The following is a 144,179-nucleotide window of genomic DNA, read 5'->3' on the forward strand; positions in this document are numbered from 1 at the left end:
CGTGTAAACGGGTAGGTCGTATATCTTCGTAGCTGTTGGCGGTCACCCAGGTTTATTTCAACGCTTGCTCCGTTTCACTTAGACAATGAGGACACATGTGCATGTTAGAGCATCTGACAGAATTATGAGCCAAGTTGACACCGTCGAACACGGATCGAGGTTATAACCGTTACACTTTTATTAATGAAAGGGTATGGGAAATGACGTCACAATCGGCATCGGAAAAATGTTCAGGTTATAACCAAAGTCAGGGCCATGACAAAGCGCTTGTAGAAAAAACCTTCTTTTAGAGGACAAATAACTATTCGTATCAAGACACACTTCAATCTATTTTTACTAGGAGTACTGCCCGTTTGGCGACGTTAGGTATGATAATGGTTGTACAAATCGGTATGCGTTCCTTTTGTAACGTACACACTCTAAGTGTGCTAGCAACATCCCATCATGTACAGTGACGTCATTTTAGAATGAAATATACCTCATTTTATAAGATTGCACGTGTATAAATATACTATGGGAGTGTATATGTGTAAATTATACGGGAATGCCCAGATAACCATAATCTACGGGAGTGTTCATATATACTTATTATATGGGAGTGTAAATTTTCTTTTTCTTTAGTACACATAAAAGTGTGCTTGTGTACTGTATTATATGGGAATACGCAAAAATATCAGTGTCCATCATAGATTACCGTTCTGTAAGAGTAGTCATATCCAATGTTCTACGGGAGTGCGCAAAATAATTTTTTTTCTATTTAACTTATCCGTTGGAAGTAGTCATATATTGATATGCTATTGTATTACCTATAGAAATTTATTCTATGGTTCGCGTATGTAGCTATTATACAGGATTACACAATGAATTCTATAGAAATGTCTGTATATTGCTTCTGGAATTACGCAATTACAACTATATTATACTGAGAGTATTCATGGCAGTGTTAATATTTCTTGTGGGGGGCAATACCGTTGTCATGGTAAATTTACCAGTGTACCTCGTTTAATAGGCAAGGCTATTGGACCAGATTTCCGCGGCAGTTATTATACCAAGCCGAATGAAGCGCGAACATGACTAATATAGGATGCCAACTGCATAACGGCAGCCCTTCCAACACAGATAAGTTAACGATTGGCAACAGTTTTATCTTGGTTTTCCACAGCACGGTGTAATATTATAATAGGGCTAATCTTGCAGCTGATAAGAAAACTAACTGTATATTTCACAACAAAATCTCTATATCGTATTTCCCATGTGTATTATTGCCGTGCACTTTGTACATGTACATTATCCACACACCACATATACTAGTAAGCTGCCCGTATCGCCTACAGTGCTCTTTAGATTCCAACTTGGTCGCTTTATTCGGTTGAACTTTGTCTGACTCAAAATGGCGCCAGTCTCATAGCAACTACACGTTTTTTTTTTACCCCAGTGACATCGGGAGTATGTATCAAATATTCAAGGCTTGGTCAGCAGGCCGACCTTGTTTACGAAGTTTGAACACAGTGTCAATTTCCTGCATGTGCGGTCATGTCAGTGTCTGGTACACACCTCACTGACAGGCTCACAGGTGCACAGAGATTGACGATTGTCGTAAAAATAGAAAAAAACATGCATTTGACGATTTGCCGTCAATAATAACAATTTTGTTAATGACATCTTTTGATTGAAAAACGTCTCAGAATATTGTACTAAATGTATAATGTATTATTTGGCGCTGTAGATATCGACAAGACTCAGCGAGACAAACGTACATTTCAAAAGTGAATAATTAGTATTTGTCGCGGGTCCGTATTAACAGAATGATCACAAAGTCATTTTATCGTCTTGAATGTATATTTTTTTTTTTTCATATATGAGAAAATATTCTATTTTGCCTATCAAACAACATATTGGATCAGAAATCTTGACATTTTATGTGTGCTTACTGGCATCGTTTACAACTCGCTGCGTTGAGTAACACCAAGTGATGATGATTCAAACAAACAAATCGGACAAGGAATATTCCATCTATATGTGTTCGATTAAACTTCATGACGCCCGTTGCACGTGCTGAATCTGGTGTGCTTGATCAAAAGTCATGAATATATAACTTGTACGGAGACTCGTCTTTTGTATGTGTTCCACAAAAGCAAAGACAAGATTAATCAAACAGGAAAGTGAAAGCCGATTTTCTTGAACCGAAAGTCACGAGACTTCCAGATGAATATTGCACAAAGACATCTCGGATTGGATTTACGGGTTGACAGTGACTGTGGCGAAATGGGGAGCGTGTCTGCTTATACCGGCGCGACATTTGTCGTGATTCTTTTTATCTAATAATAATAATAATAATAATAATAATAATAATAATAATAATAATAATAATAATAATAATAATAGTGACTGATTGACGTGTTGTCTTTCTGGCATGCTGCCTATCAAACATTTTGATTACTGTATCAATATTTAACGAAGCAAATTGTTATCTGAATATAAAAATTAGTTGCACCGCTTGGCATCATCAGTTACGTTGTCATGGATATCCTGATCTCCGAACCGAATGAGGTCTGCAGTAACATGTATCAGATATCAATTTAAAAGTCTATAGCCCGCGGCTTCGTCTCCGCCAGATAATCGTAATCGTCTGTGTTGAGTGAATTCTGGATTTGTCTTTTTCATTGAAAATTAAATCTTTAAAGTATACAGTTTTACTATGTAATCTACACAATTACACGGGGCATTCCAAAACGAATTCCCTAGCAATGTAATAACCCCAGAAGATGTAAGCATGGGAATATAACAGCAAACTTTGTTCTATCACAGTACACCATTACATTTCATGTATCTGTGTATCGTTTTTTCTAGGATAGTCGCTCCGTTGCGACTTTTTTCTTATTTTCTCTAGGCTGTCGCAGTTTAGCGCTGAAAAAAATTAACAATGACAATAATTGTGAAAAGCTGAGTCGGGTTTACCAGATATCAGATATTCTGTATGCGCGTGGGACTTGTACCATTCTTCCGGCTATTTTTTAGTGTTTTAGTTTTGTGTCGAATTGAACGTGTCAAACAAATGACCTTCCCATACGTAAATTACGAGACATCTATGAAAGGAGACGGTTTGGAAAGATTGCAGCAAACAGACTCACGAAGGATTGGCTATGACCCCCTCCACTTATATAGTTTGCCAAATCCACTGCGAACACTCAGTAGTGACCTGTTGTCGCTATATCACAATCTCAGTACGTACAAAAAACATCTCCACCTAATGATGTTAGTTACCATAGAAACTAACTACCCCCTGTGATACCACATTTCTCTCTGATGGCACAGACTATTTTTTTTTTTTTTTTTTTTTATAATTTTAAAAACATTTCATATGTGTTGCCCAGACAAGGTAGACATTTGAAATATCTGTTATTACATATGTTGTGACAGACATGGTTGTTTTGTAATGGTTCAAGACACGTGCTACTCCGAGTTGAAGTTATTTTCATTAATATGTATTTAAACAAAAAACAATACATGTATTGAAACAAGTAACCTGTAGAATGCTGTGTGGGTAATATTTTTATATTGATTTTTGTTGCATTTGCAGCAAATAGTTACCAAACAATGAGAAATCTATTGGATTGAATATACCTCTCGGCTGGCTCCACATGCATAGTTCAAGCCTGCCTAACCGGTGCTTATACCAGGATTTAGTTACAGCTTCATGTTCCCAGTAATCGCAAGAAATTGACATGACAATAGAAATTCATGAAAGACTGGCACTCCCATGCAATTAACAGCGAGTTAAATTCTTAGGATTGAAACATATATTTTGAAGTCACTGATGTAGGCAATGAATAACTTAAAGTTGACATAAAGACGAGGTAGTTTATGATTTAATCAGTGCTCAACTAGAGGCTGAAATTATAATTAATTTGTTTATTTCAATTTCTCCTGAAGTCAAATAGAATATACTGGTGAAACACGATAGTACCCATGGGCGAAAGGGTGTTTTGGGGTGTAGTTTACATTGTGTATGGAGTGGTAGGGTCGGGTGTAATTTGTTCATTTCCAACTCTTATGAAGTCACGTAAAATTTCACTTAATTAATTTTTGCTGACATGTTTTCAAGCATTACATGTGAATCCAATTTTCACTGTGCTGTGTCTCAATAGAGTGTGAGGGAAATGGCATTTTCACTGGAATTTATTTCAGGGGGAAAATGTTTTCAGTGATAATGAAGTATTATGACAGAACCCCATACCCTCCCCGTGGCTTTCATTGCGTATGGAAGTTATTTTCACGAGTGATACGGTGTATCCTGCTGCCGTACTTTCACGAGCGAGGCCACTGGGAGGGTATGGGGTTCTGTTATTATTACATATGTCCCATATTTGGTTATTTCATATTCGAAAGAACGTGCAACAAATCGGGATAGAAATTTAGGTCGGGGAACCCAATTGCCCATTAATATGCTCCAAGACAGTGCTGCGACCTAGCAACGCGTGTCAGTGTAGAACGCGTGTCACTGTACGTGTGAAAATAAAATAATCAGACGTCTAAACTTGAGTCATTGTCCGAATAAATACTGCTCAAATTGACTAAGTGTTCAAAACGTCATAAAAAAGACGCCGCCGACGATGCGCGTCGCACAATCTTTTTGCTAGCTGTCAAACAACTTGTCAAGTCAAAACATCTACGCGCCAAAGTGAAAAGGTTGATTTTACTGCGGGTCCAGGCTGCGGGGGGATGTTCAGAGAGCCCTTAAAGATTGATAAAACTCAGTTTCCAGGTGGTCAACATACATTAAGTTCTCCCAATCCTAGTATTCTATGTGATGTACATCTAACATGCCCAAAATGAACGATTGGTGAACGATTTGAATCTGACAAAAGTAGCAGACGGAAATGTGTTTACAAAATAAAAATAGTGATTACTTGATTTAGATACCAGGAAAGGGAGGGGGGTGAAAGAAAAGTTATATAACATTTTATTATTCAATAATTTATTAAAATACATAAGTTTGTCCAACTCCCTGTGATACAACACCTCTGACATAGCTCATTGTACTCGGTTTGAGTGTGGGTACAAAGTTACTATTTGAATTTTTTATATCTTTTTTTCATTAATTTGACCCCAAAGTTAGAGTAACTGTTCACCAGGAATGGCTTTTTAACTCTTCTGTGATTTTTTTTGGCTTGGCTGATTTTGTTCAAACTTGATAGGCAGATCGTACCATCACTAATTGGAAAAACAATCCTGACCCACCGCTACCATGGCAACAGCCAAAATCTGTTTTTTGAATACTTTCGCCCCAAATGTATTACCTCCTACCAGTCTTGTAATAGCAGTGGCCAAATGATCATGCCTTTTATTCTGTCTACGTTGCGCACTGGTAAGAGATCACTGGCGCCGACATTGTTACACTGTCAACGTAATCCCAATTGAACTTTGAATAACATCTAAATGCTGCCTCCAATCTAGAAAATACTATCGCAAAACGGTTGGAAATAATACATTTAACGGCAGAATACGTCCTAGCAATAAAATAAAGTGACTTCTAAAGACTGAATGTTATTTTGCGAACCTCGTATAAGGTGCCTGGTTTTAGTTATAAACCGACGTTAGCTTCACGTTTATGTCCTACCATGGTAACAGCCGAAAACATATTGCTTGTTTTTACCGGCTTGCTTTCATTGGAAACCGAAGTATTTTTATTTTGTAAATAAATGTTCGTCTGCTATTTTTATCCAGTTTAGCAAAATTTTTTGCATATTAAGTGTACATCACATGGAATACTACGATTGAGAGAACTTGATGTATGTTGACTGAGTTTTATCATAGTACGAAGTACCAGGAGGTTTCTGCTGGCGACGTTGCGGCGTTACCCAGTTCCAAATAAAGATTACCAACGCCAAATGAGCAACATTTTAACCGGTAATCAAGATTCATTCAATCCACGGCTAGCAAGCAACATCAGAAGCGAAGTTGTAGCATGCAGTACTAGTAAGTCATCCCGTCAGTGGAGTACCACAGTAGCACGGCATGCTTGCCTTCAGCATTGTATTCAAATGAATCACGTGGTGTGTCGTTCTCGTTCAAACCCGGAATTCGATCAATAGGGGAGTTTCAGTAAAAAAAACACATTGCAAATCATGCAAGTTCAACATTTTCAAACCAATATACTAAAACAGGAATGCTCAGAGTGCAAAAGTATGATAGTTATTACTTTCCAGTATACACATCTCTGTTAATACTATCCCTCACATATTCTACTCCCAATTACTCCTGCGTATAATGGACTAGCCTTTTCATGTTGACATTCAGACTAAAATCATGTGACAGGCTGTTAAAATTGGCTGTTGCATACTCTTTCGCCGATCTGGGAAATGTGTTTAATTAGCTCTCATTCAAGCAACAATGCAGATTTCCCAGTGGGAATGAGACTATTCGACTCTGCCATTAAAAAATAGGGGTGTTTTCAGCAAACAACGAATAACCCTGGAATGCACACAAAATACTGAATTTCGGAACAAATCGTGCATTACTTACAGCAGCAGAATACCACAGAAATATCAGACGAAACATGAAAACACTATATATTGTATTTCGGCCTGAACCCTCTATATTGCAATTCAAGGAATTAACCCCTTATGTGCATCCATTTCCCACCTTGGTATCACCCACCCCTGAAAACAAACTCTTAATACCACGCTGAAGCGTTTGGTAATAATATGTTACAAGCTCATTTGCATAACTAATTAACTGATATCGTATTTGGCCGTGACTGCATAATTAATGAGCTGACATCAAGCTACCTCATTAATGCATAATTAATGAGATAATTAAAATTGAAAATGAAGAACAAACAGCATTTGGCGCGTTTTTAATGGCAATGCATTGACAGGTTGAACATGTTCAGAATGTTTTATTAAATCCCAGTAGTTTTGAAGAAACGAGACATGCACTGTGTAAGTTGAATAACATCTACTGACTATGCACGGGGTGAAGGTCATGTCTATGCCATTTGTTCAAGTTCAACGTTAAATGTCATGCCAAAAGTTCAATACTCATTGACATTGACAATGCTCAGCAATAAAATATTAATAGAACTGACCGGTGGTTGACCTCACAGTTGTAGTGTCGGCGCATGCGCAGTGCTAACGTTGTCGTTTGATTGATATATGTTTTTGCGTCACATTTCCAACAACAACAGTACATCTATGCACCAGAGAGCAGTACATGGTGTTCTGTTGCAGTTTCAGTTCCAATTTCAGGAAATGTTTTTTAATGTTCAAACTAAGCGGCGCGTGTCTAGGCATCGCATCACAGCTGTTGTCGAGATGCACTCGTTACTCGCAGTGTGTCACATTTCGAGAACAATAATACGCAATATCGCACCGATGATTTTGATAGATAATAAACATAAACCCTGAAATGGCATTCGAACTTTTTTGACCAATCACAACGCCCCGTCGGATGAATACCGTCAGTATCGAATTCCTCAATGGTCAGTGCGATCTTTGGTCTCTAGTCTATCCCGACAGTATTCCTGCTAGCGGAAAATCAATATGCCAACTAAGGTAACGTGACGATACTATTTATACTATAAGAAATATATATAAGTGCGAACAATTTAGTTGATAAGTGTTTTGAATATATATATGATGAGATCTGTATTCTTCAAACGTCGATCGTGAACTACAGGAAGAATGATGGGTAAATTACGTCTTGGCTAATTTTTCTTTGGAGTTGAATGTAACGCGAGGATCGTCCATGGTGAATGTTTTATACGTTTTAGAAAAGCTGTCAACACCTTCGTGACAACTATAGTAAGTTATTAGGATGCTAACTTAGGGCAAAGATGATAACACCAAGTTTACACCACTAATCAGCTGATGACGTGGCTACTAAAAGCAATGTTCTTGTTGTTGCCTTATCTATAAGTTACCCAGATCATGGCCGGGCATCGAACCCAAATGCTGATCTTGAAGCCAGACCGAGTTATCGCACTGTTATTGCGAGGGCTAATACGAGTGAAAGGACTCAATAATCTCGCGGTAATCGGCTACTCTTACAGATAAACGTGCTCTGCTGACTGGAAGAGCAAATTTTAATATCGAGCTCATTCAATACAACACCATTCATTCAAACCTGATACTGCGTGTTTGAACGCGGTCCACCACTAGGCAGAACGCACTGCAATACACCGCAATCGGCTGATGGAGATTCCACCCATAGAAAGGCGAACACTCTTACCTCTGCGCCACGCGCTGATAGATTCAGGAAACAGGCACGTAGTCTTAGACTAGCGCGTCTATACATTCACAGAACGGTGTGCGAATGTAAAAGATGTTATAGTTACTCATCCCCGGGTATCCATCTTCTATCTACATATTACCTTGACATTCAACTTGCATGTAGTTCTTTCTATAGTCAATTAAAACAACTGTCAATATATTCAACCATCGGTGACATTTATTCTCCTCAAAACATGTAAGAAGAAAACACAATTATTTTGTTCCTAATTCTAACATCAGCCAGAGTAATATATAAGTCGAAATGTTTGTTAAGAGATCCCTCGTGTTCGTTCCAGATAAGCCATTGAGTTGACAGCAATACCAGAGTAGTCACCTGCTAAAATAATCTTCGGCAGAATACGTGTCTGTATTGTATGTTTGGCGCGTAAATACCTATGTGCAGACGACACAGACACCTGTTTTATGAGAACGATATTGGATCTTTTTTAGATTTTATGTCAATTTCAAAGCGAGTATATGCGGACAAACAAACGTGCATTGCAAAACACAGCAACAATTGTATGTATACATCAATAATTAATCCGTTTATTCCGTAGAATTGATGAAGCGAAGGGGTATAACTGATTAAAATTGCGAGTTTGATTGCTAGCCGCCAAGTATTCACTGACAAGTCTTATTAGTTTAGTTCAATCTTGCCCATTGTTGCACTGTTTTGGACGCACGCACAAACAGTTCTGTTGATTAAACATGCATATAAATGCATACGGGCGTTGAGAATTACCGTTACGTACTATGAATTTACAGCGCATGCGCAGTTACATTTGCAAATTAAAAAACAACATATAATCTCCGAGATTGCCTGTATTTTCTTGTGTGACTAAAAACATTGTACAAACATTCCGTTTATAGTCAAAGTTAGCACTATATAAGCATTACGTAGCGACGCTTGCATACCTCTTAAAATATGTGTTATCAAAAGCGGAACTATACTACTAAACTTAGACTTATATATTGTAGGAATTGATGATTTACTTGTTTCAGCACGGGGAGCGAGCATACCTATACAGCATTTTCACAGTGTGAAAAACCCGACGTTATATTGTCATGCATGTGTGCGTTTCAGTGTGTGACATGATGAAATGTATGCGTATATTACCAAGGTTTTCGGAGTAACGACCAAGTGTCATAAATACGGCGGAGTTCACGACATCATGTTCCATAAAGAGGTGGTGATTTGCGACGTTGTTTCACGCTAGCTGTACTTCGATGTGCAGACGTTGACGTCATTTCTTATTGGAGTTCATGATATTCTGACAAACGAACGACCGACCGATTGATTGTACGTGACAAAAATGATAATTTTATCGAAATATTCAGCACGTGACTTGCCATCTGAGTAACAAAATACAGAAAAAACAAAACTAAAAAACAAAAAGCAACAACACAAAATGGCCTAGATGTAATTGAATACACATCATCACCATGGTAACCAGGAACATCGTAATACTTATTTGTTATTCTTTGTGATACATAGATTAAGAACGACAATATTGTATGAAAATGAATTTTTAATATTTAAACTATTATTAAACAGAAGAACATTGCAGTATAATAGTTTATACTACATACGTGGCATTTTGGATGTGGTGGTCTTCTAGTGTGCGTTTATCGACTTATACCCTCGCTAACCTACATCGGTGAAATCATGAAATACAATCTCATACGGAACATCTCACGTACCGCGGTCGGCATCTATCTCTTGTAAAACATTAAACACACATTTTCTTCATCGCTTTCGGCACGCACACACACATACACACAAAATACATTTGAGAGAGTATATCATAGCGTGTGCTAGAAAGGTAATGCACAAAAAGAAATATGAGAACGTAGCTTTACTGATTGTCATCTCTCTGTTCAATAAGCTGATACATTATTATTGTTGCATCGTGGTCACCTCCCTTAGTTCCTGTCGTGTGTATTCTTGGCCATTCACATTTGATTTCACGCTCACAGTATGTTAAAATTATAACTTGCACTTTTTGTCAAGTTTAAGCCATCTATCTCACTTTTGTACATGACTCCCGCTTCTTTTGGGCTAGTAGGTTTCATGAATTGTGCCATAGTCGTCTCGCAGCTCGAGTTCGAATTTCATGCAAAGTATTTTACTCGCGTTGTATACGTAGCATAGAAACCATGCCAAACACTTCTGAAACATTTAGTACGTCTTTTTCTTGTCCTAACAATATGTTTATTGTGTAAATGTTGTAATAGGTCGTCTTACAGATATAAAAGAAATACATATCACGTACAAATAAGTAGATAAACAAACAAACAAACAAACAGACAATAAATAAATAAATAAATAAATAAATAAATAAATAAATAAATAAATAAATAAATAAATAAATAAATAAATAAATAAATAAATAAATAAATAAATAAATAAATAAAATGTGTCCCTTTTGAACTTGGCTGGATTTCATATTTATGTCACTCTGTTATCATCTGTTGTGTCATCTGCTGTCTCTGTACCATACTTCGAAACACTCTTTCTCATGTGTATGTGTGACCTGATTTCCTTGTCTAGTGTCATACCTCTGACATGATGTCTGTCTAGTCATACCTAGACATTTTTATCACCGTATAGGATTGCCATCTTATTTGGTACGGGTTCTGTTTATCATCATTTGATATCTGGCTTCAACGTACCTTATATTGTATACTAAGTGTTTCAACAATAGTAAATGTGTTTCTATATTATCAAGCAGTGCCTGTTAACTACACCTACTACACAGCTACACCAATTTCATTATTGTTATTATACATCTGTCACCGTAACGCCATAAGTTGCAGCATGCCGTAATTTTGCGTTTATTGCACTAGATATTTTCATCCTACCATATTAAGAAATGTGAATTCCAAATATGGCTTCCCCCGGGGGTTTTACCATACCCCACACAAAGAAGTTCGCTAAATCTGTTCCAAGCATTTAGGATTTCGGCATTAGTGCATTGATGCATTTCTGGGAGCAAAAGATGTATAATACAAAAGGTTATTACGAGGATACTGTAAAGTATGCACTCAGACAGTACGCGGTCGAATCGAACTCCGCTGCGCGTCAGCCGAAACTGTGCAGTATCCTCGCAATGGCCTCATATTATTATTACTGAATTTTCTGGATCAGCTAGTGCAGTGTATCAATTTGCCTATTCCTGTTTAAGGTCGAGGTCAAAGAATGAGCCCGAAGCCAATGCGCAATTCGAAGATTTTCATGGAGCTCGACTTTGCAGACACGTGATCACAATTGCAGACTATATTGTTTCGCACCAAAACACCACATTCAAGTGAAGTTTATTCCCGCCTAGTCGTGTCTTTTTTTTATATTGCAGAATATTTTCAGAAATTGCTTAATAACAAAAGGCACAATTACCATGAAATATCATTCTTTTGTGTGTTACGGTGACGTAGTTTGAGAAACTTCAAGTTCATAAATCGTTATTTTTAGAAAAAGAAAATAACATTTTTGTCACTTTTTAAAACCCCGATTTTTTAAATAATAATGAACAACAAAAAGTATCCTATATTCAGCCTATGTCACCCGCCTACAATTTAAGATATGATATGTTTTCTCTGCCCTAGAAACATACGGCAAAAGTACTGTAATACTACCAAAATGGCCACTATCCACTAAAATACAACCATCATTTTCTCAAAAATTGAACCGGTGACGCCAACTGTTTGAAATGAATATCATTATATTGCTCGAAAATACAGGTTATTGGAAAATGAATAAGTTCTGGGCATTCTACCTTAACGACGCTATGTTGGTGATTATTTTCCAATTGACGTAGTATGCCATGAAGCTCCCATTTCGAAGTCTCGCGAATAGCGAGATGACCATAGACTCACAAGACAAAGGTTTTATTTTTTTCTTCTCAAGTCGTTTTCCTCGTGTCATACTAAGCATTATTAAGCGTGTTTGAGTACGGCGTAAGCTCCACCATTTTTGTTTATGCTGTTGAAGCATCACAAGCGTTCACTGTCTTCTGTGACGTCATTTGAGTTCGACCTACGCGCGCGTGGAACTCGCGTCGTCATCACGTATCACGTTTCGTGAATATCTAGGTTGCGCTTCCTCGTCTTGTAGATTCTTGAATGATATATCAGCCTGCGCGTGAGATTACTATAACACAGATTGAGCTTTTCTTCTTTGTACCTAAATACTGGATAAGTCTTCTCTCATCCGAACTGAGACATCGTGTGGTATAATATCCCTCACTCGACTTAAACAACTGACTTAAAGGGCGGCAGTCGTCATGCCGCGTCCTGTTCGATATGGGACTCATAGCGACGTATACAACGCGTGTAAAATACATTGTTTATTTACATGGAATTCGAACACGCGCTGCGCGACGACCACCGCGCTTTAAAATTACAAACTTGTGTTGGTATCATACGTGGGCTTGTATGTCATATTCTGCATGCTGTTACGGTAGAAATTCGACATGTTCATCCAGCCACACTGTATTTCTACGTTAACTTTATTGCACGCTACTTCGATCCGTCTTTTTGTAGGGACGGTGATTGTGGAGTCTGCTTTACACTGCTTGTTCGTCTATGTGCCTGTAATTTATATCATAAGCTAGTGGAAAATTTACTAGTTCATCTGTTACATCGATAATCTGTCACTTGTCTGATGTAGACCATAGTGAAACTATTTGACCAAGTCTTACGTTGATATATTGTGGGCACACAAAGAAGGGACACCGTTTCTGTTCGAAACGCCCGGCATCACTTATTGGTCGACGTGTGTCTATATCTTTCTATCACTGATAAGATCATGTGTTATTGCTTTCGTTTATATCAGTAACCTTATTGGATTGCCAATTTGGTAATTGATAGAGTATTAATTGAGAATAATATTAACGATGTTGCAATAATCATATAAATAGTATTCTGATTACGCCATATAGGGATATCCCAGAAGCCCTACACGATGATCTTGAATAAAGTGTGTATATGATTGAATCTAGCTAATGATTCTCGATCGACAAAAAAAATGACTCACGTAACCCCACTTCAATTCTTACCAAATGTCACTGGATATTTTTGCTGGAATTTTAAGTAGACTAATACTCGGGCTTACGTGGAATGTACATCTTTGTATTTTATGGAAAGAATGATGCTACTTAGTCCATGGTTCCGCCAGTGTATTCATCGATCATCGACCATGTACGAGTTTTCCTAATCCATGCCGATAAAAAATATTTGTTAAATAATTGTGTGAAATCATTAATCAACGTGTGCAATATAGTGTGTCAATTATTATAAACTTAAATATTTTCAATAATAAACGTTCTATGTTGTAGATCAGACCAAGCGTTGCGTGCAATTGTATCTGAATAGTAATTATTCAACTATTGTGCATACAATGTCATCATGTTGCGATCAAAGACTAATAACCACATGATTCGTCAATTAATTAATTGACAAATCATCACCGTTTTAGAATGCGAGAATCACAAACCAAATAATGAGAAAACAATTATTTTACTATAATTATAATGCATACAAGTTTTGTAATACATAGAATTCCTGGGAGATTCTTTGCAAAATGTCTTTAATGTTTTACTATTCTAAAGTAAGATCATTTGAGACGTTCTTAAAAGGTAAGAATCGTCTATTTCATCAATTGCTACATGCTCGGAAAGGCAATGTGACATGCCTTGAGCTACTCGGGTACTAGACGACTACTTAATCATTTGGGTACGTGTTCGCGAGTCCCGGTGGAGGTAGATCTAACGTTTGCATGAATAAACGTACTCGTTACCAAATCATGATCGCAGCATTCCAAGCATGCTACAACAGACACATGTGCGCAAAATAACTTGACCCTTAGTATTAAGTTGAATTCGAATTTGGAATAAATAAATCACATTTTGCGTACAATCATCAAATCTGTTCGCGTAATATACCCCGGTACGTTGCGTATTTGAGTATCAGTGGGATCCGTTGTACGTAGACATCATGATTGTCAGTCAATTGATCCAGATACTGTCAACACACGTGTGCATCCTTGACGAGATTGACTACGACTTATAATAACAGAGATCAGCACGTCACAATGCAATGCGTGGATTAAATATGATTCGCAATAGCATAAATACGTTCAAAGGCTTCACTGAAAGAATGACATCGACGTTCGTGATGGTAATTTACGTGTATAATCTTTGATGTATATATGATTCCGCTAAAGTTGTTGCCATGGAGATGCGCGTTTGTACGACAACAGTTTCACATTGTTCTAAACCACATGTGATAGAAAACGCTAACTAAATGCCGTAATCCTAATAGTATTTAAACAAATTTACGGACTGACATAATTCAGGATAAAAAAAGTTAGTTAAATCATTAAATATTTTTTATCGTGTTGAAGAAATGGAAAGGCGAATAAACCAGTTAAACAGCTAGCTGACTGTTTTGACATACCCTGCCAGCGAGGAGAAAAAAAAAAGCGTCATGTCAAAGGCCTCCGGCATTGATAGACAAAAGATGCACAGGTTTCGTCGGGACACGATCACTTCATTAAAATCTACATACGCCAATACAGTAACCGTGTTGTGATTTATTCGACTAAGTCCATTTCAATGTTACTTGATATTAAAAAGTGCTCATTGGAAGAAGAGGGTGTTATTAAGAATTCACGTTGCTAACGAAACTGAAGATGACGCAAACAAGTTTAACGTACTGCAGTCGTAGTTTAGTCAGCTCTGTATCAATGAGGCAGTATGCGCTTGATATACAAGGAAGCGATTTTCCAAGCGTGGAGTGTGGTTTCTAAATGTATCATGGTACACTTTTCGCCAACCAACCAACTAACCTTTGAAATTGGGGTTGAGTTGACTTTACAGTCTGTTGGACAATTTCGTGGGTGGTTACTCGGGCACAGTTTCACTTGATTTTAAACGTTCGTTTACACACGGTGTCTTCGCGTCCAAAACCGCAGTTATTCAAAAGCAAATCGCGTAATTTATGCGTGAAATGATATACACGTTTACTGCGAGGAATCGTCAATCCAGGCAACAGATCACCTCATATATATATGGGTATAATCAGTATCAGACCGACCGTTTGCAGGCAACTGAACTGTACGAGACAGAGATTCGGGGTGGCTTTGTATGATGAGATACTAGTAGTTAGCGCTGTGTACATTTAGGCTCCTTGCTTGTATGTATGTTTAGATACTAAACCAGGCTCCGTAATTTTTGCTTATAGCGTAACGATCCTCTTTGTGTATTTGACTTACATTATCCTAGTATATAAGAATAGATCCTTCGTATGCCCATATTAGGTGCGCAGCCATTTTTTGTTGGAGTCTTAGTGGCATAACAGTGGTCGTGGTTTCACGAATGGGTGATATGTTTACTTGAGGTGGCCTTCGAAGCATGTGGCTTAGCGGAACTTGAACTTGAAGATGCTTAGAGTTATGGCCTAGTGCGAAATGGTGCAACTATGATCGACTGGCACAGTGAAAGAGTTAAATTGCAATGACGAAATATATTTGGTTTGGCTTAAATTGTTTGATGCACAAATAATCCCTCAGAACCTCTGGTTTTTTAAATTTAGAATACGACCGTGATCACATTGAGACATTTGTCGTTTTAATCTGTATATTAATATTTGTTTAACATTCCCATTTCCTCGAGTTACAATGATGAATTTATAGTCGTGCTCAGTCAGGTCATTTACTGGAAGAGTGGTGTTCAACATGTTGTGATAAATTCCCCCAAATGAAGAGATTTTTACTAAAGTGGTAAACGAGAATCCGATATACAAATACTTGTTTTCGAATTTACAGCAAAAATTATACCTTGACATTTGAGTCTAAGTACGCAGTGATGATCGTGCTTCCGGGTTTGCCGCCAGAAATACTACTTATGTCGTCTGCGAGTGCGACATTTGGTGCCGCCCCATGCTTTCTATTAATAGAGTCCATCCACGAGCGGGAACAGGGGCTTTTGTCGGGTGAGATTACCAGTGCGCTTTTCCGCCAAATCTCTGTCAATACTTCTAACCGATACTCCTGGGAACTCGCAGAATGCGTGGCGTCTCGTGTGATAGCAACGGACCCGCGGATGTCTCAAGTGGTATCAGCTGACCGAGAGAACGCATGCGCGCAACGTATGACGTACCTGGCCAGAGTATAAAAAGCGATGAAATGCCAGAATAATGCGTCGATGCCAACTGTATTTCACGGCGCGGACATTGCAGCGTAACACCACCTGCTTTTATAGTCATATCTAGGCGCATTTTTACTTTTACAATCCAGGTGAGTATTCCGATTATTTCCTATATCCCGGATATAGCTTACTGGTCATCTGTACTGCAATAGACGATGTAATGCAGATATGGGTTTCCTGAAATACGTGTTCAGTTCTAAGAAGAATTGAAACCAATCAATAGTGTCACCGAGTCAATCTATTTTACGTTAATACAAACGGCAAATTTCCGCTGTCCTTAAAGGGACTCGTGCGTAAATGCGGTACAATCTCACTGGAGGATGTGTGCGTATCACGGTCGGTAGAATATACCTTCTTATTTACGATTAACGGATCGGTAGAAACATCGTGGTTACTCAATTTATTCCGAGGCCGGACATCACAAAACATATTTAAATTTGCGTCTTTAAGTTAATTAAAAAAATTGTATGTTCTTTGTGAACATCGCAATTTCCCATGATTACGTTTTAAACAAATAATCCACGTAGCTCCTATTTTCCCTGAAAACGCGATCTAAGTCCGCGTGCCGCCGTTACCATGACCACCAGCGGTATTCGATCACGTATCTGTATCTTCGTTGAGATTATGGGCGCACGATTCGTGAATCTACTGTGAGAAAACTCCGGATTGATTATCAATTATTTGTCTTAGTCATCGAGAACATCGTCACTCCCGACTCCTGTACCCTCCCTCAGTTTAGATACCCTGGCATTCCCATCAAATTCTGCGTTTAACAGAAGTAGCGAAAATTCGTGGACATGTACTGCGGCGATAAAATAGAAACCTATTTTAAAACATGTGTGAATATTGAAACCTAAAATCTGCAGTGTTATGTAATGTTTTATTTATTTTAAATTGTTTATAAAACAGTAGTCATGCGTGTTTTGGGCAAACAACCATCGGTAAAAAAAATACAATGATTGGGAACATGACCGCCAAGCTTTATAACATTTATAACTGATTCTCTCCAGTGAACTGACGTATTTCGTCGACCTCCATCTGCCGATCCACGCGTCCTGTGAACCGCCGAAAACCCTCACGGGTTTGTAAAATATTTTTGCCGAACGGTAGAATTCAAAATGCCAAACCGCAGCTAAATACCATTAACCTTTGTCAACTCAAGCATTTCGTTTTAACTCAATCTACGCCATTGTTAACTTTGACTGTCCATAAACCGGAGGTACTCGTTTTCATCAAAGACGTAGCTCAGAAACTGTTTTTCATATGCAGTGTTGTAAAACAGACAAGGAAGGGAACACAACTTGTTTGTCTGTTACTGGCGTGTGCCAGTGCGAGAGGCTTTTCGATGTCAGCAACGCGGTGCTTCCATCCCTGCTGCAATTTTTTTTTTCGATTTGTCGCGCATCCAACGCACCGGCCTACGCAGCATTTATTCACCGTGTGGTCGTAAATTGTATGTTATCAGGTTGCCTGTAAGTGCTAGCTAAAGTTACGTATGTGAATAATATTTTGATGTCTGAAACCATCGGTGAAATAGGGCGTTACATGAGCGGTCGGCTGTCTTGACAGTCGCTCTAGTCACTTTTATTACATGTGAGACGTGTTACACGTGATACTTTCACCGTGGACTTTCTTCGGTCGTGAAAGTACAGTGCTAAGCAGGTCACGTGCCGGCTGACGGACTTGTCGGCCTATATTAAAACGGCTAGAAAGGCCAAGATATGCTCAATAGTCGCGAAGCAGTCGCGGCAGTATACAGTATATCAACCCCGTTTTCATCTTGGGGTGAAATAGCGGTGACCAACTCGGCGGACATGCGATATCCTTCCCGCAAAAGTCACAACAAGCTGCAAGTCACGGTTCTTACGTTTCACGCAGCAAGAGGTGGCAGAGAAATGTCCGGTCACGCCCTTGCCCGCATCATATTACGTAACAGTAGCGATATATAGCAATTTCAAAATCGGGCAAATGCTACACTTAAACTGTAACACCATGCAAAAATCCCTGTCATAATATCATCATAAATTTCTCAGTGAATCTCAATCACAAAAATCGTTTCCGGGAATAAATATGCAACAGTCTTTATAATATATGAGGAGTTGGACTGGTCGTCAATTACATTCCTATTACATTCTTACGTCTGTGCTCAGAGGCTGTTATTTCAATTCAAGAGAACCAAACGCATACTTATTTGCTGTGTTGGTGGTCTCATTAGACACACGACACGTGTCTCGGTGATTTAAAAATCCTTAATTCTTATTCAGCTGAATTTAATGTACCACGCCACTACGATCGTTGGTAACGATCGTTGTTAAGACAAGAAATATGACATACATCAAAATATTGGTAAGTAAAATCTCGACCGCATGTCGTACCAACTTCTGCATGAACTGAGGACATGAACGAAATTTGAGTGCGTTATTTCGGAATTGAAATATAACAGCGCATCGATTGGCTAACCGGCGATTATAGTGGAAACCAGGCCGCGAAGGCGTTACTTCTTGAGACACAGAATAACTAAGTGACGATAACGAACTAGAATTAAGGAGAGCGCTTCAATCAAGCTACAAGCGCCGCGTCTTTTTTTTTTTTTTTTTTATTGTAGACTCTGAGTATGATAATTCCTCACACACGTGGAAATATTTTTTGAGAGTACTTTAAAAAATAATCGCAAATCACTAATGTTTTTTTGCACACAATAATTAGTAATATGAACATTATCTACTACAGTAGTCATGGCTTTAGTGAAGTCGGTCGCGCGCACCCGTTGAGTGATCGAACGATTGAGTGGGCGGACGAAGCTAATACCACGCAATTTAACACCTACTATTTTACAATCAAAAAGTACCGTATAATGATATTTACAATGTGTATAGCGTATACGATTTCCTAATCATTTTGGGATATGACAACTCCTAAAAAAACCATGAATGAATGAAACTAACACGCGGAATATTTGTTCAATTTCCTAAATATTCACGGAAGCGCTTTTGGAGAAATGCGCAGTAAAAAAAATCATCATCCTGCGTCCGTGGGAATTGAGGCGCTGCAAACTTAAATCTTTCGATCGAGGTGGGTGTTTATGTAAACTACGTGGCGCAATCTTCGCAACATAAATTCGAAAAATAAAACGCTTTCATGAAATTAAATGAAGAACTATTTTAAGAATGTTAAAACACGGTTATTCGTCTGAATCGGGTTTACTCTGCGCATATGGTATACCAATAAAGCGCCTAAACGAGATTACACGCGATGAGTGAGGTTTGACGGGAGAGGCAATTACAATCCGTAATCTTTGACACGCCGGTTCTATTCTTCTCGATTGTATTTTTACTTCGCGCATATCATGAAGCTGTCATTCTGTTTCATACGCCAAAAAAAAAAAAAAAAAAAAAAAAAACCCACGCTCTGGAGCCGCGTAGTTAACCGGGCTTAATAGTAATTTGCTTTTAAGTACTCGGTGTCTGCAAACAATATTCCGCTTAATGACAATCCGACCGTTTCCATGTCGGATTTCATATTTATCCGTAGAAATGAACCGAGGGGAAATGTCACAGGTCAGACCACCTCGGTATGGAAATTAGTACTAATTTCCCCAAACTGACTGTAATCGGAATTGCTTTCTCAGTAATGTGACAAAGGTTACAGTAAAGACGATGACCCCCACAGGCTGGCAACAGAATGTGATCTCGCTTAGCTCGTTCTTTATTCATTTCTGTGTTGATATACGGCAAAACATAACTTCTTAATATTTCTCATAAAAAAGTGAATTATGAACAAAAAGGGGAAAAAAACAGCAATCATCATATCCGAATCTCATAACATATCTTTTATGTCATGTGACCTTACGCGGGCAGTTCCCCGAGTTCTGTGTCATAACATTGAACGAATTAAATAATAGCAGACAGCGTCTAATTAGCATAACAATTATGATTATCTAAGACATGCAAATACGCGTTGCCTTAATTCTCGGTTACTGATAAACTTTGACATTTTGGTTATAAAAGCAAAACTAACAAAACTATAAATAGACATAATTTTAATATCAATGACCTCCGCTGTATCAACTTTCCCCCACTCCCAAATGCTATTCCATGAATACAATATTATTACAATAATCAATATCTGTCGTCCCTTATTGGACGAGGAATTAATTCGACTCCTGGAGACATATTTTATTTTAGCAAACTTGTTATTTTTAGCATGCATGGTAATGCGTAACTGCACATTTATCTGACTTGACTCTCTTGCTGTCTGGGTTAAGTTGAAACTGTATGACGCATGCGCAGTGCAGAGGACAGTGTTCTCTCTATGTTGATACACTTTCAACGGTTTTATTTTTCGTATCATCATGCTCGAATATTTTGCATTATTTTTTTAAAGGGCGGCAGTCGTGGCGCCGCGTTCTGTTCGATATGGGACTCATAGCGACGTACACAACGCGTGTAAAATACATTGTTTATTTACATAAAATTCGAACACGCGCTGCGCGAAAACCACCGCGCTTTAATTAACGTACCGATGATATATTTCAGACTGAGGGCGAAGTGAACACGATCTCCCAATACACTCGACACACGTAATCCAACGGCCCAATAGATACAGATATACAAGGCGGTCGTGATTAAATTATATTAAATTAAAATTAAATTAAATTAAAATTAAATTATTAGTCCTATTCAAAGTTGAATTAAAAATTCATTATATGTTCTGCATAGTATTGATTATGGTGATGAAATTCATTGATTAATTCCTGGTGCCTCATTAAAAGAAACACGTGTATTTATTTTTTAAATGATATTCCCCATGTTTTTGATTTGAATATTTAAGTAATTGATAAAATTTGTATCAAAATACTTTTACACTTAAGGTTATCGCGCGTCATAGTCACTCAGTAGTCTTGCCGATGTTTGTTTCATTAAGACAAACAATTGGTATATCATGATGTAGTGTAACTTTTTCTAATATATTGTTGCCATGGTTATTTTAACCTTTAAAACCTATATGGATATCAGGGTAGGCACGTGTCATCTTCGGAAAGCGATTAGATTTTTCTGGAATACCGTAAGTCATCTGAGCAACTGGAGTTGGATTGAATTCAGACCGCACGAGTGATAATATATCGCATTGGCTTGTGTGAGGGTGACGTAGCTCCGGGGTCAAAGGTCAAACGAGGAGAACCCCATCTTCAAGTTGGGTTTTAATATCAACTGAATGCACTGTATGGAGTCAAACCATGACGTCATATCTTCCACAGTGAAATCAATCCGTATAACAGCACTTATTTCTTCTTTTCTTAAAAGACACCAAAATAAAGTAGATAATTGGTTTCATGTCCGACAATAGAATAATATATCTGTTACTTTGAGTTGCTTTGTTGTAAGTGAGGATTAATCTTCCGGTGAACTTTTGAAAAAAGGTCATTGTAGAAAAATCCAGAAACCTTAGGAATGGCAATTCGAAATTTTGGGATTTAAAAAAAAAAAAAAAAAAAAAAAAAAAAAAACATTCCACTTTCAGCTGTTCAATCATATCTAACAATAAATTCACAGAAAAATAATCAAATCCAGAAACAAATTTACTCGAAAATATTTTTAGCGGGAAAAAATAAATTAAACGAAGATTAATGTCGTATGGAATAATTTCCGGGTACTTATTGATACTTAATGACTGCCGCAACGTTCTTCAATAACCATCACCACCTACGGCGCAAGAATGTTTCAACTCAAGACAAATATACGATGTTTTTAGTAATATCATCAACGGCCCACCCCCTGAGATGAACAGGGTAATTATGTCAGAATCACGCTACAGGCGTGCTATCTTGAATCGTTTATTATTTTTTGCACATATGCATGAAAAGTCTGGAGTCGTATATAAACCCGTAAGATTTGATGAGCTGCTTCTTTTCCCAGTAACAGTGGCACTTAAGCAAATAATGACGTCACGATCAGCAGGGTTGCGTTGCGTTGATGAGTACAGAGGATATTCACATTGCGTATATACAATAAAGACATGTTCATTTCTGTTCTATTAAAGCGGGAGCGTCGTCACCTGCGCACGCACGGGAATTGAGTCCCATGATGCGATGATAACAACACAAGTTGAGAACGCAAAGGCTCGTGGGTAGACGCTTGTTTGTAAACAATTACACGCCATGGCCACCTGACGCATGTGTAGGTGAAGACTCCCCCGCTTCACGTTATACGTGCACCGTGAAATCGCAATCGAACTTCGTATTCCGACGCCAAAATGACGTAAACGCTTGCTTTTTCCGCATTGTGTTTTGATCGAGTTTTTGAAGCAAAATCTAGTCAAAGTGTCACAGTGGCAGCGTATCGGGTTCGAGACGGAATCCATGCAACGCGTACGAAGCGTATAACATATATATTGTATACGTGGAATTGAAACGCGCTGCGTGACGTCTGTCACGTTTGTAACTACTTGGATGGAGTCATGGCGCCAAATATAAGACAGTCCACATTCTCGACTACGTAAATAAATAATCAAGTCACATGGTATAACGTGACGACTTTCGAAACGAAGGACGATTCCTCTTTGGACACATAAAAGAAAACACGTCGCTTCTGTATGTGGTTCGTACATTTACGTGGTTTGATGATGTAATTTCCGGAAGTATCAAATTAACATATACAGCGTGCACGGGAATAGACACCTAAAATAAAAGGGTACTAGAAGTATCCAAGGGGATCTTATTTCCTTTCAAGGATTGTTGAAAGCACTTAAAGACCATATTTTAAAAATGAAGTCTGATAATCGATAGCTTATATTGCCGTACTTGAACGCGTTTGTCTCTTTACCACTCAAAACAAATCACCCGAAACGGTCGATGAGATTCAAACGCGTAGCCATAATCAATTGAATTGTCTCCGTTCACGTGATATAGGCGCGTTCAGGTTGAGCACATGTTTATATAAAAAAATATTTTTGTTATTACTACGTGCATAATCAATATAGTGTTCAAGAAATTGGTTCGAATAACGACGAGTATTCATAGAAAAAGTCGGTTGATTAATTGCAAATCCAAGTTAATAAAAAGGATGTTCATTGATTGGCTAGCTGAATAAATAAATAAATATAAAGGCAGATTGGGCAGTCTGTAAGCCGTTGTCGAATATACCACACTATGCAGACGAACGCATTACGATTTTCTTGATGTCCTCGATACAATAATGAACGATGCAGTTTAGCGAGATTCATTCTTTATTTTAGTTTTTGTAAAATCATTTATTTTCACTGAAATTTAATTTTCATTATTTTGGATGACTATATATCTCTGGTTTTGAATAACCCGGCAGTGAAGCAATGAGATGTTATTGTTACTGTTGTTATTCTACATGTTCACTTAGCGATTTAATTTAATTTAATTTAGCGATTTTTACTTATCAACGAAAATAAAGAAGTTTAAAAAACATCGAATAACTAATGTGTTTACACCAATCTTCAAAAATGTCGTGATAGAACGAAAATTAAAACAAAAAAAAAGTACTTTTGTCAACTTCCGATTATATTATTCCTGCTGTATCGGAAGTTACTGCAATAACTGGCGACACAATCGCTGACATATCGTGTACTTCAGTTAATTCAATCACAGCTGAGAAATTGGCAATTTCATTTGAACGTAATACGAGACTCGTCATATGTGATGTCTTTAAAACTATATCCTGTCAATCGATTAACATAACACTGCACTTCCGTCTTACTTCTTCGTGATTGCTGGTCGATTGTTCAACGACACTCACCCTTGGCCCGAGAAATTGATGTCGTGCTCTTGGGTGCGAGGCTTTTGCGTCATTTGGAACGCCGTTGCCTAGTTACCGACTGCATTGCAGTCTAGTTTACTATAAAATACTTTATTTTCTCTTGAGATTTATTTTCACTATTTTTGCTGGAGGGATGAATCGGTGGAAATAAAATCCACTCAAAATAGCATTTTTCCTACATGAAAATAAACTTAATATGAAAATACAAAGCAGCCAAAATACAACTATTTGCAGCTAAAATAATGTATTTTACAGTAATGTAATGTCCGGTTTAAAGTCTTTATGCAAGAAAAGGGTATATCTATGCGTTTCGATGAATATACTGAGTCCGCTATCGAAATTGTACTACCAGCGAATAGACGAGTTGCGGGTTGAAGCTCAGACTAGTAATACACTAGTCTGAGGTTGAAGTAACACGTGCAATTTTGTGGCCGAGTACTACGTCATACATTCTATGAACATGTATGAATTATTTTTTACTGTGATTTTACAATTATCGTAATAGACCCCATATGATTCATGTTGTTATTGTCGATAAAGAGGTCATTAAAAGGTCAAAGTGGATCGATTGATTCTACTCAAATACAATAACCTTGGGAACCACTTGAAAATTTCCCAGATGACCATCACAAAATAAACTAGCATATATATTTGTTTTCAAGAAAATATGACCAACACCTGTACACAGTACACAATTATACCTAATCGGTTTCCAAAATTAACTAAATCAAATGCGCTCAATGTCGAACTAGTAAAAACATGATTGACAAATTATGTTACAAGAGGTAAAGCTTAGTAATTTGTGTTGCACGATCTAGAAACTCGGTCCAAATTTGACAATTATTTGTTTTTTGAATAAACTTGACACTATTTTCGACACATACGACGGCCTCGTTTAGACGGACACATTTATAAGAAATAGGGGTATGGTTGAATTTGCTTCATTTTCGGGACTGTGATGATACCGCTGATATGAACCTGAAACAAAATATGGTGTTTTGTTATCATTTGTTATTATTATTATTAATATTATTATTTTTATTGCATACATTTTATTTATTGCATAACCTTGTGCGCTGACATAATGATAAACAAAACTTTAAAACACTCCCAGTAAATAAATATTAATTATATAAAAAAAATAATCATTAAATACATATTATAAGAAAATGATGGACAAAACGTAAAATAAGAAAGAAAGCCCGAACTAAGATATTATTTTAATCCACTTGTTAGTATGAACTATTTAATTGTAAAAGCTATACAAATAACGCTATTAAAAAGTACACGTCACATGTAAAGACTGTGTGAAATTATATTATCCAACGTGTTAGGATTTTGGCCCACAACTTGTGTAATATGACGCGGAATTACTAAAAAGTGTCACTACAAGCTTGGGCGGAGTGTATTGCCGGTCAATGATATGGTAATTTCCTCTGACGTGTGGAGATAACTCACTGTTACATACAACTTAATTTGCAGTCTTTTTCTCTGCTACCCTTTCTCCCTGTAATCGAATCAAAAATATCAGACGAGAATTATGTTACTTCTTTTTTTCTTCAAATTATTAAATTCTATATCATCTTTGTGAAGCGTGTACGTCATTTCCGGTACAACGCGACTGATTTCTTCTGCCATTGTCCCCGTAATTTGATCATCGTTACCACTTAACCACACAAGTATTAAAACGTGTACATGAGTCATGTAGGTTATTGAAAACGATAAATAAAGGTGAAACGAAGTTTACAGAAATGAAGGAAAGTACAATTATATAATTGAAATAGAGGAAAGAATATTGATAGCAAAAAAATGCTTTAACGAGAAAGAAGACTGTGAACATTCTATCATGATAACGCAATGTTGCTATGGGAAATTCCCTTGCACGAGTATGACGTCACATGCGGTTTAGCACACGTAATATGCGTAACCAAAAGGAGGAATGGTCTGCGGACATGTGTCGTGGCCATTTACAGCCAACAACTGTCCCTTGAAAACGCGCACTCGAGAGTAAGTTTTTAAATATTTTTAAGCACCGATCACTAGAAAATGATTTAATTTGCTAATATTGTGAAGTAAGGTAGTGTAACTAGAACAAAAAGGTATGATACAGAAAAAAAGATTACAGTAGACAAATGTGTATATACGGATATACGGAGTATTTACGATATGAAAAAAGAAAGGTTCACAGACTAGGCCACAGTTTTAATTAGTAATCCAACACAGCTCCAAGCACGAAATGAGATTGATGACTCTAGTGGGATTTTATGTAAACAGTAAATTTTCCATTCAATGTTTGGGGCTACATGGCAAGGTTTTTGCGATCATCATCATCCTATCATAGTGGCATTATAGCAATTTCATGTCACCCTGCCCAGTCGTACCCATTCACTTGCAGAACTTAATGCCGGCAAGGCACTTTCATGAAGATTCTTTTTGAGAGAGAAAAAAATGATGAAATCGGATTTGTAATTTAACAATACCTCATTTTAGTGGTGATTTGTTCATTGCATTATCAGTGCCTATTGAACTTGCGTATTTTTTTAGAATTGCCAAAACATTGTCCGTTGTGGTATAATGATGGTTTGTTATCACGTGACACACACACATTATATAGCAACACTTTCCTATTTTTCGATTTTACGTCAACATCGTATTATCAGTTGCGGTTTCACTCCACAATTATAATTTGTTTCAAGGTGCGACTCTTTTATTTAATGGAACACAAGAAAATACAATCTCTTGGGATGTGAGTGTACTATTCGATTTAAAACTATACAAAACACTCTTTGTTATTTGAATCTTGGGCGTTCGACTTATTTCTAGTCACTGTGTGTGTAAAAATAGCTCTGCTTTATAAGATTGTAGCTGCTGACACTATGAGTGTTTAATTGTATTATTACACCTCAAGCGTGTAACATTAAAATGAAATTTTGATAAAACCGCTGCCATTTTCATCTTTTAGTAAGGCTATCATTTTACTTTTAATGGAAGAAACACACAAGCATTAATGCTCGAAGGGTCATTTGCTATGTAATAACGCCGCAGGCAGAAGTACGAGGTTCAATTTAAATTTGAAAAGTAATAAATAAGTGCCAAATTTGTCGTTCCAAATCAAAGTGCGGTGCGGCGGTGATCGAATTTCGTGTACTAGTACTACATTATGTAATTTACACGCGTTATATAGTGGGACCCACACCGAATACCACGAGGCACGACGACTGTGGCGTTGTAACTTTCGGTCTCGGACCAATAATAAAGGTACGATATCTCAGCAATTAAAGCGATCGCGAGAGGCGCCATTTGTGATGAAAAACAGTTATAATAACTGGCATAAGGCGTCCGTTATCGCGCCCTCTTTCGACGAGCTCTGCTGTGACGCAAATGGGCATGGAACCATTCACACCATTATTATTGTTTAAATTATAAGTGTCGAACGACTGAACAAAAAAAAAATATTTTTATATCTGAACGCAAGTACCTCACCAATCAACGTTATATGACGTCACAGACACGCTTTGTTGCTAGAGGGCGCGACTTTAAGTGTATTAGGTATATCAGGTGATACGGCGCCGCGGAGCATAGAAAGAGAGCATTGTCTACTCTTAATCGAATCAATATATAACGGCCTCACAAAAGCTGACGATACGGCTGGGCACGTGACTCGCGGTAAAAGGTTTCATATTGATTTCGCAGCTGATGGTAAAAAGACGGTGAAATTGTGAAATACCAAATGGTGTCTCACTAGTGTCAGCTAAATTATTTGATCGATTCTAGAAGCGACTTGCCACTTATATTAATTATCGGTCCCACGCTCGTCCGGATGACGCTGGGCAGGCGGCGGCAAGTAGTGTGGAAAGAAAGTGCTTCCCAAGAACGTGCTCAGCTGGAATTACTTTTATATTAGTAAACTAATGGAAAAAAATGCTCGAGAAAATCAAAATTAATAAACAGTAAATCAGTAATAATCAGAAAATCAAAATTAATAAAATCAGTAAACAAGGAAACAAATTGAGAAGAGCGAGGCATTCCAACGATCACAAGTACATTAAAACGATCGCGTAAATGCCCACAGAAATCTACTTTCAGTGTGTATAGTGAATATATTTTTATTCAGATATAGTTCATCTAAACGATACCCAGGTTGATTTGTCGCCTGCCATTATGCGGCTAGACGTGTTGAGAGGCGACTCTTACAAAACTCGTCGTTTAACGACAGTCGGTCGAAAGCGCGATAAAACACAATATGCGTCATCGTCGTTGAATCATTCAGTGACGTTAAAACGGAACATTCTGCTAGACATGTCAAGTATTACTCCCCCAAGGGAAAACGAGTACTTTCCCGAGTTGGACTTATGAGTATCGCCATTCTGTTGTGAAATCAGGGGAGTACCTCGTTTGTTAACATACAATAGCTTCACTGTAATTAATTATTGTAAGCAAAGTATGTAGAGATTGAGAAGAATTCTAAATTTAAAAGTTTGCTTCAGTCGCTTATCGCATGATTATTCATTTTTGTGATACGGTTGTTGATACCTAACCGCAATAGTCCGTTGCTTCGTTTTGTTCAATCAGACTTAGTGAAAATACTATGGCCATCTCACGCATGCGCATGTGACGACTCTCCCGCTTTAATGCTGTACTCCAGCATTTTTCGACTTTCCGGCATTTTAAAAATCCTCCAAAAAATACAAGAATCGAATTAAATACGTATTTGAATATTATTTTATTGTGCCCATTTCCACCATAATGCAGATCTATTGCCAGCAAATGCGATATATGTTCTATGTAAACAAAATCCGAATGCTGTTAAATCGAGTGTTAATCCAGTCACGACTAACTTGATGTGACGAATGACAAAGTGATTGTAAAACCGTACTTGTATGCCAAAAATAGATTTCCTATCAATTTGCTTAGCATCCAGTTTCTCTTCTGCAATGCTGTCAAACACTTTCGTCACGAAACCAGGACGATATCGTCTCTTTACTGTAATCTCTGAAAGTACTAGCTTTAATCCAAGTGGCATTGTCTCCATGGTAACGCACTATGTTTATTCGCTGCTCCCTTCGTCGTCTTTCACAACTCGCCGCTTTCGCTACAAAGGTTATAATTACCGAACAGCCTATCGCGTGTCAATTAAAGCATTCTCCACATCAGCTGTGTAAACGTGCCCATCCACCGATCAAACACCGTTCACACCCACGGACATACGCTCCCCATCATTATCTCTGAAATGAAACACAGCAGCGAATATAAGAAGAAGAATGGTGCCACAATGTCTGCATCTGTCTGTATGTTGCTGCGAGTGATGGTCTAGTTCGGCCTACTGAAGAGTTTTCTCAGCTTCGTTTACGCAAATATCGTATCGTAAAAAACAAATAAAGAACTCATGTCTCGAACATTAGAACTTCGGTGTGTTACTAGATTGCTTGTTTGTAGATTGATATTATAGTATACACGTGTATGGTGGAGATAAACTATTTTGTTCTTGTGTATATATACTTGTATATTTAATTTTTGGCGATATACATTTAAAATTTTAAAAAAGCCTCAGGCTTGTACTTTTGTAACTGGAAATATTAACAACAATCACGTGACTTAGATATTTATTTTAATGACGGTGAACAGCGGGTCCAAACAATAGACCACTTTCCCGGAAGTAGCAAAACTGGGTTGCAAAAATACTCCTGCCTTGTCATGGCGGAAAATACAAACATGTCAGTTTGCTGATAGTCGATAGAAAAGAATTTTATTGCTGTTACGTTAATTGGTACACCCAGAAGCACAATATCACGCGTGCAAGTTAACGTTACACCCCAAAAAGGCATGCGCGCGCATGCGAAAAGCCGTATCTTCTATTTTCGGGAAAGTCGTCTATAGTATAGTGATAATCGTTGTGTCGTCACAGGAAGCGCTGTCCCAGCACAGACCTGTGTCATATGACGCCTTAATAGCCGATTTTGGCTAAAATAGCGCTCCGCCGGCTCTTAACGTGTTTATACACGGAACTTGATATTGCTTTTCACAGTTTAAGTTGCTTAATATTTTTAGTGAAATATTGTTTAGTGAGTGAAATAGTAATGTCATAAATAATTCAATTTTCGAAACAACAGAAACTAACACATAATAACGATAATTTGTATTTGAAGTTCTAAAGTACTTGCGTAATTTCCGGTTTTAACTAGTTCGAAAATATAACTTGAACTCGATAAAATCACGCATATAACGTCTTCTGAATCAGACACTAGAAGCGTAAACTTGTTGCAAATATGCGGAATTTAGGCCCAGTTTGTTTTTACAAGTTTTCTAAGTTTCATTTATCATTATTTAGTAAACAGGCCCATGAAACGATTTATTAAATCTGCAAAATACGTGGCAATCGACGAGAACTTTCGAAACGTTCGAAGTTTCGAACAAAGTCCCGGCACACCTTGCGCGATGTGCGTCAGATCGGTGTAGAAGACGCCGATCTGCAGCGTCAATGTATTGGCTGGTTCCCGCCTCAAGTGTAATGGTGTACCAAGCCACAAGAGGCCGGTAACTAGTAACGAATCCGGCATTCCGATTGGTCCATCACTTTTTCGTTGCTTGTTCTATTTCCCTTGGTTACCTGGCGTCATCGCTTGCGCTCGTGGCCGTTCAGAGGTTTCCTTTTACTTTCGAAAGTTGGGCGAATAAAAAACTTGTTATAAATTTGCACAGAAACAGTGAGGAATTTCAGAAAAATCTCAAATATGTAAATCTAAGCAGGCAGTATGTATGAGCATGGCTTTATTGTAGTGTTACAGACACGTTTACGTAGAACGAAACTTGAAATGTTTTCAAATTACGTCACTCAGTCACGTTCCTTCCGGCCGGAAAACCGGTCCAAATGGAACAATATGGCGATTACTAGTTACCTGCGTCCTACTGGCCATTCGCCGGGAACCAGCGAACGTCAATGTAGTGATGATTTATTTGCTCAAGCGCGTCGTCGCTAGAGGGCGCAGTCGGCTATCATTGTTCGTTGCGCAATCGAACGAAACTATCCCTGGGCTATCCGTCACATAATGACATCAAATGTTACGGGAAAGTATTTATTTGTAAGCAACCAATTACCAGGGAACACGAGTTTTAGCTTTGAGAAACCAGAGGGCTGTCCAAGTTGGCATTAGCGTTGCTATAACAATCGGGGTATCTGATACTATCCTCGGGGGCGGAGCAACGTCACAGACGTTCCACGTTGCTACGACGCGCACCACTGTACATGCATTTCTATGGGCTCTGTGCGCGCTGCTGTGGAACGCCGGTAGAGCCGGTGAAAATTCGAGAAAACAACACAAACTCAACTTTGAAGTAATCCCGAACAACCAAATTTATATAGTATGTTACACACGTAAGACTAATCTTGTTACACTGTTCAGAGGAGTCTCAACAATCATCCCAAAATACCGTTTTCTGCGAGTTTTGGGCCTTTGTTTTCACCTCCTCCGGTTGCCAGGCGGTGAAAATGCCCGGATGTCCACCCCCGAGGATTCCAAGAACCATCACTGAGCTCAATCTTTTATTCATATCAAGGTTTTTATCGGCATCATCTACTTAGCGCCCCATGTTAATATATCTCTGTCTTAATTTTCAGGTAACCATGGATACAAAAAGCCCAACAAATCTCAGCTTAAAGCTTATCATATTTATAGTAGTAATAACAATGTTAATGTCGACGTGTTACTCAATGTCTAGAAACTGGCATTGTGGACGACCTGTTGAGACCATGCACGAGGTATGTCAGGGATGCTACGCCGGACATGTAAGGCCGAGAAATACAAGGAGTGTAGACGGTGTTCAAGGTAAGTAGAGGCCATAGTAATCAACTTATTTGCATATTTCGCACATTGCTGAGTGTGAACAGGGTGAGCATTTTGCCATCTCTCGCAAGTCATCCCCAAATTTGGCACACTGGGGATCCATTCAAGCAATGTGGGGGAAATAAACATCAAATTTTCAATATTACTTATTAAGAGAAAAATATTTATTTAAATATTATTGAAATTACAAAATCTTCCATAATTGATATGCATATTGCAATCGACTTGCACACTCTTTAACAAATGGACGCCAGTTGTATTAGTTGTAATAATACGTTTCAAGCTGAACTTTTCAAACTTGTTTTCAGCTAATATGAAAATATATAGATTTTTGAACGGCAATAAGACTCAGTTAAAAAAATCCACGCCTCCCCAGAAGATTGATAGTTCGCTGAGGGTGTTAATTCAATAACGTACTCGTTATCTTAGATCGGGTGTGATAACCAGCCTGAGAGTGTTGTATAAATCGTATCCTATAGCAACATAGCGCTTCAGTGACGTGTGTGAGTGAACAAAAATTGCGTTTAAATCGTGGATATTGTAGTTATGATTGGTTGTCGTCCTTTAAGAATAAAGATCCTTTTTTTTTTTTTTTTTTTTTGGAGAAATTTTACTAAATTCTAAATGACGAACGCCTACACGACCAAACGTAGTTTTCTGTTTGAACGTCATTACTTATATTCATATACGTCATTTTGACGTAACCGATTGCGAGGTGGCGAATATGCGATTTCTTTAATTGTCGATATTTCCCATGGGACATGGCACGGTCGTGAATCCACCACTGTGAGTTCTCCGATAAGTGTGCAGCGCCCTCGCTCTCTTGTGAACCGCACTTTAAATGAATGTAGCTGGTTGGTTACTTAGACCGAAGGGAATACTTATACATTCATTTTTATATTGACCTTTATATAACACAATAAATTACGTGAGAAGTGAAGAGCACGAACACCTGAAGTATTTAATAGCTTGAAAAAATAACAATGTTATGCTGTAAGATGACATCATTAGTCGATACTGCTCGTGTGAGCGAAAACTTTCTATACTAGCTAATGGTCGGGCCCAATTTGTAGTTCTGAAACACAGGGAGTGGACCTTGAAATAATTTTAGAAAATATTGAGTATTAATATTTATGGCAGAATTGATTAATTGGGAATATTTGATATATTGATAATCTTAAATTTAACAAAAATGCAATTAGATCGCCGAATGACGAAGAGAATAAAATACACGTAACCATAACTAAGTTTTCGTGGCGGAATCCATTAGTGTTGAAACGTGATCTGTGAATATCATTCTGTTTTATAAATAAGTTGTCTATTTCTTCTTTTGTCCCAGCATTCATCAGCAGACGAGATGCCAATATGTTTACCAAGGGGATGTCACCGGATGTAAAACGCGCCATTGATGGCGGCCTCATTGAAGAATGCTGCTACTCGCAGTGCAGTTTAACTCATATGATTACGTACTGTTGTGCTGAAGTGCAAAATGAGTTCCAAGTGTTTATAAATATTCTGGGTAATACGGATGAAAGCAGTGAAAATGATGGCGATGATGGGGAGGAGAGCAGTAGTGTACATGAAGATTAGAAAGACAAACAAAACGAAAACTCATGTTTCTGTGTTCAATATTTCGCGCAATCGCTTTGCCACATATCACCCAAGGGAACAAGTGACTGAAATAGAAAGAGAATCGACACTGGAATCTTCGCCAACTTGAGCTTAATGAATTCAGTCGCCCAGGAATGGTCTCAGGACATTACATCACTGATGGCTTCTTCAAATCACGTGACAATATATGGTCTGAGATCATCCGAATTTTGAAAGATATTATCGACCCTGTGTAGTGTACACCTACTTGAATATCACTGCCATTTCAACAACTACTTCTCGCGAGATTCGACCTTATTTATTGCTGAATTTAAAAGGAAAAAAAATAAACAAAACTTATTTTTTGTGTTTTATGGAATTATTTTTCCATTTACCTACAAATCTGAAATAAATAGCTTTCTTCATGGATTGAATTCAATTCTCATCTTAGACGAGACTTGAGTCACGTAACAGTACAAATGGAGTAACACTTGGATATGACGACATCGGAAGCTGCTGTGTAATGTCATAGTTTTTGTAGCTTTCTTGTCTGATTTCGTTCAGTATTTTCCAAAATAAAATTTGATTCGCCAGAGGCAACAACGTGTAATAATCGGTGATAGAAACAGCAGTAATACAATTATATATATTTTCAAAACATAAGTTTCCCTACCCAGACAAATGACTGTAAACTCCAGTTTCCGGTTGTCGAGATATCTACATTTAAAAGTCTGATTACATAATCATGTATATGACTCGATTGTGTACGTTTCATATTAAAAGAAAACGGCTCTAACGAAAATATATGTCCATTAATCGGGTAGACATGCGTAAAATTTAAAATGGTGGAAGACAACAGACATAAATATATACCCCTTGTCATAGGGGGACTTGTGCGTCAACAGTTGAATCATAGCATATATGTATATAAGGCAGGATTTGATACGTCAACAAAGAAGCGGCTTTCTGATTGGTCTGAGTGTTAGGTGTTAGGGTTGGGTAGCCAATCATGTACAATCTTGTGATTAGCTTTGCCATATACTCCATCCACGTTAGATGATTCCTGAATACTGAGTTGAGGGCACTAATCGTGGAATGTTAAAATTGATGGAGTGCAAAGTTGAGAGCGCTTATACTTTACGCCATAAAAGGTGATTTTCCTTTAACTGTGAGATTTCGCGCATTGCGTGAATAGTGAGGACGGAATGTCTGCTTTTTTCAAAGCTCAATGTCTAAAGGCCGATCCTTGAGAGGAGAATATTGTGTTGAGATTTCCTTACTTCATCAAAATTGACCATAATCAAATGAGTATAGCAAATTATGAAAAAAAAAAAAGCATGAAAAAAAATATTTTTGAGTTTGTCGACTTACCGCATTGATTTAACGTCACTACGACGATATGGCCTTTGTTTTCCCGGTATTACGTTCCATTTCACGCATTATCTCGCACTGAACGGAAAACGGCCTTTTAATGGAATAAAGCATGGGGTTGTAAGACATGACAAGGTGGTCATCACTAGGTGGTGCTAGTTTCATAAAAGTTATCAAACGTTCAGCCAAGCCAAGTATTTTCGTTTTGAATTCTGTCATCGAAGACACAGGAATATAAAATGAAAGCATGCTGTTTTGAATAATACAACACCAACATACCAACAAGGCTATGTTATCAGCCAGCTAATAGGAAAGAGCGCCACCTACGTGCACACTAACCTGTCGATGTTCTACATGCCTTTTTTGCTATCAGATACTTTTGCTTTTAGATTTCATAATCGTTAAATTCACATCAGTAAAACAGAATAGAAAGCTATCAATATTGTGAGATTACTATTTTAGTGCCAGTATATTGAATCTATTCAAATATTTGCACTGTACCACATATAGCAGATGATAGAGGGCGCTATGTTGACTCAGAGATAAAAAAACGGGTTAATATCCAATACAGATTGCAATCTCGAGATCTTGTGATTCAATACTCGCTCCCTCTTTAGTGAAAATAATTGTCCGGTTCGCCATATGCGGATTTACCAGCTAATCGAATGCTATTATGTGAAAGTTTCAATAAAAATGAGAACATTTTTAAAACACTGATGTAGTGTTATTGTGCACTGTTCAATTAACTTCACATACTCAACACCTTCCACGTGTTTGTTTACCAGTATTCTTAAAATTATTTAAATATGTTGTCCGAGGCGTGGCGGCGAGGGTTCGGGGGTCGTGTCAGTACTGTAGTTGTAGCCAAGGATGCTGGATCTAGTACTGGTATACCCATACCAACTAACGACGCATCTATTGAGAATGGAAGCCCACAATTGCCAGAGTGGTCAGCTATTTTGCGTTTGTTTTTATTATGGAAGCAAGGCCACCCAAACAATGACTGTAAAAAATTGCAAAATATTCTCTTATAAGTGTTTTTGTCATTCGTCGTTTAACTTTAAAAGTCAGCTACATAGTACTTAATCAATTATTGTTGAATTTTATGGCTGTGAATGTTTGTGTATAATAAACATCTAAAGATCTCGTATTGAGATCACGTGACCATGTAATAATTGCCGGTATTTTCACGACAAATTGGGCAACTCTACCTTCACAGTTCGGAACCGTACAACGCCAGAGTGGCTTGCCTCTGCTAAGATTAATCGCAATCTTTGTTTTTTATCCCCGAAATTTAGTGACAAACCAAAATGTCGTTTTGTATATGCTCACTACACGCATATTTTTTTTGGCAAAACACCATTAAAGCGGGAGAGTCGTTACTTACGCATGCGTCAGGTGGCCATAGCGTGTCATCGTTTACAAGCAAGCGTCTACCCATGAGCCTTTGCGTTCTTAGAGTGTGTTGTTGTCTTAGCTTGGGACTCAATTCCTGCGCATGCGAAGGTGACGACCCCCCCCCCCTGCTTCAAATATTTAAATTTAAGTAGACGCTGATCGATATTTACAAATCACCATAAATAAGTACACAAATAGATCGACATATTAAAAAATTATCATGATACAGCTTTAAAAAGCACCAACAACTTCAAGTTTCGAAAATCAATGCACTGACGCTCTCTGGATGCCGATTCTTTGTTTGTGTATCGGTGTCACAAAAAGTATCATTTATTCTTCGATGTTGTTAACAATGCATATAATATATAAATGTTGTGTCACAGTAAATACCCGCACGGGATATATTAACCTAATTGTATTTTTCTACGGACGGAATTGTAAATAGTTCACTGCTCTCGCGTGCATTCGTGCGAACAATATGTAAGAAGGGCCTATTACTTTCCTGGAAATTGATGACCACACTGCAAAATAACTTCTATATCCTGTAAACCATCTGGGCGAGGCCATGACGTTCTGTCATGCTATTTGTAAAGTCGTTTTTGTCCTTTTCAACTACCTTCCAACAGTGACTGTTGGTTGTAAAGTTGGATGCCAAAACTTAATAAAAAAATGCACCAGCTATATTCATCATACTAACTACGAGACGAATATTCAGAAAAGTAGGAAAATTACAACCAGACATGTACCTCACCATTAGAAAATAAAAACGCCCTCTTGCGTCCAGTACCTCTCTCCTCAATTGTTGGTTGAGTAAGAAAAGCACGTCAATGAGTTCAAATATTAAGAAAACGTTGAGCATGGGCATTCAACAAGAAAAAATGGGGAAGCAAACACACATGAAACGCATCCCGTTTATAACTAAGTTTTCAACTAGTGTTTTGTTGATGATTTCAACACAATCACTCACCAAAACCACAACAATCAAGTGTTTGTGTACACATGAAACGTGTTTACAAACAAGCGTCTACCCATGAGCCTTTGTGTGTTTAGCGTGTGTTGTTGTCGTCGCTTGGGACTCAATTCCCGCACGTGCGCAGGTGACGACCCTCCCGCTTTAACATCTCCGGACATTGAAATCGCTTTTGTCTCCCTTGATTTATTTTGTCATAGGTGTTTATTGCAAGCACGTGTGTGTAAACCAGTCTCCCAAACCTAATACCGCGTGTTTGAAGGGAACTGAAGATTGTGGCCGGATTTATATTCCTGAATATAAAGTCAGCTCCGGGAATCGATGGGTGGAGGGGGGGGGGGCGACGTTTATTTACTTCAAGTTCCGGTCAGCAGTTTTATGCAGTTTTAGACATTTATTTTACCATACCAGTTTCACTTTTGTCGCTAGCATGTTGATCCTGTGTTTGTTTTCTAAAATATTTCCTAGGGGACAATACACTATAAGTAGTTGTTTTCAATTTTTAAAACGACTGGTTATATAAGCAACGCGTTTAATGTAACCAACAGGCTCAGTAACGTAGCAACCATGGAATACGCCTCGGGAACTCGAAACTTGTTCATTGTGTTCAGAAATATCAATATGCAGAGACACGTATCTGCTAGAAATGAAATGAATTTGTGCATATCATAAATATATCTGTAGGCAAGAATTTTGCCTTATAATAAAACCTCAGAGAACTATACATTAAAATATTAAACTGAAAGTAGGCGATTAATGTTTTACGTCAAAATACTTTTCATCACAATGAATACAAGGTGTCCGATATTTTGTAGGTTTAATATATCACGGGTGATGCACGTGGAGCAGGGTGTGTAAAAACATTTGTCTTTAATTACCAACTGCATTGATGTAGCCTTTATTTTGTATTTTTTATTTAAAAGTATTTATTCACACTATTACTAATACATTACGTGCTCTCAACTGCAAAAACATTCTATTTAGAAATCACACAGCGATATACTACCTTATACTACATTATCGCCTTTTTTTAGTTAGCTTTGTTAATGAAATAGTGATATTGCATTCAAACATACTGTGATTATTTGTCGTCATATGAAGATGTTAAAATTCGGTTAGTTTGCAGCACTCTGCTGAATATTCATGTAAGTGTTGCGCGGTTGCATTGTTTGGTAGTGTGTTGTCCATTTTTAACTTAAAGTGTGAGGGGGGGTCGTCACCTGCGCGTGCGCCAGATGGCCAAAACGTGTCATTGTTTATAAACAAGCATCTACCCATAAGCCTTTGCGTTTTTAGCGTGTGTTGTTGTCGTCGCTTAGAACTCAATTCTCGCGCGTGCGCAGGTGACGACCCACAAGCTTTAAATGTGTCAAATGAGTGGTTAGCATTGGCCATTATTCACGTAAAATGATTAGTTGGCAGTATGGTGTCCGTTCTTAATTTAAATGCGTCTACTGGTTGATTTGCAGTCTGTTGTAATTATTTACGTAAAAGTGTTTAGTTGAGTTTACCTTGCATATTATATTAATAGGCAAAATGGTTGGTTTCCAGCACGTAGTCCATTATTCATATAAATGAGGTTGTTGGTTTGTTAGGTGCATATTGTGTTGACTGTTTGCAGGATATTATCTTGTCTTCATTGAAATGTAGTAACCGGTTGGTTGGTGCACATATATTCATTTAAAGCGGGAGGTTCGTCACCTGCACACGCGCGGAATTGAGTCCCAAGCGACGATAACAACACGCGCTAAAACGCAAAGGCTCATGGGCAGACGGTTGTTTGTAAACAATGACACGCTATGGCCATATGACGCATGCGCAGGTGACGATTCCCCCGCTTTAAATATTGTGCTTTGTTGGTTTCCAGTACTGTAACATTGCTGTGTATTCATTTAAATGTCACGGTCTTGGTTTGCTTATAGCCAAAGTTAATTCAAATGTGTTGGCCGGTTGTTTTTTAAGCACGATTATTTATATTTATTTGAATGTGTAGACTGGTTGTGAGTTAGTTTGGTGAACTTTGAACTTTGGTTAGTTTGGTGAAATTTATTATTCATTTAAATGCGTTGACTGACTGATTGGTTGGTTAGGTGGGTACACATTGCTAATATTCGTTTAAATGTGTTGGTTAATTGTTTTTCAGCATATATTTTACAATTATTTAAATGTGATGACTGTTTGTCTGTTATTATTATTGTCTGGTTGGTTGGCTGACAGTATATTGTCTATTATTATATAATACTAATACGGTGGCCATCTTGACCCTTATTTATAGTATCGGTTCCCCTTTAAACATATCAACTGGTTTATTAACAGCCTATTATGTACATTATATGAACTGGAATATATGAGTATATGAAGTTTATTCTGTATATTAGGACTATTTTGTTGAATTCTCGAATTAGGAAGTTGACTTGTCAAACTCGAGTGTCGCTTTCATGTCGGTGGTTTCAGTGGCAAACACTGAATTTGAAGAATCTCTCTGTGCTTTGACTTGTTCATAATATTGCAGATACACTTCTGTGATCTCGTCACTCAAGACTGTCTGTTTCCATGATACACACGCCATTATAGTGGAATGTCGATGTAATTTGCATATATTATATAAGGGGTATATTTTGATTTATTTAATAACACGTGACTGACTTTCTCCCTATCAGCTCGGTGTACTAGAATATGAGAGATAACAATGGTTCTCGTTGACTTAAATGCGATTTCTTCATGACTATTGTCTATTATTCTTTTATATGACGCTGTCTTGCGACAATCCATGTTAGAAGAAATACTCTTCTGATATCGTATTCTAATTTATTCATTGATTTTTCCAACTAGCTATATAAATGACGTCATTTGATACTAATCTATTTCATACGATGAAATTATCACCTGATATCACGTGTTCATAGAGCTTGTTGATAAGAGTGACGTCATTGGTTAAAATAATCCACACACCTTCGATTCATGGAAAATACAGCGCATGCGCGTCAAGAGTCAAAGGTATGTGGCGCGTTCGATTTTGTACATTTCGAATACGTCACTGCACGACGTATGTGGCAAGCTTTGACAGTGATTGATCAGCAGAAATTTTCCCAGACAATATCTTCGCTGTAAAAAGTACTAGAACACATATTCCTGTAGTTTTGTATTAATATTTTGAAGTGGGAATCAATTGTAATGTGAAAAGTACTAGAACACATACTCCTGTATTTTTGTATTAACATTTTGAAGTGGGAATCAATTGTAATGTAAAAAGTACTAGAACACATATTTCTGTATTTTTGTATTAACATTTTGAAGTGGGAAACAATTGTAATGTAAAAAGTACTAGAACACATATTCCTGTATTTTTGTATTAATATTTTGAAGTGGGAAACAATTGTAATGTGAAAAGTACTAGAACACATATTCCTGTATTTTGTATTATCATTTTTAAGTGGGAATCAATTGTAATGTAAAAAGTACTAGAACACATATTCCCGTATTTTTGTAGTAACATTTTGAAGTGGGAATCAATTGTAATGTAAAAAGTACTAGAACACATATTCCTGTATTTTTGTAGTAACATTTTGAAGTGGGAATCAATTGTAATGTAAAAAGTACTAGAACACATATTCCTGTATTTTTGTATTAATATTTTGAAGTGGGAATCAATTGTAATGTGAAAAGTACTAGAACACATATTCCTGTATTTTTGTATTAATATTTTGAAGTGGGAATCAATTGTAATGTGAAAAGTACTAGAACACATATTTCTGTATTTTTGTATTAATATTTTGAAGTGGGAATCAATTGTAATGTGAAAAGTACTAGAACACATATTTCTGTATTTTTGTATTAATATTTTGAAGTGGGAATCAAGTGTAAGGTGAAACGTCTTAACCACTCTACTTCTTTCAAAATATTGGATTCAAGATATGCGCCGAATAATCGTAATAGCATACGCTTATGTGGAGAGTTCGTTTGAGCTCTCTGATTCCAGTCGCGCAGTTTCTTTGAATTAGGCAATAAAAACACTAAATCTACCAAGACTAATGGCAGAATCGACATTATTGTGTACCAGGCAATTAGTGTACTAGCGTTGTCTTCATCCTATTGACTCGATGTCGTCACCCGGCAACCAATTAGTTCCGTTCCCAGGATGCGTATCTCGGTAACAAAACAAAAACGTGATGGCTTCACCACAAATATTTATTCCTAAACTGGTGTTCATATTAATTCATGTTTACACACAAGAGCGAGGTCATTACCGCGTTTGTGATTCGCCGTTGTTAGAATCATTTTTACGGATCTTTTGGGCATATGTAAAATCCGGGAAGAAATGATGCAATGAGAAATAACATTGAATACAGCGTACGAGCCATAAAATCGAAATACACGGCCATAGTTACAATAGAACAGAATGGGTTTAAAAAACAACAACAACAACCTCCTCATGTAATGGCAATTAATGTTATTCAAATGCGTATACGAGCGTCTTGTTATACGGTTGCCTGACGATTTATCTCAGTAGCTTGGGGCTAGATTTGTTTTCTCGGAGTGTTGGATATATATAATAGTATAACAACGCAGATCAACTTAGTACACAAAAGCCATTGTTTATTGTATCCATGAGCTTTTTTAATCTTCGGTATTAAATTGTTTGTTTCATTTCTGGTTCGTGTCTGAAGTTGACTCCCGACTCGAGCAACTCTATAGTAGTTTTAAAATATGTTTCTAATTTTAACCTGTCTACAGGACGAGCTAATCTAACAAGTACTTGTTTGTTCGTGAATCCATTTATGTGCCCCTGGGAACGCACGACGCAGACGTCATTTGCTCAGCGCTGGGCATGGATGCAAGCCATCGTGTGCTAGATTCCATCTATAAATAACCATTTTTTTGTCGGACCAAAATTATCTTACTTATCACTCGCATATGTTCGTTTTCCACGGACAGCACAGCCTGTTGATCATTCAACCTCCTTGTTTCCATGCAAGCAAATATTTATCATGATTTCGCCCACATCCTTAAACTCTTTTCTGGTGGCCATTTTGAAATGAAACTTGGACAAAAATCTGTTTCTCTGTCATCTCATTTGCGGGCCACAAAATATAATTAACACGCATAACTAGCCGTTTTATCAACGTACATAGTTTCTGTGTCACTCGAAGGCGGTGTTTCATATAATTTGAAAAGTTACAGTGGCGGATCCAGAGGGGGTCAGGGCCATGCCCCCCCCCCCAACGCATGACGATTCGTATCATCTGGATTACGCATAGCTTCTCTGCGATTTGCGCTCCGTATATCTTAGGCGTAGCTTGACCCCCCCCCCCAATACATTTTGCTGGGTCCGCCACTGAAAAGTTATCACCATTTTAACAATAAAATGTCTCCCAGTAGACATCGCCATTTCCTAGCACTCATTGGCGTCCCTAGCTCAGATTGTAACTTTATTATGCTCGACGAATCTTTCCTACAAGTAGATCAAACGTGCGAATATGTCGTGTGGGTAGTCGTGGTGGTGACTATTGCCCACCAAATCGGGCACAATCTACGTAAAAACGTACAAAGTCGTCACACAGTTACAGTTGTTCGCCCTGTATTCCAACTGAATTGTGGGAAAGTTTGCTCGGTCACTGTAGTTCGTTGACCAGACTATACAACAACTTCCAAGGTTAATTTTAGCAGTTTTAATAATAAGGGTGGCGAAAATATTGAAATTCCCGTCTGTAATATAATATTAATAACGATGTTTTTGCTGTGAATTTTGAGTCACGTTCTGAATGTGAGGCATCCATGGAATTCTGTATGCGTGTGGTAAATCATTGGGAGGTGAAGAGCCGTATTAAGTGGTTGATAAAATGAAGTCACAAACAAGTATTAGGGACGATCCAATGTACTAAGGGGGGTGTTCCAATTAAATTAAGGTGTAGGTTTTTTTTTTTAATTTACCTGGGTGAATATGAAGTGCTCTATCATATTTTCTCTTAGTCTCATTATAAACTACAACTGTTAGTAATGTTGTTGTTAGTGTTGTTGTTGTTGCTAGAGGGGGTACCGGGTTTAGCCACACCCATTGTAAATGAAACGAAACGACCCTGAAAATTCACGCCATGAATCAGGCACACGGCCAACAACGGGTCTCCAATTTAGCAGTTTTCTCTGTGTTTATGTCGCAGACGCGAATTACATGTATTGAAAATGTAAACAGATTCACTCGGTACTGAGGGAGCGGCGCAATGCAGTAACCATGCACCCAGAGACGAATGGATGGGGTCGTCGTAAGGCATGTAACGATTTTATCCGCCAGTGGGTTTATCAAATTTAGAAAACATTTAAACAAAAAATCTGACACATAAACCATTTGAAAATATCGTCTGTTTAAGTTGACTACTACCCACCAAAATCTAAAGACCACACCTGAAGATTTGTTATTCTTTTTCTCGCGATCGAGACGTACACTACAAATAGATGTATATTTCATTTCACTCATTATATCGGATAAAAGATTGGGCACACACAAAAAAACAAATTAAATCATGTGGTATATACAGTTACCTCGGGTGGAAAATGTCTGCCATCAGGAATGAAGTCACGTGATGTCTAGACCAGTAATGATTCGTAGTCGTCATATTCTATTACAAAATAACATGTCATCAATTATAAAATATATAAATATCTAGTTAGGGGCAAGTCACGTGACTAGCGCGTCAAACACAAAGTGAGCGACAAGTCGGGCTACAATATTTCTGGCGCCAAAAGACAATAACTTCAACGAGGAGTTCAGACAGGTGGCACACTTATTGGTGGCTAGTTAACGACTTGGACATATGAAAAGGTTTGATAACTGCCGACTTAGGGAGATCGTAAAAATAAAAAAAGTCGATCGTGATAAATCGGGATTTCGGGAATGTCGTGTCACAATGCATGCTGGTCGTTAAAATTAAAAATGCATTAAAAATTCTATGCTAACATCATAACGCTCCCAGATAAAAATGTAGCAATTGTAGTAGAATGCGACTTACTGGTTTTAATACCACTTTTTTTATTCTCCAAATATTGAACTTTTCGCATAGAATTGTTGTTATAAAAACAGACTAAACTTTTCAACTAATTCACATCAGTATTTCACAAATTATGAATATATTTTGTTTTTTGCAACAGAGATTGTGATGGTATATTTCACCCCATACTCTCTGGGGGTGAAATCAAAATGGTGGACAACGTATACTAATTAAAAAGTTATATGTTTATAGAACGAAAAGTGCCACAGAAAACCTGTAAATTGCAATCACTTGCATCTAGCTGTTGGCATATACTTCCCATTAAAGTATGATTTGATGAAGACAATTTATTGATAATATGTAGCAGGTAATGCCTGGTAAGCGAGCGCAGCCGAGCAGTTCATTGACTCACTCAGGCTAAATATAACCATAGAACGTCGAAGCGCGTGAACTGCGAGGTATTAGTTCACGCGCGAGAGTTGAACGGGATTCAAGATTTCCCTCACACAAGATTCGTGTTTCGCCGCTGATCGAAATGACTCGAAACACTGTTCAAGGTTAAACTTTGTCAGTCTGTTGACGGAAAACGATTTCCTTATCATTGAACAATATTCTAAAGATGTTTTAACATGAATGACTTGTTTCGTTTGGCATAATTTGTGAAAACAACAATCTAAATGGCGGCCTCCATTGACCGGAAGTGTACCATTTAATACCATTTCCCATACTCTCCTTATATTATGCGTATTATCTATAGAGCTCAGCTGCGCTCGCTATAAAATTCAACTTTACTTTGAAGAAGTGGGAGTCGTAACCTGCGCACGCTACAGCCGTTTTAAGTACGTTTAAATTAAACTCAATAAAGCATATTTAAGTAAGTGTTTTTAATGTAATATTCATCATGATAATATCCCTGAGCAAGCAATCCAAGGTATTCGCTGCAAAGTTAGCTACCGGTAGCTACAAATACCCCCCCCCTCAAAAAATGGTGCATATGAAGTAGTGAGGACAATGCAATGTTCATAATAGAGAAAATAACAAAATGTGTCATGGGTATTTTCTGCTTAACCTTTTAACCACCAACATTTCTCGCCCATTTTTTCTGCAATTTTCAGTTTTTACTCAAAAATTGTGGCTATTTGTGCCCCGGTCTTCTGAAGGAATGTACAGACTATAAACGGGACTACTAGTATTTTGTGTATTTCTGTTGAAATTATGGGAACTGGTGCTGAAAAGGTTAACCACTTCCAAACTACAACATGATGAGTGGCTCAGCCACTTTCGTTGAAAACGACACGACAGGGACAGGATGACAAAACAATAACAGAAAACAAGCAATTTCTCATTTTGTTCAGTTTTGGAGGTACCTCACTGTTTTATTGTTTATTGTTACATGACCTTGAACATATCAGCTTGTCCGCATGTACATAATGTTTTGTGTTGTTCGGTGGCAAATCAATGGATGGGCATTTTCGGTGGGCCGGGGTGCACTTAGCGAAGATTTAGTATTCAATGTCATTGTAAGTAAATTTTAGGTCAGGTTTGTTGAATAGAGGTATTTAAAATTATTTAACAACAATTACCATATCATATCTATTTTAGAATATCTTTCTGCACAAATGATATTTTACGTGAAGTGCTAGCATGTGACCATATTTTTTTTCAAAATACTATGCAAACACTGTATCGAATATCTTTCGTTTCTTTTGTGTTTTTACTGCGAACACACCCTCAAAATATTAAATTATTAATCATAGGAAATGTTGGGATGGAGAGTCACGCCGTTTGCATCGCATGATGACGTTTTTTTTAGGAGGAAATTCGTGGGTGCAACACCCACTAATGATTTTTGAGATTCTTGAGAGGAAACTTGACCGGCTACGAGGACCTCCCCATAGAAAGCTTATGTTGCACACGTAGAGAGCTTCACGACATTTCAGACTCAGTCCACACAACTGCTACGCATAGCAGAGAAGGAAAGTTTTATTAGTTTCCAAACAGTATAGACGAATGAATAGAAATATTCTAATATGTAAATTTGATCTACATTGACCGTTTAATAATTAATGATAGTTTTCGACCTTTTGTCAAAATAACAAACGCCAATAAATACCGCTGCTTCAGTTGAGTGTTAGCTAAGCTTGCTTTGATGACTGGCGGTTAGATTGTTTTTTTATGGTGACGTATATAGCGACTCACAACAAAATAGGTTAAAGCACAGTACATAGATACGAAAAATGAAAGTTAAATGTCTGTTCTTGATCGGTCTGGGAACATATTGCAGCTATTTTCGAGTAGTTCGGCTTTGCATCCGAGTCTTTGAAGTTATCTTCTTGTAACCGACAATGGAGAGATACAGTATTAAATCGCTCGGTTCACTTGAAATCTGGGTCACAAACCTGCGTGGGGTTACGACGAATTCCAAATTCAACGTTCGTGTTCTTAAATGTGACGGGGTACTCAGATTTGTGGAGAATTGACCCCAATTAGTTGCGCCGAACTGTCAGTCACAATGCATTCATTGAAATCAATTGGACCGAAATAGTTTAAATGTCAGCATGCTTCGATTGGTAAAATTAAAACCTCTGACTACGACATGTTTCGTTCAACTCTCGGAGAAATAATGACAACAGTGTTCCATCAATGGCACAGCGCCGCTAAAATGTGCATGCCCTGTTTATCAGTCCTGTGCTGGTGTATGCCTTTATCGCGTACGCTGCACAGTTAACCGTTATAACGCAATGTGTCAGAGAAATGACGAACATGACTCACGGCCGTCCGTAACCAGCTTCGTGTCCATGCACATAGCAATAATTCGACTACGGCAACAATAGTTGTATTTAGCGTTCCTGTAATTACGCACCGGCATATCAGTACCTCTATTGGGGGTACCAGCTTCAATTTTACCTCTGAGATAAGTCGCCATGTACATGCTGGTTGGGACTCGATGATCACGTACCGTCAATATGCGCAAATATTTAGAAGACCTCCGACGATGTCTTGGATCGACAAATTGGATTAAAGTAATAATATAACATGATACTGGGATTTTTATTTTCATTAGAATGATTGCTTCGTCAGTATGAATGTCACTAATGCAACGTTGTCCTTGCCTGCCGACCTGAAATAAACTTTCTGTTCATTTCCTATAAACGGGCGATGATAAGTAGGGTGATTAAGGCGGAATGTCATTATTCACGATTAAAAAAAAATGTATTATATTCAGGTGTTCTCAATCCGGATTCCGTATAATAAACTGAGCCAGAACTGTAAAGAAGCTGGTGATGATCTAGGTGAAATCAATGTTTAAATGGGTCGTAGTATTGAAGAGTGCGTAATCCAATTGCATTCGTGGCGACGGGTCAGGGAAAGGCGACATGTGAAACACAGACGGATCTAGCGCCAAGTGAGAATGATTAAATTTTAGGGAAAATGTGTTGAATATGGTTAACAATTGTCCTTGGCAGCTGTCGATAACAGCCTCGTGGCAGACTGGACAATTAGTCCGTGTTTACATACAGTTACCTCAAGTTTGTAATTGATAAGTGTTTGATATGTCGCCTTTGGTAATACGTTCTCGCCTTGGACATGAACTTTGACACGAGCGTATGTAATTATGTATTTTATCGCATACGTTGGAGAACAATATTGTTAAGGTCAAACAGAACTCATTCTGAATATTGCTAAATCCAATAACGATGTTTTCCAACATTTTAAACAACCCGAAAACGTTACTCTAAAATGTAAAATGTGCAAAAACAATAAGACCCTAGTTGTTCATGAAAGAATTTTGTCGGCATATGTTAGCTTCGTTTATCGGTGATATTCATGACTCAAATTCCCGGGTATTCGGTCAAACATTGTAGTATGCGTGCCGTTTTTGCATTTTGTGGTCAGATTTCGTATTTGAACCTCGGCGCCTGAGATAAAAACCGCATGCCAACACATAGCTGCGAATGACCCCGGGTACGTTGTGATGCCAAGTATACAATTCAGAATGATGTTTTATTGTCCCGTGGCATGCCACCAAGGTAGAACACCCTGTACCACGCGAATGATGGGAGGAATAAGACTCTGTATATCGCGTTTTCCTCCCGACAACACATGCTTGCATTCAAATAATATTAGTTTACGTATGTCTTCAATGAAATGATTATCCAGATTATTGTTCCATTAAGTGATACTTTCTTTGTTGTTTTATACGCCTGGTTAATCCTAATCTTGTCAGTCCTATTTACTTTAAAATTTACATTGATATGACCACATAAGAGCTAACATAAAGTGCAACAGTCGAAATAATGGATGCCTTTTACGACAAAGTGAGGACGTAAAACGTAACTTGTTTACAGCGTAATTCAGTTTTAACTTTGAATAAAAAAAAAAAAAACTAAGCGAAAAATAATTCGCCAGGTGTTTCATTGAAAGTTGTGTGTTTTTGCGGACATGACCGATAATGAAATGTCAAGACCACGACCGCGTCAGCGAGGAATAATATCCGAAACTAATATACAAACATGTTTGTCAAAGAGGAATTATAATCTGAAAGAAACCCCATTCTCGAGCAAATGCACAGTGACGATATCACCAGAAAAGAAAAGATTATATGGAGTACATTCCCCCGATTTTGAGTTATATCGATCTAGACATCATACTTATTTTAAACATGTGCTGTGGGTCGGCGGTCTAGTTAACACGAGATGATATGTATTACGTGAGAGCACACTTCATTTTACGTATACGGAATTAAGTAATTTCTTGTTGCGTTCAATGTTTCTACGGCCACGCTCAGACAGACTCTGTCATCGACGTGGGTAAAGTAAGATTCCCATCTACGCAGAAGCAATTCGATGCACCCAATTAGGTTTATAAATAACCTTAACGCACACATTCATACATATAAATCGGGGGGGGGGGGGTAATGGTGGTGTGTTGCCTTAATTTCACAGACCCAGCCCCGGGCGAGTTTGAAGTACATGCCCTCAGCTGAAATACTAATAAACACTTGAACGTATCAGATGGAATGTGAAAAAAAACGGTTACACAAATATTTGAATCTGGTCTGAGAAAAATAGATGCGGGAAACGCCCAGGAAACGTTGCTGAACATTTCGCATTATTGTAAGATAACGATAATTGTTTACTTGCCCAAATCGCGTCCATCTGCATGGCCCCGGCAGCTACGCGCATGCGCAGAAGAAACGCATAGCAACGTCTCTTGGCGACGGTCCCTGTGACGCATGAGTGATGACGTGCCTTGTTTTTCTCCAGCCCTGCTATACAAATTGTCTTGCGAAGGGATGCGAGTCGCAGTTACCGTCAACAAGCCTAGCTGTTAACATCGGCCTTCATTCACGTCTCACGAGTTAAGGTTGGAGGACTGAAAGCAAGGGACCGCAGAAACTACCGACTCAACTTGCTGTGCAACGAGAAGTTGTTCCCGATCAGTAGATTTCGGAAGACGAATCCCTTGTGAAGTAGTTTTTTTCTACAGATTTATTATACCTCGTAGGAACTAGAGTAATTTCAAGGTACGTGAACGTTCATTTTATGAAGTCATTTGTGGTAAATACACCACATCTGATGAGAGACTATACGGCTGAGGGAACACTAATTGACGTGAATACAAGTAACCATTCAATCATTGCATTTTGGCAGAATTGAACACCGGTAGACTAGAATTTGCACAATTCAATATAGAATTACGAAAACTAATTCAACCTGAAAATATCCATTCGCCAGCCTGAGTTCTGTTATCGCTTTTTGGTTTGGCATTTACTTCTAAAAATGAAACTTTGAGGTCACCTGCAAAGATCATGCTTCTCTGCAAGAATTGTTTTGAGACGATTTGTCTTCTAAATCATTATACTGTGTGGGATACAATGACGAGATGAACAAACAAGTAAAGTCTCTCTTAAATTTTAATGATCAACCAATTTATCACGTGATGCCCCTAACTCGACGTTTCGACAAGCTTCAGGAATCTATATAGGCAGTTTCAATCACTGATGTAAAAAAAAAATCTCATTATTGTCTGTACATACACAATTTTTCTTCCTAAAATGGTTTTTAAAAAGCTAACTTTTGTTTAGTGTACTAAGCATAAAGACACTTCGGAATCGTACATCGCCGCTTATCGCAGCATTTGAGTAATACTTCCATTCTAACGCCGCATGGAGTCGCTGAGTTCAACTCGGATAGCAAACGTTAAGGATACGGGATCATAGTTGACGCTCGGAATTGCAAGACACCACAGGGGTTGTTTTCGGTCTGAAAAACTCGCTGAACGTGGGTGGGATGTGCGGCTGAATGTAGATAGAACTAGACGAGTAAACTTACTTGTGTGCTATTTAAAAGAAATCATGATGTTGTATTTGTAGGTTTTATACGAATGCGTCCTGCGGGAATTATTATAAGGATCCGATTAATTTAGTTTTCGAAATCGGCCTTGTCGTGTTATCCACGATAATACTGTGTCAGCATATTCGACACTTCATTCAAGTTCCCCATAAATAGAAAAAATAGGAGTAAACTTTTACCGATCTTTTGTAACATGTTATTATCGATCGAAGCAATGCCGTAGTCCATTGAAGCTTTGCACCTATAAAAAGGAATTATAGTATGTATGTCATTTGTCTTTAATTTGGCGCCCCCAGTGATCTGTCGTTTCAGATTTTCAATAAGTGGTCTGGCAAACATGTAGGAGTTGTAATAATTGTTTCAACGGGAATGTCCACAGGGAGTGATTATGCGGAAGTATTGTTATCAGACGGAAACTCTTATCCTTGGCCTAATTGATGGCGACCTCCACCTACTTAGGGTTAGTTCCGTGCACAACGTCTAATTTAGAAATGCATTAAAGACAAGGCGATGATGGAAATGCAGAATTTGTGCCTGTTTCAGTAAAAAAAGCAGTTTTGCTGTTATCGTAATCAATATGCATATTAAGTATTTAGTATTGTTGCATAAATCGTTTTTTCTAGTCAAAGCATGATAGTGAATGAAGTTACGCGACGTTAGACCCATTTGCGACAACAAAGCGGCAATTTTTCCCCCAAGATTATAGACGTGTATGAAGTGAGAACATGATTCATTATAGCGTTTCACACCACCGCAGATGTAACTTAATACAAGTCGCATGCTGGCAAAAAGTAAAAAAAAAAATGAATGAACGGAGTATTTCGACGTGTGGCTTGAACACCAATAGTCAAAGCAATTGAAATGTGGGTTGCGTGTTCTTTATCCCACTCCTTACCAACTTACTTGTCACCAACGAGTCGGAACACATCATGTTTGAAATTATCCTCGAAAGTCCTCGAAATTATCTCAACAAGTTATGGGACGACTTCGATCGAAAAGAGTCGTTACAGATGGTTCAGACGTTGGTTGCAGTGACTGGATACGTTAATTTTTAGTTCTCCGTAAACTTATTTTATTGTAAACCGTGCAGCGCCACGATAACAAGTCCACTTCACGTTGTATATAATCCCGTAACATTAACGAGAATTTAACAATAAATATACCGCATTTTTCCACCCATCGTCGTTAACTTTCGTAAACTGTTTAATCCCGCTTTTCAGCAGCTGTTCCACGCAAAACAATTGATTTACGTAATGACCTTATTGCATTTCCTTTAAACCATCCAAGCTACCTTTCATCGCATCACACTTAGACGGTTTGGTAATTACTTTCCACTTTTCTGTCATTTATAATGGTGTATATCGATGTGTTTCGTATTGATCCGTACCACGACGAGTCTACATTGCGGGTTATATTTCAATCTTGGTCGAACACCATCGATTTACACGCCCCTCATATCAAACAAGTGAGATGAGGCATTTGTCCTCGATTGAGAATAAGTCTGACGTAACCAATTGAGCTGCGAACTGCTGAAAAGAACTATGCAGTTTTCGTTTCCTAAAAAAGTTTGTTTTGGGGGAATTTCTTGATATTTGATATCTCGTGAACAGATGAAGAGTAATATTGTGGAGTCGTCGTGGGAAATTTGACAGGTTTCAATTCAAGGTTCACATGACTATTTATAATGCTCCGATTATCGGCCAATGCTGTTTTGGTTTTATTTAATGTTTCCGCTTTACTGCCGACAGAGGGAACCACGTGCTGGGACCCACGGCGGACCATGCTGCGAAAGGATGCCAAGCAACTAAAAAAGTAGTGGCGTAACTTCACACTCAAATCATCACCCTATGCCTTCGAGTCAAATCAAGCTTCTCGTTTTTCTCCTTCTATTTCAGTTCTTCGTTCAGTCAGTAATAAAATAGACCGAGATATGATAGCGAGTCTTGCCAATGGGACCCGCAGTTGTTTGCTTTTTCTCGTGTTGGCGAAGATATGATATCACTAAAAGATATACTATATACTATATGTCATATGTCATTAATAATTTCCCATCATCATTCTTTCTCGGTATTACGCTTTACCCCAATTCTCCGCAACATCAGACTTCGACCTTTTCAAGAAAGATATTACAATTAGTTAATAGTATGTTAATCCATCAATAATGGCTAATTTGCTTTCATTTCTGTTAGACATTGAGCAAATAAAATATCCGTTATTTTGTTTTGTAATGACGTATATCCACAAAATAGAAACGTTTAAATTGCACAATCGGCATTGCGCCTTTGGGTGATTACTTAATTAAAAAACATATCAATTATTGAATAACTGACACGAATCTTTGTTAATATTCATTTTCATAAACCTCGTGACTAGACAGTACCGTAATGGTTTGTGAAAGTACATTGATATAGTTATTGTCATTACATTACTATTGCGTCACAATATTCAGATCTACTGCTACTGTTGTTCATCTTCGCCAAGTTACGGTTCTTGCCTTAATTACGTTTATGATATAAAGTCTGCTCACTGCGTTCATTCGTTGCACGTGTTTGTACGCTTCAAATGTTTACACTTCTAATGTAGAGTTGTGCAATGGATCGTATTCACAAATACCTCCGCGATCTCGTTGAAAGCGAGAGAGCGTGTTCCGTTCTCTGCATGCCTCGGACAGCGGAACAGTGAGCACGATGACGTTAGAGAAAGAATCATTATTTGGGGATCAAAAACAAGTCTCGTGGATCTCTCGGTTCGAACGAGATGTTGGCGGCCGTTTGCGAATTAGATGTATTTCATATCATTACCCGTCTTTGCATATCATGGCTGGCACCAGTTATCATTTTGCGTGCGACTGTAGAATTTCACAACATGTGGAATATATTGAACAGTAAACATGATTTGTGCACACCACTATTCCACTATTGCAATACAGCATCAGTGTTGTATTGTACACGTGTTTATACATTCTGTACGTGTAAGATATGTGCATCAGATTCGTACATTGTTTGTCAGACATTTCTTTTGTACTTGTTGTTCGTTTTCAAACGATCGCGATTTTATTCGCGATTATGAATTCTGATATTATTTGGACTTCTACTTTATGCATTTCTACATTGATATACATAGAAATATTCACATCATGAATATTAAACGTATTGGTATATCATCCTGTCAACATGAAACATTGAGCGCTGTATTTATTCCCATCACCGATACCGATCTTTCGTAATACTGTAAACCCATTTATTTTAACTGATATTCACTGTGTTTCACTTTGATGAATTTGTCAACGAAAAATTAGTTTTATTGTTATTTCACATTTTCACGTAGATTTAATTTAGCGGAAATAGGGAAATTAAAACCCAGTGAATAATTAATACATTTACAGTACTCTTTAATATTGTCTTTATACCACTCACTGGTCATGAACACTTTCACAACATGTATGTGTGATCAATACAATTCATTCTTCGAGTCACTATTGTCATTGAAAGCTTCACAAATATGTATTTGCAAGTTCATGATGAAAATATTTCAGTGGCAAATCAGCAACAACCATGTATATTTCTTTCCGGAGAATGTGGACCCGGCAACGATGAATTGACTTAAACTGTCCTACTGTTGCAGGTTAAGCACAACATTAAAAAAAAACGAAATGTTAAAATGATAATAATAATATTATTACTGGAGACACTGCTTGATAAGTGAAATGAAATACGAATAAGACAAATATGATCTTTCATTATTGATTGTTCACCTATTTGGGCAATGCATGTTGCCATGACGACGGTAGAATCAACCTCAGATGAAATAAGGCTTTCAAATAAGGTTTGAAACATCTGCGCAAGCGAATAAGTTGACAGAGAGTATTAAAGTGGTTGTAAACACAAGCCAGTTGCATCGAGAGCTATAAAGCTAAAGATAATATGATATGTGACCCCCGGAGGTGGTCCAACCTAGAGTCCCGGAATTGTGTATGTTTACTGGAGTGGAAGACATCTCCCTGCATTGTAAGATAATACAGTGGTTGTCGATGAGAATCTATATCTTGGGGGCAGTTTCTTATACGGAGGAGGCAGAAAGAAGACGTGGCCTTTAAAATTTACGCGATACTATCAAGAAATAGGGCATCCTACTTGAATTCAAGAAAATTGCTGGCTAAGAAAGGCAGAGATACCCCCCCCCTCCCCGTCGAGTGTTCATGTTGTATCTGTATACACAGAAGTGTGTTTTCCCAGGAGTCGAATTATTAAATTTAATCAAGTCAGTGTTCGTTATTCATCTTAGCACAAGTAAATACATTGATAGTTAAAACAGACTTCAGATGAACTATCCATTTACTATTATTAAAAAAACAATTTAAACAACAATACATACTTATTACCCCACGCTTTACCGTATATCTCATCACATGATATTATAATAGATATATTGCCTCGCCGTTGTCGTATTACAATTTAATTGGTTTCTCGTCTCGAGTGGGCCAATTTTCTTTCGAGAAACGTGCCCAACAAAATAAAGTTCAATAATGATGGCTGTAGGACGTGTGGCGTTCTCATAAGCAGCGTCCAATAACATCGTATTACCTGGAAAACAAGCTGATGTTGTATAATGGCAATTGCCCCCTCCGGGCGTTTCTAGATTACCTTGATGTGACGCGCCGTTGTAAGTGACAGGTGAAAGAGCAGCCCACACCTTTCCGATTCAATAAACAACTTGCGTGTTGCGAGATCACGTGATAGTTTTGTCCGAGTATCTCGCACAATCTGCCGTCTCGTTCGTAGCCAGTCGTGCAATTATACACTAAAATCGTCCTCTGAACATCTATCTAATCATCACGCCATTGCATAACACCACGAATACAATTACGTTGGCTTATTGATTTGTTTGTATGCACGTCGCGAGCGTTGCCAGGAAGTAATAATTGCGTAATGTAACAACTCATTACGTGTTCGTGGTGTTTGCGTATTAAACCAACATCAAATTGAAACTGCGTGTACAATTACTAGTAACTGAAAGACATTTAATAATAGTTGACTCTCGTTTATATGATCGGCGAGCGCTGCGCGGCACAACTTAATGTTTACGTATGCAACATACTGCGATGTTGTAGGCGATTTTAGATTAAAATCGTGAAAACACCTTCAGAGCACAATTCGGTGTTTCTTTGTTAGGTAATTGTTATTCTACCCAGACTTTTGTTTCTTACGGGCGGAGGTGTACATCGCTTTACACATTCTGCATTCTGAATTAAGGCTAACTGCACGCCTTGTTGCTGTCGAATTGACGCGAGGTTTTGTGAAATTCATAACGCCACGGCGAGTATGCCATCAATACAAACAGCTGTTATTGGCACTCTCTTAATCAGACATTTGGACGAGATCCGTACAAGTTGATTTTTCGGATCCGTATTATGATACGACAAAAATGAATCTAACTTGAACCAGTTATTGATCGTATGAATGAAGTATTCAATGTTCGTTGCTTGCGATATGAACGTATCTCAGCTACCTCGGCTGAACTTTGTTAAACGATGCCACTTATGTCACTTTTATCTCACCACGAGTCTCACTGAAATCATATTGCACTGAGAAGGAACGTGCTGTATTGAAGACAAATAACCAATTTAAAACACAACAGAACAGCAATCAATACACGATCCCCCGGGCTGCAACCCTCTAGGAAATCTATAACAAATGTTTCATATAATGGAAAAACAAAAGACTCATCAAAAGCTTTTCGAATGACTCACACACGCTGTGTACACACAACTCACACACGCTAAATCTCGCGCGAGGTTAGTTCGTGATCCTCACATGTTTCTGGCCAACGAATACTCAAAGATACAGGAGTATGAATAACGGGGAATATTTCGGGCTGATTCCCTTGAATATTGCATGCTGGTAGGGGCACTGGATTATCGGTTATAGCTAAAAACATGTTTTGTTTCGTTCACCAAATAACATCCATTTGATGAGTTAATATTTATAGCCATGCTCTTTAAATTTAGGGTACGTACCGATATATCAAAATACGTGTGCATCTGCGCTTGAAATATATTTTCGAGCGAATAACATTGTGTTTACTCTAAAAATTCCACGATAGAACAAATATGATTGACAGTGTGTATCAATGTGCGAAGTTAAACAAAATATACATCATATTTACATGCGGGAACGAGGCTAGGAAACATTGGTGTGCTGGTTTCGATGTTTATTCGTTCGTTGGCCTAACTGTCGCTTATCGCAAAACATGATTTGCCAATAATGAGAGTTTACAGTCCCGTAACTTTTATAGTTATTACCACTCAAACATGTTAAATTTGAACAAGTTTATCTTTATGTTGTTATTTTTCTGATTCGCTTACGAAGTTAGAAAAACACATAGGCGACATTGTTGTTGGTAGGCGTATAAAGAAACTGTACAGGGGGCGTCCAGTTTAGCTGGCATATGGATATAATACGGCTACTGCCTGCTTCAGAAAGTCAATATTGTACGATTGTGCTAGCGAGAAAAATCCTTACTATAATAATTTGCGTCGTGTATATCCAAATTTTATGAAATCTTCGATAGACTGTGACTAAATGTTTCGGTGTTGAGTTGATCACATGTGGGTGTAGGTAAATGACAATTACCAGTAGAAGCCATGGAACTTTTTTTTTAAAATGTTAACTAAGTGAGAGAAGATGATCAGCGGCTGGAGAACTTAATAATTTGTTCCTTCCTTCGATTTTATCGTGTTCCTTGCTTGGTGTCATTTCCATGACAACAAATGCGTATTTTTTGTAATCTTTGAGTTGATGAGGGCTATTTTTACTTACACAGCTTCAGCAAAGAAAGTTACATAGCGGGGATTCGCGTAGTTGGAAGCCCCCCCCCCCCCTTCTCGTAGATTGCTCATGTCCAATAGAGAATTGATAAACGTTGAATCAATCGTTTCAACTATTTGAATTCAGATGAGTGAATTTCCGGCTCCACTCATACCTTCATTTGCTTTATTGTAGCTGATCTCACGGCGCCAACATGTCTCGAAACTCGATGATATTTCTACAGACATTGAGCGTTTAAGCGTGACTTAAAGCATCGTGGTCGTTGCAACGCGTCACGTTCGACGTGGTTCCAATGCGACGTTTACAAGGCGTGTGACGTTGGTTGTTTACGCAAACTTCGAACGCGGTGCGTGACGTCTTCGATGCGTGTGTTCGATGATTCACGTAAATAAACATGTTACGAAGGTACTGTACACGCGCTGTATACGTCGCTAGCGTTCTTAGTGAAAATATATTAAAATTTAGTTACAACGTTGTTAGGATTATCACTTAACCTACTGTATACTGACCACGCTGTGAAAACAGTAAGCTTTTACGACCTCTGTGAGTCGTAAAACACATTAATTGTCATTTTACGGCATAACGTGTTTGTTTGCCGTTTAATTTCCCTCCATGAAGGTCACTATCCTGTGTGTCCCAGTCGTCGGTGACGTGGACGTTCGATATACCCCTCGTAACATAGCATCAATGTGACTCCAAACATATCTTACGAGCTATATCTGGTGTGATGACGTTGCCATGACAACTGTCATTGGAATATGAGACTGTATATAGAACACGCACGCATCGCCAAATAAATGTGAACTGTCACTATATTCATTATGAAAATATACAATTTATTCTATGTTCATGGCATAAAATATTTCAACGCGCAACTAATAATGCGGATGAGTTTTTTCCCATTCTCCCGAGAACTTGTTTACGCGTACGATGAATACACCTCGGGCGAAACCAAGTGAATATATAAAACGTGTAAACAACATACTTGTCATGAATTTAATTTAGAGAGACAAAAAAAGATGAAACGTCTCGGTCGACTACTGTCATAGTTCGTTTTGGTGATTGATTCCATCGTTCACGTACAACTAAATCTCATCGTTGTAAAACCCCGTCTTACAAATGAACCAATCGGCGTGCCGCTCTTTTATTACAGAGGACCAATTAATCTGCTTGTAAAGGCAGACGGTCAGCGCCCTCATTCTAAAACGAACGCTGATTGGTCGTTTTCTTTCATGGCGTTTACACGTGATTATTCAACTCATAGTTTCCAAACATGAGCATTGACGTATTTTACTAGAGTATGTTTGGAGTGTAGCGAAAAATACTATGGCATTCTATATTAAACAGAACCGATTACGTCAACTTAGAAAAGATTTTTTTTATACATTATATTATTATAGAGTACACAAACAGGCATCTTGGATATCGATGTGATGTAAACTAAGTTGAAACACTAACAGGGGACTTAACCTTTGCCAAAGTTGTCGTAAAATATCCTAATTCGTAAAATGCGTCCATGTATTTAACATTTTTGCAGTGGCACATCCTGTCGCCAGTTGTCTGGTGATGTAATTCCCTGACCTATGACCTCTACAAGTGTTTGAACAGATGCGCATCGGCAGTCGGCACTTAATTGTTATGGCTATAATAATAACACCCTTATAAATACCGATAAATCGAACCACGCGCTCTCCATAAAACTCCTTCTGCTACAGTTTAACGGTTCTATCGAGTTTTGAAAACACGGGTCACGCGCAATGCAACGTCAGTGCAAAGTGCGAAGTTACATACAATATTGTACCTGAATGGCTTCCCAGCTCTGACATCTAACAGTCAGACCAACCAGAGAGCAGCTTGTTTGATTGCTTTATTTACATACCTTCTGCACCCCCCCCCCATGCTACTGTTAAGGATTTGAACGAACAGCTTTACGCGAGAAATGACGAGTAAGTAAAATAACACCTGTTCATTAAAAGTGACCATACACTATAAAGACAATTCTTAACATCGCATGATTTGCCATAAAAAGAAAAAAAAATGCTACTACGACTGCCCAAATATGGGCATCTAGCACCGAGGTCACTAAAAGTTCCAATCTGATTAAAATCTGATGTAGTGTACGGGCTTTAATTATTTTGGCTATAAACTTATTTTAATTTTATTTTTTATTACTTTTGTTATTAATGCCCTTTTATTTTATTATTTTACTTTGATTTTGTGATTTTTTTTAAATTCTGCCCTCCCTACATCTGATCCGACGCCTATGTAAGTCCCGTTCAAATCTCGCGTAAGTAACAGCCAATCACAGCCCCCCTTTTATACAGGCTGTCGGTTGCTTACTTTTCAGTGTAGCGATACTCTACGGGCAATCTTTCTGTACATTATATTTTGCCCACTTGAATAAACCATTAATAGAAAATTGCTAGTATATTTTTATTTGCAAAAGAAATTCCTCAGCATTTTACAATTTTTGTCATTACATTGAATATTTTTTTCACTTCCAACAAATGTGTACACTTCCAGATACATCTTCGCCAGCCAAGGTTCGTTCCTTCAGTCATCGCTTCAATTTTACATCACTGAGCATAATTATCTAGAATGGAAGCAAAAAAATAAATAAATCGTAATGATTAGAACACTGTAAACAGCTATAGTAAACAATGCAAACTGATTTTAAATTGTATAACGGTCACCGGCCCACAGCATCGACGCAGACAATTGGAGCAAACAAATATTTCCTGATCAATTGCGATGTGTTCCAAATAAAAAATATTTTATTCCAGTTCAAATCAGCTCAATTACTTTAATAAAGAGTTATTGTATAATGTACAAAATGTTGATACAATTTGATGAATATTTACAGCTACGGCTTCAATACCGTAGACGATGTTGGCCCGATCTTCAACAAAACATCACCTGTCTCCAGGGCAGGCGACTGGAAAAAGACACTGGTGTTCGGTCGAAACGGTGGAAACAAAATCGTCACTCCCAGAATAACTATGCAAAATAATGATCTAAAGTCGAATCATTCGAGCCACAATATTAACATAAAAATTACTTTAGTTGCATTTGACAATAATAAACTTACCGTAAAGCCGTGTTATTCTCAATCGCTAACGTCGGTATAATCCGCCATTTTATTTGAGTGTTTGCCACCCGACTCCGCCCGGTGACGTCATCATGTGCGCTATAGAAGGAGGTCTGTGATTCGTTGACTAAAATCGTCGATAGTGGGTCTCGTTGAAATCTCGTTACATAGGCATCGGCTCAGATGTAGGTAGGGCGGAATTAAAAAACTCACAAAATCAAAATCAAAGTAAAATAATAAAATAAAATAAAATAAAAGGGCATTAATAACAAAAGTAATAAAAAATAAAATTAAAATAAGTTTATAGCCAAAATAATTAAAGCCCGTACACTACATCAGATTTTAATCAGATTGTAAAAGTTCAAGACTTTGCTGTCCATGGAACATGCAATACCACGACAGGAGAACGGCAGCTAAAGTGATACATATCTACTTCAGTATGAATCCCCGGGAATGCACTGTTCTACATCCTATATATATTAATGAAAAAAAAATAGTCTCAGTGGCCCGTGGAAAAGCCAGCCGTGGAAAAGCCTGTTTAATCGTTTTCTGAAATATCCAATAAGGCAACCTCTCTCATCATAGAGTCATCATAGAGCAGATATGTTGTAATTTATATATTTGTAAGGAATACTTGCGTTTTGGTTGAGTAGTTCTCTTTTATATGTCTATATATATTTTCTTCCCGGCAAATCACGTGTGCATGATCACACAGACAGCCTCTCTCACGTGTGACATCAGGCGAATACCGGCTTCTTTGGTGGGGTGGGGTGGGGTGGGGTGGCTGATACACTATAGCGATGTGTGATACTACTAAATAACATGTAAATATAGGGATCACTAATAATAATTCCAAGAAACGAGTCATGTAAAAACTGATTATTATTTTTATTTTCCCGTCCTCGGTCTATGTGACCGAGTTTACATTAACAAGGTTGATTATTCGGTTTGTTGGGCTTTTCCGCCAATAACACGCCAATTTTCATTCTGCCATAACGCATTCATCCTATCCATGACAACCACAAAATAGATACGTAACCCATTGTGTACTTCGAAAATCGAACACTCGATAGCCCATCAAAAATAACAACTGGTAAATTCGTAAATTTTTGTTTCAAATTGTGTTCAAAGTCGGGCAATTGTCTTAACATTACTTGAATCTACGTATCATATAATATATTTTTTTGAGTTATTTTTTCAGTTATGCATTACTTGACGCCATTTGTATTTTGGATCAAAATAAAACTGTAATGTTCATTCATAGTCTACACAGTCTAGGAGTCAATAAACTTGGCCGTATAAGTTCGTTTATATAAACATAAACCTCGACGACAACATTATTTGTGGAAAACACTCAGCTATTGTAGATCAATTAGTGCTACCGCGACTGGTACTTCAAGTTTAAGTCGCGAGCATGGCTTCTCGGTGTTTGTGTCAGGTGATAGTGTGGTCGGAGCGTAGTCGCATTATTGTTTGGTCATTTCCTTTAAACGTTTGAAAAAAAAAGAAATATAAGAAATAATGTATACTGATAAACCGAATAACCAATATGATTGTACCGTATGTCGCATGGGTGTAATTTAATAACGCTTCCGTGCGCTTCCGGTATATGAAAACGCGCGTGTAGAAACATGTGCTAATGCGATGAAGGCATTTATTGTAGTTATGTGAGGCAGAATTAATATCGAAAGTGCGTGGAGGTTCAAGGTTTACTTCGGGTCACGATCTTACATAAATTGAATATATCCACTAGTTCTAGGCCGTGGTACAGGCGAATACATCTAAGTAAAAAAAAAACGATGGGTTTACGGTACAGAACCGCTGTACCATTCACTTCATCAACTGAAGATAGCCTGCCAAAAACGACGAAACGCCCTACGCGCTATGCGTTGACACGCACCATACTCGGATGTGGCGGGGTGCGATGTCACGTTGGCGCCGACTGGGCGTACTCTACAGCAGCATATGTCGCTACGAAATCCCATAATTTTTTTTTTCGAAAACTGCACGAACGAAAACGATTTTTGTTTGCATAAGTTAATACTTGTGTAAATAAATTATTTTTTTTAAAAACTTATTTAAAATGTGCCACACTCGTAAACCCAAAGAGAAACGTGTTTTATTTCACTAATTCTGATTTATTAGTGTAATGAACAATTGTTCTATAGTTATTATGAATTAGGTTAAATATTCGCCCAAAGAAATGTAAGGCAATTTTTTTATGTTTTGTAAAGATGTGATGTTATTTTAATAAAATTAAACTATTGGAAACTATTTCAAAATTGAAACGGTGAAAATCCTTGTAATTGATATTTTTGATTAGAAAAGTCGTAAATAATATAATAACCATAAGTCTCGATCTGTGAAAAAATGTTAGGGTTAAGGTTATTCAACTTTAATGAGAGTTGAGGTTTACTTAGCGCGTTATTCGAAACATAATTTAAAGAGGCGTGGGTCAGTGCTGCATTTGATTTAGTTGGTGATACTGGTGATTCCACCTGGAATATAAAATCGCGAGAATCACAACAATTAACGTTTGATTTCTAGTTCTCAATATATGCGTACTACAAAAACGTCACAGTCACGCAGGGTCACTCTCGCAACACTCTCCACGTAGCGCGAGAGACTCCAAGGTCGTCACACCGCGACACATTGCCACGCAGTCCCACAGTCGTCACACAGCGCCACAGTCATCACGCGGCGCCGTAATCGACACGCAGCGCCACAGTCGTCACGCGGCGCCCTAATCACCGTGCAGCGCCACAGTCGTCACGCGGCGCCCCAATCGCCACTCAACGCCACAGTCGTCACTTGTATTCTATAAGCGTTGTACACGGCGCGATGCAGCGACTATGGAACGACAATATATTTTTTTTTCTGTTTTATTGTTTGTTTTTGTTTTTTTGTTTTTTTTGTTTATTGCAAATTATACAGAATTGTTGTACCAGGTTAGTTGCTGGTTATGACTGATGCGATTGCAAACAGCGTGACTTGCAATAACCTAGATCTCCTTCTCGTTTCTATCAAATGAATGAACAGCGAGTTAAGGTAATACGATCTTCTTAATTCAGGTTGAATTAATTATGTATGAACACATTAGTGGGATAAGTGCTGTAACACTGGAGTTGCCGCAAGGTGACATAGCCCCCGTACAATTATCATGTTACAGATAACTATACTTTGACATAGCTGGTTTAGCATCTGATATTCAGACATCGCCGACTCAACTCAGTATTACGTACGAATAAATTGCTCTCACTCAAGGTTTGCAATCGTACACTTGATGCCCCCCAAAAAACTATTTTCTTTTAAAGAGGGCAATTTTTTTTTATTTTTTGTTGCGAGTTCGCGTTTCCGGTGATTTCCGGCACACGAACGACTTAAACATCCTCGATTATTGTACGATAAAATGAAGTTATTGAAAATATACTTAAAATTATAAATTTTAAACTATTCGCGAAAAAAAAAACGTACGAACCGGTGTGAGTGTATGGTCTGTTAGCGAATGACTGACTGCCTGACTGGATGAATTAATGAATGTTTGTTCACATACTCGACTAATTACTTTGTATTTGATACCACTTTCTCGATCCTCGATTCAATAAGTAATTATTTTTTAAATGAGCAATAACAAACAGAAATGAATGAATGAATGAATTAATTAATTAATGAACAACGTAGTATAGTCCTGCATGGCAACTACGCATACGATTAATCATAATCGTGATCGATCATGTCACCATATGACCATCCACCCCCATACACCCACACTCTCTCCCTCTGCATCCAATATGTCTTAAGATTGTAGATCATGCGTCATATGGCTCCACCAATTTAAACGAATGACATCAATTGTTCATTTCACATGGTAATTCAAATAAATGGAAAAAAAGGCCGAACGTGTGTTGTGTAATGTACTCCGCTAGCTTTCCAGATAACGACACCGATATCACGTACGGCGCGATGCAGTTGGATATTAATTTGCGTAACTTCTTTTGCGTTCCGAGTGATACGGGACTTCAATGAATTTTCCCACAATCATCGACTCCATCCAAACAACGATTCAATGATCAAGAATTCGTTTTAGACCGAGCAGTGAATGATACGAAATCAATTAATAGTGAATACAGTCATTATTTTATCGGGATATCTCTATGCATAAATAAACACATTAAACGAATTCAATTATTGAGAATTCGGACCCTTGAGATACGGTGTATTTAACAAGACGGCATGAAACACGTCATACGGTCACTAACAAACAAGACTGCGGAACATCGGCTCTTTCGGTATTTACTAAAAATATTTTTTTTTTCATTTTGTGAAAAACAAGATTCAGTGACGAATTTGTTCTCATAATTGTGTCACCTTGGGATGTTTTGTACCACAGCGCCGCGTCACTCTCCGCGCGTAGGTTGAAACACAACTACGAATGTCGGAACGGTTAGTGATGTGTTATTTTCTTTTTAATGTTAAGGCAATTTTTCTGCCCAATTTTCGCTGAATTGCGAGACTACAGATTCATTTGTGCACATAATGACTGAGGATGTAACAAATTTGCAAGAAATTCAATTAGTGGTGGATTAGTGGGCGCCAAAAGAATTTTTCTGTCAGACAATGAATGGTGGTATTTCTGTGTTTATTAATTGCTCGGTGCGGCGTATTTGCCTAAAGGTGTTCACTCCCTTAAATAATACTCCCTATTTAAATGCGTTACAATTGTGTTTTTGTCTGTGTTCAGCAATCAGCACTATCAGAACACCTCTTACACACCGTGACATTCAAACCCCGTAAACACTGTCCCAACTACCGTACGCAAACATTGCCTCGAAGATCGACTCTGTAGATCTATAAAATGCAAATGATGGTGACGACATAGACTTGGGTAGCCAATGACGGTTGGGGATTTCACGGGAACCGTGACAGATGCGACTTATCACGAACTCAGTTCATGTCAACGTAGAGAAGAAATAGCCCTCATAAGCGATAGCGAGGCTTAGTTCCGGTGGACACCAATATTGTGAGGTCACAGTTCAACATGTGTTTTTATATGGGGTTCAAGGATGAACATTAATCTTGTTTCAAGTAATGACATATTTTAATTCGAGACGGGATAATGCAGAATAATGATATCGTCTCCATGGTAATTAGATTAGAACATGGTGGAAATTATATATGGTTATGAGTGTCACAATATTGAGAAGAAGTTATGCACAGTGCGAAACAAGGTTATAGCTAATAAATTACGTCCTTAAAAAGTATGAATAACAAAATCAGTCGGAATGAATTAAGGGAGAGTTGGCGTAGGCGGGAAAATAAACTATCATATTACAATATATAGTCACGCAGTTGCTTTCAATAATGTATGTCACTGTGTTTGTGTTTTTCAGTTCTTGAGAATTGCGTTTTGTAATTCGTTTCCGTGTTTCATTTAACCATTCCCTCGTGGAATTTTAGACGTTTTAATGATGTATATTTCTGTTTTTCCGTCGTGTCGGTGTTTTTCAGGCATTCACCAATCCGTCGAGATATTGCGACTGCCACATTGCTTCAATGATGGTGGGAGACATGTGATTTTTCGGGGAGATATCAAAAAGATTATATGGTAATATCAAAAGAATAGAAATTCTCACTCCCATATCATTGTATATAATAAACACCAAGTCACGATGATGCGGTTGGAGAAAAGACGTGTGTGTCTAGAGATGAAAAAAAAACGACAAAACAAATTCTGAAATAACAACTGGCGAATTAACAATATTATTATTGCATATTCGTGCTGAGTTGAAAAATTGCACGTACGAAAAAAAGTATTATCTTTTAACTGAGCATGTCGCATAATTGGGGGTTATCACTGTAGCCTCGTTATCAGTACAATGTACTTCACAATAGACGATATGTACCATACATTGTTGCGGTTCAGGCGTTGATTTGCATTCAGCAATGCGCGTACAGTGAATGTATGGTCTTCAGAAAGACATAAAGAAGCAAATATTACGTAAGAAACAAAACCTTTGTTAACCTCGTTCACATGGTCTAAAACATATCACATATACATTAGAAGACACTTACACTTGTTTATATGAACGACCGTGCCGTTCGGTTTTGATGTGCGCACGGCATGCCCGGTTAAAAATATGGCTGCGATTTTATCAGGGTTACACGGAACCATGTCGATGAGCAAACAATACCAAAGAAAAGAAAAACGTCGGCTAAGATTATTAGTTCATCTATTACTCATCTGCACCGCGCTGGATTCAAAGTATCTGTGCCACGGGGTGTTTTTGTCCAATCGCGTTAACATGTCTGCCATTTGTTTCATCATAATGTGTACCTGTAGTCTCTTTATTCTTCCTCCGAATATATTTAAAATTTCACGACATCTTCATTGAAGTGACCGCGAAAAATCAGTAATAACTGCAATCTTTTTGTGCTTATGTTCGAGAAGGGCGACCGTAATCATGGACCTACTGCGAACGAGCCAACAGGATATGACGTCATTGCGCAGAATACTTTGCCCACCAATGAATGTGAGCAACTGGGGGAGATTTAGTTAGTAGTACAAGTCATATACGTTTCCCGAATGTCACTATCATTAGTGAGCCAATGCGGACATACTCATACGATAGTGTCTGATTGGCTACTCAACTCCCTAACAAATAACAGTCAGATTAATCAGAGAGCAGCTTGTTTGTTGGCAGGTGCTCTCGACGTATTAAATTCGGCCTTACATATAAGCGTCGACTCGTCTAGCATTCGTAGGCATTGCGACGTGAAGTCTTTTTTTCTAGCTCCGGGGCTTTATTGATTGCGATACATAACCCTACGTGCTTCTTTAAATAGGATATTTATTACGTTAATTGGTTATATGACCTTTCGTTTTCGGAAGGTTCAAATATTCGAAGCCCGACCTCAAAAAGCAATAATTAACTGCGTTGTTTTTGTATGGCGATTTGGAGAAACAGCGGTGCCACTCTTAACAGTTAAGTCTTGAAATACAACAAAAACAATATTGGAAAATAGCTACCGTTTATGCTGGGTCATTGTGCTCATTGTTTTCTAAAACAAATATCGAGGCAAACCTCGCTCTCTGACTCATAAACTAATTATACAGTGATATCAGAGAAGAAACGATAAATTTAACTTGACCGGGTAGATTATTAGATGAAAAGTTCGATGACGTCATTGACAGAGAACATTAACTTGTCATTTTCTTATTAATTCAATCTTTATTCGCGTCGTTTCACACACTGCAGTGATTCCCTCGTTCCAGCTGATAAAGACAAATTCCAACGGAGCTCTCATGTAGGTTCATGACAACACCTGTTGTCTACCCGATGAGACATACGCGGACATTATCACGTGACTGATGTACTATGAATCATGGTACTGGCCACATTTTGTAGTGCAACTCACAAGTCATAAAGGCGGTGGTCGTTACACAGTGCGTGAGTTTGAATTTAGGTGTATTTCACACGTGTTGAATACGTCGCATAGCACCCGACTCGAGCAGAACGCGATGCGACCGACGACTGGACCGGTTTAAAGCGCGGGGGTTGTCGCGCTGCGCATGTGCAACATTTGTGTTGATAAACAGTGATTTTCCCACAATCCAATGCGCTCTTCAAATTGAAATCACAAGTATTAGGTTTGCCCTGGGCGAGACTTGCACTGAATACCGCCGGTGACTCCTTCGATACTTTTCAATCACCTAAAAATTACCTAATTAAAACTTGGAAATGTCTCAGTTTGTACTCGTTGATCTGCGCAACAGTCAAAGTCGCCATCTTTGTTTATATGAGACCCATATATCTCGCGCATGCGTGGTGCGACGACTACAGCCCTTTAAATTCCAATAACTCAGATTAGATTTTCTTTTACGGGCAGCGATACGTTTCAGCCAGTTTTGGTATCTAAAATGTGAAACGAAGAACTTTCGCCGACAACCAATAGGATAAGTTAATATATTGTTAATAAGTTGTTTGATGTATTCGTCTACTAATATACTCTATTTAATCTTTCCCTGAAATTTGATCACGGTACTAACGGTTCATCCAATTGTGAATCGAATGCCCAATGGACAAGTGAAACTGTCTCATCACAGCGCGGTGCTGAACGTATGTGGCTTCCAGTCACTTTAAAAAATTGTAGATTCAGATGTCTCTGTGACCCAGATGCCAGGAAGCCCATCAGGTTGTGTTCTTACACCGCTCTCGAGACCATCTTGCCAGAAGGATCGCTGAAGGATTCGCGCCTTCGTTCTAGTAGTAAAGTTGGGTTGCAGGTTCGGTCGTCCCGGTAGATATACGTAATAACAGCTCGGATCACGTCTTGGACTCTCTACGGAGACAAGGTTTCGAACTTTAACTTTAGAAACGCGAGTGGGCGAACCTTCGAGAGAATGAATGACGTATTTTAATTTAACAGTACTTGGAGGTGTTATAGTTCAGTATTTGAAAGATGGTACGCGTGAAATGGTGACACTTTTCGCGTTCGTAATGATGGCGTTATCATTTTCTAGTAGCAAAGCGTGGCTGGCCTTATTTCAATTGAGAGTTCTTTGCACGCGGTTAAAAATTCAGTTAACTTTTATATATACGGTACGAATCGCACATATGAGCAACACATACGAGTAAATGCCTTTTGGAGGCATTTGAATTATGAGCTCATTCAGTAAGTCGGCGTGCTTAGGAAAATGTTCGTGGTCGTGGGTAACACGCACTTGAAAATGTACACGTCACACGTGTTGTTAAACGTGTATCTATTAATAATAAGAGTTTCTAATTATGGGAAAAACAGAGCAAATGGTAACATAAAGTGACATATACATAGATTGACTAGCAGACTACAGGTGTCATATGGGTGGCCCGTTGCTTTTTTTTTTTTTGCGCGCGCTAATGTGAATTCACGATTGTTTCACAGTCCATTTCATTTCACCCACAGAAATAAGTACGGGGCTGTCTGCATACTGATGAATAATTCCACCATGACATCGCATATTTTACCTCGGACCTGTTTTGTGTGCAGTCGTCCGTTTGTATATCTCTAGATAGCGTAATCTACTGTCAATATTAACTTTGACGTATATGCCAATGACCAATGAAAACGAGTCAAAATATAAATTCAAAAACAATTTAGCACAATGAAGAATATAAAACTATACACAGTTTTCGATTGACCAACGCATGTTTTTTTTTGCGTCGCGCTCGGTGACTCGAAGTCTCGTACACTACGCGTGAAATAGTACGCGTGCTTTCACAAACTAAAAACGCGGTGCGTTGCGGCTGTGTTGGCCGTGGCGCTACGTGGCGACTGTGACGTTTCGAGGTTAATTATTTTTGCCAGAAGTACCAAATAATATTGTTGAAATGCACACAACACATGCAAATAGGTTTTATCTTTCGAGACACGCGCATTTAATAATTAGTTTTGAATTAGTGTGGTTGTAGCAGTCGATAACTGAGCCGTGCAACATTCATTTGAATGACGTTGACGGCTCTTGGGTCTATCTCCTTCGTTTAATGTTGACAACCGTGGTAACACTGTACATTGTCAAATGTAATTGCGATTGCGGTTTACACTACTAAGCATTGAGCAAACCGATCTCCTATGGAAAGACAACAACTTGCAATTAATCAGTTTGATGAGTCAGAGGGCCCCCAAGAGAGTCCAAGATCGATTAATGGGCTGGTTTTGCGTCAACACTGTGCAAGGATGAATCATCAACTACTTCGTACGGCACGACTCATTCCCATTCACTCAGAGAGTGCTTCTTTTCCGCTTGGCAAACGTATCTTTGATTCTGTTTTAAACGATTTTATATTTGTCTGAATCATCCTTTAGTTCGCTGTCGTGATTTGTACCTTACTGAAAAAATCACGATTCAGTTTATTTTAAAGGGCGGTGTTCGTCGCGCAGCGCGTGTTCGTGTTCATGCAAACAAACGTCGCTATGAGTCCCTTATCAAACAGGACGCGGCGTGATGACCACCGCCCTTTAAAATCAGGCGTGCTAGTATGTATGCACTCATGTCTTCGCCGATGGATGTACACGTGAAGACTCTTTGCGTAGTACACCATAGAATACAATTTTTTTTCGCGGTGTCTTCAACTGTAAATTTCAGTTATTTTTTTTGTGTGTGTGGCGACATCTTTACACTTTGCATGTATTTTTTTTTTCTTTCTGGTTGCAATTCTTTTTAAAATCAAATCTTTCGGCAACACCCATGATTTATAATGATCGATGGTAGACGCGTATACGCCAGTCCAATATTATTGTATCTTTGCTTTTTACACATTTTAAAGTTACCCTTGTTTAAATTGACTAAACTATTTTGAAAAGGTTACAACAAATTAAAAGAGAACAAAAAAGTCGCAGGGAAAAAACAGCTACTTGTAATTAGAAAACTATCATTACTTTTTAGCTCCGCTGTCGACTTTGTCGAGCGGAGCTTATCATATGAGTGATTGTCCGTCGTCGTCCGTCGTCCGTCGTCGTCGTCCGTCGTCCGTCGTCCGTCGTCCGTGTCAATGTTTTACTTTTTCGACTTCTTCTTGAAAACTACAAGCCTGAATGCTTTGATACTTGGTGTATATGTACCTTGGGTAGACCTCTCTTAGGTTTGTTCATTTCATGTTGATATCTTCAATTCTCAAATTTTGGTGAATATTTTTGTCATTTTTGGTAAAAAGTGATATTTTCGACTTCTTGTTAAAAACCGCAAGTGCAATTGCTTTGATATTACATATATAGGTACTACATGTGGACCTCTCTCAGATTTGTTCATTTTGTAATGATATCTTTAATTCTCTAATTTTGGTGAATATTTTTGTCATTTTTGGTAAAAAGTGATATTTTCGACTTCTTGTTAAAAACCGCAAGTGCAATTGCTTTGATATTACATATATAGATACTACATGTGGACATCTCTCAGATTTGTTCATTTTGTAATGATATCTTTAATTCTCTAATTTTGGTGAATACTTTTGTCATTTTTGGTAAAAAGTGATATTTTCGACTTCTTGTTAAAAACCGCAAGTGCAATTGCTTTGATATTACATGTATAGGTACTACATGTGGACCTCTCTCAGAATTGTTCATTTTGTAAGGATATCTTTAATTCTCTAATTTTGGTGAATATTTTTATCATTTTTGGTAAAAAGTGATATTTTCGACTTCTTGTTGAAAACCGCAAGTCCAATTGCTTTGATATTACATATATAGGTACTACATGTGGACCTCTCTCAGATTTGTTCATTTTGTGATGATATCTTCAATTCTCTAATTTTGGTGAATATTTTTGTAATTTTTGGTAAAAAGTGATATTTTCGACTTCTTGTTAAAAACCACAAGTCCGATTGCTTTGATATTACATATATAGGTACTACATGTGGACCTCTCTCAGATTTGTTCATTTTGTGATGATGTCTTCAATTCTCTAATTTTCGTGAATATTTTTGTAATTTTTGGTAAAAAGTGATATTTTCGACTTCTTGTTAAAAACCAATTGTTCAATTGCTTTGATATTACATATTGTTCATTTTCTGATGATGTCTTCAGTTCTTTAATTGAAATGTGCATTTCTAACAGTGGAGCTATCTCAGCCGATAGGCTGCTTGTTTAAATTACCCCCTCCTCGTCACACGGTCCGATAATAAAACCTTTCATGGTACGTGTCAGTTGAAATGCGCGCATCATTTTTTTTCTCATATCTATAGCTTCATGAAAAAACACAATATTTCAAAAAAAAAAAAATGAAAATAAAAACAAAACAAAAACGCAAAATTATTTTGTGAAACAGTTTTCTTTAATTTGGGCAAGATGGCAAATTCATATGTGTTGTCTCTTTCAATCGCACCGTCGTTATTTGCCTTATTTGCATTCTGCATGAAACCATGCAATGATTCAGGAGAGACAACATCGACATGGAAACCAAGTCTGGAACTGTCACCTGACATAGCACTATTTATGAGGGTATTGGGGTAAGGTGCTCTCTAGACAAGTGCAGCTGATTCTACGCAAACAATATGTGTCACTGGGACCCTACAACGTGTCAAGTATTTTATCATCATCGAGCCTATAGGTGAAGAATCTGTGTTATCTTTCACATCAAATCAACGCAATCGACGTCCAATTTACTGGCCCCGGTGCCCTCTATACCATTTCCCTTTATTGCCGCGTTCCTATGTCGCGTTCTAAGTGAAATAGTGACGTCATAGCACAAACCGGGTCACTGACCTCCAGTAAATAAACGCCCGAATACTATCAAACATATCATGCGAATGAGCTTGAATTTTGAAGCGGCGTTACATTGATTAAAGATTGTAATCTTTTTAGCGATATGGTGTGAAACGCAAGTTGATTTCGCAGCATTATTATATTGCAGTTACCTGGCTCTTTCAAGACGTGGTCACGTTGTCATGGTTAACCAATTACTACGCGCCTACATTTTTTTGATATTGAGAGTATTAGTGTAGTTGAATTGACCTCCTTTTAAAACTTTCAGAGTACTGCGATGTTTGATATTGAAATACTCACTCAATGGCCCTGTATTGCAATGAAGAGAGTTTGAAATCTTTTTCAATTTTTAAATTGTTGATTAACATCTATTATTAAGGGATAATCATGTTCATTTGATTCAAAATTAATAGATAAATTACATAAAAATACATAAAATGCGCAAAATATTGCACTATCATTTTTGTGTGAAAAGCTTGGCGTTAAAAATGCACGGCTAATAAAATAACTTAAAGGGCGGCAGTCGTCGCGCCGCGTCCTGTTCGATATGGAACTTATAGCGACGTATACAACGCGTGTAAAATACTTTGTTTTTTTTTACGTGAAATTCGAACACGGGCTGCGCGACGACCACCGCCCTTTAATACATTGCGCCCTGAAATGCACATTTGCATTTGCTGATTGTTCTATTGAATACTATAGACAAAACAAATTACAGTAAATAAAAGATAAAAAAGAAGTCTTATAAACACTTCACGCGCGCAAAATGAGAACAAATAATTTCACTCATTGAGCATCAACGTGACTGCCTGACCCGAAACTTCATATATGTAACAGGAAGTAGGTGAAAGGCAGTCCTTCGTTTATTTTTGTTCGAGGTGAAAGTTTATGTTATATAGATTATAGCCGGCGGCAAAATCCGTGATTTACACACAGATCTTTACTTCTTTGAAAGAAGGGTTCATGTACGTCATATTAAAAAAAAATAACGAGATAGTGAGTCCCGGGAGATACATTCAATCGCGTAGGATTGCGAGTCTCGCGAGAATACAAAAGCTGTGATTTTATATCATTTTATGATGACTGGGGTTTTCTGGCAAATGTCGCAGATGTGTTAGACGCTGTGTGCATATTTTTTTGTATAGTAACATGTCATCAGCGTAAAACAAAACCGTTGCATATACTGTACATGGTGGAGCCGTGAATTTAAAGCGCGCTGTGTCCTGTTCGATATGGGACTCATAGCGACGTATACAACGCGTGTAAAATACATTGTTTATTTACATGAAATTCGAACACGCGCTGCGCGATGACTACTGCGCTTTATATGTTCTTGTACAATGTAACAGTCACACAGGTGAGTGGCGAAGATGCTTGTGCGCGACTGACTACGGAACTATGAATTGCGTGTTATAACTAGTTTGCAACACTAACGCTGCTGTAACCATAACAACAACACTTAAAATCCTAATAAATTTGTATAATCCTTACTTTTCCATCTCAGTTGCAATCAGTTCAAAAATCCAAATCTTTGTTAGAGGGGCGGAAACCGTGACTGTTTCCCATTAATTAGAACAAGCTTTACTCACGTGGTTGTTTACGTAGTCACGTCATCGACGTGTTGGTGTAACGAGAATTTGAGTGTGTTTCCAGCGAAAAAAAAAATATATCGAATGCTGCTATTGAGTTCAATGAACTAATGAAGTCAGGCATCATTATGGATTCATTATTCAATATTGCTGATATAGTTGGTGGTCAAAGAAAAGAAAGTCATTTTAGATTGAAGCCACTGTGACGTTAATTATGTTCATGGTATGAAATGTACAACTGAATCTGAACAGATAGTTATTGCCAAGTGTATATTACAACCAAGCGCGACAGCAGCTGTATTCACGCGTAGCGTATCGTTTGCTTCAATTCCCATTATCAAATTGGCGACGCCACAATTCGAAATAAACTCAGGTAGTCGGGTTTATTCCCTCGATATTAAAAAAAAATACACATGCAAATAACATCACACTTTATTTATAACGCGTTCTGTATAGTGTATCTTCGTCGATACCGATATTGTATAGTATTGTAAGTGTTGTATTGTCGCTATATTGTATCCGTAAACCAATATATTTAATGTGAGTCACGGATGCCACATAGTGTCGGGCAAATACACGAACAGTACAGCTGGCGGGGGAATCATTTGGAGACGGGGGAATTGCTGACGACGCCTCGACAAATCAACACTGCCGCTTACACACGGAACGCACACACGGAAACGATCATATGACGGTCACAAAGAACACTCGGCAGTCGGCTGGTCGATCTGATCTAATTTCCGTCTCCGTCTAGCAAACACTAATCGAAATATGTTTAATAACGGAACCGACAACTTGGTGGCATTTGAAATGAACACAGTATTACAGTCGCGCCGCCGTAAATGCGATTCACTGACGTGATTAACTAATGAGATCGTCTCAATTAATGTTGATATCTATGGCTACAGGAACTTATTTAAATATATTTTGTCTGACGTATTGTGACGTCACCCAATTACAAATTCATTCAATAACTGTATATGTCCTAATTATACCAATAATATCTCGTCAACATTCAGACCAGATACAAATCAATTAGTATAAGTAAAGTAATTAGTAATCAATCGTTTAGTTTAGTTTTTCAGACCATGACATATTTAGATTCAAATAAAGCTTTAAGGGTAATCTCATAATTCGAATTATATGATGGAGTGACTTTCACTATCTAATTGTAAGCGAAATGTTATCTCAGCCTATCATTGTTTTTGTTTTTTATTGTGGAGGTAACGCCGAAGACGCTGATATATGTGACACAGCGCCACCATGCGATTATATCTATTGACCTGTTTGTTTTTATACAATTCTATTGCAGAAGTAATCATGGATGCACATCAGATTATTTTCATCGCCATGGTGACATTCTTGTCTATTGCTGGTTGCTATGGACGACCGAGTGGCTCAGTGGATGACGTTTTAACAGGATGTAAAAGAAAGCTGTTACTGGTAGATCAGATATGCGCTGGTTGCTATGCGCCCCCTGACATAATAAATAACGTTAACTTTGGTAAGTATCATAGCAACGGAATCAAAGAGGCGGAGGCGAACATTAGAGACACTAGCATCGAGGCTGCCGTTGGAAATTTTAATCCCGGTTTTCACGTTCTGCCGAGATCTAGGCTACCGTCAATGCTTTTTAAATGTACAACACTAACTTGTATACCTCCAATGAAACTATTTGGACACGAACATGAATCTGGTGTAGTGAAATTCGAATATATACACTGCCTATTTGCCGATGATGCTCGGTATGTTTGTTAAGTGTGCCGTAGCTTTCAGTCAGTGTGAGGTACAAAGGATGTTGATATATTTATCCAGCCGATATTTTAAGGGAATTAATGTCATATCCCCATTTTGTAAAGAGGTATTACATATGTAAAATGTTGTTATAATTATGAAATATTTTTAATTGTGACCAAAATGACATTGTTTTTTGGGAACATATTTTTGGATCATATCGAGCTAAAATTTCATAACAGTATACTGCGTTCGTTCTTGTTACCATGTTCCAATAATTGTACATGACAAGAAAATGAACGTTCTCGTGCGATTAATAACCGACTTTCTCGTAAATTGTGAGTAAGCTTTTTTCTGAATTTTTAATTTTAATTTTAAAACGAGATGGTTAGCATGTGTGGTAAATTATATTTTTTTGATATTTTTAATTAATGACGATCCGGTCATTTTCGGCGACCACTATTTCACAATCGAATGTTAGAACACTATTTCTAGTTCGACATTGTACGCTGATTTGTACGCTGTTTTCTATTCTAAATACTATTCACATAGCGTATTTGACTTGCCAGACGGCATAAACATTTACCAAATATTTTGTGCAGTATTATTCACCTGATAGTTCACCCCCAAATGTTCATTTATTAAAGTGGTGAACGCAAATTGTCTGAATATTTATTAGTGGCATTCGGGGTTTTGAGATGAACTGCCTTCACCCTATTGGTCAGATTTGTATTGGAATGGACCGCCCGGAAAGCGCGCCAATGTTTGTTCGTTGGTCTTCGGCTAATAATTTAGGTGGCCCACCTAAAATAACGTTTCTTTTGTAACTTCAAATATTTCTCATAGTAATCCATATATATTATTTTAAATATTTACAAAGTGGGAATGCAACTTTAACATAACTCACTCTTTTTCCCCCGTAGACTTAACAGGCAAAGGACCTGGATACGAAGAGGAGATCGTCAAGAACCAAATTAAGGAAGCCTGCTGTAAGGAGTACTGCCCCCTCCCAAAGATCATAGAGTTTTGTTGTGACGAAAGACAACAGGAATTTCACCAATTTATGTCGTCATTTGCTTCCACCGAGGAGTAACTTTTGTCGCAGGAGTATAGCTTGTACTGTCAATGCTTTACATTAAATAGACTGTATTTTCTGGAATATCCCAAAAGCACGTCATTCCGCCAACAACATTCCGACAAAGCAGATGTTGCAATATTTATCTATGCTACGCCATGTTGTTGACGTCACTTCCTGTCAAGTAACAAGATGAAATGATATCACATCCTGTTAACACGCCATTTTGTATTGTTATTTACTTAAACATTTGTTATGGCACTATCTTGTCACTGTATTAGTAAGTTATTGGTCTGTTTTGTGAATCGTGAGTAATGGATATGATAGTTTTGGTATCACTCACCGGGACCAAATCAAACAGGTCTCAACAGATAGTCGAGGCACTGCTAGATGACGAAGTGTGACGAAATGCTCAGTTTGGCGGATATACTAGTAACTAAACCAATGTAATTATTGTTAATGTAATCGTAAACATGGAAGTCGCCATTTTGAATTGTGTTGCTGTGTACCCAAACATATTGCATTGATTAATGTAGTTACACCCAACATCATTGAGCCGGCGCCCGCTAAACACATCGGTTACAAGGGATGATGACGTAATATAATTGTATTCTTTGTATTTATTCAGTACAATCGTGCCAATTTCTTTTATGGGGGCAGCTCTCACCTAGGACCTTTACATATCATGCATTCTGTTAGCTAAGGTTCTCTGACGACGTTCAGATTATAAGGAAGTTTTGAATATATCAATCTGTATTTATTTTAAGAAATCGTTGTTGGACGAGCCTGATTCACAAATTTGCCGTGAGGTCACTGCACGAATGCTTCTCGGTTCAAGTATACGTTTAACGAAATACCATTTCAGTTGTGGCCATGGTTACACGACACAATTTGGCGCCAAGGGCGGCAAACCACACAATATCATAACGATCATTTGACCGTACTTGTGTAATAAGCTGTTTCGCACAGATACGTATTTATGTACATATTGCCTTTAATAGTATTTTTGTGTAAATTATTTATGTTTGTTTGTTTGTTAATAAACTCGTACCATTGCAATGTGTAACAGCTGTATGTCAATGACGTCACATTGGGGAGTATGTTCTATTCAGTTCACCACAATTTTGACAACCAATCACAATCAAATCTATAGTAATACATTCTGAACTAATTCCGGATTGTAAACGAAAATCAGTTTGATTTGAAATTGTTTGTGCATGTGAGGAGGGGGGGATTCTCAAAGCGAACTTTCTTTCGAACGTATTTTTGCTTTGGCTGAGGAACGTGAATGTGTTCAACGATTCACAAATTATAGCTCCCTCCTCCCCAGCTACAGAGGTGCTGTTCACAATGAAATCACTGAGGTTAGGTAGACAAATATATATATAAATTGCCGAAACATACGAATAGAGTAGAAATAGAATAGAAATCTGTGGCATTGTTTAAAAATATCATGATTATATGTATAGTTTTCTTGAGATATTTAACATCAAAAACGTCGCAGCTGCGTTCTTCCATCATGAGTTCGTAAGACGGTTTCAACTTGAATTTGTCAGATCATATATTGATAAGAAAATACTTTGACGAGTTTTGACTGTTTAATATAATATGCGACCGCACTGATTGTCATGCCGGGAACTTGTCGTACGGCGATAACAAAAATGGATCAGTACGTGTCTCGAGGAAAAACGCACTAAGTATCTCACATGGGACTTCATTACAATTTGACCGTAATACCCAGCATGCACGTCGTTGCATTTCTCTCTTGCCCTACCTGTGACAACAGATGTTCGTCCTTCTCATCAGTAACACAAAAACGCAACAACACTGTGTTTTTTTTTAAAAAAAACAAAACAAAAAAAACATGTGTAGTTTATTTCTGTCTTAGCAGCTGTTACTTAGGCAACCTCTTCACAGGAAAGTTATTTTTAGCTCAATTTAGCGCCACTTATGATTTCAATTTCCTGTCGTCAACCATTCGCAATCAATTCACGTGATTTGCTTGTAGCGAGTTTGGTCATAATATTTGACGTCAGTGTACCCGTGTCCGTGCGCGATCAGTAAAATTGTCACCATTTGAAGATTTTCTCGTGAAAATATATAGAGGGATGTACAATTCAGATGGACGTCATTGTCATATAAAATAAGCTTCACTTAAAGAGCGATACTTAGTATATGAGTTCTCTCCAAAATGTAGTATGGCTATGCTGTGTCTTCCGTTCCGGAAAGGATTTTTTGAAGCAAGAGTATGGTATGAGTCCTCGCAGAAGAATATTATAACTGTTGGAAAAAAATACTAATATCAACTATTCACATGAGTTGGGTAAAGTCAAAAGTATCGTTTTATGTAAATCAGCCACTCAATCATGTCAACATTTTCGCATGACATTGTGTGATAATCAGTAAAGGTATATTGTTAACATGATAAGCGCTAGCACGATAATTTTCATTTCCAATGGCGAATGTCTGCCATTATAGTAAAGATGTTGCTCGAACAATCACACGGCCAAAATGTACAGTGGACATTCAGACTGCTGATGTAACCCTTTGAAATACATATTTCCATAAAATAGCGCCCTCTTCAGTGTTGCTTTCATCAAACCAGGTAGCGTAAAACAATATGCCATATTTCGCTCACTGCGGCATTTTGCATGACGTTTATTTTCACTGATTTTTGATGAGCCTGAGTTGAATGTAAAATATTAAAAAAAAATGTAGAAAGGCAGGCGATTTGGTTCGCTACATCCGGGAGAGTGGTCACATAAGCGCGATTTACAGCCAGACAGTGTTGTTGTTGTAACAATAAAACAGGACGTTTGTCAGTATTTCCGCCATTCAAGAAGGTAATTTACAGAACTCTCGAGTTATCTGACTTTCCCAGTACATTCATTTTCGACAAACAGCAGATTTCAATTTCTGTGACAGTGGATACACGTGTTTATAAACATATGAAAAAAGTACTTGACTATATTTTATTCTTTCATGTTAGAAGTCATGATACTCGTTTGCGTTTCACAATGCGATTACATTGACCTCTATATCCGGATAGCGTTTAGCCCAGCAAGCAAGATGCCTTATTGCAGTATACTCACATGTGTCGTCTGGCGTGATTTTTCTTACCCCGGCGTCACATTCCAAACGCCAGTGGAGCATCTCCATAGCCACGTTCGTTTTATGAAAACATAGGTAGATGGTATAGACCACTTTCCCGAAAGTAGCAAAATTGGGGTGCAAAAATACTACTGCTATGTCATGGCGGAAAATACAAACAAGTCAGTTTGTTGATAGTCGATAGAAGGGAATTTCATTTTTGTTACGTCGATTGGTACACCCCAAAACACAATATCACGCGTGCAAGTTTACGTTACACCCCAAAACGACATGCGCTTGCATGCGAAACGCCGTATCTTCGACTTCCGGGAAAGTGCTCTATGGAAACGGGTACACATATTCTGGAGTAAATTGACCACAGCTCTGGCGTTGGAACGATTTACAGTAACTTATAATTGACATTTTAACTTTGAACCAGCGACAGTTCGCAATTTACGTTACGTCATATCAAAGAAGGAGTGATTTGTTTTGGTGTCTTTTTACAAATAAAAATACACAATTAGTGGCGGTTATTACAAGTAATAAACTATTTCTATTATTTCGCGCCCTGTAGCGACCGTGTGCCCGAGACTCCGCTAACAGCGTTGGCTACCAAGCCACAAGATGCCGATAACTAGTAACGGTTCCGGCATTCTGATTAGTCAGTTACTTTCTCGTTGCTTGTTCTATTTCCCTTGGTTACCTAGAGCAGGGGTTACCTTTTACTCTCGAATGTTGGGCGAATAAAAAACTGTTTCTTTTGTTAACAATTTGCACAGGAACGACTTGTTTACAGACAGCGAATATTAGAATGTTTTCAAATTACGTCACTTAGACCCGCGAGATTGGGTCGGAATCCCGGCCGGGTCCAGTGGAACAATATGGCGATTACTCGTTACCTGCCGAACTCCGCACAGTTCGTTGCGCCTTACTTACGTTGTATCGTCACCGGAAGCGCCGAACTGCAGCGTCAATGCCTTACTTATCATCACTGCACAAAGCAGCTTTGCATAGAACTCATTTGCATATTCGAATATGTTCGAACTACAAGACCCTGTCGGTTAACAAAGTTAGGCGTAAGTCACTTGGTTATTTTAATCACTTCAATAAGATTGTTCACGCCCTGACTCCAAATTAAATGTTCAGTTTATTAGATTAAAATATACATGACTTGCGCTAGAAAAGTGGAATGCATTCCTAGATGCCAAAGCATTTAGATTATATAATTATACATGACTGACTTTATAAACTTATTAGAGCCTTTATGTTCTATTACTGTTCAAGCCAGAAATAATATTGAAATATTCACCAGAATACAAGATGAACGAAAATGTTAGGAAACCCCTTTCAGCGAAATAAGTCTTAAATGTTCCTTTCCCAACTATATACGTTAACAGAACGTTTTTTTTTCTTCCCAGTTTTAGTGTATCACGTGCGCCATTTCACTACAAAAACATAACCTTTCAAAACATAGTCTACGGTAAAATGGTTCGTATTTACGTTTTTACTGAAGTCTGACATTAATAAATAGTTCGGATGTCACATACGTTTTTTTCCCCACTTTTTGTAGTTCGGTTTCAAATGAAACAACTGCGGAAAAATGACCGTGCGTAGTGAGGTGATTGACCACAAAATTGAAGGCTGTCTGTGGCAGAGGTACTATTGCGAAAAGCTCAACGACCTATGGGAAGGAGATTGGTTACATGCGTCCTACTTGACATTCGCAACGGACGCCGGGAACCAACGAACTAACAGCGTCAGTATTGTTTTGAACGTACCTCTAACGAGTGTGACGTCATCGCGGACTCCCCGGACTTCCAATAATATCTGCCGTATCCACGAGCCGTGGGCGAGGACATATACAGCTATACACGGAGTCACGAGTCCAAAATGACGTCCCATGAGTGAGGAATACCGGGAGATTATAAACTAGTATTTAACATATTCGTAGGCGCTGTCCCCCCGGCGTAGATAGATTTCAAGTAGGACTTGCCAAATATAGATTTGTAAACATTTAGCATAACTCAGCGTTTTAACTAGGAGCGTTATGTACAAGGTATTACAGCACTAACATCGCCACGGTCCGTACCACAGGTCTGTTCGTCTTGAAAATGTTTGTATCACCGTTTCTTTTCTATGCAAGCAATTCAGCTGCTAAGTTTAATGAAATTCCAATTACATGCTACCACGTGTTTGTGTGCGATTTCATGTTGTCAATATTTACGTTGGAGCAAACAAAGGTGATTTGTACGAACTATCGTCTCGTAAAAAATATACCAACCAACCGCCGGCGAACTGGCACATACGCCGCGGGAGAGACGATTGTGGGAGTTAACGGCACGGTATACAGAAATGAACAAAACGGTACGGCTCTGTGAATATATAGATAGTGATAAATAGTCTCTTTTGGGTTGTATACCCCACATTTTGAGCACGGTTCGAAACATCACCATCTTGTTTGAAGTGACCGTTAGGCCAGACTTTTTTTATTCCTTGTTTCTCGAGTTTTTATAAGTCAATTTTTTTTGAGGAGGGCGGAAAAAAAATAAAATTAATTCTTTTTTTCATTAGATTTGTGCGATTCTCAAAGAATTGTAAGTGAGGTCATTGATCGGAGAGAAGATTGAAATAACATTTGATTCCATGTATAACCTTGTTTCTCATCTGCGCGAGATTTCGGTACTTTGATCATTATACTCCCACGAAAATGAAACTTGGGTTTGTTATGCGGCGGGCTGACAAAAATGAAGATAAAAATAAGTCTTTTTAGCAATTTTTTGTACTTACAAGTCGACGGACGCGAGAAATTACGCTGAAATAATAATTTATTTTTATTTCATTTTCGGCTCCTGTTCATTCGGCGGATTCGCGAAACAAGGGATAATAAAAGCCTTACCGAACGAAGATGACAACAAAACGCCCCCGAATATAATATAATAACTTGAGACGGCCCCTTGTCATATACATATTTCCTGAGTACATCACGTCTCTCATAACACACACAAAGCAAAGGTCGCAAACGTACGCCGAACTGTTCAACTTGGCGACACAACATAGTTTCTCATCCGAGTTGAAAACTGAAACTTAAAGGTAATCTCCAGCTGGCCGCGATAGAGAATAACCTTGTCTGACCTCTCATTTGTCGATTCAGAACTTCTGTTATTCCTCAGCTCCTGAGAGCGAGGTTATTTGTAGATATGTTGGCGATCGCCGCTGTGTCTGCGGAAGTACTATGGGAGATTGCATGATGGGAGTGAAAAGTCTTTTGATCAGTAAGATAATTTTAGAAAAGTGAAAACTTGAGTGACTGTGAAATAAAGGTTGGTTTTAAATATAAAATATCATGGATGAAATAATGAAAGGAAATTGAACGTGTATGAAAGTAAATGTGGCAAGAATGCAAGGTCAGGTTCCGGGGGTCAAAATACGTCACAATACATCCATCATCATCCATCGGCTGTCAACAACTATGGATGCGGTAAAAGTCTTGATTTGCAGTTTGCGTGAATGGCCGGGAAAAAAATATGCCAATTCTGTGCTTCAGTAAGAGTATTTGCTGCTTTTTTGTGCAATGGAAATTAATTCAAGAAATGCTGTCAAAGAATATTTCCTTCTAGTAAACAAAACAACCCTGGGACGTTTATCTTGAGAAATTGAGAAGACGAAAATCTCTTGGGACAGTCATTGTTGTGAAACAATGGACATACTTCTCCAGGGTATCAAGGGTAGTTTTGATTATTAAAAAGGGGAAACTGCTGCTTTATGGAAAAGCAACAAAATGTCAATATCATTCACCACAGTAATTCTAAATCGATGTTGGTTTTAATTGGTGTTGCCTGGTGTAGAAGTAATAACATTACGATGTTTTCAAGTTTAATAGTAAATTATTAATATTAAGAAATTAATAGTAAATGGTAGACTCCCTTTTGAATAACATCAACCAGTATAACCTGGTTGACATCAATGAAATTCTAACAACAAGGCAATTAGGACAAATTAATAAAAATATACAAACATCATTTATAGCAACTTGGAAAAGTGAATTACAAAACGACAATCAATCAAACCAAAATGAAATATAAATAAATTAAGAACATACAGAGAATTAAAAAAACAATTTTGCTTTTGAAACCTACCTTGTTACCCTGCAAAATATTGAGACTGACAGACACAACGGAATACCCTTTGCTAATAGATTATGTAACCTTTGTGATCAGAATCAAGTAGAAGATGAATATCATGCAAAAGTTGTACCCCGATAAAAATGTCTTATTTGAAATGGCAAAAACCAAAATTTGTCACCAAAGACACAATTTATAGCCTTGCTAATCAACAGTGATCTAACACTCCCTGTAGCAAGGTGTCTAAAGAAGTGTTTTGAAATAAGACAGCAACCCCAGTGACAATTTTCTTTCCCAGTTAAGATTTCCTTTTTTTCTATCTTTTTATTGTTTTAGTCTTAATATTTTCTTTCTCTGTTACACTAATGTATTAGCTTAGTTTTTTGTATGTTTTTATTTTATATAATTTATTTAGTTTTTTTTTAATCTGTTATCCTTCTTAAACATTTGTAGCCATTGCCAATCCCTTCGGGGAATGTGTTAGTGTTAATAAAATCAATATTATTTAATTAATGACCCCGCACATTATTGATTGGCCTTGGCTAGTTGAAGCGGTTTTTAAATGGGCGACTCGATAGAAGTATTCGCCGTGACTCAAGACTTTTCATTCGGGTTAATACAACACTTACATGTTACTGTCAGGAAGGTTTAATGTCTTGTTTGTATTTGCACTATGTGAAAGAGGGGTTTATTGTCAAAATGTACTAGTATATGGGTGGTTGAACTATACGAAATTTGAATTATGTCACCAAACTGTACGTTTTGACGACTAGTATGCAATTGTAAGATTATATTTCTGATAGACTCGAAGTGAATGAATCTCAGCACTGTGCTTTTTATAAATGTTGTGGTTCGGTTAATAATTTCCTGGAAACTGTGCAGAAAATTACAGACTTTCATTATTTTTTGTTCATAGTCTTTCTAAATTTCAGTTTTTATTGTTCATAATTATTGACAGCAATAACACTTGTTTTCTATCGTGAAACCATTTCCAGTTATTATGATTGTGTACATGACAGCTTTCCCCCACACAATAAGACATGTATGGATATGTGCGAGTATGTTTGTTGGGTTAATATGCCACTTCTTTATATCCCACAATGTCTGGTAACTAACTAACTACTATTTCGCAAATTTGCGTAGCCTTGCTTCTACTCCCATACTGTCCTTAATAGTGAAGGTTAATGCAGATATATTGTAAATTACACAGAGGTAACATTACAATACATTTCCCTTTACATTCCCTTGTATTACATAACAGTCTTTTGGCTGAGGCAGTTATGGTTCTACAACCATCACCAGTTCTCTTGTTAATACTGTCACAGTGTAAGGCCTGCTTATCGCAATCGAGAGGGCCACCCACAGAACTCACACTGGACAAGGGGTTCTTTTACTGCTAGAATGGGGTAGACAATAGTACTGCAAATGAAATACACATACACCAAAATACCGAGTTAAAGCTCATGGCTTTAATACCTCTCAAAATAATTACAAGGAATAAAGCACAGAAAAATATAATGAATAAAGTCACTAAAATAGGGGATTGCTTAGTGAAGTGTTGTGGATTGGTATTAACCCTCAGTTCCAGGATGGGAATTGGATGACAGTCAATGGCTTCTGCAACACCACAACGAAGAAATACAAGAGTCTTGCGTGCACATGAATATTAAGTTGAAATGATGGACCCCAACTGTTCTCAGTCTGTCCAATTTATAGGCATAAATGGCCCAGATTCAGGGACACCATCTGGGTTTCCACATTAGCCAATCAGAATGTGATCTTGCTAGCAGTTTTGTCACTTAGGCAACTCAGTAGATCATAAACATCTTTTGTTATTCAAATCACAAGCACACCTGGTACTAGTATATTCCAACTGTCTTTCCAGAGTTAAAAACAAGTATGACCTGTCAATCACCTTTATGACAGTTACCACACAGCAATGCACACCGTTTCTACCCATGATTCCATGTACACTTCTATTTGCAGGCCTATCCACATACTTATCCACCATAGATGAATGGGACGTTTTGACATGATTTCACCCCATGTCAAATAAATTGAAATTAACTCATTCCATGCATGGCGATAATGGGGGTGAATGTTGTGATTCAACTCACTAAGACCCATGTGTTTATTAAAACAAATTGAACCATAATGCGACGGCGATAAAGTAGATATTGGCATTAGTTTACACCCGCTATGAATGGGACTGAATGTGGTAATTTCACTACGAGTTGAATAATGTAAAAGCATTTTATACTACAGTCTACACATGGTGCATAAACCAGACTAATAAACATGTGTGACATACTTATCCACCATAGATGAATGAGACGTTTTGACATGATTTCACCCCATGTCAAATAAATTGAAATTAACTCATTCCATGCATGGCGATAATGGGGGTGAATGTTGTGATTCAATTCACTACGACCCATGTGTTTATTAAACAAAATTGGGTCATACTTAAACCGCACTAAAATTCAGTTTTACACCAGTTCACACCTTGTGTTAATACGAATGAATTTGAGCATTGACTCTATGTGTGTAAATGTGTGAAAAGTGCAGATTCACCCCTGTGTGTATAGATAAATAGGATATAATCCCGATAGGTGAATACACTGCTTCCTCGCCATTTATGTGTAGGGCTCAGATTGCGCGAAGTTTGGTCTTCACCCCATTTACCCCCAGTGGAAAATAGCCTTTTTATCTTAGATATACACTAGTGCTTAATTAGAATCAAGTAGTTATTTTTCACTGCCAGTGGAATTAGGTATAAAGCGTATCTAATGCATCATAAAGTAAAGGTTTGTATCTTGTCTAATATTCACCCCAATATTCACCCTCAAATCACCCCTGGTGTGAAGAAGGAGGGAATGTAGTATTTTTTGCTGTGAGGGTTTGAGGTAATATGACAAAAACATAGAACAAAGGATGCCGACAAATACTATTTCTTAATATGACACTTAAGGTAGAGATGCAGTTTATTTGGCTTGCTTTTTAATTGAGTAATTAGACAATGAAGATGGTATTATATATCCAACATGTTATATATTTTCTGAAAGCTTATTATACAAACTTTGTAAAACTTGTCTTTATTTTAAATATCCAGAATGCGTTTTTGATTTTGGGTCAAAAATATGCTTTTTTGGACAAAAGTGGTTTAAAAAAAATTAGCTTAAAAACTTCAAGTCCATTTGTGGGTAAAATTACATCACTGGATACCTTGGTATACTACTAATTCAAATGCGTCCACTCATCTCTCTAACGACTTTCAAAGTCGCACAGCATGACCTCAAAGTTCACTCTTTTCTATTTTTGCATAATTTATATATCCATGTTAATTGGGGACTTGTTATTTTTGTTCCACTCGCCGTAATAAACTGTCCGGACGCATTTTGAAGGGGAAACACCTTGTCAATAATGTGTGAAAATTTCGGGGCAAATGGCCAAAGCGTCTATCAGCTATTTTAATTTGAAACCCAAGAATTCACCAAAAATAGAAGACGAGAAAAAGGCTAATTTGCATATTTGTGCGTTAAACCGGGAATTACTGCTTTGTCATACTTTGTCATACTTTCTAGACTATTGAAATTGAAAGTTGACGTATAGACATAGACATTTTATGTAAAATCGTTGGACCAGAACAACTGCTCTTGAATATATAAATCAGAAACACGTCATTCATACCAGTGTTTTGATGGGGGTCGGTAAAAACACGTGGCAATGCCCAGTAAATATGACGTAATCTCATGAATTATTAAACAGTGGGCGGTCCTAGGAAGGTGACATTTTATCACGATCAAAACATCATGGATTCTCTTCGATGTATTTTCAATAAACAATCTACGAGTATTTCAGAGCCTATGGTTTACCGTGAAGAGTACAAAGTGGGATATTAAATTATTTATCCTTGATGATTTTGATGTAGTATTGAGAACCAACTCCAGGAAGCGAACGCACAATAATGAATAATCGCGTAATCCTAGGATTGAAACGCGAGGCACAGAAGTTTTGTTCATCGTTTCCAATTCCATTTTTCCCACTGCAACATATTTGTTAAAAGAAATATTTGAATTATGTTCGTTTTTTAAGGAGGCATTTTTTTATTTTTCCGATTTTAGCAACGCCTTATTCAGGGATTTTCTAAGACAGTCGCAGACAATCAGCACACGGATGTACGTACAAAACATGCTGTTGTACTACCGGCGACGGTCACCTGCAAGAAGAGAGCTCCAGCTCCTAACGTAAAAGTTTTAAAATTTCGACCGGTTTTAAATAATTAGTGTTGGAAATCTGACATGTTTTAATAGTGCAAAATTGAGGTGCATTTTCGAGCGGTCGGATTTTTCTGAATAGAAATCGGCAAATGAAAAAAAATAGGAGTGCTAAACAGTGTGCTTCGTTAGTTTAAAAAAATGGAATGTCCGTCAAATTGACGTAAACTTCCCCATTTTTCACGGAAAAAGCAAAGGTCGTGGTCGAGTTGCAGGCTAAAAAACTCAAAAATCAAAACAAAATCATCAATCAGTAAGTATTATGACAAGGAAAACAAAACATCAGACGCGCAGAAGCGGTCAGCGCGTCAAAAGAGTTGTTACCGTAATGTATCAAGTTACCTCTCTCTGTGATTTATTTTTTCATTGAAATTATTTGGTTGTTTTCAATTAATTTTAGCGTACCTCTGCAATTTATTTTAGCATTGTCAGTTGTTTGCTTCATTGAATTAAACGAAGTTCGTCCGGTTGCAAACAAAGCTGTCTCGCACCACCTAGCAAAACTTGCGAATGATCGTAGTAGAGGTATCCATTGGATAAAAGATACACAAAAGTTTGTATCTCCCCGACCCAGTGCAATATATCCGGTTAGAATCAAAGCTCACGTGTCCCTTATTTGAGGGACCAGATTCTGCCGTAAATTCGGGATGGGATTTAGAAAAAAAATAAAATGGGACTTTTTAGGTGTATTTTGGCGTCATTTTCGGATATTTCAATCATTCCTGATGCCTAAAATAGAGTCTAAGTTTTACCGTAGTCATTGACGCCTATTCAAGAGTATGATGTTTATTGTGACTAGCGTGAATGGGTAAGCTTCTTTTCGACATTGAGCAGTTATCACTGTAAACAATGTTAAATTATTCTTCACATGCTCAGTTTATTTTTTGAGAACAATTATTTAAAAATAAAATCTCTCAGTCAATCAGAAACTCGGATTCATGCCTTCAGGGAAAGTCATGTTTGGACGCTCACATCAATTTTGTTTTTCGTTCGGTGGGCTGATGCCTTCAGTGTAGCTTTTGCCTCTTCCGACATAGAAATCATCTGAATTTTCTTTCTACCTCTCTTTCTTTTCACACCACGCATAATGTAATGATAAAAATTAGGAAAAAACGCTGAGGAAATATAATGTTTGGTTTGCTAGCGAGCGAGAACTGATTTGAGAATAATTGCACATGCGCGTGAATTGAATGAACTATGACCCGTACAATTTCGATTTGCATATTGTCAATCAAAGGTCCTGTTATTTGGTTACTCATGCAAATTAGGCAATTGGACATAAACATTGCCACGTGTGAGTGTTTTTTTTATTTTTAACCAGAAAATAAACAGCAATTTTAACGGTGTTCCAATAAGAATTCATTGGTAAAATTTTCACAGAATGTTCTTTAGATAAAAATCTATATAAAAAAACGAAAAAAACTATTTTTGATTGAAATTCACAAATAAACTGCATCTCTACCTTAAGGTAGGGATGCAGTTTATTTGGCTTGCTTTTTAATTGAGTAATTAGACAATGAAGATGGTATTATATATCCAACATGTTATATATTTTTTGAAAGCTTATTATACAAACTTTGTAAAACTTGTCTTTATTTTAAATATCCAGAATGCGTTTTTGATTTTGGGTCAAAAATATGCTTTTTTTGGACAAAAGTGGTTTAAAAAAAATTAGCTTAAAAACTTCAAGTCCGTTTGTGGGTAAAATTACATCACTGGATACCTTGGTATACTACTAATTCAAATGCGTCCACTCATCTCTCTAACGGCTTTCAAAGTCGCACAGCATGACCTCAAAGTTCACTCTTTTCTATTTTTGCATAATTTATATATCCATGTTAATTGCGGACTTGTTATTTTTGTTTCACTCGCCGTAATAAACTGTCCGGACGCATTTTGAAGGGGGAACACCTTGTCAATAATGTGTGAAAATTTCGAGGCAAATGGCCAAAGCGTCTATCAGCTATTTTAATTTAAAACCCAAGAATTCACCAAAAATAGAAGACGAGAAAAAGGCTAATTTGCATATTTGCCCGTTAAACCGGGAATTACTGCTTTGTCATACTTTGTCATACTTTCTAGACTATTGAAATTGAAAGTTAACGTATAGACATAGACATTTTATGTAAAATCGTTGGACCAGAACAACTGCTCTTGAATTTATAAATCAGAAACACGTCATTCATACCAGTGTTTTGATGGGGTCGGTAAAAACACGTGGCAATGCCCAGTAAATATGACGTCATCTCATGAATTATTCAACAGGGGGCGGTCCTAGGAAGGTGGCCTTTTATCACGATCAAAACATCATGGCTTCTCTTCGATGTATTTTCAATAAAAAATCTACGAGTATTTCAGAGCCTATGGTTTACCGTGAAGAGTACAAAGTGGGATATTAAATTATTTATCCTTGATGATTTTTATGTAGTATTGAGAACCAACTCCAAGAAGCGAACGCACAATAATGAATAATCGCGTAATCCTAAAATCGAAACACAAGTCACAGAAGTTTTGTTCATCGTTTCCAATCCCATTTTTCCCACTGCAACATATTTGTTAAAAGAAATATTTGAATTCTGTTCGTTTTTTAAGGAGGCATTTTTTTTATTTTTTCCGATTTTGGCAACGCTTTATTCAGGGATTTTCTAAGACAGTCACAGATAATCAGCGCACGGATGTACGTACAAAACATGCTGTTGTACTACCGGCGACGGTCGCCTGCAAGAAGAGAGCTCCAGCTCCTAACGTAAATATTCTAAAATTTCGACCGGTTTTAAATAATTAGTGTTGGAAATCTGACATGTTTTAAGAGTGCAAAATTAAGGTGCATTTTCGAGCGGTCGAATTTTTCTAAATAGAAATCGGCAAATGAAAAAAAATAGGAGTGCTAAACAGTGTGCTTCGTTAGTTTAAAAAAAAATGGAATGTCCGTCAAATTGACGTAAACTTACCCATTTTTCACGGAAAAAGCAAAGGTCGTGGCCGAGTTGCAGGCTAAAAAAATTCAAAAATCAAAACAAAATCATCAATCAGTAAGTATTATGACAAGGAAAAAAAACACATCAGACGCGGAGAAGCGGTCAGCGCGTCAAAAGAGTTGTTACCGTAATGTATCAAGTTACCTCTCTCTGTGATTTATTTTTCATTGAAATTATTTGGTTGTTTTCAATTAATTTTAGCGTACCTCTGCAATTTATTTTAGCATTGTCAGTTGTTTGCTTCATTGAATTAAACGGAGTTCGTCCGGTTGCAAACAAAGCTGTCTCGCACCACCTAGCAAAACTTGCGAATGATCGAAGTACAGGTACCCATTGGACAAAAGATACACAAAAGTTTGTATCTCCCCGACCCAGTGCAATATATCCGGTTAGAATCAAAGCTCACGTGTCCCTTATTTGAGGGACCAGATTCTGCCGTAAATTCGGGATGGGATTTAGAAAAAATAAATAAAATGGGACTTTTAAGGTGTATTTTGGCGTCATTTTCGAACATTTCAATCATTCCTGATGCCTAAAATAGAGTCTAAGTTTTACCATAGACCCTCCAGTACTGGAGGGTCTATGGTTTTACCGTAGTCATTGACGCCTATTCAAGAGTATGATTTTTATTGTGACTAGCGTGAATGGGTAAGCTTCGTTTCGACAATGAGCAGTTATCACTGTAAACAATGTTAAATTATTCTTCACATGCTCAGTTTATTTTTTGAGAACAATTATTTAAAAATAAAATCTCTCAGTCAATCAGAAACTCGGATTCATGCCTTCAGGGAAAGCCATGTTTGGACGCTCACATCGATGTTGTTTTTCGTTCGGTGGGCTGATGCCTTCAGTGTAGCTTTTGCCTCTTCCGACATAGAAATCATCTGAATCTTCTTTCTACCTCTCTTTTTTTTCACACCATGCATAATGTAATGATAACAATTAGGAAAAAACGCTGAGGAAGTATAATGTTTGGTTTGCTAGCGAGCGAGAACTGATTTGAGAATAATTGCACATGCGCGTGAATTGAATGAACTATTACCCGTACAATCTCGATTTGCATATTGTCAATCAAAGGTCCTGTTATTTGGTTACTCATGCAAATTAGGCAATTGGACATAAACATTGCCACGTGTGAGTGTTTTTTATTTTTAACCAGAAAATAAACAGCAATTTTAACGGTGTTCCAATAAGAATTCATTGGTCAAATTTTCACAGAATGTTCTTTAGATAAAAATCTATATAAAAAACGAAAAAAACTATTTTTGATTGAAATTCACAAATAAACTGCATCTCTACCTTAAGATCACTCCTAAACGTTTGCTTGGATATTGGAAATACAGGGCAGGGCGGCCACGGTGTTCGTCGCGCAGCGCGTGTTCGAATTTCAGGTAAACAAACAATGTATTTTAGACGCGTTGTGTACGTCGCTGTGAGTCCCATATCGAACAGGACGCATCGCGACGACTGTCGCCCTTTAAGTAAAATTATTGCAAACAATTCTGATATATCGTTCCAATAAAATTGATGTAAAGTTTCTTCAAATTGAATAAAACTCATCCTCTGATGTATTGACACTTTGGTAACAGTAAACCGGACTCGTTTCCATAGAAACGTGGTGTTGTACCGTTTTCGACAAACGTCTCATACGACAGCGAAGAGTGAAACACTAAATTCGAACATGTGCTTCACGACGACTATAAGTGGTCTTGTTGTGCGAATAATTGGGTCGAATATTGACGATGATTTTTTCTGATCTACTTTATTTGTTCAATCAGTCACTCAAAAGCAAGATTTACAGTCAACTAGACTAACCTGATGTTTAACCTCCGATTTATAAAATAAAAAAAAAATGACCAGTGATAGACGTACAAAATGTACTTCTCATAACCTAGAAAATGAACTTGACAGACACGAACCCATTGGAACCACAGATAATAAAAAAAAACACTGCCGAATCGTATGGCGAATTTCAATATAAAGATAAACGACACCAGTATACTGGCGATGACCAAATAATTATGCCTTAGCTGACGAAGACGGTATACGCCGTGTTGTGCCAGTGAAGAAATAATAACCACGAAAGAAATGAGTGTGCGATTTCACCTGTATTTCTATCACTGCAACGATTCCAGAAAAGGAACGTGTCTGTGTTTTGGGGATTTCCATCAACTCGCGATAGAAGTGTATCACTTATATCAATATTATACAGCGTGTGTCGATGTCGGCGAGCTCTCACTGCAGACCATATCATTGGGGGCCCAGTAAAGTCACGTTGATTCCGCTTTAAAACGCGGGTTCTGATCAAGGTGAGGGGGTGGCTGGAAGAGTGTGACCAGTGTATTTTTTACGCGGGTTCTTGTCTGTAAATTTTTATTTTTCTTGATTACGCCATTTTTTCCCCGGTATCAACTGGTATGCAACTTTGTCTAGCTCTCATTTTGTTAAAACAATTCTTTCGGTCAGCCCCCCCCCCCCCGCACTGATTTCAAATGTTCGCCCACTAACACGCGCGATACACCCTTTGGTTCGTCACTCAGCTCTAATAGTGAAGCTTGAAGAGGGGAGGGGCGGTCTTCACCTGCGCATGCACTGGAATTGAGTCCCACGCGACGATAACAACGCACGATAAAAACATAAAAGCCCAAAAGCTCTATGCTCAACGAGTGTGTGTAAACAACGACAAGCTATGGCCGCCTGTTGCATGCGTAGCTGACGACTCCCACGCTTTATAACTCACAAAAGTCTGCAGAAAATAACCTACGTGAAAGTCAAATTGCATATTGCAGGCATCCATCCAGGGAAAGAGACATTTAAGTATGCCATACAAATAGATAGTAATGACGCGATATAATTATTACGTTGTTAAGGTTAGACTTGCTTGCAGTCTGTTGCTGTTCTGATGAAAAATTCTTTAAAAATAAATATAAATTGCGTAAACGAGGGGTGAACGCGAAATCCTATGTCATGTGAGTGTATGTTAAGGTGTGAAATAAGATCGTCCGTCCACAATGCCTATGCTTGTTGACTTGGTGTTGCCCACAGTGTTTGCGTTTGGTTGGCTGCGATTTTTTTCTGCGATTAAAATGTAAGCATTTCCAGTTTTTAACAAAATGTTGAATCTAGACGAAGAAAATTATCTCTGAAACTTCGTCTGAAATGCCGATGTAAATTATCTTGTGAAAAGATTATCTATGGCCGAGTGAGAATACCAGAACATGATAAGCCTCATTCACCTCCGTTAACGTTAGCACTGTAGCAAATTGTCTGTACCGTGTACGCGTGAGAACTATTACAGCGGTAACCACGTGCACATGACAGAGCCTATAATAAACTGGAGTTGGAGAGTGGACGTGTCAACAAGTATAATTGTAGTGCTTTTAACCACTTCCGCGACTGGAATTATTATTCCACGGATATGATGCGTTTTATTTTCTTTTAGATCGAGCCGTCGCAATCCACTTCGATTCTGACCTAGATAGATTACTTATCCAAAAATAGTCACGACAGAGTATGTTTAGATTCCACTGTAATTGTAAGAGCTCAATGTCAAGTACTCTAAACTTGAAACATCTCGAAAATGAAGTACTTATTTTGATTTTAAATGATTATAAAATCGCCTCTTCGAATTAATGCGGCGAATTTCTCTTGCTTTGCTTATTCTGTATGCCAAAATCTGACAAGTTGCATAGGAGGAAATTGCGCCCTGTGATGGCGAGAAATCCTCAAGATGGCACGATTGCAGTGTGAGCAATGTTGTTCGATTGTCTATTTGTCTGTATAATCTTTCGTCGTTAAGAAAAGAGCAAATCATGAAAAAGGGGTATATATTTCATAACTGTTTCAACAGACAAAAAGCCCAATAAAGGAACATCTGAGACAATTAACATAAACGATGCATGAAATAAAAAAACACACTAATTTTATAACATAACCTTGAAAAAAATACTATACGTTTTTTTTCCAAAGTATAATGAGTATCAGTAAAATCAAAGAAATTACTAAAATCATTAACAATACTATTAAAATATCTCACACCCTACACGTGGTAGAAGGGAGACTTTTCTTATATGATTAATACCTGATATATTTTTTCTCTGAGGTTCAGCTCATGAACATGAAAAGAATGTTGCCCAACATATCCTGGTAAGATGTGTCGTCTATGCTATTAAACAAGTTATCTGAAGATGACACAGCCCACACTTGTCAGATGTGATTATAGTTGGCTGTGAATTATAAAGTTTGAATGTATATGTATAAAATCGGGTAAAAAGGTTAAGTTGAAAATCAAAAGTACTCAAAGTTAACAGCTAGGACATCGCTATTAAATTTTAACAAAAATTCACAATTAACTGAATTGAATATAGAATTTCAATTTAGTCAATATTAAAATTCAAAATTAATTGAATATTCAAATTAGCTCATTAATTAAGTTGAAAGTCAATATTGCATAGCACACATCTTATATTGACAGATCAAGTAAGTCTATACCAAGTTTGGTCTCATTCGTGCAATTAGTTAACAGGATATTAAGAAAAATTCAAAATTAATTAAATATGCAAATGAGCTTGTTAATTAAGTTGAAACTCAATATTTCATAGCACATATCGTATATTGACAGATCAAGTAAGTATATACTAACTTTGGTTTCATTTGGACTATTAGTTTACAAGATATCAACAAAAAGTCAAAATTCATTAAATATGCAAATAAGCTCGTTAATTAAATTTAAACTCAATATTGCATAGCATATATCTTATATTGACAAATCAAGTCTCTACCAAGTTTGGTCTGATTAGTTCACTATTAGTTCACTAGACTATTAGTTCACAAGATATTAACAAAAATTCAAATTAATAATTAAATATGCAAATGAATTTATTAATTCCTTGAAACAATAAATCAATGAACATCTGTACCAGTAGTCACTCTGTCTTTGTACCAAGTCTCAGCCTAAATCGGTCCAGGCATCTTCGAGAAATGATGATGGACACACCCAAAAAACTGAATTTTACAGAATTTTGACATTCAAAATTACAGCCAGGCAGCCATATTTGATCAAATCAGGAAATAAATTCATGTGAATATGTATACCCCCTCACTTTGTCTTTGTACCTAGTATCATTGAAATCAGTCAAGGCATCTCTGAGAAATAGCAATGGACAGACAAAAGCCATGATTAACAATCAAAATGGCTGCCAGTCGGCCATATTTGATCATTTCAAAAAAACGTGCATCTGTATGGGTCTCAGCAAAATTGGTCCAGCCATCTCCGAAAATTGACAATTGACTGAATTTTGGCATTAAACATGGCCGCCAGTCGGCCAAATTTGATCGAATCGGAAAATAAATTGACGTGCACATGTATATATGGTTGACCACTATGTCTTTGTACCAAGTTTCAAACAAATCGGTCAAGCCATCTCCGGGAAATCACTGGCGGACTAACGGATTGACGAATTGACGAAGGCGAAACTTCAAGCCCCCTCCCGGACTTTGTCGGGGTGGGGGCTAATCAAATTATTAGGTCTACGATATCCAAGTGTAGGAATGCTAAAATGATTGCATAAATCGATGTACATATCAAAGTGAAAGGTGATTACTGCATTTATCTACTAAAATAACAATTATGTCACTTTTCCGTCGAAATTGACCGACTTCCAGATAACGCGTTGGAATTCAAGATGATATGGTCAATATCAACCTCCAGCAGGCACACCCAGTACGTACATATTTGAGTTCCTCCATTACTGGTATTGAGTATTGTGTTCCCTTCTTGTAGTATACCGCTTTCTAACTGAGGGGAAATAGACACCTGTCTCTGAAATTTGAGGGCACCTCTCGTGAAACTCAAACACCACTGGAGAATCGCGAGTCTGTATCATATTTTGAAATTAAAGTAGATGTTCGATCGCGATTGTAGAAGTGTGCATCTGTTGTGGTTTTGGGTATAAATAGCGTCAATGTTTTGTGATTGTGTACACGTTTCAACCACACGGCTCCCACGGTTCGTCGACGTACCATTCACGACCCGCCGATGCAACACCCATGCAGCTGAAGACAACGTAAAGAACCAGCTTCGTCTAAATCGGCCGAGGTGAGTAAACACGAACTGTGCGTGAATATTGTTACACTCGGCGATGCAGGCTTCTAAGCGAAATGACGCGCCCACCATATAAGCGTGGTTATTCTATAAACTTCTTCCAGTTTGGTCTTGGGCTAACATCACAATTAAATTCCAAAATATACGTTGCATGTAATCAATAATGTTACATATACAAATAATTTCTGTATCGTTTCTCTCGTATATAATTTGCATTTGGTTATTTTTGCTCATTCCTATGAGTTATTAATATCATGCCGAATCTGTTTATTGCGAGTACGCCCACCTCATTTCCTCAGAGCTTCTTCATTATGTTACTTACATGTTGTGCACGAATTATTTTATTTATTTTATATAAATATGTCTTATTACGTCGATTATCGGCTGCGCAAAAGTGATTCTTAGTATGACGTCACTTTGAAGTCAAAGAGCAAGGAGGGCGGGCATTTCCAAAACAAGTTCATTAAATATGCACATCATGCGATAATGTTCAAAATACCATGATAAAGAGGACGCAGATATCCTTTAACTTCATCAATAATGGCTATTCTAAAATAATCAAACAATGTTTTTCCTAGGATTTCTTTTAAAGCGGGAGGGTCGTTACTTGCGCACGCGCGGGAATTGAGTCCCCAGCGACGATAACAACACACGCGAAAAACGCAAAGGCTCATGGGTATACGCTTGTTTGTAAACAATGACACGCTATGGCCATCTGATGCATGTGCAGGGAACTACTCCCCTGCTTTAACGTCAATGGCGTGTTCGAATTTCATGTAAACAACGTATTTTATACGGATAATGGTTCACTCCTCCTTTCATTGACAGCTTTAACGCGCTTAGTGTTAACTTCCATATACAAATACAAATAAAAGTCCCATATTATGAGGTTAATTTTAATCTAAATAGACCAAATTAGGGGGATTCCGATCCGTGGCACATCGTGGCCATTTCAGGATGTAAACTCGTTCTTACAATTAAATAAATACAACATTAGTATATTAGGTCCATTTTATATGATATTTCAATGTGTGCATTATTTATTTATTTATTTGATCTCATAATCGATACTTATACAAGGAAATATATTTCTATATACAAATACAACTAATTTGGTACTGTAAAAATAAAAGAAATCGGAAATCGCTCACTGCGCCATTTTTTTCAACATCTCGGGCCGAACGAATTTTTGCCTGTATTTATAATGTATTTCGCTTTTGATTTTCAGTGAACTTATTCAAGTGACATCATCATGCATACTGCATTAGTATTTCTTCTCGTTGTCTCCATGGCTACGATTGACTGCTTGCCAGTGGATGACACCACCACCGGTGTTCAAGTTGATGTTAGGGATTCCCGGTTATGGCTGTGTGGCAGACTTGTCGAAGATCTGCGTGCTCTCTGCAGAGGTTGCTATGCAGGTACGCCATTTTGTTTTGGTAATGATTATCTTGAGACGTTGCACGTGCCTTATTTATTGAGTACGTCTTGTTAGAGCAGTTTGCGCGCTCTATCGACAAAGCGCTTCAATTCTGTGACTTACTTGGTAAAAAACAGGCCGCTCACAGCGTTGTAGGGAATTGAAATCCTGAAACGTTTGTGTTTGAATTTCGAACAGCAACACTATTTCCATCCATATACGTTACTGTAAAATACTTTATTTTAGCTGGAATTAATTTTCGCTGAAACGACCTTATAGGTGTTTTGTATGGAATTTATTTTCACTGATTTTTGACATATGATGAAATTGTTTACACGTATCTGTTGATCGACTTATTTAGTTGATTACTAGCGAATGGCTGTGTTATATCTGTCATCGTTTAGGCCCATGCGAGGTTCAGGACGGAACTTGGTTCAGTGATTTAGAACTAATTACGATATAACCGTCTCTATCCGGACTACTATTTCTGACAGTTGGTATTCGCAGTTATTAATGTAGTGAACGATTAATCAAAAGATATGATGTGTTCAGTACTTAGTGTGATTGGTTGAATGTGTGAAGGTTACGCCTTAGAGTCTTTTAACTGCTTTGTAATTAGTTAAGGTTTTGTAAGTGAATAAATTTGTTTTAGTTGGTCTTGGCGAGTACACCAGGACAGACGCAGTCTTGGGGCGAGTCTTGACGCAGTCTAGAGAGAGTCTTGGGGCGAGTCTTGATGCAGTCTAGAGAGAGTCTTGCGACAGCCTTGCGATAGTCTTGGGAACTTTTCCCCAGGGCGCTGTGTCTTATAGAGTACTCAACTGACCGACTAAGACGAGATTTGAAACGTATTTCGTTGATTTCGTTGTGTGCGTCTATTTGACTGTAAAGTTTAAGTGACTTCCCCGATCCCGCACCTCAATGGGACGCGATAGAGAGACGAGACGAGATTCCCCCCTTACACGTGTGGAGAACCCAGAGAAGAAGATTCTTCTCCCTGATAGACAACTTGAATGTAAAATATATGATAAAGGTATATTCGCTGGATTTTATTTTCATTAAATCATTCCTTCAGCGAAATTTAATTCCACGAGAAAATATTTTACATTATTTTTAAGAAAGAAAAAAACCGCTTCGTTGCTGGAGGGTGCGACTTATATGAAAACTCTAAAAATTACACATCCTGCTTAATCTTTTGTTGGTATAAAAATAAAAGAATGGGTTTATCTCCCAGACTCGACTATTTGTTCCTGCTGCATGAGAACATACAATAATTGTGTATGTCATAAAAGTGACCTATAGTGATTGAATGCATTTTAAAAAACTTGTCCAGTCGTCAACTTTTAGTACACCTCTGTAAATTTTGCTTGTGATCTGCGAATACATCTCAGTAAAAAGCGTGTCCGTCGAAGACAGCACTATAAAAGACAAATACCCAACGCAACTCAAAATAGGGTCTGGAAATAAAATTCTACTTTGATCTCAGTTTTATTTATTTAATACATTTTTCCAATAGTTTGCGCCTCGACGAAGCACTTTTGTGAAGCAATGGGTGGGAGCGGTATTGTACACAGACATCAAACAGTTTGATTGATTCGTCAGTCGTCGTTTAGAATGTAACAAATCTCTCCCAAATTCTTATTTTGTATTGTCCGACGATTACTGGTCAAAACACCAGCGACCGGCTTACCGTCCAAGTCAGAGAGAAAGAGCAGCTAATCGCCTTGTTGCTAAAGAGAGTGACGTAAACACGTACAACCTGATCTGTGCTTGAGGACGTATCAATCGACAAAATACGAATATGATTCCTTTTTATAGCGAATAGCAGAATATTGACATGCCGCTGATTTGCCACGGCCATAACTAAAGCGGACATTTTGTTTGCGTCCAATTTCCGGCCAGCCTCGCTTTGAGATGTATATCCGGGAAATTGAACATTTTATCATCTTTCATGTCCTATTGTTTCTTTGCAGGCCCCGATATCAGCAAAAGAGAGGCATCGAAGTTCATGCAATTCAATGCGCATACAATACGCCAAAGTCGCGGCATCATTGAAGATTGCTGCTACCATACATGTCCGACGGAACGGAAAATTCAGTATTGTTGTTTTGAAGTACAGGCGCAATATCGATTATTCATGGAATCTGCAATTTAATTTAACATCAGTTGGCGGCACTTGAGCAGATTTGAAATTGAATGTATGTTACGTAATTACGCCCTGTGTGGAGTTATTGGGAAATGTCTCAATTACGTGCACACGGACAACATTTACACGTAAGTGTGCGAGCATATGACATGGTTGTAGAGGATGCGATATTGCTATTTGTAATATTGTTTTGACTCGAAGAATCTCTTTTTTCTCGCGACACTTAAAACAGCTAACAAATCAAATAGCATGGATGTTTTCATTATCGGACCTTCCGAGTCACTGATTGGTTTATTCACGTAGGATTTGTAGAACTATGTGCATTGATCCATAAAACTTGCAGTGTAATTAAGCCGAGTTGATTATATTTCTCCTGTCATTTTGAAAATGCAGCCACCAGACGTACCGTAACACGTGCCTTTTTAGCTAGCATGTTATTTCAATTACCTCAGCTGATACGTAAGTTTGCTAGTTCAAGTCGCTATTTCAAAATGAAATATATTCTCACAATGAGATTGCTAACTAAATTAGCTAAATTGAGTTTGCTAAAATGACATGTAGCAATTTCAACGTGTTTCATAGTATTTACATATGAGGTCAAACACATGCTAATGATATGCAAAGCATGATGGCCATTGAGTGTTCCCAATAAATTGTGACCTTTCATTGTACCCTATGAGTTGAATGAATTCTACACTGCCCAGCAGAACATGACACGGATCATAATAATGAACATAATACAAAACAATATGGAACATAACGCGGCACATAATACAGAACACAATCTGAAACATAATACAGAACATAATACGAAACATAATACGGAACATAAAACGGAAGATAATACAGAACATAATGCACACATTATGTATGGTATTGTCATTACATCCGTTATGAGAATTATTCGGGCAGTCAGCTAGCAAAATGATTTGCAACTTTGCAAAACACTTTGGTCGTTGCCCAATCTAGACTTATCGGCGCCACTTGAGTGACGGGCGCGTGGTTTGGGATTACAATTTCATAGGGGTTGTCGGCTTGGTGAATTGTAAGTATTATCTAGCGTGCGTCCACAGCATCCATTCCTTTTTTTATAATTATATTGTAATTATTTTCAGTAATTTTGAAATCACAAGTTGGGTGTTGCTTAAATCTGTCGAAAAATGTCAACTTCTCGCTCATTTTAGTCAGTTGTACCTGTTACAAAAATGGACTAGACATAATAACAGTCGTTATACTCCGTCATTTTCAAACTGCAGTTGAAAAAGTGATTCGATCAGGGAAGGCACTTTTGATTTGACAAAATCCATCAAACCATTATAATAGAATTTTCCGTCTGTATTCCTGACGTACTCTCCCACCTCTGTATAAAATCTGAATTTGATACATAATGCACCAGTAATGTAAAAACAACATTTAGTTTGGTCCAAATCTGTCGCGGAACTGCAGCGCGTCCCGCTAAGAAACTTTACTTGAGCCTTCCCGCCAACGACGAGTTCATTACTACCTGGGGTTACTCAACACTCGGGAGTTGTTTTGTAAATTACGCTATGTCAGGTGGACTCAGATGGTTATAACGATTTAAAATAACACTTTGAGTGCATATACAACGTATAACCTGTTAATTATGGTAACCAACGTGTGTCGTTTTGAAAACAGCGTTTTACCCGCATCTTGCAAGATAATGGAATGATTTCAATTGTGGGCGTGCCAATACAACGGCGCCATCAAGTCTAGATTGGAAAAGACCCAAGTGTTTTTCCCAACATATATTGCTAACTGACTGTCCGAATAATTCTCATAACGGTTGTAATAATACTCTGGCGGGAAACTTATAATTCCCGGTCAAAATATATTATCATTTACGAAGTTACAGTAGTCTGACATTTTTGTGTGCTGGTCCTGCTACCGTGTATACAGTTAACATTTTTGTGCAAACGTTTTTTTTTTTCGTTTAGTTATAAGAGTTCGCCTGTGACATAGTGATGAAATGGACACGATTAAGCCACAATCAAAAGGCGTAGTTAGCGCGAATTCCCTCGATTTTAAGTTGTTATATTATATATACGAGTATGTTCCTATATTACAGTGTCACAGGATCAAGTCATTTTTTAATATAATCCAACGCACAATAGGCAGTTTATATCTTGTCAACAGTTTTGACGTTTGAGCAAGGTCATGGCTATTGTCAAGCTTGTCACTCAGTTGCTTTGTAGTATAGCGTCCACCTGTGACAATTTCAGGCAACACAAGACAACACCTACTGCACATTGATATGGACGACGTCAGTTACTGCGCCATCGGTGTCGAACTTATTCGGTCACAAACTCACAGCCGAGTGAGTGAATCGATGAGGGCGCCAGAACACACGCCGACCATATCGTATCGATGATCTCAACTCTTATATTGCCAGGTGATTTAGAAGAAATTGAAGAATATTATGAAAAACACCGTGTGTGACGAAAGAAAACAATATATATATATATATATATATATATATATATATATATATATATATATATATATATATATATATATATATATATATATATATATACCCAGAAACCAGTACTGCGTGAGACTAGACTGCATACCACATAAACAGGAGTAGGGGGGTATTAATGCGAAGACGTGGGAATTAAAATTGCTGGTGGTAAATCTAAAACCATCCATCGGACAGGCTTCCGCAAATATGTTGATTTCTTTTGATCAATAATATCACTGAAACCGACGAAGATTGAAACAAACGAACATTCTCGGGAGGGAGATGACTGGAAGAAAAAGTGATGATGATAATATTGTTATAAAAACTTTATAAAAATAAATTTTAATAATTTTATAAAAATAACTTGATACATTTGATAGCATATTATGTTCGGGCCATTCCAGCATTCCAAAAATATTTTCTGAGATGGGAGAGTTAGGAGGAATATAATTATATAGACTTCCAAAACTAGTAAGTAACGTTTTAAATCTTTATAATGTAACACGATAACGGAATATTCAAATTAAGCAAGCATTACAAGTTCAGCGCATACTAGATGAATTACTACAGAGCTGATTTATTTCGAATAAACTGACAGGACTGATTAATAAAACCCATTATTACACATCTGTTACCGTAACGCCATAAGTTACAGAATAAGTTGCCGTTGAGCATCGGCCGATACTCCCACTGTACTGTCTTCGTGTATACTTTGCAGTATCCTCGTAATATATCATAGTATAGGGATTATGTATGGGTCTAGTATAGTCTGGATAGGTGCCTTGCTAACTGATTCAGACCTCGGATGGGAGAGCGAGTTGACAATCATTTTTAGTTCGTTCTTTAGTTGCTTCGCTGCCAGACTGATCCGATGTGCTATGATGAAATTGTTTTCGCGTATCTGTTAATCGACTTAATTAGCTGATTATTTGCGAATGGCTGTGTTATGTCTGTTATCGTTTAGGCAGGCGAGATCCTGGACGGAACTTGGCTCAGTGATTTGAAACTAATTACGAGATAACCGTCGCTATTCAGACTACTATTTCTGACAGTTGGTATTCGTAGTTATTAATGTAGTGAACGATTAATCAAAAGATATGATGTATTCAGTGCTTAGTGTGATTGGCTTTATGATTGAAGGTTACGCCCCAGAGTCTTTTTTCTGCTTTGTAATTGGTTAGAGTTTTGAAAATGAATAAAGTTGTTTGAGTTGGTCTTGGCGAGTACACCACGAGAGACGCAGTCGAGAGTCCAGTCCTGGAGAGTTTTGGGCGACTCTTGGGTCAGCCTTGCGATAGTCTTGGGGACTTCTCCCCAGGGCGCTGTGTCTTATAGACCTTTTCCCCAGGGCGATGTGTCTTATAGAGTGCTCAAAAGACCGACTAAGACGAGAGTTGAAACGTATTTCGTTGTGTGTGTCTTATTTGACTGTAAAGCTTAAGTGACTTTCCCGATCCCGTACCTCAAGGGGACGCGATAGAGAGACGAGACGAGATTTCCCCCTGACACGTGTGGAGAACCCAGAGGAAAAGAATTCCCCCCGTGATAGTGCCATAATTATTCGTATTTCTATTAAAAGTATGTGGCTTTGTCCTCCTGGGTGTCACGGTGTTGAAATATGCTACTACTGATATGTTCTTGCACCATAACATCACTGATCTACTTGTTAGTTCATTCACAAATGCTGAAAATATGTTCTGAATTTTCCGTGAGCTTTAAATGGGAGTAGTCGTCGCGCCGCGCATGTGTGACAATTGTGTTGATAAACATTGATTTTCCCATAATCCAATGCGCTTTTCAAATGAAATCACGAGTGCGAGTTTTGCCCTGGGTACCACTTGCACTAATGACTTTTACATTTTAAGAGCTCTGAAAAATCTAGTTGCCAGGCAACAGATTTAAACCAAATCGTTAACGAACACCTGAAACGTGGTTCCACATTGATACACTAAACTCGATTGCTTCAAGCTCAAAACAGGTATGCGATGTCCACGAAATGCATTCAGACAACTAAGATGGCCACCAGTCAGCCATCTTAAATTTGATGGTAAAAATGCCCCTGTATCAGATGTTCTGTGATTTATGTGTAAAGTTTAAACATGTTCAGACATGTCAGATATATGGATCAGGAATTGCGTTCTTTAAAACCAAATTGCCACCATTTGATCATTTGTAACATCATACGAAAAACAAAACGACTTGCATCTAGTTTATATTGTATTCAAAGTATCCCCGTGTTTAAATAAAATCTGTTCACATATGGCTGAGACGCAGTTCCGGAATAATGAATATATGTGATTTTTTTAGTTTTGAAATTACTGCTATTCGGCCATCGGTATCGGATCATGAAAAAAAAGCAAGTGCGTATGTCCGATGTGATGTTTGGTGTATGTGTAAAGTTTGAACTTGTGTGTCCAGGAATGCCATCGGCTATTTTTAACTCAATCTGAAAAAAAAATGCAATAAGGTTCTATTGTGTTCAATGTATGCACTAAATACGTCCACGCACGACTGAGATCCAGTTTCTTTGAAAATGTACTATGTTCTGCATTTTTGGCCTTAAAATGGTAGTCATTCGTCAATCATGAAACAAATCATGACACAAATGCGTGTGCGCAAGTCCGATAAAATGTGTGATTTAGGTTAAGTTTGGGCTTGATCGGTGCAGCGAATACAGGTGGATACAGACGCATGGGCATACGAATTAGCTATTTTTGGAAAGGAAAATAATGAAAAAACTATTTCTAATAGGAATTATTTTTTTTTATTTACGAAATGAGGATTATTTACAATATTTTGTAATGTCGCACTACGATTGTACCAATACAAAGTGTATACATAAATAGCTGAAATCAACAAATCCATTTTAACAAAGAACACAAAAAAAAGTGTTCCCTTACCCTCAGGCTCTTCAAGGTCTACATGTCAGCCCATGCACAAAATGACTGCCAGTCAACATTATCACCATATAAGGAAATAACTAGTCAGTGAATCAAATCAATAAAACTACATCACGTGGTATCAAATAGTAATAAGGAAATCAACATTAAACATACTTTATAACAGCAGAAGAAGAAAACCAATAAACTGGCTGTAATGCTGACACGTGACTACTGTGTACAAAATGATTATATCTGTATAGTACGTCATCACTCGAGATTTGTATTTGTAATTTATAAATATATATAGAAGCCTAGTCATAATTTTTGACAAAATTGGTCATAAATCGCATGACAATGTTATTTAGTTTATTATGTGCAATCATGAAGCTAATGTCCTATGGTACAATGAAATAGCGTGTGAAACTGTGTGTTACAGTTAAGCTTTTTTGAGAAATGTAACCTAATATTTCTTGAAAATTGCTATTTTTAGAACAATTCCATAGAACACAATGTTAAAGAAAAATTGCACTTTTGACACTTTTTAAAACCCAGATTTTTTAAATATTTCAGAACAACAAAAAGTACTCCATCATTAACAATATATGATTTGTTTAGCCTATGTCACCAAACTAGATTTTGAGATATTGCATAATATCTCTGCCATAGGAACCTGTGGTAAAAGTGTTATAATAGTGTCAAAATGGCGACTTTCCACTAAAATACAACCATCAATTTCTCGAAAAAAGGCTGGTGACCCCAAACCTTTTTTTAGGTCAACATTCGTATATTGCCTTGGAGTACAGTTTATCGCAAAATGAATAAATTCTGAGTATTGTAATTTATGAGTAGGCTTCTACCACAAGGTAAAGATAAATATGAGATATATGCGAACAAACAAGTCATTGTCAATGTCATAGCCCCGTTTACATTATGACCTGGTGGGTGAGGTATGTGTGAAGTTTGAACTTGATTGGTCCAGGTATGTATGGCATATGGTTCTGTGGAACTGCATTTGTTAAAACAGGATGATAGACAGTCAGCCATTTTGAATTTGACGGTGACAAAAATGCACGTGCGTTTGTCAGATAGGATGTCTGATGTGTGTGTGTGTGAAGTTTGAGCTTGTTTGCTCCAAGACATTTCTGATATATGGATCCATTCTTTTGAAAAAATTGCCACCAAAAGCAGTTGCCTTGCCACACCGTAACTGAGTTCCCAAAAGTTAGCAGCATTGATACGGTGTTGAACATTCTTTGCAAGAAATGGTAAATAAATATTTTGAAATCCATGATTATTGTGAGAAGAAAACCGAGCGTGGTTCCGACTGACCGCCACAGTGTTCGTACTAACAGTTCACTGACCTAAGGGAACATATTTCTAAGTTTTAAAGAAAGTTGCTCAAAAATCGCTGAGAATCTTCACTGGGTTAGATGTACGATTCCGTGAAAACAACATTCTACTGTATTTGGGTGGTAACTAGCCAAACATTGTTATAAACATTGTATAAACGTGTGTATGATTGTCACTTTTCAATCCCCGACATAATTCACGACATATTAATCGTTCACGTAGCACCTCCACCATGGAAACCAAATGAACAACCGTATTTACAAAATGGCCGCCAATCACCGAACTATAATCATCATCTTCTTTAAAAATAGGCTAGTGATCAACATTTTTGTTTAAATCAACATATTTACATTGACCAAATATATTGAACAATAGTAAAATTATGTTTACTTATGAATTGGTTTCTACTGTAAACAATGTTACAGATCACTGAAAAAAGACGTCTAACGGAAATACATAAATGTATAGTCACTAAAAGTACACGTTTATCAACTGACAGAAAACGTAAAAATTATAAAGAGTAATTTTGAACATTTTTAAATAAGTCTGTTTGATATTACATATTAACGGAAACCATCTCGATGTAGCTTGGGAAGAAAACTAAACAGTTCTCTTGAGATAGTATTATAAAACGCAAATGCGCATGCGTTCTAGAACAACCTGTACGTACAAGCAATTCGTACAAATACAGAGTTTGCTGCCACAGCAACCTTTACGATAAATCAACTCGAAGTTACATTTTAAAACAAAATTATATGAACATTGTCTCTCTAACTCCAACGCCACCTCATTACACGGCAAGGTGTGGTTGCCATGGAGCTAAAGTCTCCATTCAGCTTCATGCGTACGGTTACAACCATGGCGGCCTTGCCCTTGAAGTGACGTTTCATTTTATTTTATTTGAGCCACAAATTATTTACATCTTGTATAGGTAACCACGGAATACATAAACATAGTTGAACTCTGGTGCCCTTGCCCTTTGTTATATAATATAATTCCCTTTATCATAGTTTGTTTCAATATAAATATGCATTGTCATAATTAATTTTGAATACAAACAAGTTTTGGGGTTGAACCAACAGTGGGGAATCAGTCTACCGAATGTCCATTAAAGATGCAAATATCTTACAAAAACATTGGTGCCTTATTTGTTTAATTATTTTAAGGGACATAATTTCCAGCTTTATTCAAAGTAATTCTGATATTTTAGTATAAAAACAAATGCCCCATCTCAAAAAAAGGCTGCATTTAGACGTGAATAGATTCATAAAACATGCAAGATAACAGAAAATCTTAGCTGGCTTTTGTCCAAGTATCTTGTACAAGCAGCCTATCGGCTGAGATAGCTCCGCTGTTAGCAATGCACATTTCAATTAAAGAACTGAAGACATCATTAGAAAATGAACAATATGTATAGTATCAAAACAATCTGACTTGCAGTTTTTAACAAGAAGTCGAAAATATCACTTTCTACCAAAAATGACAAAAATATTCACCGAAATTAGAGAATTGAAGATATCATCACGAAATGAACAAATCTGAGAAAGGTCTACATGTAGTATCTATATATGTAATATCAAAGCAATCGGACTTGCGGTTTTTAACAAGAAGTCGTAAATATCACTTTTTACCAAAAATATTCACCAAAATTAGAGAATTGAAGATATCATCACAAAATGAACAAATCTGAGAGAGGTCCACATGTAGTACCTATATATGTAATATCAAAACAATCGGATTTGCGGTTTTTAACAAGAAGTCGAAAATATCACTTTTTACCAAAAATTACAAAAATATTCACCAAAATTAGAGAATTGAAGATATCATCTCGAAATGAACAAATCTGAGAGAGGTCCACATGTAGTACCTATATATGTAGTATCAAAGCAATTGGACTTGCGGTTTTTAACAAGAAGTCGAAAATATCACTTTTTACCAAAAATATTCACCAAAATTAGAGAATTAAAGATATCATTACAAAATGAACAAACTTGAGAGAGGTCCACATGTAGTACCTATATATGTAATATCAAATCAATTGCACTTGCGGTTTTTAACAAGAAGTCGAAAATATCACTTTTTACCAAAAATGACAAAAATATTCACCAAAATTAGAGAATTGAAGATATCACCCTTTATGAATAGCTATCATGTTGCAAGCTCTGCTTTGTATGCAAATCAACTTAAATAGTTAGTTGGTGTCCAGTGGAGGGAGAAGTCAACTGTACTGTTGCCTCCTGAGAATCTACATCTTCAAACACTGCAATCTTTGAAGTGCGTTTTTAAACCTATATTATAAAACCTCTATCATTCTGTTCTAATAGCTGAAACATATTCCTGTGAGTTTTCATTTGTCGAATGAACTGTTTGTCAAATACAGAATACATATATTTTAGAACAATTTTCTTTTTAAAATGTGGATGAAATGTTTTGCTTTTTATGTATTTGATCTTGATCAAAGTTTGGCACCCAGTTCATAGGAGTGCTTATATTGATTTTCTGACATCTTGTTTTCTGTAAAGATTTTATTGGTAGGTTTGCAAATGTGTATCAGACTGTGCAATTTCTCCATGAGTTGGTTTTGAAACCCAGTATGGGATTCTGAGATAAATTACAAGATAAATCATTTGCTTCATTGAACACATACAACAATGCATATTTCCACTGACATCAGTGACCTTTGATGTGTATCACCAGTGATCAGTCAAGTAGAAACAGTCAAAATATTTTATCAGATTTTCTCAATTTTTGCATGATTATTTCATACAGGACATCTGTTGTTCAAACTTTATAAAGTTCAGACTTTATACTGATGAATACAGTAAGGTGACCAAATTTGATTGGAATAGAATTAGTAAAGTTATTATGCACACAATAACAATTATTAACGACGACGACGACGACGACGACGACGACGACGACGACGACAAGGACAACGACAACGCCGGACATAATTTTTCCCTTAATATACCTTTCCCTTCCATCTTTGATGGTACGGGCAAGGTAAAAATAAAATTCAATCTTGGATTGATCGTCAGTATTTTAGTTTATGTGTTGAGATGATTGAACTCGGGTAATTGTGACTGAAGGCAAAATGCTGAAGTCAATATCTATTTAGTACATTTGAAAAAGGCCGTGAACAAAAAAATAATGTTAACTCAAGAACAAAGTCTAATCGTGTATTTCAAGAATCTGGTCAACTGTACAAGCAGGCTGAAACAAATAGTGTATACTTTGGCATTTATTAACAACTCTGGGGCACAATAAGTGACAAATATGTACGCATGCGCAATATGAACGTGTTCATGCTAGTATAAACACACAAATCATAGAATATTAACTGACAGCCATTCTTCTATAATACCAGCTTCTGGTAGATACTGTGTACAACTGAAGTCAGACACTGTTACTACGAAAATCTTTGTTAAAACCGGTCCAAACCGCCGCGCATAGCACTCATTTCAATTAAGTGCCTAGCCCATAATAGATTTCAATTAGTTTCTTGAAAATTAGATGGAGCGTTTCTCATAGACGGAAAGTCTATATATCGTTTGCGCATGCGTCAATTTTGTCGGTGACATACTTTTCAATATGCTGCCTGCATTCCATTTTTAGCCAATCCAAATCTGCTGCCAGATAATTTAAATAACGTCATATTTACATAATCACGAAATGAAATTTACAAGATTAATATATTAAAAACAATTACAGAAAATATAGCATAGGCATAGACACCTATCACAAGCAGACACGCCCTCCACTTTCTACGTGATCAGGTATCTTTAATTCACTGTATTTGCGTACTGCTTTCAAGTGTACATGGGCGTATCGCGACGCACTCCAACAAGATAACCTGAAATGAAGCAGAAGTAAAAATTTATTTTCTTGAATTTGACGTACGTCGTTTCACATTGGCTTGCTTAACCAATCAGGAAACGCGTTGATATGATACTTTGGAAGGAGCAAGAGTATGATTTATCACAAAAACGTGAATGCGCATGCGCCCGGATTTATTCATACGTACCTATAAAAGCGCGCGCGTTATAATTATTTCAATGAACTAGAATATGCATTATTTATTGACTAAACGTTATTATTTTACAATAAATAATACCATGTACAAATTGTTCATTCAAAATTACCCAATTGGTCAAATTTATTCACACTGCCTCATTTGATTTTCGCGGGCGTTGTGGAAGTAGTATCCCGTCTCGTTTGGCGATAAGTATAGTCACTCATCACGTGACCTTAGCGCATATCATTCACAGGTGTGGTGACTAGTGTGAAAAACCACATGCTGATAAAGCACGGTAAACGTCGCAATTTCCACGTTAAACGTCATCATTTTATGTTCGACACATCAAAATAGCATTTTTTCAGGTGTTACGGTGACGATTTTTGAGAACCTTTTCCTGATATTCTTCAAAAATTTCTATTTTAGAACAATTACATAGAAGTACACAGTGTTAAAGAATAATAGAATTTTTAAAAACATTTTAAACCCCATAATTCAGGACAAAAACCAAGTATCTCATCAATAACAATAATGATTTTTTTAGCCTATTTCACCAGCCTACATTTTAACACATTGGACAACTAACATGCCCGTCATGGGAACCTAATGGTAAGGCATTAAAATTCTGCAAAAATGGCAGGTATCAACTAAAATACAACAATCAACTCCTCAAAAATTAGGCTGGTGATTCAAAATGTTCTTATCTTGCTCTGAAATACATTTTATTGCAAAATGAACAAAATCTGGGTATCTTCATTCATGAGTAGCCTTATATCTTAACACGCGTTGTGTACGTCGCGTTGAGTTTCGCATCGAACACGGGATGGGACGCGAAGCAACGACCGCTAGTTTTTAAGGTAGATTTTAATAGTTCTAAAAATGTTCAATGGCCGATTCTTGCATACACCCTTTGACGACTTGAAATATTCAACTAATGAAACAACGGCTCATGGAATTAAAATGTAATCACATCCGATTATAGGTAAATACAAGCATGAAATCATTGACAAAATACGGCCCATGCCCTGGTATACAAATATCACACAATAATATGTATTGTTTTGGTTTACATAATTGCTACTCTTGAAATAAATAAACGGTAACCTTAATAAATAAGTTCCCAGAAAAGTAATTCAATTGATTGAGCATTTTTTTATTTAAAAATCGTTTTTGAAGAAATTTCAAGAGTTTACACAACAACATGTGCTGTTAGGACGGCGCCAACGCTGTTATCCTAATTCATTTTAAAGCGAGAGAATCGTCATCTGTGCACGCGCAGGAATTGAGTCCCAAGCGATAACAATACACGCTAAGAACGCAAAGACTCATGGGTAGAAGCTTGTTTGTAAACAATGACACACTACGGCCACCTGACGCATGCGTAGGTGACTACTCCCCCGCTTTAATATTTCACAGTTACCAACAAACGGCCAAAAGACAGACACAACGCGCAAGTCAGAAAGGTATGCATATTTGTCATTCGTATGTTAAAAATGGTGCTCTCTTTAAATGATCCAAATTATCACAAATCTGATGTCTGCAAAACATTGCTATTAGACCTAAAAGGGCGGTGGTCGTCATATATCCCATATCGAACAGGGCGCAGCGCAACGCCCGCCGCCCCATTAAAATATATGTTGCCACACGTTTGCAACACTGACACAAATGCACGATCAGCGAGAATATATTTGTAGAAGACTTCTAAAGTCGTGCGATATGGCGTTATTATTATTTCGTGTGGACTGCAGTGAATACGTGGTGTGCAGGAGTGTGGTGCAGGAGATTCAGCTGCAACGCTCATCTTAACGGGCGGCAGTCGTCGTGCCGCGTCCTGTTCGATATGGGACTCATAGCGACGTATACAACGCGTGTAAAATACATTGTTTATTTACATGAAATTCGAATACGCGCTGCGCGACGACCACCGCGCTTTAACCTCCTGAACATTTTTCCTGCGATTTAAAATGGGGCACTTAATCGCCGTAAATTAAATTGTGTACCATGACCGCAAATATGTGACCAGAATAAACGTGCTGTTAAAGCGGATGGGGAGGGTGGTAACCTGCACATGCGTCAGGCCATATCGTGTCATTGTTTACAAACAAGTGTCTACCCATGAGCCTTTGCGTTGTTAGTGTGTGTTGTTATCGTCGCCTTGGGACTCAATTCCCCCGCGCGCGCGCGTGCAGGTGCAGGTGACGACCCCCCCGCTTTAACGACGTTAAAATTTCAAAAGCACTACAAATTCTTGATAGTTTGATGACGGAAAGTTATATGACAAAGCGACAATTAGTCACAAATAATTTAGTACAATGTCAGACAATTCCTGTCCCAACAGTGTATTAGCTGTACATATATAAACTAGTTTTGAATAATTTTGACAGTGAACTAAAACCCTGTTTTTTCATGTTGATCATATATATATTTTTTTTCCTATTTAATTTATTTATTTATTTATGCATTCATTCATTCAGCCAGCCAGCCAGTTTTTAAGATTGAAGGTGCATAATATTCACTCATATAATCATTTTCGGTCAATAGGTCGGGCCCAATTACAGACTCAGTAATGAAATGAGGAACAGCACAACTCCAGCACACACGTGTAGTGAAAATAATGCGTCAGCTGTCCCGCGGACAAGGCATACTCTAAGATCGCTCCGAATACGTCTCCTACTGGATGTTTACAAACAAACTTACCTAACAAATATCAATATCATTTTTCTGTCAAATATGCAAATTAGCTATTGATATTACTATCTCGACAGTCTGTAATGAGAGCTTGGCTATGCAATGTGATAAAATATGCAAATGTTCGCCAGGCAGCAACGGCCAGTCTGTACTGATGTTATGGATGGCTCTTACACACGTGTTCAAGCGGGAGGGTCGTCACCTGCACAAGCGACGATAACAACACATGGTAAAAACGCAAAAGCTCATGGGTAGACGCTTGTTTGTAAACAATGACACGCTATGACCATCTGACGCATGCGCAGGTGACGACTCCTAACTTAGCATGTGTGTGTCACGGTGTGGGGAGGGGGGGTGCACATTACACATAATAAAAAAATGACAACCAAGAATTCCCTATAAAAAATAGTAAGCCCCTCACCTTTTGAAATCACGTCTCTTCAGCACTTTCTGTGTCTTCATCGTCATTGGACATTTTTTGTCTCTTCGCAACGCCTTTTTTTCTGACCTCTTCCAAAGCAGCGGTTTTGGTCTTCAGCAACTCTTTCAATTTTCGTATGCGTTCCTCCTGTATGGTTTCTTTATGCTCGTCGGTGCAGCTACTGGATGGATCCAGATAAGCCGCGTCTGTAGTGCGAGTTTCCGACAACGCGGGCAAATTCTGTTTGCGTTTACGTAACACCCGAGTAGGGGCAGGTGGCTTCGTAGTTTCACGTTTCTTGGTTGTGGAAAGTGGGAAAATAATGTTTTCATCGTCAGTTTTTTCTTGTTTAATAATGACTTCATTCAGAAATTGATTTTCCGGAATAATAGATTTGATTTGGCCAATTAGCTCAGTGTTTTCTGACGTTGGTTTAGTTTTCGCTGGCATTGGATTTTTATTTGCTGGTACGGTCGTTGTTAAACTGGCCATTGGTTGATTTTTTGATTTCTGACTGTCAAGCATGGCGGTGTTGGCAATTTCTGATAGTTTCGCGGACGCCGAATGTATTTGTAATAAGCCAGTTTTTCCGTCAGCACCCTTCACGTAATACGCCGAGATGCTGGAACCCGGCGCGGAGGCAGCTTTCAAGTTAGCAAGAGTTTTTACGAGTATTGTCGCGGACGTCTGTAATGGTAATGATTTTAGAATGGGAGCTGATGTTTTTATAATAGTCGGTGCCGTCAGTGATTGTGTTGATGACGTCAGTGATTGTGTTGATGACACGATTAGGTGTGTCGAAGACGTCGGCGGTTGCGCTGCAGACACCAACAGTTGCGTCGATGACGTTGGTAGCTGTATTGACGATGACTGTGTCGATGACGCCAATAGTGTTGACGATGCAAGTGGTTTTGACGACGACGCAGGCGGCGAGGTTTGCACAGTCCATCTCATTGGTTCTCCCGGTGTGTTAGACATTACCGAGGGCGTCACTACCATCGGATATTGATAATCCACAACTTCTGGTGTGCCAGTTGCACTTTCATCTGTTTTTTCTGATTGATTGCTACTTGTAGCTCGCCACTCAGCATTTGAGCTCAGCAAAGCTTTTTCATAACCAGTGTCTGGTGGTTCTTTTTTGATTTGTAAAGCCTTTTCGTATCCAGTATCAGGGGGTTCAGTTTTGATCTTCATCCCGACGCAACTGCTTGACAATATACCAGCGCCCTCTAACGACTGAGATGGCTTGGATTCTTCGGACGTCGGCTGTTCGTCAGTATTCCGCGCAGCTTCGGGAAACAAATCGTTGGCAGAGCTTTCCGATAGGCTAAACACTGAATCAATTGTAAACATTGGTTTTTCGTCACATTTCGTGGCGGCCGTGTCTGAAATGTGCTTTTCATTTGTATCACACTCGGCAGTTTTCTGTAATTTTGAATCACATTTTGAATCTGAAGGATCATTATCATTGAGATGGGCCTCGCAACTGGGCGCGTTTGCGGCTGCCCGAATAGCAACAGACACAATGGGCTGGACTTTAGCTACGTTTGAAAGCGTCTGTTTTGTTAAAATCGTTGCCATGGGGACTGTATTAACTAGCGGTACGGATGCGTTAGCAATGGTAATGAATCTAGCTGATGAATTCGCTGGCATTGTCGTGCACGCATTTGATTTCTCACTATCACAAATGTCAGGCGTCGGTGGGGGCGTTAACAACTTCGACAGGTCGTGCGTGGCGCGTATAATTGGTGTAACAGCCGATACCTTCGGCGAACTCGCCCCACTGGAATATACGGTGATCGGAGATACTGGCGGGTTTGTCGATTTGGCTATCTTTGTCTGACTCGTTTTTATTTGTGACGCTGGTACGGTGAGCATTGTGATGTTACGACCTTTGTTGGGCTGGCTTAGTAAAACGCGTACTGGCTGTGTACTTGTTGCTGTGATAATCCGTGGTTGGACGTAAGAAGTGTTGGCTGACGTCACTGATAACGGGCTTATGGTCATAAACATGGGCTGAGTGCCCGCAGTTGCAGTTATCGACCCGGGTATTGCCACACTTTTCGTGTACGGTTCTGATGTAACGGACGATATTGGTGTAGTCGGCACGGTTGTTATCGTCTGCGTCCCACAAATGGATGACTGTGTGATCGACAGTAATATCGGTTTACCAGCAGTCGAACTACTGGGCTTCACTGGCATAGTTGCGGTCTCGCTTTTTATAGGTTTCCCGCCAACTTTCAACATCTGAAGATTTCCATTTGCCAATTTCGTCTGACTGGCAACCTGGGGAGAGAGAACAAACTGAACAGGTCGTGTGCCAGTGGCAGACTGCACGGGTGTCGTTGTGCAAACTACAACTTTCGGATCGCCGGTGGTGGCGCTAACTAATTTAGTAGCCTGAACCTGGTTTCCTGATAGCACATTTGTAGTCTGTGTCTGTACTGTTGTGACTGGTGTCTTTGAAATAACTTGTGAACCAATCACAACTTGTGGGTTATTTGATAATTTGACAGTCTTTTCGGTGCTTTGGACTATCTGTCTGTCTGGGTTTATCTGAATCTTGGTTGTCGGTTGTATTTTTATTGTCTCCAGATTTGGAGTCGTCTGCACATTTGTGACTGGCGCATGCGCAAACGCTGGTAAACCGATCACCATTTTTTTGCTATTTGATACATTGATAACGTTTAGTGTGCCCTGGGTGCCTGCTGATTTTTTCATCTCATCGGGGGTTGCCGCCATGTACGAGCTCACAGATTTCCCATTTTTGGTGAAGATCAATTTCTTACAAATCTGATAAACTGGATGTTTCTGTCCAGTCCTGAAAAAAATGAAACATTATAGTTAAAATTAGAAACATAGATATAGTCGGTCAGTGATCCATACCAGTATGATGTAAAGAAATGTTGCAGATTTAGTTCAAGTTCACAGTTCCCGTGCTTCCGGTGTCATGTTCATTCAACATTCAAAACGCAACGGTTTGTATATGAACATGCAATGCACGTCATCCAATCCCATATATCTTTACCTGAACGCGTCTAAGAGCCATTTTGGTTCTTAAAGCGGGAGGGTCGTCGCCTGCGCACACGCGAGAATTGAGTCCCAAACGACGATAACACACGCTAAAACGCAAAGGCTCATGGGTAGACGCTTACTTGTAAACAATGACACGCTATGGCCACGTGACGCATGCGCAGGCGACGTCTCCCCCGCTTTAACAGACTGTTTCTCTGGCATTCTATGAATGATTTAAAAAAAAAAAAAAAAACCGCGTTTGAAATGACACACATAATGGGGGAATGATGCTCACTCATAAGTTGTGTCGTTAGTTGATTCAAAATGGACGACCGTTAGCGGTTTTGTTTTATTGGTCGTGTACATATTTCTCATGTAAAATTCAAACATTTTGTTAAAGCGCGGTGGTCATCGTGCAGCGCGTGTTCGAATTTCATGTAAATAAACAATGTATTTTACATGCGTTGTATACGTTGCTATAAGTCCCATATCGAACTGGGCGCGGCACGACGACTGCCGCCCTTTAAAACGTAAGCAAATAACGCCGAATACGAAACGGCATGGTAAATACTACGTCAAATCAAAGTAAACACATTGCGTGCATGACTCGGACCGGCGCTCGTGTAGTACGGCAACTAGTCGCCTAGCTAAAACGTGATATTCAAACTTCTACAATTTTGATATGAAACCACTGTATCCTAAGTTTTCTCACATTTATGATGAAATATGTTGCGACTGCAGCATTTACTAAAAACTCTATAAAAAAATAATAAAAACATGTAATCCACTTTGAAGTTAAAAATGAATAACTACAAAATTGCTGTTTCGATTATATTTGAAGTTGAAATGTCATAGTTGGTGGAAAGTAGACTGAGGTAATAAACTCGGAAGTGCACAAGTTCATGTTTGTCTGTTGCGTCTCTGATTGGTCTGTACCTACATCGTACTATCTGCATATGAACATGGTTTGCGTTCGTATATTGTTAACTACCTTTTACTAAAATATATAATCAACTCCAAAAAGGTAAATTTTTCGCCATTAACATGTCATCAACTTTTCAGGGTTTTTTTCTAGCACGAAATTTTTTTTTTGAAAAAAAAATTAATAGAAAGCATTATGAGTAAAATGATGAAAGAGTTCTTTTATCTTTTTTATTTTTTCATAAACACGAATCTTATAATATATAATTTTTTCACTATGTGGAACCAAACAAAATGTTGTGACAAGGTGAGAACTTTTTATCAAAAGAACAAATGGTGAATAGGAGCCAACGGTGAACGTCGTGCTGCGCATGTGTGACATTTGTGTTGATAAACATTGATTTTCCCACAATCCAATGCGCTCTTTCAATGGAAATTACAAGCATGAGGTTTGACCTGAGCGTGACTTGTACGTGACTCCCTCGATACCTTTCAATCACCTAAAAATACCTAATTAAAGCTTGGTAACGTCTCAGTTTGTACTTGTTGATCTGAGTAACAGTCAAAGCCGCCATCTTTGTTTATAAGAGACCCATATATCTCGCGCATGCGTGGTGCACTACCGTCCCTCTAAAAGTTTAGTTGACAACAATGAAGCACACACATGGTTGGCTTAAATTCGTCGCTAGATTAGTATATTTCCCTTTTGTTTATTGTGCATATACTTTATAATATTTAAAATAAAAAGGCCAAAATAATATCCATAGCAGAAAGAAATATGCACATACATGTATTTCGACACTGATGGGTACGGAGCAGTACATCTGGAAAGTTGTTTTGTTTTTGTAATACGCATGCGCCAATTTATGTTCACCTGATTTCGAAGTGTCACTTTCATCACACGCCCAGAGTACGTGGAGAAATGGAGCATGCATATGATTGCTGCGACCCCGACAACCCAATCGTAAAAAGAACAAATAACCTTTGACACGAAGCGCCGCGTGATACACACATTATTGCGCATGCGTGGAATAACAATCACACTTAGTGATGTGTCACGAAACTAATAGGTTCGATATTCACATCGGGAACACGGCAATCCGTAATATTGCGATGACTCGAGTTTGTAATACTGCGCGTGAAATACTCATTATTAGCTCAGTTAATTACGTAACAGACCCGTTTTTAGACGGGCATGGCCAGTTCAGCATGGAAATCCACCACACATCGAACTGTACTAAAAATAACCATTCCTATCAAATCAGAGTACGTTGCGTTCGATCTGTGTGAATTGAACGAACGCATGCGCAGGATCTTTAACATGTAACAGCCAGCACGGGTTCTGTCATGTATACATGTCTGCCAGAATACTCTCCTTATGTTTTCCTTTCTCAGCACCTTGCACGACATTTTTTCATTTCCAACGCTAATAGTGTCTGATTTGCGCGTCGTGAAACTAAAGGGCGAGGGTAGAGGCCGTGAAAAAAAGCCGCGATGCTACAGTTACAACGATATTTGTGTAATCATGATGAAAACGTCAATATTATCACAATTCAACAACTGCATGAGGATGCCTTCATGTTACTTTATTTCGCTGAATGTTGATAGCAATAAACACGTGTCATACACAGGTTCGTCCCGTTCATACATTTGCTCTGGGGAAATACATGACTACTACAAATAATTCCGGTGCCACACCGCGACTAATGTAAACAAACACCGTGACTAAGTTCATTCTCGGGGGTCGGCGGGGTTCACTCGCCGCGTTGCTATAGTAATCGTTCATCTCAGCGTATATGTTATAGTGCTCCCTCACTTCAGAGCCAACATTGTCTCCAAACAGAACGAATTATTTTCATATTCCAGCCGGCTTTCTTTCTTGTTTGTGGCGAGCGACGCAATACTGAATTTTCAACACATACTAGGAAACAACTTGAATATAAACAGTAAAACATTACCCGTTCAATTTACATTACGATTTTGTAAAACTCGAGATAATCAAACACTGTATATAGAACTATATTTCATGTTTTCCAGGCCGCAATGTAAATATATAACTATGATGGACCTGGCTCAGTTACCGGCGTGTACTGTATGTGCGAGCATAGTGAACGTAATGACATCAGTAATGAATACCACGCGTGACAACTGTTTTCAATATTATGTCGAAAACGGGAGACGAGTATAGAGGATATGGTGAGCATGCTATCGCGCATGTCTCCACAGGGCCTGGGGTATGCCAGCTGAGTAGGGTTCAGCGTGTGGAGCTCATGCGCTCAACGCAGGCCTGTAGACCTGATGACACGTGCTATTATAAGCGTGTAAACTAAACTGAATAAACATCATAGTCGTGTTTTAATCATAAGCATATATCATAGTTATATTATAATCCTAGATCACACAATCACATTACAATCATATATATATGACTATAGTCCTGTTAAAATCATAGATTATAGTTATATATTATAATCATAGTCGTGTTGTCCTACGTGTTTAGATTAGTCACATTACAATAGTTTTTTTTATAAGCAAACTTGTGCCAATCATAGGGCATGTATAGTCCACAGGCAGTCGTTTCAGGCAATGGCCCTTAATCGGGTGAAAGGTCACTTACAGGTGATCAAAGAGATTGTACATATGCAAACACCAAGAAGAATTTAAATACACCCGTGACAATCGCTGCTGCCATCCGTCGGTGGGAGGAGGTGGGATGTATCCACAGTCGCGGGGAGAAAGTAAACTATCAATGGCAACAATTTTTTTCAAAGAAGCAACAGTAAAAATACATGATATAATGTACATGTTAGTATGTTGTTACAATGTAGGCGATTGTTCGTACAGCAGTACGCGGAATGATTTATCTTATTTTGCCCAGCGTCACGGTGAGCCGTACCGTTTACCCTATCGGGCAAAATGGCGGCAGTGGCGTCACGTTACCCTGGATGTGACACACACGGTCGACAGTCTACTGTAATTTATATCGCCATACAAAAATGGTGATTCCCAGTTACGTAATAGTCATATCGTGTCCATATCAAGCATATTTTATGCTGGATCGATGATGTATGATAGCAACACAACATTATGTCACTGTTATTTGACAGACTTCCGTCGTATAATTGCGACACCGGTGTATATCTTTCAACCTATTTGTAAGGAGTATATCGCACATACAGAACGTGCGAGCCTTTAACAACAAACAAGCTACATTCGACCCGACACACAAATAAATACAGTATTAATAATTATGCAAATCATCGAATTATTAGCGGGTGAAAAAAAAACGTAACGGGCAACAGAACAGGAACGATAACGATATAGTGGGGGAAAAGATGGCGCTCCTACCTACCTACCTACCCGATGTGGCCTCTCTGGTTATTTCTGTACGCCTACGTGAAAAAAAAAATTTCGCTTTTTGTCGGTGCACATATTTTACGTTTTACCCATAATCCATTACAATTGTCTATTCTATCGATAATAGCAGTGCCGTTGCGGCATTGCAGGACTCGACGTCTAGCAAGGAATAATGGCGGCAACCTTGGGCGGTGTGACGTCAGGAAACGATATCAGCATACAAATTGCTGCTCTCAAGTTTCAGCATAAATTACATAGCTTTTTTTTTAGATGAAGGAAATCCGAATGTCTCTTCCCGTGTACGCTGCACATCTTATACAAGCAGATGTGTGGTAACATGCATCACATGACTGGATTACATGACGTGCATATTCTCTCCCGCCAAATTGATGGTGGACATTTTGGCATTTTTTAATGCATTTTTTGCTATTATAACAACTATGGACCAAACGAACACAATCTTCAAATGGTTTCTGGTGATGATCAAATTAAAAACACAAACAAAGCAGCCTTATTTTGTTTGTAATAGGTGACACAAGCTGACCTCAAAGAATTAACGCCATTTTGCGACACTGTATTATTACTATTTATAAAACACCCTTTTACTGAAGCTATATGTACTGAGAGCTCCCCAAAAAGTCCGGAAAACGATAAAATCTTCGCTGCTTATCATTCCCACTCACAGGGATTAGACGTATCTGTATTTTTTTTATGAATTTTAAAACGATATCATAAAATGTCGAATCAACAACGCGCATACAAATGGGAACATGAAAAAAGGTTATACAAAGGTGAGCCAAAATGATGGAGTACCTAATTTGTTGCTAAAACTACTAACAAAAATATTTATCGCAACACGTGACCCACTCGACACGAACTATCGGTCACGGTACTATTATTAGATTTACCGGGGTTATTGAGGTCAGAAGGTGTCGAAAATGTCACGTGATGTGAGTAGTGCCGGGCCTCGCAGTGATTCGTCCGTTTCAGAACGTAAACAACCGTTGTACCGATTCAATGTTCGCGAAGTAGTGCACTATACAATGTTCTGAAATAAGGATGAAACCATTGTACAACAAGCCCACTGACAGTCCCGTTGATAATTTCTTTCTTTGGGCAATCATAGCTAACAGAAGCAGTGTAATTATGCAGGAAATAGGGTCGGTCAAGACAAACTACTAGTAGTACTACATCTTATCATGTCACGTGACAACAATGCAACACATACAAAGCCGGATATAGAAATACGTTCGACGAGGACTTATCGCCAATTACTGTATTCTATAAAATCGTCAAGGTCATATCGCTCCCTTTCTTTCAGCTTCCTTTCCTGTTCTAGTTTGATGCGCAGGTCATGCACAAAAGACTGTACTTTGTATCGAACCGAACTTCTTCCATATTTCACTATGCAGTATGCAGTAAATATACAGATCAGATAACCAGATTTTAAGAGTCACAGTCGTCCAATCGCGTTCGATGATATGATTAACAGAGACGTGTGCAGTGCTATGTGTATGGGATCGTGGTTTCACGGTGATTTTGGTAGATTTCAAAAGGCTTAAAATTCAGAAGTTAAAAGCTCAGAGGTTCAAAAGTTTCAAATATATAAAATGAGAATTTAAGGGCGTTGATCGATATCGATCTCAGAGCGATGTACACAACACGTGTAAAATACATCGTTTGTTTGCTTGAAGTTCGAACACGCGCTGCGCGATGACCACCACCCTTTAACTGCTCTAACTAACTATAAGGCACATAAATATGATATACACGTTGTAACTTACGAGTCACATGTATACGACAAACCTGGACGTATTTGTTTCATTGTTTTCGTATGTTCTAGACATTCATTAGTGATCGGACCATGTTCCACAAATGGATTGAGATTTGAGTAGATTTTGTTTAAATACTGGGGAGTCGTTGCCTGCGCATGCGTCAGATGTTTACAAACAAGCGTCCACCCACGCGCCTTTGCGTTTTTAGCGTGTGTTGTTATCGTCGCTTGGGACTGAACTCCCGCGCGTGCGCAGGTAACGACGCTCCCGCTTTAAGTTTTGTTATTGTCTCTTCTAGAAATGATACATGTGTTTTATTATTTTGTTGTTGTAATGAACATATGACATACAAACAAATAATTATTACATTGAAACTCAGGGGTTATGAGACCCAGGAGATGATATGTAAAATATTTAAAAAATTGTACAGTCTACAAATTGTTGTTCCTCCTTTTTTTCTCAGATGTGTGTTTTTATATAAATAAAATAAAATAAACGGGCAACAAATCCTCTAAATAGCAAGAAACTAAATCGAAGTACATAAATTATGTATTTTGTTGCAATTGCTCATTAGAATGTGAAATTTGAATGTGTGCATACTCAGCGTCGGCAGGTACGTGACGTTATTATAAACTCCTCTAAAATGACGGTCTTCTCTGACAGGAAATATACCCCCCCCCCCTTGCGTGTCAAAGTCAACTTTCGTTGTCTATCATAAAATAAAACTGCATTTTTTACAATTTATTTTTAACTAAGATGTGTAGCGAGTGGGGAATTATGTCCTTTGTCTTAACAAACAAATTATTGAAATGGTACAAAATTTTGTACACATTTTGGCAGGGAATATTGTTGGCGCTCAAAGGTCAAAATAATGTTGTGTAAGAGCTTCATCCTGTACGTGTTAAAAGTGCTACAGTCGTCGCGCCGTGTCCAGTTTGATATGTATAAAAACGCGTTTAAATACCACATTGTATGTTTATGCGAAATTCCAATTTATGTAGCATTATCATAATTTGAATTTTTTTGAACTTTTATAATGTATTGCCATTTTAAATTTAAAATGCAAAGTGCCAATGCAAAAATAATAGAAAAATAGAAAAGACAATATAAAAATGTCAAGACAATGCCAATATAATGCAAAGACAATAGAAAAAAGTCAAGACAATGCCAACATAATGCAAAGACAATATACAAATGTCAAGACAACCTAATGCAAAGACAATATAAAAATGTCAAGACAAAGCCAACGTAATGCAAAGACAATATAAAAATGTCAAGACAATGCCAACGTAATGCAAAGACAATATAAAAATGTCAAGACAATGCCAACGTAATGCAAAGACAATATAAAAATGTCAAGACAATGCCAACCTAATGCAAAGACAATATAAAAATGTCAAGACAATGCCAACATAATGCAAAGACAATATAAAAATATCAAGACAATGCCAACCTAATGCAAAGACAATATAAAAATGTCAAGACAAAGCCAACGTAATGCAAAGACAATATAAAAATATCAAGACAATGCCAACCTAATGCAAAGACAATATAAAAATGTCAAGACAATGCCAACATAATGCAAACACAATACATAAATGTCAAGACAACCTAATGCAAAGACAATATAAAAATGTCAAGACAATGCCAACCTAATGCAAAGACAATATAAAAATATCAAGACAATGTCAACCTAATGCAAAGACAATATAACAATGTCAAGACAATGCCAATGTAATGCAAAGACAGTATAAAAATATCAAGACAATGTCAACCTAATGCAAAGACAATATAACAATGTCAAGACAATGCCAACGTAATGCAAAGACAATATAAAAATGTCAAGACAATGCCAACCTAATGCAAAGACAATATAAAAATGTCAAGACAATGCCAACATATTGCAAAGACAATATAAAAATATCAAGACAATGTCAACCTAATGCAAAGACAATATAACAATGTCAAGACAATGCCAACCTAATGCAAAGACAATATAACAATGTCAAGACAATGCCAACCTAATGCAAAGACAATATAAAAATATCAAGACAATGTCAACCTAATGCAAAGACAATATAACAATGTCAAGACAATGCCAACGTAATGCAAAGACAATATAAAAATGTCAAGACAATGCCAACCTAATGCAAAGACAATATAAAAATGTCAAGACAATGCCAACATATTGCAAAGACAATATAAAAATATCAAGACAATGTCAACCTAATGCAAAGACAATATAACAATGTCAAGACAATGCCAACCTAATGCAAAGACAATATAACAATGTCAAGACAATGCCAACCTAATGCAAAGACAATATAAAAATGTCAAGACAATGCCAACATAATGCAAAGACAATATAAAAATGTCAAGACAATGCCAACCTAATGCAAAGACAATATAACAATGTCAAGACAATGCCAACCTAATGCAAAGACAATATAAAAATGTCAAGACATTGCCAACCTAATGCAAAGACAATATAAAAATGTCAAGACAATGCCAACCTAATGCAAAGACAATATAAAAATGTCAAGACAATGCCAACCTATATAAATGCAAAGACAATATAAAAAAGTCAAGACAATGCCAACTCAATGCAAAGACAATATAAAAATGTAGAGACAATGCCAACCTAATGCAAAGACAATATAAAAATGTCAAGACATTGCCAACCTAATGCAAAGACAATATAAAAATGTCAAGACAATGCCAACCTAATGCAAAGACAATATAAAAATGTCAAGACATTGCCAACCTAATGCAAAGACAATATAAAAATGTCAAGACAATGCCAACTCAATGCAAAGACAATATAAAAATGTAGAGACAATGCCAACCTAATGCAAAGACAATATAAAAATGTCAAGACATTGCCAACCTAATGCAAAGACAATATAAAAATGTCAAGACAATGCCAACCTAATGCAAAGACAATATAAAAATGTCAAGACAATGCCAACCTATATAAATGCAAAGACAATATAAAAATGTCAAGACAATGCCAACTGATGCAAAGACAATATAAAAATGTCAAGACAATGCCAACCTAATGCAAAGACAATATACAAATGTCAAGACAATGCCAATATAATGCAAAGACAATATACAAATGTCAAGACAAAGCCAATATAACGCAAAGACAATATAAAAAAGTCAAGACAATGCCAACTCAATGCAAAGACAATATAAAAATGTAGAGACAATGCCAACCTAATGCAAAGACAATATAAAAATGTCAAGACATTGCCAACCTAATGCAAAGACAATATAAAAATGTCAAGACAATGCCAACCTAATGCAAAGACAATATAAAAATGTCAAGACAATGCCAACCTATATAAATGCAAAGACAATATAAAAATGTCAAGACAATGCCAACCTAATGCAAAGACAATACACAAATGTCAAGACAATGCCAATATAATGCAAAGACAATATACAAATGTCAAGACAAAGCCAACCTAATGCAAAGACAATATACAAATGTCAAGACAAAGCCAATATAACGCAAAGACAATATAAAAATGTCAAAACAATGTCAACCTAATTCAAAGACAATATAAAAATGTCAAGACAAAGCCAATATAATGCAAAGACAATATACAAATGTTAAGACAATGCCAATATAATGCAAAGACAATATACAAATGTCAAGACAAAGCCAATATAACGCAAAGACAATATAAAAATGTCAAGACAATGTCAGCCTAATGCAAAGACAATATAAAAATGTCAAGACAAAGCCAATATAATGCAAAGACAATATACAAATGTTAAGATAAAATCAACCTAATGCAGACAATATACAAATGTCAAACAAGGCCAACCTAATGCAAAGACAGTATACAAATGTCAATACAGTGCCAATTTTGCAGTGATAATTTTGTTATTAGTTATTGTTAGTTTTATTTTTAATATTATACATGGTACATGTAATTGGGTTAACTGTAATTGATTAGTTTACATCCATAATTGCGTGTTAGTCTGTATGAGTTAGTAATGTTAATATATACATGTAAGTTGCTTTGGGTTATGTTGGTTTGTAAATATATATGTTATTTGGATTGGTTTAATTGTTATATGTGATAGTTGATATGTGTTAGATAGTTAGTACTAATATATATATGTTAGCTGTTTCATATTTATTACTATGTGTAACTAGATAGGTGTTAGTTGGTTTGTGTTACGTAATAGTTGGTTAATGTCATTTCCGATGTGTTAGTAATGTGTAAACGCATAAGTGTTAGTTGTACTTGGTTAATTAGTACGTGTTACTAGGTAGGTGTGAGTTGGTTTGTGTTGCGTAATAGTGGGTTTACGTTATTTCCGATGTGTTAGTAATGTGTAAACGCATAAGTGTTAGTTGTACTTGGTTAATTGGTACGTGTTACTAGGTAGGTGTTTGTTGGTTTGTGTTGCGTAATAGTGGGTTTACGTTATTTCAGATGTGTTAGTAATGTGTAAACGCATAAGTGTTAGTTGTACTTGGTTAATTGGTACGTGTTACTAGGTAGGTGTGAGTTGGTTTGTGTTACGTAATAGTGGGTTTACGTTATTTCAGATGTGTTAGTAATGTGTAAACGCATAAGTGTTAGTTGTACTTGGTTAATTGGTACGTGTTACTAGGTAGGTGTGAGTTGGTTTGTGTTACGTAATAGTGGGTTTACGTTATTTCAGATGTGTTAGTAATGTGTAAACGCATAAGTGTTAGTTGTACTTGGTTAATTGGTACGTGTTACTAGGTAGGTGTTCGTTGGTTTGTGTTGCGTAACAGTGGGTTTACGTTATTTCAGATGTGTTAGTAATGTGTGAACGCATAAGTGTTAGTTGTACTTGGTTAATTGGTACGTGTTACTAGGTAGATGTGAGTTGGTTTGTGTTGCGTAACAGTGGGTTTACGTTATTTCCGATGTGTTAGTAATGTGTAAACGCATAAGTGTTAGTTGTACTTGGTTAATTGGTACGTGTTACTAGGTAGGTGTGAGTTGGTTTGTGTTGCGTAATAGTGGGTTTACGTTATTTCCGATGTGTTAGTAATGTGTAAACGCATAAGTGTTAGTTGTACTTGGTTAATTGGTACGTGTTACTATGTAGGTGTGAATTGGTTTGTGTTACGTAATAGTGGGTTTACGTTATTTCAGATGTGTTAGTAATGTGTAAACGCATAAGTGTTAGTTGTACTTGGTTAATTGGTACGTGTTACTAGGTAGGTGTTCGTTGGTTTGTGTTGCGTAACAGTGGGTTTACGTTATTTCAGATGTGTTAGTAATGTGTGAACGCATAAGTGTTAGTTGTACTTGGTTAATTGGTACGTGTTACTAGGTAGATGTGAGTTGGTTTGTGTTGCGTAACAGTGGGTTTACGTTATTTCCGATGTGTTAGTAATGTGTAAACGCATAAGTGTTAGTTGTACTTGGTTAATTGGTACGTGTTACTAGGTAGGTGTGAGTTGGTTTGTGTTGCGTAATAGTGGGTTTACGTTATTTCCGATGTGTTAGTAATGTGTAAACGCATAAGTGTTAGTTGTACTTGGTTAATTGGTACGTGTTACTATGTAGGTGTGAATTGGTTTGTGTTGCGTAACAGTGGGTTTACGTTATTTCCGATGTGTTAGTAATGTGTAAACGCATAAGTGTTAGTTGTACTTGGTTAATTGGTACGTGTTACTAGATAGGTGTTCGTTGGTTTAGTGTAACAAATATGGGTTGATTTATGTTAATAGATCAGTAGTCAGTAGTAGTGGTATGAGTGGTATGTAGTAATAAGTGTTGGTAGGTTATGCTGTATACGTTAGTTGGTACGTGTTAGTTGCATTTCGTTAATGGTTATGTATTAATAGATACGTTACTTGGTTAATTGGTACGTGTTACTAGATAGGTGTTCGTTGGTTTAGTGTAACAAATATGGGTTGATCTATGTTAATAGATTAGTAGTCAGTAGTAGTGGTATGTAGTAATAAGTGTTGGTAGGTTATGCTGTATATGTTAGTTGGTATGTGTTAGTTGCATTTTGTTAATGGTTATGTATTAATCGATACGTGTTGGTTAAGGTTAATTGTTACTAGATACGAGTTGGTATATATACATTAATGTTTGGTTGTTGTTACAAGTCAGTTGATAATGGCATGTGTCTGATAATTTGTGCTAATGGGTTCCATGCCCATCCGACGTATACAATGCGTATACAATACGATGTTTGTTTGCATGGGACGATGGTGGCGCTCTACATTACATATTTCGCCAGCGGCATATCTCAACGATTCGAAATTGGCATTGGTCAAAAAAAAAACATCGATATACACGTAGACAATAAAGTCATTATGTCTGTGATCATCCGATTTATTATTCAAAATATTGTACAAGATGTACGTACAATAAAACAGAATACAACAGAATAACAACAGTATGGCAGACCATAAAAATCGAGCTAGATTTAATCATGTGTTATTTCGAAACACCTGACATCACTTCATGGAGTACATTTATCTTATTTTTTTTTTATTTGGCTGAGCGTACTTGTCAGTTGCGTTTCGCCGATTGTTGTCAGTCATTTGTTTTGTGTTCTTGGGCTTGTAAATTTCCCTATTCACGACTTTTGTTCGGTTGGGGATTTTATTTCCACTTTATTGATTCCTGTTAATTATATATGTACATTGTTTCATGAACGTTGACGCGAAGAAGTTTTCAGCGCAGAGAATACGTTCTATCGCCAATGTATTAAGATAGAGAAAACTATTGAAACTGCCATAACGTTACAAATAGGTCCGTACCCTCTCTTTTTATTTTGTTCAAAAATATAGTCCCCGACACGTCGTACGTTATCGAGAAATCGCTATTGGTAATCTATTCGCAAAATAGAAATTCATTTTATAAAAAAAAAAAAAAATCATCACAAAGATGAGGTAAAAATTAGTTATTTAAATATTTAGTATTTTTTGCATATATAGTATATTTTATATATTTTCATATTTATTGCCACGCCTCCTTTACCCTTCCATGCTCAGCTATTAGTCTGCCAACACCTTGGATCGAATATTGTCTGCTGTTTTGTGTAAAATGTAATATATTATAAATGTTCCAAATATAAACGGTGATGCTATTAAATGGACTACTAAGTATTTCGTGGAAGGCGGATTAATTTATAAACAGTAAATTAATGTACATCATGCTTAAACCGTGGACCACAACATCATTATATCACCATGTTTACCACGAAAAAGGGTGGGAAACACGTTTTTATGCCTGCACAATTCTGGACTAGTATCTCATGAAACACAAATCAGGGTTATGCCCTTGTACCAGTGTAATGTAGTGGCCATCACGTCACTAGGTTCGACCTATTGATAAATCACCCTGGTAGGAAAGTAGGGCCATTCCGGCATTGTAACAGCGCTAACACTGCTGTGTCTCGGTGACAGTGGGTGATCACGTGTGCGGGATTTCAACTCATCAATATTCAAAACGGCTAGATAAAAAATTGTGAAATTTAAAAGATAATTCGCTTCAATGCATATACTGGTATGTGAATGTCACTTGACTGCATTTTAAAAATTATATCCTGCGGCAAAACAAACGCACGTGGGCTGGGACAAAACTAACAAACGCCAGACATCGACACTGATAATTTTTTTGATACAGAATATTTAGAGAGAGATAATTGTTAATGACCTCACTCTTAATCTATGACGCGTGAAATCTTACTATGATGATGGTGACGGGAGACATTTACAACCTGACCTGCGGGGAATTTAACCCTCGATTTAGTTGCGTGAATTTTGATTCTACTGTGTTGGGTTTGGAGCACCACGGAGGGCGCAACTCACGCGATCTTGTCAGGCTACATGTTTTTGTTGGTACATGAAATTTTATAAAAGCCTATTTGGCAACCAGTTTCAAAAGCTGATATGGTAATATTGTGTAGTCCATGAGTTCAACTGGTACAAAAAAAAAGTGTGAAAAAATAAATAACTGTCATATGCATATAATAGAAAAATACCATTACGCTTGAAATTTACTAAATTGAATTAACTTTTTTCATTGGGATAAATATGAATTTCACCATAGAAACTAAGGCAATTTTCCATGATATTTTTCACACTTGTTTCTCAAAACATTGTCTTGTGACTTCAATTTCCTGTTTTATTTTTCCGTATTCTACGAGCATTAACACATAATGACAGCATGGAGAAGTCATGTAATTTTTAATTTGGCTTAAATCTTCTTAGTGTTATTTTTCAGTAGATTTATATTAGACCATTTTCCGTTCACTGCGAGAATCACGCATTATGCGTAAAATCGAACGTAAAAACAGGACAAACAAAGGTCATAGCGTCGTAGTGGCGTCAAACATCGAGTGGGATTCGACAAACGCGAAAATATTTTGGGGGACATTTCCATGCTTAATGATGTGCTGTACACATTGATGATAGACAATTTCGATTAAGTGAGGGTATTCGAAAGCAATATTCCTCTGTCGAAGATCAGCCGGTCGATGTGAGCTACGAAATAAAGGAATTCGAGTTCAAAATCAAATCGTTCGATTTTTGCGGCAGACGTTCGACGCGCGTCTTTCATGCATCTCGCGAGATTTCGCAGTTGAACTGAAAATCACCTATTGTTGTTACCGTAGCAGGATATGCGTGATAAGCTCAAACATCTCGTATTTAAAAAAAAAAAACATATCCAGCTTAGTAATTTGGGGGAAATGGATCTCAAATTATACTCTCTCTGTCATTGGTAAAATGTAGATTGTTCTCAAAATTTACAATCACGTTTGCGTCTTTTTGCTTTCCCTTCTCAACTGTGAATATTAATAACACTTTAAATAATCCAGTAAGGACGCAGTCAAGGAAAAGATTTGATGGTCCGTGTGCATTGGTAAACTGCTAATTTCGAGCTCTCTAGTATATATAATGTACATCGCAAATGCAGAATATTCTTAGATTCCTACAGATATGATCGACTCAATGATAATAACTCAAATGCTGGAAATATTGACTGAGTGGAAGAAATGCTAAAACCGATCGTTGTATTATTTACTCGGTTGTGGGACTTGAATGTATGGTGCTCAGGTACAGGTGTAACACACCGGGAAGTTCGAAATCTTCCACGTGGATACATACACTAAACATTCAAAACCTCACCACATAATAAAATAAGCAATTTCATTTACTTGGATGTGAAACAAATAAGCATTTTTAACTTATCAGTTATATCGATCGTTATCATGTCACTCTGTTGCGGAAGACGTGGTAGATCTAACTAAGGTTGGGCTACAGGGGCGTCAAACACCGCGAGAACAATGTTATTCAACTAAATAAAAATAATAATAATAATACTAACCCATCTTGAACCGGAACAGCATACATTTGGTAAGGGAGATTCTTTGGGTTGTTTGTAGGTTTGATATCCATACTGGTCGGTACACTCGCCATGACAAGTGAAAGGCATTGATCTTGAATGTTTTCTCTACAGGCGGTGACTAGTCTCAACTCAGGATCTAGGCGCCTCGAAGCACATTTGCAGACAGTAATAAATAAATTAGCCTGTGAAACAAATAAACAGGTCAAAAGACAATAAATACTATTTATTTATTCATTTATTGGTTAGTATGGAGCATATCTCACTAAAATTTGTAAGAAATCTCAAGATTTTGGAAAATATCGTGTCGGTCGTCTACTTTAGCTCGTGGGCGTTTTTACTGGCCGTGTATATTTTTCAGTTCAGAGTGAAATTTGGGCGATACTACATGTACATTAAATTGCCACAGTTTCCGTCTGTCCACATTCATGATTACATAACCGCAAGTATCGACTGTGGAAGTAATCACGGTACGTTCTTATTTAGTCTCTAAAGTAACGTACTAGAATCCTGGACTTCAAAATACAAACTGAATCAATACCACGTCATAGGTCAATAGGCGGTCGTTCATACCCTGGAGTAGCAGCGCGTCACCACGCAATTCAAGAAAACGTAGAATCTGAATTTAAGAAACGACTCACATAGTTGCACGAAAAGTGCGTTTTTAACCCAATGCCGCTACACACTTGCTTCTATCGAAGGCATTTTGAACTGTTATGAGGTCAAATCGAATTTCGAACGAATCTCCCACCATGCAGTGCATTGTTTGTAGGTTTGCACATACCCTCTTCCGATCATGAATCCGATGTCAATACTCACCTATATCCTACTTGACCGATGACCTTTCATTCCTGATTTAATTATAATTCACGGCCCGTTATTATACTGTACTTGTGTGCGACAATTAAGCCACTACGCTGATATAAATTCAACTCGAAATTCACTTTTTGGAACCAATATGGAGAGCGACAGAGAACAATGCGCAGAACACTGCTGCGCACGTAATTACATATTCATCGCGTATTTGCGAGAACACCTCGACGTCACTGTAATCACCCAATGAACGCGGTGCTATAACCTTTGAAGGTCGTGTTTGCAAATGTCCATTCACTGGCTTTGCAAAAATGAATGTTTTTTTATTTCACAATGGCATTGACGTCTCTAAAATATGTGTCCTCATAGTACCCGTGGGCGAACTTGTGTTCAAATACCCGTATTAGTCAACGCAGTGCAGTTGGTAATGTGTGTCACGCTGTACTACTATATGTGTAGACAGCAACCACGAACGCGCAATGCACTGTGGGTGAATAATAAACAAAAAGCCGGCCTACATAACGGAGTTGACTATCTGCGCAGATGTCCGTCAACTCTAGGTCGAGGTTTTCAAAACGCGGAGTGCTACCCTGTCTTGACGAATACCCATTGACGTTCGTACTGCCTGTCGTAGAGGGGAGTATCGAAATACGAACAAATACACTGACTGAGTTTCCGATTGAGCCATGGTCGTCCGAATGTAAACAAATAACTCGATGAACTCAACAAATCTGCTTTTTGTGCAACACTGAATGCGGAAGTTAACTGCTGTTGCATAAAACATAGCAAGGCTAGGGTGCACCGGAATACGATCCTGTATTCGTCAATCATGCTGTTATCTGGATGTATACCCATTATAATTTATGCAGTACATCGTTTCGCCATTTCACGTACAGTGTCATGTGTACATAACACGGTGTTTACAGCCATGATCCACGACTGTACTACAACGAGTTATATGAGTTCTCGGGAACGAGAGGCACACGTGTAATTACAATGATTGTGTTATACTGGGAATAGTCTCAATAAAATTATTCCAATGCATGAACTATAAATTCAGCTTATATGTGATGTTTTTAGTTTCAATGAAACGGTAATATATTACACAATAAAATTATGATTGTACTTTTAATTTTTAGGCATGTTTTGTCATTTCATATTTTATATATTTTTAGTATACTATTGTGTGTATGATTAAATTTCATTTTTCACAAGAAATTTAAATTTACATGCCAGGTCTTGCACGTGTTGATAAGTAACTAAGTTTGGAATTTGAATAATGAACATAAAATAATCAATGCAAACAGTTGTATCACAAAGTTTAACCATGTTTGTTGGAGCTTGGTGACTTGTCAAGATCAATCGACCTTTTCTTGCGCGAGTCATTCCATTTTTCCCCGGCCTAAAATCGTCATGAGAACACACGTTTTACACCATGTCAGTACATCTCCCATTTTGAGGACAAAACGCGCAGTGACAGTGAGCCTGCTACAATTTATTGAATATCACGCGTGTTGTGATGACGTGGCGCGAAATGAACAAAGTATCACCGTCACGTGATTGTTTTTGCTGGCAGGCTGCCAACTTGATGCCAAGCCATGATACGAACGCCTCCTGCTGTCTGAGAGCCTGTCGGGTTTGCAGACTGGAAGTCACTACAGTACTGAACCGTGATACGTATTATCATGGAACTATAAACTATAGTTCCATGGTATTATCCTACATAAATAAAACTGTTCAGTTTTAAGCGAGGGGGATTACTCATAAATACAAATTTATGCATTCATCATCTGTTATTGTCATTGTTTTTTTAATACTTTGCGATCAGTGATATGCTCTCTCATAATGATTATTTCGTTGAAATTCATCAATACGAAAGTATGTTGAAACCGAGATGAAATACTTTCGCTCTTTAACATTTATACTATTGTAACGTGCATTACGAGGAATGTAACCTCCACTGGTAGTGGTAGTTTATTGCCTAAGTTGTTGCTTCTTCAAATTTGTGTTTATTTTAAAACTGAATATTGTTGATACATGTGACTCAGGTGTGTGATGTAATGGCTGTCGTCATGGTTACGGACATGATGGTTATATATATATATAGCATTATATCAATTAAAAGTTAAGATAAACTGAAAAGTCTACACGTCGATAAAAAGGCCCAAGGAATAAAAGTAGGCCCAGATATATCCGACTGGACACATTATTGTCCAAACCCTTGCGATGCCTTTAAGATTACGTGACAATGATTCATACTGACAATAAACAAGTAAATAAATATTATTTTTATTTATGTTTTTCTCTTCCACAATGCAAACAGTAACCATGCTATTCTTAGTTGGTACATGGTGAGTTACGTATTTATTTTGTTTAAATCACATGTTTGTTTGTTTTTTTGCATTTTTTTGTTGTTGATATTTTTGACCGTTAGTAAACATACAAATACCAATACTATTAAGTTGTATAATGGACTACATGTGTACAAAAAATTAAGTGGGTATTTCAAAGATATATTTTGGTAAAAGTATGTCATGTCACATACAAATATATACTGTAAAACATGTCTTTTTCGCGAATTTAGCGTGAGAACTGATTCGCTAATTCAAGATGTCGCTCACGACTTTATTATCAATTCAAAATGACCGCCAAACAAAGAAATCAACAATGACAAGAGAGATTCGCTAAATTAGAATTTCGCTATTACGTCATTTTACCACAATTTGCTAAAATTGCATGCCGCTTTTTCAACATGTTTTACAGTACTTTAAGACATAATATATGTGCCACATTGGCACAGTCACAATAAAGGCTACCAAAATTACTGTCATCATACAAACAAGCGCTATAATGCAGGGTTCAGTGTTGCACATACGAATCGAAAGAATATTTTCACCCATTCACCCATATGTATAATTTATTCAAATTTTATACCAAGGCAAAGATTATTTTTTTTTAATATTACGCGCACATAACACGTGATATATTATGCCTTTTTTTAAAATTAACATTTTCCCCTTATATAAACCTACAGCGATCAATTTTATTGAATATAGCATAATACATAATGTATTGTACGAAAGCAATTGACATTGACACGCCGCCGGGTTTTGATTATCAGTTTTTGTTTTATTAATTTTCGGCTGTGAAGCGGCCGTCTATGACGGTTACTAACGAATATGCTTTTTAAAAATGCATACCTTTGAATAGGTTAGATTGGCATACCGAGTTTAATGACCCCTACACCAACAGGGAGGCAGTGACGTCACTGTCAGCTGATGTGCGACATATCATTTTCACGTACACACTGCGCATGCACGGATTTCAGTCTTTTCGGCTTTGCTGTGAATTCTCGTTCATTCAGTGTATACGTGTATGTGAAAACCTATGTCAGCGGTTGTCAGCACTGTTAATCTACGCTGCTCATATCGTGACGAGTTAACTCAAATCTGTCGATGTTTCTACACCCGCACTGACAGTAGCTTCTGCCGAGGCACACTGCTGTGAATGTTATGTACTTTGCGGAGCCCGAAACGCAGTCGATTACACTGGCGATGTTGCATATTAAATGGACGCCATTATTACAGTACGTAGAAAATGCTCGGAATCGTCGTGTAGTTTCCATTAACATGTTTATTTTGTAATGTATGGTAATTTAGTTAGTACACCGTCAAATACACCACGCGTACGTCGCGTGTATTTTACTGAGTTCGTTCACGGGTAGCTCGTATGTGGCAAATCAATGCAATACGAGTGGTTATCCAGTCACACTGAATGCGTGTTTAAATTATATGCAGTGCCATTCATCGACCGAATAGCGAAAACCAGACCTGCTCTTAAACGTGTTGTAGGTTGGTATGTGCCCACATCGCCCCTACACAACAGTCGAATGACGGCGAATGTACAAGTGTATGGACGATGTACGGACATGTATATCGGAGGCGTAAAGCTGTCCACCGTCTGTCAAATCGAACTGTAAACAAAACGACATGTGGATTGAGTTTAACAGGTGCATCATGGGATACAAATCTAGTAATGTGTATGCACGGATGCTGAACGCAATAGTAAATACTGTGTCACGTGATACAAATGATACGACCATTGCAACTCAGGCACACTGGGACTAATATGGTTATTTTTTACATCATAAAAATATATTTAAAAAAAAAATGCCGTTTGTTATTTTAGTTTGTAGTATTGATTGGTTACTAGCCAACATTGGTGAGTGGTAGAATATTTTGTACATACTTTAGTGTGATGTGGTTAAAACTACTAATTAACAGTCTGAATTTATAATGAGGGTTACAACGCCATGTGATCTTTAACGAAAATAATGTACTGTATACGGGTATCATACAGGATGCGATGCGACGAATGTAGGTGTTTTAAACATAACCTTGAATGTATATTGTCTTTTCTTATTTTCTTGTTCTTAATAATGTGATAATGTATAAACCTATACAAAAGACTTGATTGGTCGTCGAAATTTCTTGAGATGGTTTAAAGAGGTTATCAATGGGATATAAAAAGACAATTAACCTGATAGCAATTTACACCTGAAGTTGTCAAGCGCTTGTCACGTGATCGCACAGAAGCTTATCACGTGATTAGCGCAGTGATAACCCATGGAAGCATGTTTAGGGAGAAGCCTTCTCATAGATGGATATATATAAAAATTGTGATTGAACAAGTCTCGGCGGCCATTATACTGGTGTTTGCGTCGATTAAGGTATATTTTATGTCAGTCAATGATTGAATAACTTTGAATTACTATAGATACCATGGGGACTCATTTCAGAATGCGCGTTTCAGTATACGTGAGCGGCAAATTTATAAAAATCCTAACACATTGTCTTTGCTCATAAATAAAGCCAGGAGAAACAACAAGTGAAGTTTATTTAAAAAAAAAACAAAAAAAAACCATAAATAAAATTGTTTGCAATGCTACCAATAGAACACAAAACACAAAATTATCACAGTAAATCACTCACAAATGTGTGTCCGATGATTCACATACATGCAAGTCGTGTATTTAAAGTTGTTTGCAGAGACGAAGTGGTGTTTGCAAGAAAACATCCAAAAAACGGACATTTTGGGACATTTTTCAAAGGAATCCATGTAAGCACATTATTCCATGGATAACTTATTATATTAAAAATTCTCCCATTCCTCTTGACAGCCATACGTCCCATTCTCCATGACATTGCACGTCATTTTTTCCCATAGGTCACAGATCAAAATTTTGAGATATGAGGGAAGTTTTTTGCCATATGAACCAATTACTATATTACTATATTACTGTATTTGTTTTTGTGTGGAAAACTTAGTCCAGTCACGGTGGCTTTAATTTTTATAATCAGATTTGTTTCACAGCTTGAGTAACCCTACCCCTTCTCACTGGATTTCGAGGTTTATGAGTAATGGTTGTGAAATATTTTAAGTTTGATTTTATTAAAATGTTTAACATGCGACTGTAAAGAGCAGTTTGTATTTGTCATGTGATAATTTACGCTTTCACAACAAACTCAGTTTCCAGTTGGAATGCCCTGATATTTTCAATATTAGCCAGTAGCTTTTTATCGAATGATTAGCAAGCTTGATAATATCATTCTCGATGAGATGTCAGATGAGAAAAGATGAAGATAAGGTGTAAATGGGCAATTAGCAATTGATAGTTCAAGTTAGTCACGTGATCATGTTGATTGATTTAACACGATGAACACATGACAGTATATTAAGGTTGCATCCTTATAATGAAAATATACATTTTGTACTTCTGACTAAAATAAGAACTTAAAAGTGGCTTGGTTCTTCGGGCTATTTCTCTAAAATGATTGCAATGGCGGCCATGTTGTCAGCATAGAACGCTTTTACCATTGGTTCCTATTGTGGAGCTATTATGCTATATCACAAATTGTTTTCTGGTGACTGAATTCTACGTCAACTTTTGCATAATTTGGTTCAGGGCCGACGAAGTGCTGAATTCTCGGGGTCGGAGCTACGTCACAGAACGTTCTATGTTGCTTTGGCGCGCACCACTGAGCAAAGTGTTATTTGGGGCTCTGGAGCGCTGGTGATAACAGCTGAAGTCGAGAATACATCACAAACTCAAATTTGAGGCAATCTCGAAAAAAACAAATTGCTATATATTGCCAGAGGTACATTACTTGGGGTTTGCAACTACGGTGACATGATACCAAGATCCCATTTCAATCTCGCATAAGCATTCCAACTCAGAAAAATGCGAATGCGCATGCCCGAGGTAACTAGGATACTGGAATGTCCAGGTGGACCAAAATAGCTGCTCACGGTATGACGGATTACGATAACTTTATTTTTTGTACATTTTTGATGTATTAATTTTTTTCACTGTGAGTGTGGTAATACATGTTTTATTGATTATTACAAACCGCCTATTTCATGTTTGAAGGTCGTAGCATCAGTCTCGCTATCTACGAGATAAGACTTGAATGGGATCTTAACATGATGTCACCATACAGTACTATGCGCGTTGCAAACCCCAAGTAATGTACCTCTGATATTGCACATGTAGAGGCAATCTCCTTTCCAGAGGCCTTTGCGCTTTACGCAATAGTGCCTCTGCCACAGGCAGCCTTCAATTTTGTGGTCAATCACCTCACTACGCACGGCCATTTTCCTGTAGCTGTTACATCTGAAAACGTACTAAAAAAGTGGAAAAAAACGTATGTGACATCCGAACTATTTATTAATGTCAGACTTCAGTAAAAACATAAATACGAACCATTTTATCGCGGACTATGTTTTGCGAGGTAATGTTATAGAGGTGAAATGGCGCACGTGATACACTGAAATTTAGAGGAAAGAAACGTTCTGTTAACGAATATAGTTGGGAAAGAAACATTAAAGACTAATTGCACTGAAAGGGGTTTCCTAACATTTCCGTTCATCTTGTATTCTGGTGAATATTTCAATACTATTTCTGGTTTGAACGGGTTCGATTTTCCGCGTCTAACAGTTATAGAACACAAAGGTTCTAGTAAGTTTATAAAGTTATTTATTTATTGTACATTATAATGCTTTGGCATCTAGGAAATTATTGCAGTTTTCTAAAGCAAGTCTTGTATATTTTGTTCTAATTACTAAACATTTTATTCGGAGGGCGTGAAACGTCTTATTAAAGTGATTAAAGTAACCAAGTAACTTTCGCATAACATTGTTAACCGCCAAGGTCTTGTAGTTCGAACATATTCGAATATGCAAATGAGTTCTATGCAAAGCTGCTTTGTGCAGTGATGATAAGTAATGCGAATCGAACTGTGCGGAGTTCGATGTAGAGGTAGTCTTGTTACACTATTCGAAAGAGTCTTGGCAACTAGCGGTACAGATTAACGCACTGATTCTGAATAAAATATAGAATTAATTAGATTTAAAGATTAAATTTAAACATGTCAATGCATTACATTATACAATAAGTGACTAACGTTATAAACCGACAAGAAATTTGTGTTCCATGACTGTTAGACAGGGAGAATCGAATCGAACCCCCATGCATTCTATCCTCGGGCGAACTCCGCACAGTTCGATACGCGTTACTTATCATCACTGCACAAAGCAGCTTTGCATAGAACTCATTTGCATATTCGAATGTGTTCGAACTACAAGACCTTGTCGGTTAACACAGACGCTTAAGCCACCGTGTTACTTCAATCACTTTAATAAAACGTTTTACGTCCTATATCTGAAAGAACCGTTCGGTTATTAATTAAATTAAAACATATACATGTTTTACGCTTGGAAAGTGCAGTCCTTTCAAAGTTATCAAGACATGAGATTATAGAATAAATTACTAACGTTATAAACTTATTAGAACCTGTGTGTTCTATAACTGTTAGACGCGGAGAATCGAATCCGTTCAAGCTAGAAATAGTATTGAAATATTCACCAGAAAGCAAAACGAATGGGGTTGTTAGGAAATCCCTTCGAGTGAAATTAGTGTTTAATGTTTCTTTCCCCATCTTATGTACATAAACAGAACGCTGTTTTCCCTAGTTTTAGTTTATCACGTGCGCCATTTCACTACAATAACATTACCTTGCAAAACATAGTCCGCGATAAAATGGTTCGTATTTACGTTTTTACTGAAATCTGACATTAATAAATAGTTCGGATGTCACATACGTTTTTTCCCCACTTTTTGTAATACGTTTTCAGATGTAACAACTACAGGAAAATGGCCGTGCGTAGTGAGGCGATTGACCACAAAATTGAAGGCTGCCTGTGGCAGAGGCACTATTGCGTAAAGCACAAAGGCCTCTGGGAAGGAGATTGATCCTCGGGCGGAGCTACGTCATAGAACGTTCTACGTTATTACGACGCGCACCACTGTACCACGTATTCTGTTGTGAATACAGCTAAAGTCGAGAAAACGACACAAACGTAACTAATGAAGTAATCGTAATCAACCAACTATGTTGCACATTTAAGGGTAATCTACACATTACACTGTTCAGGAGCGTCAACAGCGACTAGTATCCCAAAGTACAGTTTTCTGAGAGTTTTCGACCTTTGTTTTCACTGTGATGGTTGTCAGGCGGTGAAAATGCCCGGATGGTCGCCCGAAAATATACGTAAATAAGAACGTTACCCAGTTTTAGCGATCGCGTGCATCATTTCACTACAATAACATTACTTTGCACAACGAAATCGCGATAAAATTGTTCGTAATGACGTTTTTACTGAAGTAAGACATTAATAAATATTTCGGTTGTCATATACATTAATTTTTATCCACCTTTTGCAGTTCGGTTTCAAGTGAAACAACTGTGAAGAAATGACCGTGCTTAGTGAGATGATTGAACACAAAATTGAACGCTGCCTATGACAGAGGTATTATGTTTTTCTCCATTAAATAATGTTATTTTAGCTAATTTACCTAGTAACCACTAATTTCGCTAATTAACAATGTCGCTAATTTAAATATTAATCTCACAACTGCACATCAGCTAAGTTAGAATTCTGATAATTTAATTTATGCAATGAGTCAAATTCGTTAAAATAGCTTGTTTATGTCACAATATGTAACCATGGAAACTCTCGTGGCTTTCTCGCTCTCAGCGAGATCTCGGCGGTCATTTTCGTCTAAGATATTTTGTTGTTTGACTTTCGTTCATTTGATTAGTTTGGGTCAGTGATATGTACATATATACAATGGTAATAATGTAATTCTATTGTAATACAAGTAAACCACTTATTTATCCGTTTGGGAGTAATTTGAAGGAATAATTGCAATGATGATTGAGAAAATTAAAAAGTTGAATTAACTTACCAAACCCTATGCCTGTTAACACAAGTCGTACAGGGAAATGTAAAAGTCCAAGAACAGAAAAAAATATGTAAACCAATGGTAGACATGAAGTAGCGGTGAAAAGTAAGTGATCGACTATCTGAAATCCTCATATTTGGAATATTTGTTGAAAAACAAAATGCAGGCTAGACACAAATAAAAAAAAAATGCTTGCAATGCCTTACAGGAAAATAATTGGAACATTCAGGACAAATGTTCAGATAATGCACTATAAAATGCACTGGTCACACGAGTCCACTCCTCTCTTCATGATTTCAAATGTTTCCCCCCTAAGCAGACCCGCTCCACATG

At 37.6% G+C, this 144,179-nt stretch overlaps 4 protein-coding genes and 2 long non-coding RNA genes across 6 annotated transcripts; 3 read left to right on the forward strand and 3 right to left on the reverse strand.

Moving 5' to 3' along the window:
- Nucleotides 1-16,436: 16,436 nt before the first annotated feature.
- Nucleotides 16,437-35,776, forward strand: LOC102807437 (uncharacterized). Its single transcript, XM_078008294.2, has 3 exons — nucleotides 16,437-16,566; nucleotides 31,877-32,084; nucleotides 33,442-35,776. Exons 2-3 carry the CDS (start codon nucleotides 31,883-31,885, stop codon nucleotides 33,690-33,692), a joined length of 453 nt encoding a protein of 150 aa, XP_077864420.1. The 5' UTR covers nucleotides 16,437-16,566; nucleotides 31,877-31,882; the 3' UTR covers nucleotides 33,693-35,776.
- LOC146735582 (uncharacterized) lies at nucleotides 28,966-49,689 on the reverse strand. The gene is made up of 3 exons (XR_014931234.1): nucleotides 49,559-49,689; nucleotides 43,969-44,045; nucleotides 28,966-29,486 (listed from the first exon to the last, which is right to left on the reverse strand). It is a non-coding gene; the product is annotated as an uncharacterized LOC146735582 (long non-coding RNA).
- A 7-nt stretch (nucleotides 49,690-49,696) lies between these two features.
- LOC102807562 (uncharacterized) lies at nucleotides 49,697-78,386 on the forward strand. Its single transcript, XM_085506458.1, has 3 exons — nucleotides 49,697-49,941; nucleotides 75,824-76,015; nucleotides 77,169-78,386. Exons 2-3 carry the CDS (start codon nucleotides 75,832-75,834, stop codon nucleotides 77,336-77,338), a joined length of 354 nt encoding a protein of 117 aa, XP_085362584.1. The 5' UTR covers nucleotides 49,697-49,941; nucleotides 75,824-75,831; the 3' UTR covers nucleotides 77,339-78,386.
- On the reverse strand, nucleotides 60,017-60,855 carry LOC146735583 (uncharacterized). The gene is made up of 2 exons (XR_014931121.1): nucleotides 60,686-60,855; nucleotides 60,017-60,190 (listed from the first exon to the last, which is right to left on the reverse strand). It is a non-coding gene; the product is annotated as an uncharacterized LOC146735583 (long non-coding RNA).
- Nucleotides 78,387-97,773: 19,387 nt separating the features above from the next.
- LOC102807686 (uncharacterized) lies at nucleotides 97,774-101,807 on the forward strand. The gene is made up of 3 exons (XM_006815085.3): nucleotides 97,774-97,883; nucleotides 99,118-99,310; nucleotides 101,283-101,807. Exons 2-3 carry the CDS (start codon nucleotides 99,142-99,144, stop codon nucleotides 101,462-101,464), a joined length of 351 nt encoding a protein of 116 aa, XP_006815148.1. The 5' UTR covers nucleotides 97,774-97,883; nucleotides 99,118-99,141; the 3' UTR covers nucleotides 101,465-101,807.
- A 9,585-nt stretch (nucleotides 101,808-111,392) lies between these two features.
- On the reverse strand, nucleotides 111,393-134,693 carry LOC100375667 (uncharacterized). The gene is made up of 4 exons (XM_006815086.3): nucleotides 134,549-134,693; nucleotides 133,712-133,914; nucleotides 115,294-118,114; nucleotides 111,393-112,022 (listed from the first exon to the last, which is right to left on the reverse strand). Exons 2-3 carry the CDS (start codon nucleotides 133,801-133,803, stop codon nucleotides 115,303-115,305), a joined length of 2,904 nt encoding a protein of 967 aa, XP_006815149.2. The 5' UTR covers nucleotides 133,804-133,914; nucleotides 134,549-134,693; the 3' UTR covers nucleotides 111,393-112,022; nucleotides 115,294-115,302.
- Between the last annotated feature and the right edge of the window lie 9,486 nt (nucleotides 134,694-144,179).

Source organism: Saccoglossus kowalevskii, chromosome 12 (genome assembly GCF_978046115.1).
Source record: "Saccoglossus kowalevskii chromosome 12, keSacKowa6.1, whole genome shotgun sequence".
NCBI lineage: Eukaryota > Metazoa > Hemichordata > Enteropneusta > Harrimaniidae > Saccoglossus > Saccoglossus kowalevskii.

Bases quoted from the DNA above. Each gene is read 5' to 3' on its own strand.
- LOC102807437 (XM_078008294.2), top strand. From the start codon at position 31,883: ATGGATACAAAAAGCCCAACAAATCTCAGCTTAAAGCTTATCATATTT. The intron at 32,085-33,441 runs GTAAGTAGAGGC...CTTTTGTCCCAG, and splicing joins GAGTGTAGACGGTGTTCAAG to CATTCATCAGCAGACGAGAT.
- LOC102807686 (XM_006815085.3), top strand. From the start codon at position 99,142: ATGCATACTGCATTAGTATTTCTTCTCGTTGTCTCCATGGCTACGATT. The intron at 99,311-101,282 runs GTACGCCATTTT...GTTTCTTTGCAG, and splicing joins CTGCAGAGGTTGCTATGCAG to GCCCCGATATCAGCAAAAGA.
- LOC100375667 (XM_006815086.3), bottom strand. From the start codon at position 133,803: ATGGCGAGTGTACCGACCAGTATGGATATCAAACCTACAAACAACCCA. The intron at 118,115-133,711 runs GTTAGTATTATT...CATTTTTTTCAG, and splicing joins GCTGTTCCGGTTCAAGATGG to GACTGGACAGAAACATCCAG.
- LOC102807562 (XM_085506458.1), top strand. From the start codon at position 75,832: ATGGATGCACATCAGATTATTTTCATCGCCATGGTGACATTCTTGTCT. The intron at 76,016-77,168 runs GTAAGTATCATA...TTTCCCCCGTAG, and splicing joins AATAAATAACGTTAACTTTG to ACTTAACAGGCAAAGGACCT.